Consider the following 144,179-nt stretch of genomic DNA (forward strand, 5'->3'; position numbering starts at 1 on the left):
CATTCAGCCAACACAGCAAGTCCCTTCTCCTCTTGCAAACTTGCGCCTGGACTCCAGACGAACCGATGCTGAACCCCTCTCCCAGGACCAGGGTGACAATCCCAGAAGAGCCTCAGAGGATCCCTCTGTATTTAGGAGACGGTGTCGGACGGTGCCTACTTCTTCTGCAACTCTTCATTTGTCCTTTACAAGGTTCTGTGATTTAAGAACGTGTGTTAAATCTTCTGCAACAATCAATTCAAATATACAAGTTTGGCTATTCAAATTACTTTTCCAAAAGTACTTTAAAATGCATTAAGTTATTAATTGCCTGCTGGCACTTTAATCAAACGGGAAAATTGACATAGCCAGAGGCATGTATTTTTGTGGAAAGGAAATTTATTTAAGAAGAAACAGCGGCTCTTACTGCTTAATTTAAACTGAGAAAACTGTGGAAAATCAACTGCTATGGAAAATTAATAAAACATTTCCAGCTGCAAACAGTGACTAATTGTACAAGATGAAGACTGCCTGGAATTAATAACTTGCAATCTTCTGTGTGAAGAACCCCCTACCAGTTCAATTTACTGGGAGATTAAATTACTTCTAAGTTTGCCATATTAAAACAGAACATGAATAAAATGTTAGTGAAAGCACATCTATTATTTACTGTCTGTGATATGGATATAATTATTTCCAAACAACCACAATGTGACGTGACTGGCAATATTTAAATTATTTGCTAGCGAATGTAGTTATACCACCTCGGTTCCTATAAAAGCAGCCCAAATGGGTTTTTACAGATGGCGTATTCCTGCCATGGGGAATTATCCCCCCACCCTCTGCTCCGTGCTGCCCAGCATCCCTGTTGTACTCCTCTTTTAGCACCACCACCACCGTGCTTCCCCCGCTGTCCCATGTCATATGAACTCCACGCCGTGGAGTACCTTTCGCTCGATTTTTACGGGGTTTCTTTCCCTCTTTTTAAAGTTGGCTGCACTGGGTACCGGGTGCAAACAAGAGCTTCGGCGGTGGTTGAGCATAATCAGGTGAATGTTTTCCCTGCGTGCGGGGGCTCCTTGCTGAACCCGGCGCAGAAACCTCACCTGCGGAGCCAAAAAAACTCGTGCTCATCTTTTTCAAAGCGTGCCAAGTTCGCAGGGCGCACGGGCCCCTCTGAAGGGAGCAGAAAATAGGAAGGCGACAAAGAAACAAATCAAGGCGAGAGGGTATTTGCTAAAACCCAAACAAAGCCCAGCGGGATTTCGAAGCAACCTGAGAAGAAGCAGGAGGTGGGAGAGCCATGGAGGATGAAGGAGTCGCCAGTCCCTTGGGGACACCCTGTGGGATGCCGTGCTGTGGCCCCGGTGTGTCGATGGGTTCTGTGATAAAGCAAAGAAAGAGGTGGAGAAATGTGTGGTTTAGGTAGAGGAGATTTTCGAAGCACCAAGTGAGGTGGGAATGAGGAGAGACCACCTGGAACATGTATGGGGCTGATGTGGTTGTCCACACACCCACTGCCCTGCCGTGAGATGCAAAACTCTTCCAGGACCTTAGCATGAAAATGAGACCCCTGAAAAGACCCCGTAATGCAAAGTGTGGCAGAGAGAGGGCATGGGACAATGTCAGGGTGTCAGTCCTTGTCCCTCTGCTTGGAGAAGACAGGGAGAAGGGCTGTGTGGCAGCATCCCTGCTTTGGAGAGGGGAAACTGAGGCATGGAGCGACCTGGAACAGCCCAGATCTCTGGAGGTCAGACTGGGTCATTGTGTTGGGTCTCTTGTTGGAGACCCACTCCATATCCCTCTCTACCTACTGAAGGTTGCCCAAGCTGATACCCCCAGTGAAGCCCCCCGACTACTCGGGGATGGAAGGGCACATCCAAGTGCTCTCAGGAAGCGATAAAAAGGGAGGAGAGTGACTGATCTGGACGAACCACAGCAGGAATCACTCAGCAACTCATTCAGATAGAAATAAATTATTTACCATTAAATGGGACTGTCTCTCAAGCTTTGCACAGACATTATTAACTACAAGTGCAATAAGCCAAAGCTATCCAAGCAGTGGTGTTGGAGGACAGGACCAGCCACACCACGCTGCCCAAAGCCCACCTCACCCATGTGGCCCCTCTCCAGCGCTGGCAGTCACTGCTGCCCAAGCAGGGAGTTAAGCAGGGAGTGGTACCTTCACATCTTTTCCTCACCTCCATTGGTCCGCCACACAACTGCTTCCAGCCAGGGGTGGTCCCATGGGCCTGCATGGGTTCCTGCAGTGAAGAGGTCCACAGCTTCATCATGTGTCCTGCAAGGAAGGGCTTCCTTTGCCTACTTGGAAATGATGCGCTGACCTGTCTGAGGACCCTGTTAGTTTTGGGTTTATGAGACAAAATGAAACACTCCTCTGCCACCCCCACCTCTCCAGGCTCTGCAGTCGTCTGCCACCTCCCTCTTCTGACAGTTTTCCAACGGGGCTCTTGCTGGGATGGGATCTCAACAGGAACCATTTACACTTGTGTTTAAGGAAATCTGGGTGTGCTCTGTGAAAATAACTGCACTGCAAAAAAGAGAAAGGTGCTCCATGATAACTGTGAGCGTCCGTATTTGCCATTTATTAGTCCTAATCAGTCCCCCGCTGTCCTTCCCAGCTGGAGGTGAGATGGTCCCTCCCACTCTCTGCCCAGGAAGGTCTCATCAGGAGGATGCTGAGCCCAGGCAGAAGGACCTGCAGAAACAAGACAGCTCGCTCCCAGCTCCCCACCTTGGCACTTGGTGAGAAGCAGCTCATGTTCAGAGGAAGCCTTTTGCAATGTGCTTCCAAGGCCTGTGTATGATAATGAGCCTAATTATGGGCATCAGACATTGAAAGATAAGAAGTCCTTCTTCTCTGTCCACAAATAAATGAGTTGTGGCTCAGATCCGTAGGTTAATAGAGCGAATGTTCACGGATGGAGATGGAGTTTCCCAAAGACGCTTTCACATTTCAGTAATTGAGTGTGTCACATTTAATTGCTGTAGGCCTGTCACTGTGCAAACCTGGGGACCTCTCCTCTTGATGTCAGCTTAGACCCGATTGCCTAATTGCATTACCTGTGTAATTAGATAGAAATATAGTAGCCCTGTGCTTCACGATAGTGAGGATCCATCTCCTAACAGAATTAGCCTGGCTTTAATGTGGAAAACTTGTACACAGACAGAGGCACAGGGAGACATACAACTTAACCGGGCTGTAATCACACAGATTAGACCCAGGAGCTTGTTACCTTAAAGAAATAGTTAAAAATGATACAAGTTTGGTTCCACAGAGCCTCCTTTGTGCTGTAGTTCAGATCCCAGCAACTAGAGGTATCAGAGACCATGGGAACCACCACGCTCCCACCTTTGCAGGTTCACCCGAGAGCTCGGTCCAACCCAGCTTGAGATGCTCCGGATTTGGATACATCAGCCACAAAAGTGTATTTTAGGTTTTATGGTAGCACGATACTGGGAGAGTGTTGGGGTGTTACAGGCTTCCTTCGTGAATCATGGGGTGTTTGGTGCCAGAGTCACACCAGGTCCTCTGCGGTGGTAGCAGGACCTGGAGAAGATGAAGGGAGTGGTGTTGCAGGCAGAAAGATTCACTGAACCATGCCCTGCGACCACCATACCCACTGCCACTGTGCCTTGAGAAGGAGGGAGGAGAATTAGCTTTGCTCTGGAGTGGGTTCAAGAACATGAAGAAACCAATAATCCCACCGCGGCAGGGTTCAAGTCTCATAAAAGCAAGGAGCTGTAATGCTCACCTGGAGACCTGGCGAGGTTTCTTTGCCTGAAGGTCCCCTTTTCCTCCCTGTAGGGGCAGAGCCGGGGACGTGCCAACCCACAGCTGCGTTTCCACTGGCCAGGGACAGTTTGCACCAGCGCTGGCCATGGTGTGACTGGTGAGGAGCAGGGGGAAAAGGCATCTCCATGCAGATGGTGGCTGGTATTTAGGGCAGGATCGGCCCTTTTTTCAGCCCTGGCTGGGACAATCTGGTCTTTGCTTTGAAGGGCCTGTTCCCCATCCCATCTCATCTCTGCCCACACTTGTCCCACCCATTCCTACCACCCTCAACCATCACGTTTCCCTCTGACGTGCCACCAACCCTCCCTTTCTCCCTGCCTTTTGTTGCTTCCCCCCACTTTCTTTTTTTTTTTTTCTTCTTTTTTTTTTTTTTTCCCCCCCTTAAAGGGCGAACAAAACAAAACAAGGAAAAGCAGTGCCAAGCCGATCCTCTTAACCCAACGTTCTTACCCCGGGGAGGGCTCCGGCAGCGCCGAAGCGCGCGGCGCAAACCCCCACGCATTTTGTCCTGTTCCTTCATAGCAACTCGAGCAAATTGAAAGCCGCGGAGGGGTGTGCCCCCAGGCACTTGGTAAATCCACTTCCTTTGTCATAACAAGAACAAATCCCACCTTTGAAGTTTTTCCTTCTTGTTACAAGGGGAATGTCTTTTGTTTAATCCATTTTAGCCTTTAATGCCTGACCTGGATCAATCCTGTTGGGTAGATTACACACTACTCACGCCGACTTTAAACTACCCTACAGGGATTTTTATTTCTCCCCCCCCCCCCCCCCCCCTTCTCCCCGCCACATTGGTGTGAGAATCTCAGCAATAATCGGCATTACGACTTTAGACCATCACTCACTTTGAAGGAGGAGACTGTCCTTTAACAAAGGGGAGGGAGGGGGAGGAAACCCTCAAATATCAAACAGATTTAATCAGCTTTGAGTTCTTTCAATCTCATATTCATAACGGATCTTTATTAGTTATGAAAATCAGGGCAGAACTTGGCTGGGCTCTGTGTCTCCAAGTTCTCCTCCTCCGTTTCACGCTCCATTTGGGACTCACCCTCGCAGCCTTCCCAGTGCTGATCGTGGGGAAAGCCTGGGATGTATCAGTCCAGGACTGCTGCAAACAAACTGTCAGGGTGCCCAGCACCCACACCACTGCCCTGTCCTCCTCCATCCCATCTCTCATGCAAGTGGAAGATGCTGAAAACTGCTACCAGGAGGACCTAGGTGCCCTCCTTGATGACTCACACCTGTGCAATGCTGCATGAAGAATAAATCTATGCATGAACCCATAACATCCATCTCATTAAACCTTACAGGTTTAATGGACTTGCTGTAGAAAGAGGTGACCTCAGCTCTTGCCAGCCCCTTATTTTGCAAAAGTACCTGTGGTGTGGACTTCCTTTGCTCTCTAATAACTACTTGTAGCAGATCTGTCCTGTCCCGAAGCCTTCTCCTGCCTGCAGCATCTCTTCTTGATAGCGTTGAAGCATCGGCTGTGCTGTAGGTCTCGTTGGCAGATTATGATTGGCCTCCTTGCTTTTTCTTGTGATTTAAGGCTAATCACCAGCCTTGTTCTTGAAGGTATACAAAGCAACAGGGTTTGGGCACATGCAAAGCTGCAGGGGACCTCCAGAGGTGATGGCAAGTGGCGTTTCCCAGTCCTCCCCAGCTCCGGCACCAGGATGGCGCTAATAACGCTCCGATCAGCCTTGCTTTGCTCCTGGTGGCCATGAGGTTGGTGCTGGGGAAGGTCTGAATGACCCATTCCCTCCCCAGGAGCTCCCTGCCCTGGAAAGCTCTAAGACAGATGCTCCACATGGTCCCTTCATCCTGTCAGTGCTCTTCCAACTCCCCCCTCTCCAAGCACCACAGCAGGCAGACATACCAGCTCCATGTCTCATCCTACCAAGCACGAGAAGGCAAATGGAAGAGCTTAATGACCAGAATATCCAGGGACATCTTGTATGGCAGCCCTTAAAACCCTGCAAACCTCTTGAACAGATAATCCTGCTGGAAAGACTGGGAACATGAAGATATTTTGGGAGTGGGGCTCTCATCAGACACCAATGAATGCCAAGACAAGATCTTGCTGAAGTTGGATGACTCAGGGACATCTTCCACCCTCGCTCCTCCAGCAGCTCATGACCAGCAACCAGCCAAGGTCAACCCAAACACCCAGCCCACAAGAGATGGGAACTACCTGTTCACGCCACCACTGATGGCATCACCTGGGGACTTGCCAACAGGAGCCACAAAATGCCCACCAGGACCCAGTTGCATCATCCTAGGAGGAAAAAGCAAAAAGTAGGACCATTTTACAGCAAAAACATCCCCCTGGGTTAGAGCGGCCATGGGTTAGAGCACAAGGCTTTCCAGCCCCATTCCTGACGGCATCGCCCTGGGGGATAAAGTGGCTTTTCCTTGGCTTTCGTAGGGCCAAGCCCCAGCAATGGAAGTGGCAGAACATTTCGGCACGTGGAGCCAGCAGCCAGCTTGGGAAGGGGCCGGTTAGCCCCCAGACATTCCTCAGGACAGTCGAGTAAGGAGCCTTCTTCTTACACTTTTTATGAGATTGATATGCTTTGAAATTAGTAACCCTCCATTAGCTCTCCAAATAGCTCTGAATCATTAGGGTCAGTACGTCTGCACTCCTCAAAATGAGCTTTTACCTGAATTAGCATCTCAAAGAGGCAGGACTCCCTTCCCCGGTTTTAATTCCGGCGTCTCACTGCACATCAGGATGGTTTTGGTGGCCAATCCAAGCCCCGCATCCCAAATACATTCAGGGAAACCTGCTGGCTTGTTTAAAATGTTCTTCTTCCTTCCCATTCTTTACTAAATGCCTATTATATTAATGTTTAAAATCCATTTAAGTTCATCATGGGTGGCTTTGTGAAAAGACACCGGCTCCATCATTGTAATTAGATGATTTATTGCCCTCTCGTGGTGACACACGCTAACTAGAGAAGCTGTGATTTAAATTGGATGATCCTTCCAAGAGTGTTTGAGTGAGAAATAAAGGGAGAATTATTAATACTATTAGAGAGCAGAGGCATATATGTGGAAGGGATATACTGTGCTAGGAGAGGGATTAGCCAAAACTTGCTGTTTTGCAGCTGAGCTCTGCTTTGGCAGGTGTCCGACCTGACGTGGGACAAACATCTCCCGTCAGCTGGAGCTGTGAGTGGGGAAAGATGCTGGCATAGTGATGGCCATGTCATAAAAAACAACATTAGCCAAAATCACTGGGTTTAGAATGGGAAAGCACAGGGAAACCACCACCCTGGAATTTACTGCTCCAGCTCAGCCAAGCATCCCGGCTCTGCCCGACAAATGGGGCCATCTCTGCTCTCCCTCCTTTTCGGAGGCTGCTGGCCGCAGGAAGCAGTGAAGGGGTTTCATTTTTTTTTTTTTTTAATTGAAATTTTGGTTCATCTCGTCTCCCCTCTGAGTAAAATACCTGGGTTACAAACCTTCTTCCCTTGGAGCATGCAACCCTCCTCGTCCCCACCCTTGGGGAAGCTAGAGGACTCCCAAAGTTAACCCACTCCAAGATAACTTCCCATCAGTGTAAGCGAAACCACATTAACATTTTTTACTGATTTAATTATAAAAACAAGCAGGTCTGAACTGCAATAATTTGATATAAAAATCAAGTATAGACCTAGCCTGGAGCTGTTATTCAAATGCCTGGGTTAATACAGTGTAAACCCATGAGCACATCCTCTTACGATGGGTCTTAAATCTTTTAAGAGTGGCTTATATCAATCTAGTTTAAGTCAATTCCTCACTGAGTTAAGCTAAATTGAAAGAAGCACTCAGACCCAAACACAGAGCCGGAATTACCTAATCTCTTTGCACATAGAAATGGGTTTGGTCAGGTGCCTGCCAGCACGGAGGGGGAGAACAAGGTACCAGGGAGCCTTGGCCAGACCCCACTAAGCACCAGGGCAGAAAGTTTTCAACTTTGATCCTTCCTGCTCTTTGCAAACACAGCTGCCCCCTCTCAAAGGTCACCTTCGCTGGAGACCACGATGTGACCATGTCCTTGCAGAGGACAGGGGTCTCCAGTTGACCATGCCTCTGCAATGAGCCTTCATCCCCAAATCATAAGCATCTGCTCTTCAAACTTTGGAGCAAATCTCTAATGTTGGGCTGATCCAAAGCAGAGGGCAAGGGTAAAAACCAGCAAGAAATGGTTTCCTTGCAGGATTACCTCCACAAAAGAAGTGCCAGAGACAGCGAATGGATGCCCCATGGCCACCAAAAGTGTGTGTGCAGATGGGGATTTTCCAGTGGTAAAGGAAAAATAAAGGAAAAAAGCTTTTTTCCTACCTAACACAAAGCCTGGAGGCCACACACCAGTACCATGCACAGCTGCATGAGCTTCACCATCAAACTGGGGTAGCACTGGCCGGCAGGAGGCCCAGGAGCTCCCACTGGGAGCATCAAGACCTGCACAGATGTAAACTTCTTTGTGGTAACTAAATAAACTCAAGCCTTGATTTTTTGGCAGAGTCATTATGAAGCTCCTTGGTTTGGTCCCATGAGCACATGGGCCATCAGCCTCAGGTGCACCAGCACCTTTCATCTCTGCCCTCCTCGCCCCACAGGACCCCCACCCCAGCACTGAGTGGCACCTGTCCGAAAGACAAAGGCAATCCCAAATGTTGTGACCTCCAAACGCTGCTTTAACTTGTGTTCAGCCACGTGGACCTCCTGCCCTCTGCATCCCTTACCAACATCAGGAAGGAAACAAAGTCACCCCTGGCCAAATCATCAAAATCCTTTGGAAGATGCCCAGGAGATTAAAGAGACACCAATTTTAGGGTCTCTTTGGGCAGGACAAGAACTGCTTTTTGATCCATTTCACATGTGCTCACGCTCATTTGGGTGAGCAATAATTGTGAATATAAAGCCATAATATATGGGAAAAACAAGATTAAGGAACCTGCTGCTGAATACTTCAATGAATACTAAATAAATAAAAAGTCATTACAGGCAGCAACACTACTCAAATACAGAGATTAATGAACCCATAAGATTTGACTTGAAGAAACTCCCCTGTCCTTCTGCAGCCCTCCAGCCAGCCCGTCATCCCACCTACCCAAGAAGCCAACTCCTTGACCTCCATGGCAGACAAAGGCTGAGGAGGAGCAGTTTGGGCAGGACCAGAGTCCTGGCCGTGGTGAGCTGGAGAGTGGTTTTCCTGCAAGTTTTGGGTGTGCTCAGCCAAAAAAGACCAACATATAACTAAAAAGCATTCTGAGCTACCTTGCCGCCCTGCTTGGATGCTCCCACGACTTACAGTTATCCATAAGGTTCTTCAGGCTGGTGCTTGGAAAGGAGCATCATTCACCTGCAGAATCACAGAATGGTTAGAGTTAGACGGGACCTTAAAGATCATCTTGTTCCACCCCCCTGCCCTGGGCAGGGACACCTCCCACTAGACAAGGTTGCTCAAAGCCCCATCCAGCCTGGTCTTGAACACCTCCAGGAATGGGGCATCCACAGCTTTCTGGGCAACCTGGGCCATTGTCTCACCACCCTCACAGTCAAGAATTTCTTCCTGAGATCTCATCTAAATCTCCCCTTTTTCAGTTTAAAACCTTTACCCCTTTTCCTATGGCTCCCCTCCTTGGTCAAGAGTCCCTCCCCAGCTTTCCTGGAGCCCCTTTAGGGACTGGAAGGGGCTCTAAGGTCTCCCTGGAGCCTTCTCTTCTCCAGGCTGAACCCCCCCAACTCTCTCAGCCTGTCCTCACAGCAGAGGGGCTCCAGCCCTCACAGCGTCTTTGTCGCCTCCTCTGGCCCCGCTCCAACAGGTTCACGTCCTTCTGCTGTTGGTGGCCCCAGAGCTGGAGGCAGCACTGGGGGGGGTCTCCCCAGAGCGGAGCAGAGGGGCAGAATTCCCCCCCTCGCCCTGCTGGCCACGCTGCTGGGGATGCAGCCCAGGATGTGGGGGGCTTTCTGGGCTACCAGCGCATATTGCCAGGGCGTGTTGAGCTTCTCATCTACCAGCACCCCCCAAGTCCTTCTCCTCAGCCTCAGGGCTGCTTTCCATCCATTCTCCGCTCAGCTTGGATTTGTGCTTAAAGAAAGGGGCTTATTCTTTCTTTTTTTTTTTTCTTTTTTTTTTTTTCCCCTCTTAGCACCCAAAATCTGCCGTGTGTTTTCCCTGGCTGATGGGGTCTGACCATACCGTGCCCGGTCCTCCCTGCGCCGGCCGGGCTTGGGCATTAGATGGCAGCAGCGCTCAGGGATGGAGGGGCCCGGGCAGCCGCAGGTGTCCCCCCCCCCCCCCTCCTTTTCCCCTCCCCCGCCAGCCAAGGACCTAATTACCGGCTTTAGGTCATTCCTGCAGACCAGAGGGTTTGGCTCGTATTGTGCGTTACAGGGCGGCAGCCAGTATTGGGCATTGGCAGAGAACGCGAAGGTATTTTGGAAAGAAGCTTTAGTTTGCCAGCGTTATCCCGGAGGCATTGCCTCCAGAGCATCCTTGGGATTGATCCCAAAGCAGCTCTACCCCCTTCCCAGGCTGAGGCTGGAAGAGATGGGGCTACCACTGGAGGGTCAAGGTGGTGCTGAGCACGTGAGTGGTGGGAGCAAATAGCCGGGGACGAGTCCTATAAGTTGTGCCTCCATTGATCCATAGGGACATGCAAGGTCACCTCCTTGCTCCACCAAGAGGTCATCTGTTGGGGAAAAAAAACCCACAGAAAAACGTCATTTTAATAGCATAGGTTAGGGTCAACATGCAGTTTGGGGTGGTGGGGTGCAAGGGGGAGGGCATTGGGGTACCCTGCCTGACTTCTGGAAGCAATTTGCAGGAGGAAAAGCAATGCTCCGCCTCCAGACATGATTTTGGGCCAACTGGTCTGGATCCCACAGGGTTCTGGTGTCACCAGCACTGACACAGCACAAGTAGCCTAATCCCCAGAGGGTATTGGGGCAGCAAAAATGGGTAATTCCCTTAAATCAACAAGGAGGGATGCTCTGCAAGGTCTCAGGTGTGAGTTAAGAAAGCCCCACAGCTTTTTTGCTTCGTGGATGGTGTTCAGGAGATGCTGGGGCCCCTTTTCCTTGGGGTTGGGTGCTCAGCCTGCAGCAGAGGGGACGTGGCCACCAGCCTGGGGTGGCAGCGAGGTGCTGTGCTGCCACTGCTCCATCCAAAGCACTGGAGCGTGGCCCAGCTGCTGGGAACCGGCTGTAAACTGCAATGCAGTCCTCTGCCAACGAGAACCTTCAGTCCCGCGCCCAGCCCCGACGGGCAGGAGTCGGAGAGCAGCCTTTTAATGGGTATTTTCATAAACAACAATATTATCATCCCTAGAATTCTGATTCTGCTCCCACCAGGAGAAGACGTTACTTTAAAAAAAAAAAAAAAAAATGGAGAAGGGAAAAAGGCTTCTTTGCTGTTGCTGCAGCAAATTCACGGATGCACGAGGGGACTTGTAAGGCACGGTATTTATTTTTTTATCTGACATATCCACTCGCTCAGTCTCACATTGTCTTATCTATCATCCCGATAAGAGCGCCAGAGAAAAACCCAGAAGAGAAAATTAGCAATCAAGAGCTATTTTATCAGGTCTGCGTGACAAATACGGGAACAGAGAGCAGCGTGTCCTTTGGCCCCCTCGGAGATAGGGATGCCTGGAAACCAAAGGGCTGTTTTACAAAACAGGTCAAAAGATGACGTGGATTTAGGGTTGGTTTTTTTTCCTGGTACCACTTCTGCAAATGCCCAGCGTGCCCATACCCACACCCTACAGGGAGCCGCAGGTTCAAGCCCAGGTAACCAGAGGGTTCTTGACCATGAAATGACTCTAGAAAGTCTTTGCTTCAGCAAAAAAAAAAAAAAGGCTTTTTTTTTTTCTTAATGAACCCTCAGGTGGTTTTGCTACAGACCCCAAGGAATGATACTGATCCCTATCTACTATGTTATCAGCACGGCAGCACATGGAGCGAGACCCAGATGCCCCCTGCAAGCAGCATCTCCCCAAATCTCTTCTCTGCAAATGCAAAGCCCTCATAGCAAAAAACACACAACAGAACTAGAGAAAAACCCACAACAGACTGGAGACACTGCAGAGAAAACCACAGATGAGCTGACCACCTTCTCCAAATCTGGGAAACAGCCTTTTCCCGGAGCTTCACAAAGTGAAAAACTAGCAGACAAGCAAGTTAACCAGATCAATATCATCCAAATTTGTATATATAAAAAAAAAAAAAAAAAAGGGAAAAGATTGCCTATAACCTTCGGCTGTAACCTTTCTGCGTCTCACTGATGAGATTGAGCAGCCTGCCTGCCAAGGAGGAGGCGCAGGACTTGCCAAGCGCTATCGAGCAGCATTGCCCTCATGACTCAGGGGGATTTCGTGCCTTATCACATGTGCACTGCAGTGATTTTCACCATCGGGGGGGGGGGGGGGGGGGGGGGGGGAAGCAGGAGGTCGCATTCACAAATGTTGTGAAAAAAACCAAACCAAAACAATATAATAAAATCCTTAATTACTCCCCCAAGGGCTGTTTCGGAGCTGCTGTAGGGCCAAAAGCGGGATTGAAAAGGTTCATTAAGGAAGTTGGCAGACAGATGTGCCCAAATCATGGTGTCGCAATATGGTCCCTGACCTTAAAACAGGGAACCTGACCACCATGTAATGAAAGCGGAGGATGGAAGAGCTTTAAACCAGCCCTTCTCAGCCAGCATTGCGAGGGAGGCAGCCGTAGCGGGGAAGATGCTGTCTTGAAACACGGATTTTTTATTTTATTTTTTTTTTTTTCCAGCTGGGGATTTTTCTCTGTGCAACATGCAGCAATGCCAAGAGAGGGCAGCCCAAGCCACCACATTGCCGCCTGGCTTTTCCCAAATCTGTACACCAAGCTATTAGGATGCTGTAAGCAAGCAGAAAAAGGAAAAAAAAAAAAAAAAAAGGAGGGAAAAAAAAAAGGAGGGAAAAAAAAAAGGAGGAAAAAAAAGGAGGAAAAAAAAGGAGAAAAAAAAAGGAGAAAAAAAAAGGAGAAAAAAAAGGAGGAAAAAAAGGAGGAAAAAAAGGAGGAAAAAAAGGAGGAAAAAAAGGAGGAAAAAAAGGAGGAAAAAAAAAGGAGGAAAAAAAAGGAGGAAAAAAAGGAGGAAAAAAAAGGAGAAAAAAAAAGGAGAAAAAAAAAAGGAGAAAAAAAAAGGAGGGAAAAAAAAAAGGAGGGAAAAAAAAAAGGAGGGAAAAAAAAAAAGGAGGAAAAAAAAAAAAAAGGCATTTCCAGCCCAAATCCCAGATGCAAAACTACTGGGAGAGAAAATACAGGGGGAAGCCAGAAGGAGCCCCCAACTTTGGAGGGATGGAGAGGCTGAAGCCATAAGGTTGCAAACTGCCTGTGGGCAAGAAAATTTGAAAAGAGGTTAATCCATACCCTCCATCCGTGTGAGGTTAATAAGGGACAACGGGGGGACATGACCTGAAGCAAGGTGCCCCGATGCAATGGCTGCGTTTCACCCTCTGTGAGAGAAGACGACCCGAGGGCCCAGGGACCGAGGTGCTCTGATGCTTGATTTTCAAAATGTTTTAGGAAAAAAAAGGAGGAGGGAAAGTTTCCTACCCAGGGCGTAAATCAAGCCCGTGTGCCCACAGGAACAGGTCTCGGTTATCTCGCCCCTCGGAGTGGGGGGGCAGTGATTTTTCAGGCGGGTGGCTGGGATTTGGGTCTCCCCCAAGCCCCTAAAAGGCCTCGTCCTTGCAGAAAGAGGCAGCTTTGCACATTTTCAGAGTCTTTAATAAATAGCGACAATAAAACCGGCGGAGAAAGGGTAATGGACCGTGTCCAATGTGCAAACACGGCTTCGGGGGCATTTCCAAGCAGGCGGCTTCAGCTCAGCGGCCCTAATTGTGGGGGAGAAGCAGGTGGTGGGGTGCAGCGCTCTCCCCAGGCCATTCAAAATGTGCATTATTCCCAGCCCCGACCCAAACACTGAGCTCCTTTCTTCCATTTCAATGCAGATTTGGGCAGTCTTAGAAAGCGAGCGTGTGTGGCTGAGGGGGAAGAGAATAACACCTCCCGAGCTATTGCTCCCGGAGGGTTTGGGGAAGGGTTTTATCCTTGTTTGTGGCACTGGATATTTTCCTTTCTGAAAGAGAACAAAACCACAAGACCACTTCCCCCCGCCCTCTCGCAGCGCCCGGCTGAAGCTGGGCTGCATCCAAGCGGGATCCATCCCTGGATGGCTGCATCCATCTCCATTGGGAGATGGCGGTGGAGAAAACCCCGGCCATCGGGGTGAGGATCTGCCCCTGAAGTGTCTGAATTTTACACGGACAAAGTAAATTAATCAGGAAGAAAAAGAATTGCCCAGCAAATTCCCTCGACGTGTTGTACCAATTTAAAGCAATGTTAATGTTGATTTATTGATTTGGAAAGGTACTTACATTTATAAAAGCAGCAAGGGCTTGTCTATAGTGCCAATAATGTAACACAGACCTGCTGGCTCTGATCCTGCAAGTCCCTTATCAGCGCGTAAAATTCATCATGTGAGAAGGATGCAAAGGGAAAGGAAAAAAATACAGGAAACTTTATTTTTCCTGGGGAAAAAAAAATAAGAAAAAAGGAGGTTAAGCCATGTTTCCAGCAAAGGCCAAGATAGTGTATAATGAGCCAACTATCCTGCAAAGAGCCAAGGAGTTAACTAGGCTGGAAATCAAAGCAGTGATCGGATGGAGCAGAGGGATCACTGGCACATCTGAGGCTCAGGGATCAGTTACTTGAACAACACCGTAAATCCCTCAAATAGCCCCAGAAGCAAAAGGCGGTTCCCCCAGGGATTCAGCCGAGCAGCTGGAAACAGACAGTATTTCCCAGCCTTTCCCAGCAGGAAAGGTGGGAGCAAGGAGCAATTTATAGGAGCGTTTTGTTGCGAGGGATGATGCTTTAGGGCTGGCTGAAGGATTGCACAGAGGATTTATGAATAAACCTGGAGCAACTTTCCCCAAATCCAGGGGTTTTCTGTGTGTGTGCTTTTAACGGTGGAATCCGGTTTCTGAAAAGCCCCGAAGGCGCTAGGTCAGAGTTGCTTAACAAAAAGACGCTTTTCAGTAAGAAGGGCTTTTCAGGCACGGGTTTGCTCTGGGCAGCTTGGCAAAGAGTGGTGCCAAGTGAGAAAAGGTTTCAGGAGGAAAAAGGCTGAGAGATGCCAAAAGCCTGGCAGAGGCCATGGACAGACATCCCTGGGGATACCATGGGACAGGGCCAGCCGTAGCTTTTCCACAGGTCCCTGCAGCTCCCTCTGCTCGGTGGCTTGTCCAGAAGAGATTCATCAACGGGACGGAGGCGGGAGGAAAACCCCCTTGCATGGCAAAGGCAAACCAATAACCCGCTCCAGGCTTGCTGTTAGAAGAGATGTGGGAATAAAGACATTTTTCAGAACAGGAGGCAGAAAATAAATAATTCCTCATGGATCCAGCACGGCCCAGGTTAAACAGGCAGTGTAGAATGGACCTGCTTGTTCAAGAAAATCCACGGATGGATGGAGACTCCATGTCCCCCCATGCCCAAATACATCCCCAGAGGATGGGGCGTCCCGACTGCAGCGGTTGCTCTCTCAGCAGGCAAATTATCCACAAATTGTACAAGCCACAGAGGTTGTTTCAGTTACTAAATGATTAAAGCATCTAATCTCTGGAGCGATGAGGATGAAAATGCTTTGAAAAATGGGATATTTGGGGAGGGGAGAGGGCTCCTCAGGCATCTCTCTGGGGGCTGAGTCATAGGCACCCTCCGAAAGAGCCCCAGATAAGTAAGACATCATTAATAAATCAATGACAGGGAAATGAAAATGGAAGTAGATGAATCAGCGAGCTGATCGGGTCACAGATGAAAAATAGCACATCTGCTGCCGCTTTCAGTGCATTAACAAATAAGGCCACTGGCTCAGACACACTAATGCTTGGAATAATGAAGCTTCAAGACCGATTAGAGCATAAATCACTTTTTTAAAACGTAGCGGGTCCCTCCCTGACCATCGGGAGACATATTTGCTGTATCCCACGCCTTCCCGGCAGCTGCCGGCTGGTGCAGCAGGCAAAGCCGCTGCCCGGTTCCGCTCCCGCTTTCCATAGGGTTGATTCCCACCAGCTGAACGCACCGAGCCACGGCTAATCCATACGTTAAATCCATGCCAGGGAATGCTGGGGACCCACCACACCGGCCCGCTCGCCAGCTGGATGGGATCCAAGCGCCTTCCCCTCTTCCTTTCCCGCTTGCACTGATTTGGGGTTTTATTTGGAACGAAGAGGGCAGCGACCGCAGGCTGCAAAACGATCTGCTCCGTGTTATGGGCTTGGATTTTGGGGAAGAAGATGAAGTGACTTTTCCCTGGTGACATAGAAAAGCAACGACCTGGGGGCAGCCCCAGCCGTAACCCCCAGGGAGTCCCTGGGGACCTTGGGTCTGGCTACAGGGATGCGAAGGTGACACACAGCACGTATCGCACATCTCACACTGACCCCGAACAGCTCACGAACTCCTGCATTTTTCATCCTTCTCCCTGTTCATATTTCCCCGTCTCCCCACCATCGATCACGGTGACGCAGCCCGTCACGGCGTCCCGAAGGCTCCCACTCATCCATCAGCCGCCCTGCCCAAAACCAGCCTCCGAGGGTGTTTTGGGGACACAAAACTGGGGTCACCAGCACCATCTGGACACCCACACCATGACCCACAGACACAGCCGGTGGGGGGGGGGGTGTGTGTCTCTCCTCCCAGCTGCACCCCAGTTTCTCCCTGCACATCCCCATCTCCTCCATCCTCTTCCCTGGACACCGCGGTCACTCGCACGTAAACGAGGAGATCTATAAACTAATCAAGCTACTTCCCCTCCGGGCTTGATAGAGAGACAGATCGTTACTGGTGTTTCTATTTTTAAATACGTGAGAAGTGCCGGGATATTATAGCAATAGGGTCATCCGTGCCCCCGGCTTCACTGAGTCGTGACCCCCCCCCCCCCCGTTATCAGCAACCGGGATGCGCAAAGAGAGGCACAGCCTGTACGTGGAAATTTGGCACCCAAAACATCGACGGGAAGAGGCAGTTCTTCAGCCCCTGAGGACAACTGGTGTGGACAACTACCTGGGCTGTTAAAAATGAAAGGGGAAAAGAGAAGCCCCAGGCTCCTGGCATGGGGGCTAGGGCATGGACCACCGATGCATCACCCTCCATCCCATCTGGGGCCACGCTGGGGCTGACCTTGGGGTTCCTCCTGACGCTAAGCTCCTCTGCTCAGCCTTGGGCCAAGGAGATGGCACGGCATTCCCCCCCAAAAATGATTATTATTCCGCCACGGCGGCCGCACCACCTGCTTGTAAAAACCAGGGCAATCAGAGCCTGCTCTTCCAGCCTCGTTAAATCACGTTTAAAGGAGGGCAGCGCTCCGCTGTGGGGTCGGGGGGAGCTGCGCTCCGCAGCCGCGCGCGGGATTATTGTAGGACAAGATTACAGAGCCATTACGATTCCCTACGCCGCCGCTATCCAATTACTTAAGTACAAATGCCTCTCCCGCCCGCTGAATGGCGACCCCCCCGGTCCTACCAGCAAATAACGATTCTCCCGGCTGATCGCTGCCTGTGGAAAGCAAACTGGAATTATCGATGTGCGGGGACGGCTGGAAGGGCCAATGTCGCTGCCGGATGGCGGCGGGGAGGGGAGGATGCTGGGCTGGGGGTCTGCGAGGGGGTCTGCTTAAGATCAGGCGGCAGCGAAGAGCTGCTGGGGAGCACCAGGGAGTTTCTGCCGCTGAATGAAGAGGTCTGCTCTCCCTGCGAGATGCTCTATTTATTCCGGCGGCAGCTGCCTCCGTTTGTATTCATACTGGAAGGCAAAGGACCAGCCAGCTACATTCATTCATTAGGAAAAGCGTCGCGAAGGAGCCTGCTCGGGCTGAGATTACCTGTTTGCAAGCGATATTAATCACTGAAGCAAAAACTAATTATGTGGTTCACTAGTTTTCCCTTCGACGGCTCTGCTGTGAAACCCCGGACCTGATGGGCAGGGAGATGCGCTCTGCCATCGCCATGGCACAAAATGCCTCCTCCTTCCAGAAAGAAAAGGTCGAAGTGATTTAAAAGGAGCCTGGGGGAGCTGTGGGAGCACCCTGGGGTTCGTATGTCAAACCCAAACCTCGGCTGCAATCGACCGGGAGATTTGCACCCCAACAGGGTTTGCACATCACGAGCCCCCACGGTGAAGCCCAGTGTCGGTGCGAGACATCGGGGCTGGGCAAAGGGGTCTGAGAGGGGAGGGACGTCCCCCCAGTTGACCCCTGCGCCCCTTCCCCACCTCTGCCTCTCCTTAGGGGGAACCCCTGAAACACCCTCCCTCCATCCTCTGCCCAAATCAAAGGGGGTTCAGCTCACACATACCCCAAGGCAAGCACCCTGGCAGCCCTGCAGCACCCAGGCGCACACTTAGGTTTTTGGCAGAGAAAAAGTAAAATTCATATATTTTTTTTTTAAAAGGTGGTCATTACAGACACCCATCCCAGGGTGACGTGACCGCACTCCTGAATTTTTTCAGGGCGCACTTTCACATTGGGAAGTGTTTAAAAATGAAAATTTTGACCTAAAAAGGACACCTTGGGTGTGCTTTAAAAAAACAGTCCATCCTTCGAGTCCAGAAGGGACAATGGGCACAAACTGGATCTCAACATGAGGAAAAACTTCTTGATTTAGAGGGTAGCAGAGCCCTGGAACAGGCTGCCCAGAGAAGGTGTGAAGTCTTCTTCTCTGGAGACATTTCAAACCCACCTGAACACGTTCCTGTGCACCCTGGTGTGGGTGACCCTGCTCTGGCAGGGGGCTGGACTAGATGATCTCCAGAGGTCCCTTCCCACCCCTGCCAGTCTGGGATTCTGTGTGAAAAGGAGAAAAGGTGAAGAAGAAATGGGACAAGGAGAAAGGAGAAAAAAAAAAGGGGGGGGGGGAGAGGGGAAGGGGGGAAAAAGGGGGGGGAGGAAAAAGAGGGGGGGGAGAAAAAAGAGGGGGGGAGGAAAAAGAGGGGGGGGAGGAAAAAGAGGGGGGGGAGGAAAAAGAGGGGGGGGAGGAAAAAGAGGGGGGGGAGGAAAAAGGGGGGGGGAGGAAAAAGGGGGGGGGAGGAAAAAGGGGGGGGGAAAAGAGGGGGGGGGAAAAGAGGGGGGGAAAAAGAGGGGGGGGAAAGAGCTCAAACATGTTGCAGTCCTGGCACCTCAAGTCACCTCCAAGCACTCGCCGAGGAGGAAACCAAGAGCGCCGCTGATTAAGTGGGTTAATTCCCTCCCCTAAATGATTATTTTATCGCGGCAGCGCTCCTCGGCGAGGCACGGGCTCTGCCTCCGCCGGCTGCTCCCCAACCTGCCCGTGCCAGCGACAGCCTCCCCCCGAAGAGCTCCCAATCTAGGTCAGAGCCGCGCTTTAAACGTCTTTCAACATTAAACAAAACTAAGGCGCTGCGAAAAACACATCTGGGGGGAGGCAGCGGGGGGGGGGTGTGTGTGTTTCTCCTCCCGTCCATCAGCTTTGTGGGAAAGGCAGCCGTGAAAAGACACGGATAAAAGGCTCTAGTGCCACCAGGGTCTCAGGTCTGGCGGAGCCCAAAGCCCAAACCACAGCGACAGGTTTCAGTGGTGGTTTTTGTCAGCGTTGGGTCGATGGTTGGACTCGATGATCCGAAAGGTCCCTTCCAACCCAGAGGGTTCTATGATTCCATGAAAATAACGATCTGCCCTGCTCGTATCTGAAGGCGCTCGCAAAATATATCACTCGACCTCACGCCGTATGACGGTGGGTTTGTGTCGACGCTGGAAAAACCGGCATCAAACTGTCCCGGTTTGAAGTAAAACCGAACCAATTTTCTGTTCTGTAACTTTACATCCCGGCCAGGCCTCCTCCAACGCTCTGAAATTAACGGCATATTGTGGAGAAAACTGCTCGTTCTCAGAATGATCAGCCCAATGTTTGTGCTCCATGCCAAGGAATGGTGTGCAGGGAGGCCCTTGCTTATACTTATTGCTGTAACAATCAAGGGCAGCCCATTTCGTTATTTGCCCCTTAGAGGGTCGGAAACGGAAAAAACGTAGAGGGGTCACATCGGTGGGGAGGAGCGGACAGGAGAGGTGACCCAAACCTGATCAACTGGGGTATTCCATCCCATCTGCCCCACGCTCAGTATAAAGGCTGAGGGATCAAAGGGTCAACCTCTTCCTGCAATGGCCGACGTCCGGAGAGGACTCTGTTCATCTGCCTTTGATCCCGATCCGTGTGTTCCTGACTCCAGGGCTGGAACCCAGTTCCCATCCGTCGCCGAGTCCAGTCTGGGACTTCCCCAGTGCCTGCCGGTGACGTGACTGTCATCCTGGGAGCTTGATACGGTTTTGTATCTATTTCATTATTTTCTTCTTTATTTTTATTTTAATATTAATTCTTCATTGAAGTAGTTTAGTTCATTCTAAGCTTCTGAATCTCCTTATCTCTTTCTCCTCCTCTCTCCTCTTTTAGGGGGGGGAAGGGCCATCTGTCGGTCCGGTTTTGGTAAATTCAGCCAAAACCACGACACAAACCAACCAAGAGTTTGCTTTCTGCTTGAGCTCCATGGGTTGAAGGAGGAGTCTGTTTTGACCCCGGCGAGGGAAGGTGCAGAGCCGTCTCCCCGTGCCAAGCTTTACGCCGCTGCTTTCCCATTAACACAAGCGTGGTGGGTCTGGTGCTGCCAAACTTCCTGGCATGGCAGGCAGGGTGAGTCCCCATGTCCCCAAGGAGCACATGGAGCTTGGGGAGCATTGGCCACGGGGGAAAAACAGCAGTTGCCCTGTATCCACGCTCTGAAATTGCCATGGAGAGGCTGCTGGGGTTGGGGTTTGGGAAGGAGCCGGCGTTGGGTTCGGCTCTCTGCCCGGCTCTCTTCCTTTCCGGCTGCGAAAGCACCTGTCGGAAGGGGTTTCAGACCCGATAAATCCAACCTCAATTTAGTGGCTGTTACACTCCGCAGGGAGAAGGACGCCCCTGTCCAGAAAAATGCACTCGCTGATTTTCATCCTTTTGATTTATAGAGCTTCTAGTCTAAGAGATGTTCCTCTCCTCTCCAAACGAAGCCGACGCTGACAGCTCCATCCATCACCCGGGCTGTCAGAGGCCCAGTGCTTTAAATAAGCTATTAAAGTGAGATCTAGCTGGTTAACAGTCATAACAGACCAGAAATCAGAGAATTTACTTACTTCAGTGCCCAGTGAAATTAATTTCCTTTTAATGACCGGGGACTGGAGGGAGGGATCGCTCTGGTCTGGGAGATGCAAAGGTATTTCTGACCCCGGTGGTGGCCAAAGCGTCGGCTATGAACACCTGCCCGGGCTTGCTCTGGAGGGGGAATATGTCTTCATTACTGATGGAAAAGCCTAATTAACAGTCTCAAACACGCACGGAGCTTGGCCGGGTGAAGGAGGTGGCAGCCTTTTCCCTGGCAGCCCTTGGGGACCCCTCCGTGACCCGCCAGGGATGCGCCAGGATGAGAAACAGGCATTAATTGAAAGAACTTCAAATAACTCCTGTTATGTACTAAACATTACCTATTCTGCTTTTTGTTTTCCTACAGTAGATGTTCATTACTTATGAAATGAGCGTTGCACCACACGTTAAAGATGAAAGTTTTCTTGTGTAATTAACCTCCGAGCTTGTTTTGGTAAGCCTTAAAATTATGGTGTTAAGGTAATTACTGCTGTTAGCCAAAGTTTATGGCGTATGCGTGACTAAAGAAAGAAACATGATCTAAGTGTGATTATCTAAGGAAAAGTCCTACTGAAGATTGGAATTGAACATGGTAACTGTAATTATCTAAAAGGAAGTCAATTACTGTATGATAAAACTGTCAAAATAATAATTGGGGGACGCTACAAATCACACAGAAGATCAGTAAAGCCAATCCTATGTCATAGCTTGAGAACTTGGAAATTGTATTTTGACCTTATTTCACGATGGCGCATAAAACATATTTAATAAACGGGTTATAGTACTTCTTAATTAAAAACTAAAACTCTTCCTGCTGGGCTGGGACCATGGTGGGGCCAGGTCCCCTGCTGTGCTCTGCCCAGCAAAGCCCATCACATCCCAAAAGCAGCCAACGTTGGTGGCAACGTAACAGGTTCCTCAGTTTTTTTGCTTTTCTCCCAGCTCCTGACAGGAAAATCCCAGCACTTTGTCTTTTTTAGTGAGCCCGGTGTCCTTGTCGTCTTCTCCCTTTCGATTTCCACCAGCCCATTTCGTCCCTTCCCACCCCACCATCTGTCTTGTCCACCTTCGCGCCTTAATCCAATCTCCCTGCTCGTATCGCCTTGCCTCTGCGCCGCGGCTGATTTATTCTGGAGCGGCCGGTTTCTGTGCCGGGTGGGTCGGGACACCTGGAAAATGGCTCAAATTTAATTTCCAGACCCAGGAGAGGAGCCGGGGAGGGGGTTTTTGCTGGAGACGTCTGCTGTGTTGAGACACACCACGAGAGGGAAATCTGGACCATATCCCCACTCTTTTGCCTCTGGTTAATTAATGGCTGCCCATGCCTTGGGGAGAAACCTGCTCTAACCCCCCTGCTTGGCTTTAAGGTGCCTTTATGGCATATTTTTTACCCCAGACTGGCCAGCAAGCAGTGGTTCTGAGCTATTGAAACACTGCTTTTCGGCAGCAGAGACAGCTCGCTCGCTACTCAATGAGTATTTAATTCCTCCAGCAAAACTCCATCTGATCTGGCCCTGGTGACCGCCGCTGTGCTGGTGCGTTGGGGCAGGGATGCTGTCACCCCACAGCTAAGTCCATGAGTGGTGCTGCGTCCCCAGCCCAAAAGCCCCGAGGTTTGGTTTCATGGGCACAAACCCACAAAAACTCTTGTCTTCGTATCCACGGGAGAATATTTAACTCCACAGCCCCCGTTCCCAAGCTGGAGGGCACGGCGCTGTGGGATGCTGCCTCCCCCTGGGGCTAAATATGGGAGAAAGTCACTGTGTCCCCTCCCCGGGGACGCGCCGTGATGCCACAGGGATGGGGGAGCACACTGGGCTGCGGAGGTGATGCTAATACAAACTTATCAAGAAAAGGCTATTTTTGGCAACCAGCAAGGGCTGCGTCGTCTCCCAGTCGCTCCCTTGCATTGCCACCAGGGCACGGCCACCCTCCTGCCACCCCCCACGCTCGTGGGGACAAGGCCAGGGTGACCACAGGCGGGGCTGGTGGCCGAGCCCTGCTTTGTGGGGGTGGATTTCTGCCTTCAGATGAATTTATGAAACATCACTGCAACGAGTGACGGAAAAGCAACCTGGTCTGGTGGGAGGTGTCCCTGCCCATGGTAGAGGGGTTGGAACGAGATGATCTTTAAGGTCCCTTCCAACTCTAACCATTCTATGATTCTATAGAAGGGCATGGCCAAGGGACCCTCTTCTGCACACTGACCCCGTGGGACAAGGTATGGCCATGACATGGCCAGGGACCACCTCTTACCCTCAGAGTAGCCTCCGTCTCCATCACACCAACAGCACCAAAAGACACCCAGGGCTTATGGCATCGATGGCACCAAAAGCAGAGCCTGCCCGGAGCTTCTGGCCTCCAAGAGCTGTCTCTCCATGGAGCTGCAGCTGCTTCGTGACCAATTGGTGTTAAAGGCATAAATCGTTCCTTGGGATTTTCCCTCTGGCGCAGGCAGGAGCAGTCCAGGCTCCTGCAATCCCACCTGCCTGGGCAAAGCCGGACACCATGAGCCCTGCAAAAAGGAGCAGTGAAAAGGAACAGTGGGAAGAATTTGGGAGGAAGGAAATTGCCAGGTCTGCAGCAGTAAAATCCCCCTCCCTTTGCTCCGCGCTGGGAAACGAGGTTTGTTAATACATGGATTGGCTCCCCCTCGGCATTAATTACATCATTATCTATTGCACGCTTCCACAGCGGCTGGTTTTGCAGCGAGCGAGGGAAGTCGTGTCCTTGCCAGAATTAAAGGAGACACGGGACCCTGGCCCGCCTTGAAATGGATTTGTAACCAGGGATTTTGCTGCCATTTGCTCTCATCCAGGTAATGCTTCTGGGCAAAGAGTCAAGCCCAGAGCTGCTGCCTCACACCAGCATCCCGGTCCCCTCAATACCCAAAAAAGCACTTTTCCTCCCTCTGTTCCCACCATCGTTCCCGTACACAACTGGTGCCATCCTCCAGACACACGCAGCCAGATCAGGGAGCTCCTCAGGGTGAAAACTAGCCTGCAAAGAAAGGAGAAAAAGGTTGTTTGAATTCAGATGAGTTCCCCGACCGGGTTTACGGTGCAGCCCCGGGAAGGTTTGCACCGGCACAAGGAGACAGAGACCTGGGGCAAGGGCAGCTCTGCCAGGCTTGGTTCAAAGCAATGGCAGAAATACAGCTCAGTTTACCCCAGCGCTACAGCTCGCCCGAGATTAGGGAAGAAATAAGACGTGAGGATAATCCAAGTCTACCAATATTTCTCGTTATAACTACAGAAATCTAATTACGGGGGAGCAGGAGCATCGCGGGCACCTGGACCACATCCTGCCCTTTCCCATCGCCGTGAGACCTTCTGCCGGGGAGGATGCAGAGCGAGCTGTTCTCAGGGGCTCCATCTTCCTCTGCCGTTTGCTGCATCAAAAAGAAAAAAAAAAAAAGAAAATAATAATAATAAAAATAATCAAGGTTACAGCATGAGGGCAAACAGCTCCTTTTGGGTGATGTGCGGCAATGGGGAGTGCGCCCGGCACCGAGGGAAGCTCAGCCAGACAGTGATGAATGGGCAGGCCGATGAAAAGATACAGCCGTATTTATTACCACTGGTCATTTCTGACAGCAGAATGTTAATAAGAATACTAATAGTCAATATTTCTCCGGCAGAGGCTTCATCCATTTTTAGCAGCTTGCTGGAGCACAGTAGATGAGTTTCTTATGGGCTGTTTCTTGCGGCTGCCGACACGAAGCGATGAAATCGGAGCTCCTCGAGCTACGGTACGGTGCAGTGGCACAACTTTATTGGGCTTTCAGAAATCCAATTTTACTGCGTCCAATATTGTGAGTTGATTAAACCTGATTTGAATCGACAAACGTCCGGGAGGGTGGGTGGTAGCTTACTGTGAAAGAAGGGAGAGAGTTTAATAAACAGGCTTGGGAGATAAAAATCTACTTTTATTCCAATAAAACTCCTGTCAGAAAGCTGATGGTAGCGTGAAGGGTAAGAGAGAGAGAAGAAAAAAAAAAAAAAAAGACATCTCCAAGCTGATGAAGCCTCAAAAATACTGCGAGTACAAGAGATTAAAATGGAAAAGCAGACGTGAAGGGAGTATCTGGGTGCAGGACTTGTGGGCAGAGTTTGGGGATGAAGTGCAGAGCAGGGGATGCTGGAGTAAAACCCCCCCAGCTCTAACCAAAACCACCCTCAGAGCAATATGCCAGCCTTTCGGTGCAGTGGGGAAGGGTCAGTCCTGGGAGGGAACAGCCTCTGTCGAGCTCAGGACAAGCTCAACCTTTCCTTCCACCTGCAGAAACCCAGCTGGGCTCAAAATCTGGCTGCTTTTTTGGTTTAAAGATGACGGACCGCAGCACCCAGGACACTGCTGATGCTGTGGAAGAGCCTGAGAGGGCAAAAGGGAAATGCAGGTGCCCCCCCCTCCCCCCCCCAGCTCCCGTCCTGCACTTTCATCCAGCCTCGCTCAGCGTCAGGATGCAGCTCTTGGGATGCTGGGCATCAATTCCCAACTCCCCAAACCCAGCTCGTCTCTCACCCCTTTCCCGGTGCAATTGTCTGTCATCTGAAAACTGTGGATCCCCCCCAGACATGCCCTCCCCGGTCCCCAGGAGGGGACAGGGTGCCTGGCCATCCCCACACCAACCCTAGAAGCCTTCGGTCCTGCAGGTTAAACCGCCTTGAGCTGGGAAGATGCCCAGCTGGCTCCTACCTTACATTTGTACTCCCCTTCCCATAAACCCAGAAATCCTTCCCCGCTCGGAGCCTCGCCTGCATATTAACCATCAGCAGTCGGTGCGCTATAAATTCCCCACATCCCTCTCCGGCAGAGCCGTTCGGTGCTGTTAGAGCCGTATATAAAACCTTCCCCCTGTGATTTAGGTAGCAGGGCCGGGGGGAGATTAAATACAGAGTGCTCTGCAATAGAGTCTCTTTCAATGGCTGCCCGAAAACCGCGGGGTCCAGGCGAGCCCCTGCTCTGCATCGCTCACACCTCTGAAAGTGCCGTGAGGATGGGATATCGGGAATGTGCCGTGCCAAGCCTCGTCGCGGGGCTGAAACCACAAAATGCTGTACCTGGAGGCGAGGAAGGAGCAGATCAGAGCCCCAGCTCCTGCCCGAGCCTGGCATCGAGCGGGTTTTACTGCCCTGCAAAAAATATATTGTCCTGTCCTCTGCAGCCGCGGGAGTCCTTATTATTCAGCCTGCGTCCCTGCCGATGGCTCTCTCCCAGGCAGCTAAAGATCACAGCCAGGGCTGCTCCAGACGGTCGCCGTGACTTTTTTTTCCATAAGGCATGCGTTGTCAGAACCTACAGGCTCTTCGCAAAAGGTTTAAAAGAATTTTACAGCCAGGGAGTGAAGATACAAGCTGTTATTCCCAGTCATCCTAGAGAGACGACGGGCAGACACTGAATCGGTCTCCGAGATGATGCTCGTGGCTGTTTTAACAAAAGCGAAGTGCAAACTTCAACCAGCGTCCCCCATCGGGCCAGGAAATGTTTGGCTTTCCCCAGATTTCTCTGCCTCGATATCTGATTTGAACGAATAGGGCTCATTTGGCTGCCCCCACCTCCTCCCAGGGATTCAGGCATCCTACACAAATCCCCCCAGCACGTTTGCTAAGGGAGCGTTTTGGGGGTGCGTGGGGGTGTTCCGTCCCCCCAGCACCTAGCAAACGGGTGTATCTGCCCCCACCCAGCAAACCCAGTGCGCATCCCAGCCCGGCCGCTCGCAGTCCCACCTCTGCCCAAATTTTAATTAAACGGGAACATTAAGTACCTTGCATCAACCACAAAAATCCTGGTTACGTCGGATTTCGGTCTCTTTTGACACAGACTGCAGCTTTAGCGCGAGCAGATAAGTCAAAGCCGAGTATTTGCTGTAAAACTTGCTCCTGGAGGGGCAGCCAGCCCTCGCCGTGGGGCTCCCCACCGTCCCCGGCTCCTCTCCAGCCCAGCGGATGCATATTGGCAGCCACCGAGGAGCCCGGGGCAGCATCGTGCCGCATCTTCTCATTCCATACACGTTACGTGATCACACGCCCTCTGTATAAGACACACCAAACACCCATCCGGACACAACCATTTGCGGGTCTGTGCCACGGGAGCCGGCGGGTGACACCCACCACCTTTCATTCACTGCCTGCCATGGACTCGCGTGGGGGGCGAGGAGCGGGATGTGGACACACGGGGACAGCTTCACTCAGCATCCCCGGTCCCTCCGAGATCCGAGCCTGGCAGCAGCCCCAGGACCACTCGCTGCTCCGACTCTACGCGAATGACTTCTGTTTCTTTTTTGCCCTTGAATCTCTCGACAGCCCAAGCGAAACAGCAACGCTATTGCTGGGCGCTGGGGGCGATTTCTGTGGCCCCAACTGAATTTGGAAAGGTGTGGTCAGTGCAAACAACTTTCCCCCTCCCCACCTTGCCCCTCGGCTGGACAGGAGCTGGGCCACACACCAAAAGGGGTGGACCAACCCCATGGGAAATAGATTACAAATGCGGGCTCCATCCCAACCTCACACTTGTTTTATTGCCCTCACGGCTATCATAACCTAAACACGCAAAAGGATTAGCCTGTCCCTCCTTTTCCATCCTCCCCCACCCATTTCCCTCAACATCATATTTTCCCTCCATCACTTCCAGCTCTCTCCCTTTCTCCCACAAAGACCTTTTCCGAAGCCACCAGCCTGGGAGGTCGTCCTCAATGGGCTTGGACACGCAGGGCATCGATGTGTATCTCATTGTGACGCGCGCATCCCCTGCGAATGCAAATCCACCCATATCCAGGGTCCAGGGCACCCATGCCAAGGTGAAACAGGAGCACTTATTGCCAAGACGTAAACCCCACAGCCCTGGGAGGGTTAAACCTACATGTGCAGAGCTGGGGCTCCCCAAAAACCAGCACAGATGTTTAACAGCCCCAGATCTGCGCCTGGTTTTCCAGCGTTTTCAAAATAAAACCATTTTACCTGGAGTCTCCAGGGCAAACAGTCGGCAAAAGACATTTTTCAACCCAACTTCTCAAAGCAACCAGGCTTTCCTCAGCGACTCGCAGCTCAGGGACTGATATCTCAAAACTGGACCCCTCTATTTTCTATAAGATGATGGTTGAGCAAACTCTTTAATTTCTCAGGGATAAAGTTACACGTTGGCACCATTTTGCTGCTTTAAGTGTTGCATTTTGGAGGGTCCGTACTCCAGTCCTTGGCAGGGAAGGGAAAATTAAATTAATCCCCAAAAATGTTGACCACAAGTACTCCAGGGCTCAGATTTTTCACCTCATCTGAGAACCAACTCCTGCCCAAACACATCAGGTTTTCCTGGGAAAACTGCATCTTTCCCCACACGGGTGATCCAGCCAGGGAGAATAAAGAGGAAAAATGACACAACTGATGACTCTTCTGGTGAGAAGGAGCCGTGCTTATTTAAGGAATGGAAAAGCATCCCTGGCTCCAGCAAGGGCGCGGGATCGTGCCGTACCAGACATCGCTCCTCTCTGGCCAAAATCCCTGCCCTGATAAGCGGCATCTCCCTCTGTGCCGAGCTCTACCCGCACAGGAGGTCACTCGGTTCATTTTTTGTTTATTCCCTTATTCCATTTTCCTGTCCCTAAATCCCTCAGCATTTTTAAGCCAAATCAAAGCCCTGTTTGGGGGTTGGGTTTGATTTTTTTTTTTTTTTCTTCTTAATTACTCATAATTAAGTGATTCTTGGCAGGGAGGACCGTGGAAACAGCGTTATCCCACAGACAGGAATTCAGCTAGGAATTTCCTCTTAGCCTCCTAGCCCTAAACACATCTGGAAAAACGTATAGTAACTTTATTTATTGCAGCAAGTATTTCGCTGGAAATGCAGCCCTCTCGCAGCACCCCGGGAACCTCTGTCACAACAGCCTCCAGCAAGACCTTGAGCTGCGCTTCGAGCTCCACTTTTCCTCCTGACAAAGTCACTGGGAAAAAACCTTCTGGATGTTTTTTGGGAGGCTGTGGTCTATTTTTCAGTGCTAGACAGCGAGAGCATCGCCCGCACAGGGCTATATTTTTCAGGAGCTGAACATCTGCTGAAAGCTCAGTGCTTTTGGCTGCCGCCGCGCCGATGCTCTCCTGTGAGTTACGGCGCGGCGGTGACAACACAGCCCTCGCCGTAACAGCAAAGTGGCTTTGGCGAGGGAAGGAAAACAGTAAATCCCTGGTGAAAATAACGAGGTGCATCCCTTCTGTGGAGCTGGGGATGCTCAGCTGCTGTGTCTGAGCTTTGCTTTTGAGTGATGCCGCTCTGATGGTCCCAACAGCATCTCCCATGACATGGTTTGGGGTCTGGGGCTGCCTCAGAGCCCCCGTTTTCTCTCGGTGGGTTCAATGACGCTTGGACTCAAACAGCCATAAGCTGTTTATGTTCCCATAAGCCCTTACATCCCACCTGTGGCCCCAACATCTGGCCTCTGCCCACCCTGCACGTTCATACACCCACGTTGGAAGTTCAGCCTTAAAAAGAAAAAAATAATTTTAAAAGTTCACCAGTGATGCCTTTAGCTGTGTCCCTACCAGCAGCTTAATTCTGGTAGAGTTTACATGACAAACAGCATCCCCAGGGATGATACCCACAACAGCATCCCACACTGTCCCCAGGACATGTGCCAGACCCAAAAGCTGGAGAAACGTGGGGAAACAGGGAAATCCAGCCTGTTCCTCAGCAATCTCCTCCAGCCCTTCCTTTCCATTAAGACCTGCCTGCAGTCTCAGCTCTCCAAAGCACCAAACCCTTTGAAATCCTTCCCCCATGCTCCAAAGGGAAAATAAAGCCCAAGATCGCTCTTTTCTCACATCTCACAGCATTTCAGGAGGACCACATGGGTCTCCTGGGGCAGGTAAGGATACAGAATCACAGAATCACCTAGGTTGGAAGGGACCTTTTAAGATCATCTAGTCCAACCGATTAAACAAACAAACAAACAAAAAAAAAAAAAAAAAACCACCAACCACCAAACCCAACAAAAAAACCAAACAAAAAACCACACACAAAACACCACCCAACACTAATCCATATCCCTGAGCACCATGTCAACTCCTCTCTTGAATACCTCCAGGGATGGTGCCTCAACCACTTCCCTGGGCAGCCCATTCCAATGTCTGACAACCCTTTCAGTAAAGAAATATTTCCTAATATCTAACCTGAACCTCCCCTGGCGTAACTTGAAGCCATTGCCCCTTGTCCTATCATCTGTAACTTGGGAGAAGAGACCGACCCCCGCCTCTCTACAGCCTCCTTTCAGGTAGTTGTAGAGAGCGATAAGGTCTCCCCTCAGTCTCCTCTTCCCCAGACTGAACAACCCCAGCTCCCTCAGCCTCTCCTCGTAAGACTTATTCTCCAGCCAAGAGTAAAACAGCCCCACCGTCCCCTTTCCAAGCCCAGGACTGTCACCCAGAAGTGCTCAAAGGACCGACGGAACATGTTTAATAGGGGTGAGCTGCTTCCCAAACTCCCAGCGCACCTGGGAGAAACATCACCCTCCTACTAAACCCCCCCAAAACTAAAGAAACCATGTTGACGTAACTCCAACATGACCCACGGGGCCAGGGTGCTTTGAGCTCATCACACTCAGCATCACACGAATTTAGCTCCACTTTTCCAAATAAACTGAAGGAAAAGCCTGTATTCCAAGACTGTCAGCTCTAAATATTCATAAGTCATGAGACTGGCTTCAAAGTCGGCAGATTTTTTAGAAACTCACTCGTACATTGTTATTATTCAAAATTGTCTTAATTTTTTTTTTTTCCATGTTCTATATTTGGCTTTCTTTTGATGTATCTTCTCGTTGGGTTTGTGTTTCCTCTCTGCAACCATATGGGCTTTAAAAAGGAACAAGAAGAAGAAAAGATAGCTGCAATTCTGATACATTCACGCAGCTCCAGATGTTAATCCTTAAAACAAAGCAGATAAGGGGGGGTAAAAAGAAAAAAACCTAAATCTGGATGAAGCCACACGTGCTGGCGGGAAGCTCCAGGAATCTGCCTCTGCACCCAAAGCTCCATCTGGTACCGAGAAAGCCTTGGAGGTCCCCATCCTATGCTCAACTGTGGTGGCAGGGACCGTGATGGGGTGTGTGGCAGGGACCTTATTGCTCTGCGGGATTTGGATTTGCTAGAAAAGCAGAAGATGGCCATAAACCTGCAGGTAAAATCTGAGGAAAAAGCCCTTTTTAGATGACAGGGATGCCTGTTGAACAAGGAGCTGGATACAGGGACAGCAAATCCTCATTTCCCACAGCTCCATCCAACACCCAGGACCAAGCAGAAAGAAAAAAAATAAAATAAAAACAAAAACAAAACACTCCAATTCCTGCTCCTGCTGAGGAAATTCAAGGAAAACCCCACGCAGCACCCAGCGAGCATCCCCAGAGAGTGGTACCAGTGTCCCCCCCCCCGCAGCACCCAGCCCTCCCCATGGGCTCCTCCATCCCCGTCCAACGCTTTGCAGCGCTCCCCAAATCCGAGCGACGGCAGAGATAATCCCAGCCACCGCGCCAGGTGTCTGCCTCGTCCCGCCGCCGCACGGCGAAACGCTTTGCATAATCCGATTAAATAAAATCGAAGTGCTGCTCGGCACGGCGCGGGGCCAGTGGGAGCACCCAGCTAATCACCGGGGAATAAAAGCCAGCGGGACTTTGATCGCTGCCGTGGTATTCTCCGAGGAGCAGCTTTGCCTTGTAAATCCTGGAGCGCGTAGTTTGATGTTATCGCTGGGGAAAGTAAAAAAAAAAAAAAAAAAAAACCAAAAAAAAAACCCACCACACCAAAAGAGAAAAGAGAAAAAAATAGGGAATTAAAAATAAACGCCTGGGTTCAGGGTGTTTGGGCATTAACAGACTGGGTGAAGAAGGGCATTTCTTACTGGTACTAGTGGAAGCAGCAGCCAGACATCCCTGCACATCACAGCTCCACTCCTGTAAAAAAAAAGGGGGAGGCAAGAATCCTCATGGAGCCAAGCAGCAGCCAACAGGGTGCTGCTAATAATATCTAATTAATTGTGGATAGCAAGGATATCCTAGAAAAATGGCGAGGTGGCTTAGTGTGGATCCAGCAGTAAATATGGCAACGGGGGGGGGGGGTAACCCAGGCTGCTCCCCGCCGGATGCCTCTCTCAGGTGGAAAACAACATGTGTTTGTGCAGGATTCAACCCAGGGAATAAAGAAATGCAAAAACAACGGGTTGCGCTGGGTGGTTGTGTAGGAAATAAGCACCAAACACACGTGCTCTCCTTCTTAATGAGATAACGCTCAGGTTTACTAACAGCCCAGCACGCTGTAGGGAACACAGGCTTTCGACTTTGAACAGCCTGACATTTGAAAACAGGGCTGTGAAATATCAATAAAGACGGGCGAAGTGGCTTATGGAGTGGTCAATACCAGCCCCTGGCTTGGGGGAACTCCGCGGGGCACAGCGCCGAGCCGCTGCCTGAGGACTTCACTACTAACGAGCTGGAAATCCATCTGAGCATCTCCGCCCAGCACACACAGCATCAAGGAAGGAGGGAGGCAGGAGGGTTACTGGAGAAAATGGGCTCATTCGGCAGGGCTGAGCACAGCCCCGGGAATGTGGGACCTCGGGGTGGGGGTCTGCAGCCAGGGGAACCCCAATCCCACCCGGTTCAGCTCAGCAAAACCAGTAACTCCCATTACTTACTGGCTGCCCAGAGCCTCGCGGGTATGAACAGGGTGGTTGCAAGGATGGGATATGATCTTACATCTCCCGCTGAGGAGCTCAGCGGGAAAGTGCATGCACAGATCTGGTAGAGAAATTTGGAAAAAAAAAAAAACAATAAAAAGCACAGAAATAGTTTTAAAGCCAGAGAAAATACCATGTAGAAGGGCTCATAAAGATCTCATCCTGCTTAAGCTTATGGGAAAGAGGATTGATGGTGGCTTGACTATGTCCACGCACCTGAACAGGAATAAAAACCTGTTCACTAAAGGGCTTGTAGCCTGTTTCGAAAGAGGATGGTTGAAGAGGAAGGCCAGACTGGATGAAGTAAGAAGGTGCACATTCATGGGGAGGGTGAGTAACAGCAGGACAGCCTCAAAGGGAAGGTCAGGGATATTCCTCTCCAAATGGCTCAAAAATGAAGATGAGACACGATCTTGGGAGTGGTGCGTTGGTTGGATGCAAGCTCAAACCAAGCTGGCATCCAGCAGCCCGGGCTGGGGTTTTGATCCCTCATGTCTCAGTCCTGTGGATCTAAGGTGTCCCCTGAGCCCTCCTGGGCTGAGCTCCCAAGTGGTACTCTGAGAGGAAAGGTTTGAGGAGCAGGAGTGGGCACCACCGTGGGTGGCACAGGCTCTCACCATCCATCTGCCTTCAGACACACCAGCAAAGCGTTGTTCAAATGTCCTTGGCCCCACAAGCCTCTAGAGCCACCAAAACCCCAGTAAAAATGTGATGATGGTGGCCCATCCCGCCTGGTTTCCCATCCACATGTCCATCTCCCCTCATTCCCTCCACCCACAGCATCCCACTGTGCCCGACTGCTGGGACGGTTACTGCCCTTTCCATTTAGCCCTTCAACACAGCCTGCAGGGTGGTTTTTTGGGGAAACCAGTAGATCATGAGAAACACGTAGAGCAATTGCTTGAGGGTGATGGTGCTTTGGGTTTTTGCCCTGCGGGGGCTCTCAAGGAAAGCAGGAGGCAACTCGACATCAGTGGATAATCCTACAGTGATACTCTTACTGTCAATGGGAACAAACACACAGCAGAAACAGCCGATTCTAGTAAAAAAAACCCAACAGAACACTTAAACCTCAACCTTTGAGACACAAGAGCCGCCTCTGTTACACCCCGGCACAGCTTCAGCAGCAGGTGAAGACGTGAGAGCTCAACCCTTGTCACATCCCTCTTGAAAGAAGCGTTTACACAAGCCCCGGGGCTGGAAGCTATTAGTTAGTGCTGCTTGATGCTCCGCAGGATCAGGGTCCCGAAGGAAACCCGTGCATCAGGCAGGGCTGCTGGAGCAAACCCTGGGCTCTGGCATCCATCAACTGCTCTGGTTTCCCAGTGAGAATGTATCCTTTGCTTCCAAACCAAGCTATTTGGGTTATTTTTTTTTTTTTTTTTCAGAGAAATCCGTCGGTGTGAGTGTGTCTTCAGTCCAGAAGGGCAGGACTGGGCTGCTTTGATCCCTGCTTGTAGAGCACAGGAGATCATTGACACAGACAGGCAGGCATATTAACGGTGCTTTATCCTCCCAGGCCAACCTGGGAACTCCTGCCAAACCCCCCAGATCTGTTTCCAAAAAACTTCCCTTAAAAAAAGATAAATAATCCAGCTCTGGAGACACATAGCAGGGTAGTTTCGCAGCCCCTGCAGCAGGGCATCGATCTGCCTTTGATGAGATGTGGTTCCAGGGCCCTACTTCCCATCAGGCTCCATCTTCATTAATTGCAGACCTTGATTACAAAATATGCCAAGTCCTTCAAATCTGCAAACGATGTCCAGGTTCTCCTCTCAGCCGGCCAGGCATCGTGAATCACTTGAGAAGACTTCGAGCTTTTGAGTAAATTTCTGGTGTATTTGCTGGCACACGTGATGTTCCCCGTAACCAGAACCACTGTGGAGTCATCGCCTTGAACCCCGGAATCTTTCTGGAAATGTCACCTTAGAGACGTTTTCAAGTATTTTAATTTATTTGGTTGTTCAGGATAGAGTTTAAAATGCTGCAAGTTTCTGCAGAACAAACCATTCCAGACACTTCTGTCTGGATGTTGATGGAGAAGTCATGATGCTCATTGCGGAGTTTACTTGGACTAAAGTGGCTGAAGTTTTCTGAGCGGGGGAAACTATCCAAATTATATCTTTTTCTATTTAAAGCCATCTACAGTAGTGGAGCTTTGCATCTGTGAGCAAAGACCAACAAGAAATCACCTTCCCTGGAAACTGGACAAGACAATGCTTAGGATGAAGGTGAGCAAGTTGTTCCTTCACCTTAAATACAGCAGCCCTTCCACTGAAGCTAGAGATGCTTCTTGATGTAGGGCTATGAATTATTTAAATTAATATAAATCTCCTCTTTCTCCATGTAAAAATTCTGTCTATCTAAGTGAAAAAAAAGAGGTCTGGATACTCGAGTTCTTCGCACGTGCTTTCTGACCTGATGGCTTACAGCAAGTCCACCCTACCCAGGACACAACAGACTGACTGCTGCCAGATTGAACCATGCGTGGACAGACCAGATCTGAAGTTTCTCAGATTCCCTGTGTGTTCCTGGTCTGTCCTGACACATCCGAAAGTCCTTTCTGCATTCGTTGCACACGTGCATGTCCCCTGCCTGGAGAACCTCACCTTGGGTAGGAGAACGGGAGCCCACCTTCGCTGCCTGGGAGCCTGAAGACCACGGCAGCCAAGGCGAGGGAGAACATCTGGCCCACACGTGTGTCCGGGGAGGAAAGATTTCTCCTTGTACATCAGGGATCGCCTGTAAAACTCAGTGTTCTCTCTGCTGGAGGCTCCTGGCTGTCTAGACATGCTCCGTTACATGCACTCAAATCCCCAGCCGCTCCTGATCTGGCTCGGAGTGACCCTCCTGGCTCTCCTCCCGAGGAGGGGCTGGCTCTCCCCGCCAGCAAGGCTCTCTCCGGCCAAGGGAAAGGCAGGAGGATCTTGAGACATAGGGCCCGGCCAGAGGACTCCCGGCCTGGGGTGGTGTATCCTGGTGGGAAGGGAGGGGAGGCAGAAAACAAATCTTAGTGAAGGGATGGCACTTCTGGGAGGGTGAAGGAAGAACAGACACATGAAGGAGGACATCGGTTTCTGCAAGGAATGTCCCCGTTAAAAAAAGGGGTAACGTTTATTTTCTTGCAGGGAGGGGGGATAAAGCCCTTTAGTCAAAAGCCAGATTTCTTTCGGAAAACCCTCAAATCGTTGTTTCAAGCCTCCAAAGCAGGACTGGGCAGCCCTGTAGTTCCTACTCTTTGGCTAGGAAAGGGAAAATGAAAAATGTCCATCCCGAGAGCACTGCAGGGGAAAGGCAGGAGCCGGACCTGCTCTCCCTCTTCCCTTGCTGCCATACAGCCCCCAAATGCCTTTCTGCATGGACCTGAAGATTTCAGTGGAGGCCAAAGGTTTCCAAACAGGACAAGACAATCCATGGGAGAACAGCAAAGCCACTTTCCCAGGACTATGAATCAGGGCAGAGGCACCACCAGGGCTGGGGAACACCCCAACCCCTGGTACACACACAGGCAGGGTTTGCTGGATCACATCGAACACGAGAAGAGATTCCACTCTGTACAGACATTGCTTGGACAAAGCTCAGCCCAATCCTCATCTGGACCCTCCTCAGGAGAATCCCTCTGGCCCATTTTCCCTCCCTCCGCCCCTTCCCTGGCTCCTCGCTTCTATTTAATCAAGAGAGAAATAAAGAGGGGAGGGGACACAACGCAGACCCGAGATGAGCCAGATGTTACGGCTCTCCCCAGCTGCCAAGCGGGATCTGTGGTCCAAGCTCGACAGGCGATTTGACCCAAACCCCAAGTCAACCTTGAGGCCAAGGCTGAGCCCCAGCTCCTCTCCTTGCTAATACACCTGGCTGCACAGCTGGTCTGCAAGAGCCACAGCTGGATTTCAGTAGCCAATATGCCATGGCACAGCTCCCTCACCTTCGCAAGGTGACGCACAGAAGAACCACAGAGAAACCACCCGTGATGAAACCCGGCAGCATCTGTGGGCTCAGCCTGCCCCACGGCCAGCACAGCCCCCTCCACCCTCCACAATTTAACCCCCAAACGAGGAGGGGAATCGGAGCCGCTTCTCTGGAAAGGGTGGCATCAGTCTCCAAGGACTCACCATGTCTTGAGAAAGTTCAAGTTTAGTTTTAGACGTAACCACAGCCTCTTTGTCCCTTCCCTGCCTCCCTCTGCTGCTCTGGCAGGGAACAATTGCTACCAGAAGTAGCAAATTCCAGCTCACATCAAAGGCCAGGCCCCTGCCATCTGCTTTAGCTGGGTTTTAAGAATACGGCATTTAAGGCAAATACACCACAAAATATATTTCATAGAATCATAGAGTGGTTAGAATTGGAAGGGATCATTCAGTTCCCGCCCCCCTGCCATGGGCGGGGACACCTCCCACCAGACCGGGTTGCTCAAAGCCCCATCCAACCTGGCCTTGAACCCCTCCAGGGATGGGGCATCCGCATCTTCTCTGGGCAACCTGGGCCAGGGTCTCACCACCCTCACAGTCACCTCACAGTCAAGAATTTCTTCCTGAGATCTCATCTCAATCTCCCCTCTACACATGTATTTCTACACATATATCATTACATACATGCATATATACAATTTTAAGCACCGATGTCATTGGGGTTCTAACTTTCTGCCGTTAAGTATTCCCTCCTTCCTGCCTTCAGACATGAGTTTTCAGGGAGTTGAAAAGAAAAGAAGTACGAGGCTCAGACTCCTGTGTCAAACCTCTGTCTGAGGTTTGACACAGGAGTCTGAGCCTCGTACTTCTGAGCCTTAGTTTTACATGAAAGAGATTTCTTTAAGTTCCTCCTAAAAATATTACGCGTCCGTATCCGTACAGTGATGCCTCGGAAGGGAGAAAAGCAGCCATCACAGATGCTCCAGAAACCTCTCACAAAGCTCATCTCCCAGCAGCACAAGCTACAATATTTAAGACAACGGAGGCAGGGACACACACGCTCTCTTCAGCCGGGAGCAGGAGGAGAGCACAGCGTCCGTCACGGGGCAGAGGGAAGAATGGAGATCATTAGGGTGATGTTTAGTCCTGGTGCCCTGCATAAAATGAGCTGAGAACAACAAAAGATGTAGGTTTAAATTAAAAAAAAAAACCACCAAGCTTGTGGTGTTGTCTGATAGAAGGGATACAAAATCCACACAATTTGCATAAAAAGCCCACAAAGGGTCACCACTGAAGAGTACTTTTGGATGTGAGCTGCAACGCTTCTCTCGGAGGAGAGAGAAACCACCAACTGCCTCAGCCCCGACTGCTCCCTGTTCCTCTCTCAGCCCCTGTTCCTGCCCTGGGGCTTGTCTCCTCTAAGGACCAGCAGAAACCTCTCCCCACCAATGTCCTCAGTAGAAGGACTTCCCTTAGGTTGCCTCCAAGTGCTTTAAACACAACAGGATCTCCCCCACCTTTGCACAGGCAAGAGCGGCTGCTCTTCACCCGGGCGCTGCTTCTCCTCCAGCACAGAATCCCTAATTCCGGAACCCACCGGGGCAGAGACTGGCCTGACCACGTCCGCCCACTTCGAGCACATTTAAGACTGCTTGAAATGAAGTTTTTTTCCCCTACTCAGAGAGCGACGGTCCCAGAGGGAAGAGGTTTCATTCTTCTACCGAAAGCTGGACACGGTTACGCACAACTAACCCAAAGCTTCTCCCGTTCTTCTGGGAGCATCTTCCCCGGGAAGTATTTAGCGCTCCTCAAGGACACGGCAGCCCGATGGCCAGCTGGTGGACAACACCTCCAGAAATTTGCAGATATCCTTATTTCCCTTTCCTGTGCTCACGCCAACGTTTCTTTTTTCTACTTAAAAAAGGCAGACAATTCATTTTAGCTCATTTTTATAAAAAAAAAAAAAAAAAAAAAAAAAGAAGCTTATGCATTTCCCAGGGACGGCACACAAAAAGGGATGAACACCCAGATGGAAACAAAAAACACTGAATTACCATTATGGAAATTAAATTTTAAGAGTCACAAAGCGTATTATTCCTGGAAATTGCTTTTATTTAGCAATTACGTTAACACCGCAAGAAGGCAGTTGGCATTGAAAACAAACAGTTCCATTTAAAAACCAGGGAAGTGAATTAACTGAAATTTCAGGGCACTCACACCTGAACGCACTCCGCTACCTTCAACGCTTTGGAATCCTTCAAAGGCTTTTGTTTGCTGAGGAGTAGCAGAAAGGGGATAAAAAAGAGAAACTGTTTATTTTTTTGAAGTTATTTAGAAGTTCTTGCAAATCAAAGTTAAATCCTGACAGCCAACCAGCAGGGAAAAAAACTGAAGGAGTCAGTGACAATACTGAGATAATATTTTAATTCTTTTTTTTTTTTTTTTTCCCCCCTGTAAAATGGCTTGTACTTCCACAGGTACAACAACAAAGAGATTATTTCAGTCCATTTCACACGGTGTATAAAAGACCAATTTTACAAATATACCCAGAAGGTTTTAAACAGCTGCTAACACCGTTTGAAGGCAAACATCACTTCTCCATCGTTAAGGGCTGGCTGCGTGAACGAAGTCGCCTTCGTTCCTACGCTTGTGCCACCAGAAGGAGCCTTCCAGGGGCTCCCCTCTATCCCGTCTTTAATCCGGGAGGAAAGCGACACCCATCCCTAATCACCGTGACACAACCAGAAGGGACTTCCAGGTGACTTGGAGACTGGCTTGCCCACCGGGAAGGTGTCGATACGCCCCCTTAAAAAGAAATCTCGGCAGCCACCAGTTCCAACCATAGTTTGGTTGTCCAAGAAACTCATATTTTTGTTTCGCTGACAATAAATGAAAATTGATCAACACCGACAGTAAAACTCTGTCTTTGCTACCAATCGAGGACAACCCCGTTGTTTCAAGACTGAAGCATCTGCTGCGGCCAAGGGGAGGAGCTTTGCACAGGGCCTGCAGAACTACTGCGACTTCATCCTAGAAACTACACCCCCGCCACCCCCCACCCCCCAAAAAACCAGCCTTACCTTCTAAGTTTTTCCTTTTAATTCACAACACCAAGCGTGGGGACTTGTGAAGAGTGCTTATAAAAAAATCAGAATAATGAGAACAATCTGTAAAAGACATTTGCAACTCCAATTTCTATTTTCCTTGAAGAGATAAGCAAGCCTGAAGGTATCTTTTTAATTCTCTTGTTTTTCTTCCCAAGCTGTATTTATTTGTTTACCTGCAACTATGTGGATAAATAGAAAGTGAGAGGAGCCAAGAACTCGCAAGAGGCTGAAAACTGAGCAGAGGAAGAGGAGGAGGAATCCTTGCCCAGAACAGTGCAGAATAGCTGGGTTGTCCACACCTACTCGGCTCAAGCACCTAAAAGACGTCTGTTCCTGTTCCCATCAACAGCTCTACCTGGTGATTCCTCAGCATCCAACGCGGCACGTTAACAAGTCTCGGGGAAAACAATACTCAACCACCCATGATGGAGCCTTCCTCTAACATAGAGCAGACAAGCACAGCTCATTTCAAAAGCATATTTGAAGCACTTAAGAAAGAGAAGGAAGCAAACCAGGTCAGTTGTCCTACCACATTAAAAATGCTTCTATCGGGTCTCATGATGGCCAATCGCTGCCAACAGTCCTTTGACTCCAGAAAAGCATCAAGACTATGAGCTGGATGAAGAGAAACGCAATGGTCTTAGAGAAGCTTCCTTCTCCTTCCAGAAGAATGAAAGAAACAGTGAGCAAAGCGATCAGTGGCTGCAACAGCACTAAAAGGAGAGTTACCACAGTTAGAACCAACAGTTTCTTTTGGGTGGTGTGTGGGGTTAAAAAATAAATAAGTTCCCTTCAGAGACTATTGCAGCTTCTCACTACGATAAGTCGGTACCTCTGCTCCTCGCTCAGGCTCTGAAGAGGAACCCTCAAATTCCGGGAATTGCCATTAAAACACCAGAGTGTTTTGTTGGGAAGATCGCAGCCTTTCCATGCCATCCCAGGGCTTTTAATGAACCAAGGGGAATGCTTTTAAGAGCATGAACCAGGTGTGAAAGCAGGAACAGCTACAATCACATCTCTGATCGGTTCCTGGCACGCCTTTGGTTTCAAGGTGGTTCGGTCCCTATTGGAACCAGCCCTACAATGGCTTTTGTCTCTTCTGAGCCCCATTCCCACCCTCACAAAGGAAAAAAAAAAAATAATCCTCCTCTAATTACTCTGCCAGTACAGTACTGTTACTGTACCCTGAGGCAGAGAGTGACCACACTTCGAAAAAAATCTGTGATTAAAATGCAGTTATCATGCTAACTCCTTTGTACAACTTAGACCACGACTCAAAATAAGACCAACGCTTACTGCTCAGTCGTCTATTTAGACTTCAGCACTCTATCAAAAAGCTGCCAGGAAAAAGGAAAGCGTTACAGCTCCAGCGTGCACGGACATGACAGTTTGTAGGGTTTGGTTTTTTTTATAAAGATCAGACTAGAAAAATACTTTTAGCTATAAGTTATGCAGTCAAAGCTGGTTTTGAAGCATTCAAATAGAATCAACAGTAACAGGTGAAAAAAAAAATAAAAATCCTTACAGAATACATTGCCAGCATCTGAAATGGTATGCAAGAAATAGCGTAACACTGAAATCATGAAATAAACTTTGAAAACAAAGTTTGAGGGTGGATCTCAAGTTTCCTCACTCCAAACAGAACCGGTCTGATTTATCAAGAAACACCTTTCTCCTATTGAGTTTCCAGACCAGCGAAGGTGTGTGTTTGCTGAGACGAGGGAAGGTGAAAAGGGCTAAACAGCCAAATGGTCCCTCATTTGGTCGGAGCAGCACATGTGGCAGCAGCGCTTGAGAAAAAAAAAAATGCTACGAACTCTCCTACCTTCCCAGTAAATCCAGCTCTGCGGGACTCGCCCTAGATTTCAATACTGGTTAATGGCAAAGTACCTGGATTCATGCAAAGGAACTACGGAAGTTTGTTTCCCAGAGAAGAGTTTTCCTTCCTGCAGTACTTCTTGTGTTATACAGAATTGCCAACAGTGAAAGAAACAAAAAAAAAATAACCTCACTGAAAACAGTCTTTTACAACGGACGCTTCCCTGGATGCAAACCATTAGCCAGTCTTGCACTTCACGCAAGCCAGACACACCACAACCAGATGGTGCGCTAGCATTTCCAGTGAGGATCCCTCTAACACCAAACATTCGCTTTACACAGGGTGTAGCTCTATACGAAGCTCTGAAGCAGCAATTAAACTGCAAGAGTGAAGGAAGAAAGCAAAGAAGCTCGATAATGGAGGTGCCTGGGAACCTGCGCAACTACGGTCCATTTACGCTCAGAGACAGACTGGGCACACAAGTCCTGACCAGCTCGGCTCAGAAACACAGTTGCCACCCCAGACCCGTGAAGCTGTCGTACACAGAGCTCAAGAATTAACACAGGGCTTGCGGCCTTAATTCAACAAGAAACATTTCCCGAAAGTATGTTTTCATAGCATCTCTTGTGAGAAATAAAGTATTTCACGGAGTCCAGTGAGGAGGATATGGAGGTGAGACTGCCTCTCGCAGATGAGGTATATGCTAAATAGAAATAATGCTGCAGGATGCACATGGGACCTGAGGAACTTGTACTGAATATCGATAAGGAAGAGGCACCTTCACATTTATGACAGAAACCGTGACGAGGAATCGAAGGCCAAAGGCGTTTCTTCCCTGCCTGGTTGGGCTGCCACTCTTGATGAAGATTAGCCACAACGTTGTCTTGTGGGAGTAAGGACTCGGAATATGGAATCACAAGAGGATCTCATTGAAAAGGCACTAGGAAGAAGCATATAGTTTTAGGTTAACAAGAGTCATCCTATTTCCAATCACTGAGTAGGACAAAACCTGTACAGTTTGGGATTTTTTAGAGAAAATGCTGCAGAAAAAAGAATATTTTTTTTTTAACAGCAAAAGCGTAAAAAGAAAAGTAAAGCTATTTTCAAATTATTAAAATGCTGAACATTTATACAGCAAAATTATATTAAAAACAGCAGCAGACAAAGTACATCCCATCACCATTGGCAAGGGACATGTAAAATGTTTATAAGGTTAACTATAAAACAATTTTACAACCAAAATATGAACAGGCCAATTCAAGTATATATATACAGAATATATTAAAATCATATAAATTATATATTTATACAAAGGGCACAAGTATAGCAAAAAGCTATAGTTGATTAAACAGAACTGAGCTTGAATGATCAATTTCATCTGGAGATGTTATAATTTTCTCCCAAATTCCTTTTTTTTTTTTTTTTTGAAACCTGGATAGATTGATACCTCAGATACCAAGAGTACAGAAAGCAAAAGAAAAAAACCCACAAATCAAAGAGTTATCATTCTGTATGAAATGAAACTAACAGTGGGCGGGGTACATCTCATATGAAATTCTGATTTAATTATTTCCATAGTAAACATTTATCAGCTCTCTTAAAAAAGTCAGGAATTTCAAGTGATCCACTTCAGATGTACCACCCTGGTGCATATATTTGATTACATTTGAATGTTGTTTGATTTGCAAACATTTAAAAAAAAAAAAGATACAAACATTTCAATCTGCAAAAAAAGGTGACAGATGGCAGCAAGTTGAAAACAGAACAAAAATACTCAGCTGAACTAGAAATGATGCTCTCCTTACAGCATTTTGGCTAGTAAGCGAGCTTAAAAAAAAAAATAACTTAATTGCTTTTTTCCTTTCAAAACATAACAGCATATAACCACAATCCATTGAAGCACTTGAGGATCTAAACAGTCCCATCCATGGGCTTATATTTAAACACAAACTAAGTGCTCTCCTGAATTCAGGGCTATGTAAGTAAGTTCTGTGTAAGTTGTACCTAAACCTCCCGTCTTGCTGCAGCACTACCCCTTCATTAATGCAGTTTTTAATGGCTTGCTACATCTCAATCAACCCAATGGTTCCCAGGCATGCAAAGAGCAGTTAGGGCAAGCTAACTGAAGCAGAAATAAAAAGGCCACACTACGTATATATAGAACATTGGCTTAAAAACCAGAACTAAGTATGTAAAAAGTAAAGCAGTTTCACCAGATGCAGGTTAAACAGGGAAAAAAAGAAGAAAAAAAAAAAATCAGCCATATACCATACATAATGAACAGTGGATATCTATTACACTGAAAGGAAATCAATGCAAACAGGATTTCCTCAGTTTCAAGTAATCCTTGATGCCTTTTTGGCCAGCTGTGTTATACCGTAATAGATATTTTAATAGCTTTTATACTCTACAATTTAGGCAGCTAATTCTTCTCTTACATATCCAATTATCTCTAGTGAACATTCACCTATGGTTGTCCACACATTCTGTATTAGCTCCTTGAGAAACTATTCAAGTTAAATTATATTGCAAATTAAAGACAGTTACATTCTGTATGTTCCTTCTAGATTTGAAAAATAGGTTTTTAAAGGCTTGTCAAAGTTTAGAAGAAAAAACCTTTCCATTAAAAAATCTTAGCTTAAAAAAAATCATTAAGACACCTTTTTCTGATCCAGGGTACTAATAAAAAGATTACAAATATACTACAATTTGACCAAGAAGACTTCATGAATATGCTGCTTTTGAGCATGCAACACCACTGATATCTGTCAAGTTCCAGGTATCAATGTATCCCAACTCCACCACAGCCCCTCGCAATTTCCTCTTCAGTTCCCCATCCCCACCCTACCACCTTATTAATAACATTATAAAAAAAGGTAAAATCTAGAGTTAGTGGCAAAATCTTCACAGTAAATTGTTAAAGACAATGTTATTGTGATCATTGCAAAGTGATATCAGTCAATTGGACCCTGAAAAATTAGCTTGATGCAGTTGTGCTCCCCAGACAGTTGTGTTGCACAAAAAGGGCAGGCAGCATGAAATGCATGAGTACCATGAGGCAGTGGGATTTGAGACCAGTATTTTGCAGATTTCTCAGAGCACACATGTCCACAAGGGGTGAAAGCATGAGTTGGAGGACCAGCATCCACATAAAAGCCCGCTTCGCAACCAAGCCAGAGAGGCACGTAAGGGCCAATGGTTCTGCACATAGGACATTCGCGCTCATTGGCTTCTGTGTCACTGCGATGTCCCCAGTTGTGATAGCCATGAACGTGACCACAGCTGAGGTACGCCCAAGGCTGCTTCTCTTCCACCACATCTTTACGGTTGATGCTGGGAAATGCTAAAGTGTTTAACCCAACAGGACACTGTGGTCTGGCAGCGTTTATCTCCTGTCGCAGAGCTTCAATGTGTTTCTGAGTTGGAGTGTGAAACAGTCCATCGGCCGTTCTCCACAGAAGGGTGGCCCCACACAGGTCAATGAGAGAGCCATCTTGTAGGACGTTGGTCTCATTTTCCACCTAGTGGTAGAAGACAAGGATCAATAGTTAAGCCTGAGAGCTTTTACAGACAACTGAGTTAATTCTGTAGTGTGCCATCTTTCTCACCAAATTATTACCCTCCCTGGCATTTCATTTTGTCATATAATTTCCTTGTGGTCATCCATTTCTCCGAATCCATATCTTGCCTCTTATCCCATATTTAAGGTTATAATGAGCGTTGGTCTCTTATTCTGTGCTTGTACAGCAGGTCCTAAATTCGCAACTGTTACACGCTATGCCAATACTAATTATTATACACACATTTCTTTCCTGTAATTCTTTGGGAAAGGTATTACCATTCGTAATCACTAACTTCTTCACAAATACTCTGTACCTCTGAGCACCCTGTTTTTTTCCTCTCAAATACTGATTCTCCGCATGTCTCTGTCAAGTTTAAGGTAATATTTGCTGAAATATTCTATCAGGTCTGAAGAGGAAACTTGCCATTCCTGAAGGGCTGTATTAGCAGACTGCTCTCCTGGAATCCTTTGCCCATGTAGACTGGCAGAGGCTGCTCACGCAGCAAAAGATCTTTTTTGGACTAAAAGCCAGACCAGCTGTCCCGCTACTCAGATACTATTTTTTTTTTTTTGGCTTGTGGCAAGTGTAAAGCCTTTTGCAGAAGCACTAACCCCCAGAGTGTACCTCATCAACAGCGAAACTCTTCCACGGATACATTAGGGATAATGCAATACATGCACAGGTGCTTTCATAGTTTATCATTACAGCAGAGTGAATTACCAGTCGAATTCCTCAAGTGACAAGTTCTGCAACTGAAGCCACACAGGCTCAACTTCTGAACAATTAACCACCCTGACTAGTTAGCCTCTTTAGTTAATGAGGCATTCCATGCAAATACAGCCCCAAAGTGCATGGCCCAAAGGCTTCTCTCATCTGACTAAAAGCAGGTACTTAAAACATTTTCAAGGGATTATGCGAAACACATAGTACTTTGCTGAACTATTCTTTATTTTAATGTCACAAACATATAAACAACTTGTGCTATTGCTACCAGATCAGTAGTGATAAATATGTATTAAAAAGGTTCTGTATGAAATTAAAGAGGAAAACAGACCTGCTACCTTGCTTTATACATAGAAAGTGCATAGAAAATACCATTAAGGCAAAACCAAATAACCTGTACATTAAGTAGGTCACATGAAATCCTCATGTCTGCCTAAGAACACTATGAATGACAACCAGTTTGGCATTTACATTTTAATCCAGTTTAAATTCACACATTAACTGTGGATCATCCTTGCACAAAACACCCAGATGGCACAATACAGACTACAGATAAAAGGTCACCAGTGTAAAGTACTTCCAGCAGAAAAATTCAGCAGTTCCAGTAGAGATGAGAGAAGCCTTGATTTGATGCACTTTTCAGATAATTCCTTCACAAACAGCAAGGCAAAAGCTCTCTCATATGCAATGTGTTCAATTCATTATACAGTGTGCATTTGGTTTTATGAACCCAGTCAACGAATACTGATCACATCAATACCAGCGTGCCATGTAATTTTATTTAAATGAGAACCCAAGTAATTTTGGATGCAGAGAAGGGAATTTATTTGTTTTAGCATTGCCTTTCTCTAGCAGCACTAAAAAGGTGTCTTGCTAACCACGTACAAAGGGCGCAATTGCAACATCATCTGTCCCAGTCCCCGAGGCGATGTTTGCCTGCCACCGTTAAAGTGACAAAGCAATTTACGTACTGCAGGCTGCCTGCTGAAAGCAGAACAAAATATTCAAACTGCATTTTCCTAACTCCTTTAAACAGTCAGTTTTCTGCAAAGCCAATGGCAAAGTTGGAAAGTCAGTTCAGTGCGAGTGTGTGGGATACCTCTAACACCCCATCAAGCTCATGGGAACTCAAGGCAGCAGCACAAAAGCAACGTTGGCATGAGGAAGAGACAGACATTCTCCTTGCCACGCACACTTTCTCAGTCTTTAAACTCCAGCAGATGGACAATAAAGTCACAAAAGAGGGGGCACCTTCAGCTCCTGTGAAGATGCCCCTTCAACATCCTCTCACTTCCCGAATCCTAATGAAGAGTAGAACTGATAAACACAAAGGTTTTTCCAGGTCTGCAGGCAGAAGAGCATTCTAACCTGCCAGAGACAAGGAGGACTTCTGGGGAAGCTCATCCACCTGACTGAAAATATGGTTGTGTATTTTGCTGGGATACTTCTATATGGTGGTGTTTGATTTCCTTCCCTTTGAGGATGGGGTGGAGGGGGGGAAGGATGAGCAATGATAGTGTTCTGCTTCCTAGGCTCCAGAGATCTTAGGAAGAGGAAAGAACGAGCGCACTATGAGAATTTCGTTCCACCTTTTATTGAGAAATGGACATACTCTTTCATGGGAATGTGTCTCTGGGTTACGTATGCCACAGGTCTGAAACCTTTCACTTTTGGTAAAGGCAAAGCCCGTCCTGCTCCACAGGATAAAACAGGAATATACTTCACAGGGCTTCTCTTCTCTTTCTAGTGGCAGGTAAATCAAACAAAAGCTGCATTATCCAAACTTGTTTTGCACGCGAGTGGACTCTTCCTTCTAAAATAGTCCTGCAAAAGATGGCTCCCTGTACACTAACTTCCAGATGTCCCCATGTCCCAGGAGAACATTTCAGAGATGGAGACTCAAGAGCAAAGTTAAAGCTAAATAAACACTCTATGCTGGTTCGGTTGGAAATGTGACATTAGCAGAAAACTTAGTGTTCTCCTGTCTAAGCAGAAACAGAACAGCAGTACAGATCTACCATAACACACAGCTACTTGGATAATTTCAGTGCCCACTACGTAGGGACAACGTTATTACTCTGCAGTCACCCTATCACCGCTTCCCTGCAATGCCAGGAAAACAAGGATCCCTTGTTTGGTTTTTTTAACTACCAGTTACTTTCAACTTACCAGTTTCCCCCTTTGTTGAGCAGATCTGGTTTCCCGGAGAGTGTACACATCACCACAGACCGAGATCTCCCGCCAAACTCCAGGTTTGGACTCCTCCGTGAACCCTCCTTTTGGATGCATGACCAGCACCCCGTTAGTTGTCAATCCATCCATGTGGCCATCGGGATTTTTCCATTTTGCTGCTTTTTCCTGTGTATGACAACCATCCCAGGAAAAACAGGGTTTGTCTAAAAGTTTATGGACTGAAGTTTTACTCAAAGTTTTACTAGCACTGTCTAAAACACAATATTTCCCCACCAGCCAGCAGTGCTTACACATAGATTTACAAGAATACGAACAATTTTAAGAATATCTTGGGTCAGAGTGGTAACATCTTTTGCTTATGCATCTTCAACTACTATTCTATCTTAAATATTATTTTTTAACACAGTTGAGTGCTTCTGACTACAGTTCAGGTAAGAGTTAAGGCCTCAAAGGTCAGCAGCACAGATACTCCTAACCACCACAATGGAATACCATTGCAATTGGCAAATCCTTTTCCATAAGGAAGCTGATGTGCTCCTTGATCTTCAGTGTTCTGAACTACAACAGCAGCTTATTCACAATGAGTATCAAGTATATATCAAACCAACCTAAAGAAAATCCACTAACAGTTACTAAAGTAGAACTGCATTGTTAAAGACAATTATGACCACGAGTCCATGCCGGTAATAAATCAGGCACATAAAACTGCAGTTTCTACTTAGCGCTGCAGCTGGTACACTGCGGCAATAAAAGTCTAATGACGGTATAAGTTATCAACTAGTAAAAGGGAATTTGGGGACTTGAAAGTAACAGAAAATAAAACCAGAGTTTGCTCATACATAACAATTATTAGCAGTACTTACACCAAGAAATATATTTTTAGAAGAATCAAATCCAGCTGCAAAAATCCTTGCTGTGTAGGGTGGGCTCCTGTCACAAACAATCCTGCAGGCAAAACGGGATATGGTGCTTTGTGTAATCTGGGTTTCATCATTATTCTGACTCCCAGAAATAGTATCTGTTACTACGAAGTCTATGGGGCTTTCTGTTGACCTCCCAACCTGAAAAAAAAAAAAAAAAGTATAATTAGAAAGAGCCATAGAAATAACAAGCATTAAGGACGCGATTTTGCCCAGTTAATGTTGATGACGTTAGTAAACTACTGTGTACTGAATTTTTGGATGACAAGATCCAAGAAGAGACTAACCTGCATTTTCATATTTGTCCTAGGCAGAAATACAATTTTTTCACTTACTACAATTGATGTACATGCTTGCCCAACACATCTGCAATTGTTTGGTTGAGTATTGTCAACAGCATGGAAGTATTATCACCTTGATATTTCATAATCCAACCACAGCACATTACTTATTACTATATTCTGTCAATTAAGAAAATGCTGGCTTGAAATAACAAGTTTTATTCACATTTCTAGTTCCAAGTTAATTTGCCATGAAAATAAAGGACTTTTTTTTAAACCCAGAACTTTGTTATTTTGATACATCATAACAAAAAGCTATCCACCTTCTTGTTTTCATAATTTGAGGTTCCAGAATAGAAGAGTTTTCAGGTAAAACCCAAAATATGATTAAATTTATTCCTATTCACAGTGCATGATTAAATAAATTAAAAAACCTTCTTTGGCAGAAATAAAACACAGCTGATCAGTAGATAAGAATATTTTTCTATCTTGACATCTATACATTTTAATTCTAAAACTGGAAACATCTAGGCATCTGGAACCAAAAACTTCATTACAAAACGGACAGAGGGATCTAACTGCCAATTAAGCATACAGTGAGACTTTATCAGTACTTCTACAGGTAAATTAGTGTCAAGCATAACTGGGAAAGTGGAGCTGAGAAACAAGGAATGGAACAGAATATTAAATTTATAGGCACCTTGTGATCAAAGAGAAGAAAATTGCGAATATTCTTCACATCAAACTACCTTCAGTATCAGGAATCTACATTTATACAAAATAACCTCCTCCCTAAATGTGATTTCATTGTCCCCTAAGAAGTTACATTCTGCTTTGCTTCTTGCTCTTCAAAGCCAGCTGTGGGAACACACGTAGGGTTCCATCATTAATAAACATCTCTGCAAACTAAATTTGCTGTGCCTGCTTGAACAGTAAAGAAACATTAGTCAAGAGTCAAGCAAAGCGGTGTTATTAACACTTAACCCTTGTCGCAACTGAAGTGATAGCAATACAGGGATCTTTCACATACTTCTGCTTTCAGTTCCACTTTGCAGTGTTAAACACATGCTGAAATTCTTATGTGACACAACCAGTTACTTTCTCCATAGCACAACTCTCAACCCGAGCGTAAAACGCTATGAGCTTGCCACAGAAGAAACACCATGGAAATACTAAAAAGAGGACTAATCAAAAGTACGCACATCAATTTTTCACAGAAAGTAAAGTGACTACTAGAATACCTAAGAGACAGAGTTCAGAAACTATTTACAGGGACATTTCTGATTTATGTAACTTGGTAAGTTGAAGCTAAAACTTACAAAACTATATTCTTCTTCCTTTCACAGTATTATTTCTAACAGGCTTCTACTTCCCATCCAACGAAAGTCCTGCTAACAGTCAGCACTGACTGTTCTCTATCTGTATGCAAAGTTTCTTAAGGGATTATTACATGTTCATTATCGATTAATTTCTTCATAACAAGTTTCTGCCTGTTGAGTCTCTCAAATAGATCACTCTCAAAGCTCTTAGATACAATTAGGGAAAAACCTGCCTTATTTGCCCTTAAAGGATGACAAAACATGTAAGTGTCTGCTCCCAGTCTTCCTCCCACCATACCAATCAGCCAACATGAAATCCAAATATGTTTGGCTATAAGTATTGAAATCTAGCTACAAAGTTTTTATGTGCTTTTTAGAATCTCTGAAATTACATGCAATATTTTAAGCAACAAAATCATTTATTTACATGCCTCGTGTCACAAATATGTCTACACAACATCAAATATTTTAAGTGTTTGGTTTTCTTTTGTTGTTGGCTTTTTTCTCCCTACGTTTCAATACTAGAAATTATTTTAAGAAATGGCCTTTAAAACGTGGCAGTTTCATCATGGCCCGTATCAATTCAAAATTTTGGGTTTGAGATCACCAGAAAAGAAAGCCCCTCAGGAACAAATGAAGAACTTTATGCTATCAACATTTACCCACCAAAAATTTTAACTCCTCCAACGTTGCAGCCTGACTACAGTCACTACAGACCTAGTTCCACTGTTCAAAGCTACCCTTTATAGGCTTTATTACTCATTTTTCTTACATTTTCCTCTGTAGCACAGAAGACTTCCCTCTTTTTAGTAATTTTGTGCTATATTTTGGGACTCTTCTCATTAATTGTGTCATATTCTTTATTATTTCACTCAGCTACTTCCAATAACAAACCATAAATCTTCCAACTGATGAATAAGACAGCTTCTGTTGTCTACACTACAGGTTATTGTTAAAAGCGGTGTAAAAGCCAGGCAGTCAATCAATTTGCCAGTGTCTACCGTCAATCAAAGAAGTGCTATTAAAAACGCTCACTCCCGAGACAAGGCAAAAACCAGACAACCTGCCAGCAGGTAATTTAAACAGCTGCAGATTCTTGGACTTCAACAGAATTTCATTCTGATGACAGGGAGAATTGGACCATGCATCTTCTGAAGGGCTGTTCTTCGGAAAAAAAAAAATAAATCAATACTGAATGTACCTGCTTCTTGTATAAACCTGTAGTTATTTAGGGTACTGCCTACACATTTTGACTCCTTGCAGTGGTACAAACAGGTATAATCAAGCCATTCTCATCTAATCAAACCACAAAGGACCAGGTTCTACTCCAACTGATGCATCATCAACAGAATGGTTACTAAACTCTGAAGAAAATCTTCATTTTAAGCAGCATGTTGACTTTGGGAGATGCCCAGTGGAACACGTTAGTGCATTCTTTTTGTTATTACATGAAGAAATCTGATCTGAATGTCACTAAGACAAAGGCACACAGTAGCATTTGTACACAAATTTTGCTATAGAATTACATGTAAAAAACCAAACCACATACAATGCAATAGAACAATAGTTCCCTAAGTACAGTGCGAATAAAGAAAAAAAGACAATTCCCAAAAACCAAGTATAGGAATAAGAACAGAATCATGAGATGTCCAGGACAACCCTCCGAAGTAGGCTGTGAAGTAATTTTTTTTATTATTTTTTTATTTTTTTTCAAAAAGTTATCCATCAGGAGATGTTTGCCATGTGACTGAGCAGGATACAAGCAAGCAGGGGAGACAAAAGCACCCATTTTTGCATTGTTTCCAGCTTTCAAGAAGCAAGAACATCCCTGGTTAGCACTTTCAGTAGGATTTTCAAAACATTCTTAAAAGACTATGCTTACAAGTAAGTAACTCTTCATGTTATCGTCAGTAATAAGCTAGCAGAAGAACAGAGTGTAGGACTGCTCCTGTATGAAACTTCACCATGCATCCATTGAACATGCATATAACCTGCTGGTTATATGGTTAACAAACGATGTGTGTCCGCATGGGAGTGGGGGGGATAGGCAGAGTACTGCATGGTGATTTAAACCACTTATCAACTGTGAAGTTATATGCATGAAAATATGGTCATTTTATTATGGAAAATGTCAAGGAAATTGGTATTTAGACAGCCTGGAGACTGCTCTTCAATGCCTTCTGAATTTCCTTACGACTCCCTGTATAGTCTTCACATTTTCCTTATGTGCCTCACTTCTGATAAACATCTACTCGTGCTTCTTGGTTATAAGCTTGGAAAGCACAAACCAAGAAGCTTTTCTAGGTTTGCAGTCTTCAATTTTTTTTTTTTTCCTGGAAAAATTACAGAATAGAAGTCACCAACACACTTCTTCTCACCTTTTCCTTCAAAGGAAAGGACTTACAGAGTCTCAAAGTGGAAGGAGGAAAAAGGTGATGGCTTTTTGTCAACTGTGGATCTCCCTCACTTTCACAGGAAACCAGCTCTAGCCCAATGGATTCAGACCTCACAGGTTAGAAATGTCACTCTGGCCAAGAAAACAAAGCAAGAACTCTGCCTTCCCCTTTCTCTATTTCAGTTCCTAGTGACTAAGGTGGTACTAACAAACATCATCCTAAGCTTATCACACTCCTTACTATGGCTGCCTTAGGGAAGCTGTGCAGTGCTATTCTCCCATTTTAAAGAAGGGAAGATTGAGATTAGAAAAAAAAAATAAAATTAAGTGATTTGCCCAAGATAATACATGTTATCAGCAGCCAAGAAGGGACCTCAAGCCATAAAATAATCCTGTGGTCCAGGCGTTATCCTTCCCTTTTCAGCTTCCACATCTTTGCCAGTGTTCTACAAAAGCCAGGAAAACACAATTGAGAAGAAAACAGCAAACTCCAAGGACTGTCTATCCAAGTGATGCTTGATCAGCAGTAAGGTTTTACTCCATGGATCAATAGAGCCAACATGGAATTTTTTATCATGTACCACAGAGCAACACAAAACAGCCCTCAAGTAAATTTTCTCTGACTGCCCACAATAAGATTACTGAGAATAATTAAAATTTAATGGCTTATCTAGATAATGGAAGTCTCTTCAGCAGCTATGTGGCATTGCTTCAGAAGCAAAATACAAACAGACTATTCCTTTTCCCATTCTCACAGCAAGGCCAATGCTTGCAGTGCAATTCTCAGAAGACAGCTACAGAGAGCAGAAACATGAACCAGGACACAATGCTCAAGGTGAAGTTGAGAGCAAGTCACAGCATGATAGTCTGCGCATCTCAAGGCAGAAGAAACCGACTGCACTGAAAAGAGGAATTTTAGCAATACGGAAGCCTTAACCCTGACACATCAGACATTTGACGGGACACCAGAAGGACTAAAACACTCTACCAACACAAGATTCAGCTCAAAAAAGTTTTATCGTTATTAAGATGGGCAGTTAATTAAGTGGCAGCAGGAGATGTGCACTCCCGCACCAGCCAGGGAAGCGCAGCATGTCCCTAGGTCAGTCAGCACAGTCTAGACTGTCTCAGTGCACAGACCAGTGCAAATTCTTCCTCTACTGAGCATCAAAGGGGAGCAGGGGAAGACACATCGTTAGCTGGGCTGCACTATGCTTAATCAGCTCATTCTTCACTAAGCCAAAACTCCGGTTTAGATCCAAAGCACCCTTATTTAGCTCCCTTAACCTACTGCCTTAGACAAGGGTCCCTCAAACTGCAGTCTGTGGAGTGCTGCTTTGCCCGTGCTGTATCTCCTCACCTGGGGCTGCATGATTTCATTAGAGCCACCACTGAGCTCCTCAACCTACCTAATTCTTCATCAATTCCCCAAGAAAATGCTGTAACCACCACTAGGACATTATGCAAACAAGAAAAGAGCTGTCTATACAATACGGCCAGAAAAGCAGCTGTTCTGCAACTCTTCTTTATTCATTTTTTAGTATACACAGGTGGAAAACTTCCAGCTTTCAAAAATGGTTTTTAAAAATTTACATAAAGTTTCACTGGAGCTACTCAAGGCACAAAAGCATCTTGCAGAGATAAACAAGTATCATGCAGTAACCCAAAAGGATGGGTTACATTTTCCTTTTACTAGTTAACATAGAAAAACCTATTTCAGTTCACTCTGACTGTGTGATCCTTTTCTAAAAACCTATTCATGCAGCACCACATGAACAAGATCTTTTGATCAATCCCTATTTGGACCTAATTGTTCCAAAGTCACACTAGGAAAATTTTTTATAGAGAGCAAAAACACAGAAGCCACATGAAGCAAAAACACTTTCATCTTGACAGAGCCATTTCCTCTTCTGTCAACAACACTCAACTGCTGACCCTTCTAAATATGAACAACTGAATGAGGAGGGATAACTATGATAAGATGCTCTAATTACAGAGGTCACTGACAAGACAGACCCAATTAGTCTAGATTGGAACAGGTTGTGCGTGTTTGTTTTCCTCTGAGCTTGAGGTTTAAGCTTGTACAGAATTTCTGCTCTCTTATTATATATAAAAATAAGCATTGCACAAGAAAGTAACTAGGTTACCAGAATGTTAGATAATGCAGGAAAACACAAATGCATACATGGGAGAGTGAAAATATGCTGGATAGAAGGTAGCTTAGAGAAACTCAGTACAGTCCCCTATACCATTTGATGTATTTGCACACCCTTCAGGAATGGTTTTCTTTATGATTCCATTACCAGTCTGCCTCCTTTAGTGCACAGGTCCCACATTCCCCTCCCTACCTTTGCTTTTACCTTCCTCCTTCCCCATTCCATGTCCTAACTCCTATGCACTTCCATTTTATTCCAGCTACTTGACTAACTGCAGGATGGGGGGTCAATTTTTGTGCTAATTCATGAACCCCAAAAGAACACACATCAATCGAGCCTGTCCAGATGCAGATCCGTGGTTCCATATGTTGCTTTTCAAAAACAATGTATATATTACATAGAGTCTTACCTGAAACATGTCTGTATCTTTATCATGAGTATACTCCACTACAACAGTCTGGTTTCTGGATAATGTGTAGGAGATACTGTGCTGACCTTTACAGCTGATCGCCTGTTGAATAAAAAAACATGTCTATTACACACAGTTTCCACATAAATATTATAATAAAATTCATTTCGCTGTATAAACACCTTTGCTATGATCAAGAGAAGCAGTGTATCATAACATTTTATTACAAGCTTGGGTAAACACATACAATAGGATTTTTTTTATTTGTTTTTAATGGAAAACCCCAAGCTGCACTTGTTTGCTTCTCGTTCAGAAGTACCCAATACCTACCATTTTCACAGTTTTGACTCCAAACTCATGTTTTTTTCTTTGAAATTATATTGAATTCTTATCCCTCATAGGAACTTGTACCCCAGCAGAGACTTGGGGTTTAGGGTTCTTTGTTTGTTTCTAAAGCAAGTGAGCAATACAATTGATTTCCAGTTAAAAGCACCAGGATTCGAGGGATATCATTACAGTTGAGTAGATTTCTAGTTATATCAGAAAGAGCCTAGCAATTTTTTATAAATTGTGACAAAGAGCAAGCACTTTCAACCTCATTAAACATCATTAAAGGGTACTTCTTACCACCTGCTAAAGGAAACTGATCTCTGTAGATATGGATGTAGCATCAAAGACTAAACAGTATTTAAAACAAGACTAGATGAGGACAACTCCTCCTGTTAATTCTGCTGCATCTGACTAGGACTGAATTCTTCACTTGTTAGGACTTCCCAGGTTTACATCTCTAGGTTGTATTTTTGAAAAAATCCAGTTGTCTTTTTACTAACCCAGAAACTACTTCAGAGCACGGAACAGAGACATCACCCCAACACTGGAGCAAGACCAAACTCAGAAAGAAACAGCGAGAACCAGTTTTCCTTGATAAACAAACACAGAGCATAGTTGCCGCAGCAGAGCGCCGCAAGAAGTGGTACAGTTACCCTCTCAGAACCTCTGAGACTCAGCGCACAGAATCTTTGTGGCACTGAGGATTGTTTCTCAAGCTTAAAAGGCTAACACCCACTTCAGATAATTAAGTGGTGTCAAAGTGTAATTGCACTAGCTGTACGGTGTAAATGCACTAATAAAAGCTTCAGGACAGGGGGAAATAAGCTGAGAAACTAAATCTATTGGCTAACAGGGAAATAGATGTAAATATAAGGTCCATATAACTGCACACAATTATGAAAGGTAATGACTGTTACTGCTCAGAAAACACTTTGCAGACACTTAAGTATTGAATTAATAGGTTAATTAAAGCTTTTTCCCGTTTTCTGCTAAGGGGGGTAATTTTCTAGAAGAGGGTCCCTCACTAGCTCCATTCCTTCATGCCGCTCTTCACCTACAAAATTCACAGATAAGGCTGATTAAGCAACTAAATATACTCTATTTATCTATCTGTCATCTCTCACAAAACTCTAAGTGATGCCAAAGCTACAGATCAATTATTAAACAAATCATTAAAAGTCTTACTGAATATTGGAGGTACTAAAGCCACCAACGTACATACTAAAAGCCTACTAAGGGTTAGCAAAAGTATTTGACACAGAATTATTGAAAAATAATTCTTTCCCCCCAAAACATCTTGATGCTGTCACATAACTGCACTGCTGTGGTCACTGAAGTTGTGAGAAAAGCCCAGACTCTCACAAGACACACAGAAACATCACAAGTTCTAGCTCATGACTTCAGAGTTTCAGGCTGGACACTACCACTTCCACCTTCCAGGCAGAAATTGAAACACAGAAGAACAAAAACTGGGCACCAAACTTTACCTGTATCTCCTCACCTCCACCCCAAGGTTCCCAAGATCCACCAGAGCAATAGTGTGTATTTTCAAAGCTTGTACTCAGTCAAACTTTTGAGTGTGTGGGCTAACATCACCTTAATTTGGGACAGTTTTCTTACAGCTTTTACGTTCTTGAAAGTTTAATGAAAATCAGTAAGTGAGCACAGGAAAAAAAAAAGAAAAAAGAAAAAAAGAAAAACTAAAATTAGTCCCCAACAGAAACATATGCTGGAAAAACCTTGCTAACATATATAGCCTAAGCCTGCCAAACAAATCAAGAAACATGTGGCTCCAGACTGGCCACAGCATATGCCATCTCTTGTCCAGCAGGAATGCTAGTGGAGAGATACAGGATAGATTAATTCAGCTGCCTACACAACAGTTTGGTTTATATGGTTAACTCTCTCAAGCTGCTGAATTCAAGTAATTCCCTTTGGAGGAAATGGATAGCGAAACAGAGACTAACTGACAAAACCCCTGTGGAGGAACAGAGGGAACAGATAACAGCAGCAAGAGATTTTTCCAGAATAATTCCACTGCTAGTGACTCCATGTCCACACTGCAGCTGAAGGATTTTAGGAAGTCCAAATGCCATATGAAAGCGATAAACGAATCCTGAGGTGCCATATTCCACTTGGCATGGACACATTTCCCCAGCATCTAAGACAGAGCTCGTGTTAGCACAGTAATCCATCCATCTCCATAGGGCTTTCGAGTTAGAGGACAGCATGCAGCAGCTCCAAGCCTCACTATACATTGAGACAGTTTACCTTAACAGGAAGATTCCTCTCCTCCCCATTGCTCCCAGTAAACTCCCACTCCCTTCAGATTTGCGTTCCAGTGATTTGAGGTCATCAAAACTGCCATATGTTATTAGAGACTGAAAGGAGTTGCATGTGAGAAGATCTGCTATCTCACCCTCATGCTAACATGGCCTAAGCAAGGATTTTTTATTTTTTATCTTTAAACTTTGCTGGTAGGTCAAGTTTCCCGTTACATCCTTTGCCGGCTGGAATTATACCTGGCCTTGGCTTTTCCCCTGCCTCTTTACACGCACTTTTCATTCTTGCTCCTTTCTCTCCGTTTTGAGAACAAAACCTCGTCTCAGCACTCTGCACTCACAATCAAAGCAAAAGTTAAAGGCTATGGCTTACAAATCTGTCAGGTCTCAGAGGAAGTAAGATCAAATAGAGACGGCTTTCCCAGCAGCAACGCTGTAACTCAGCCAGCCCACCTGAATTCTTTGCTCTCTGCTCGTTCCCCTGGAAAGGTAGCTGCTATCAGATTTACCAATGTTTCAAGAAGTGAGAAAGCAGAATTCCCTCATCCCACATAGAAAAAACACCTTGCAGATAAGAGGAATAATAATACACAAAGGTTTCATTTGAAAAACAGTGTTTCTCAGTACTCTTTTTTTGCAGAGATACAGAAAAAGGAGGGAACACAAAACTAAAAAAAAAAAAAAAAAAAAAAGACTCCAGACTGGACATAGCCCCAGGAGTGTTACCCAGGAGCATGCACTGCAGCGAGTGACACACTCCACTGCGAGTGCTACCTCTCCTCTAACCACCGAGAGCAAGAGCGTAAGTGGCTACTGTCCTGGAAACGAGCAGAAAGGTCAGTACATCTGAAAAACTTTAACTGTTTCCTGTTGTGCAATGACAGATTAGTGTCAAACACATCTCCAGAAACGCCCTTATCGACCGGCAAGCCACAAGAAGGCAAACAGAAGCAGACCACCGCTTCTGCAGGAGCACAGAAAAAGCCTGTAAAATAATATGACCTAAAATGGAATTCTTTTTCAAGAGGTTAACCGTACCAGTGTTGGATTTATCTAAGCACAACAAGAAAAGCCACATTTTCCTTGGCACTCCTTTTTTATGGGCTATTCTTTGAGAGTTCTGAAAGCTCCTGCTTGTACACAGTGATGAACTAGTAAATATTATTAAAATTTGTCTTCTCTAATAAGCATGCCACTGTTTTGACCAAAAACAGATACAAGGGTATAGCAAGCATTCTGGCTTAAGGATCAAACCTGAAGAAAGGCTTGCAAAGCACATACGGTGGTTTGTTTTTATTTGTTTTTTTTCCCCAAAAAATTATACTAATTGTTTTAGTAGGAGATTCAACATTTATCTACTACACAGACCTTACATCTCCCCTCAACCAGATGTTCCCTATCTAGGAGCATCTTCTGGTGTGCCACAGCGCTCTCCCGCACGCTGACAAAGTTGCTCATTTCCCTTAGTCACCTTCAGCCCAAGAGTTCAAGAACAGGTCAGGAGCTCACGGCATGACTACATTAACTTAACACCATTAGGTCAAATCTTCTGTATAAGGCATGCGTCAATGAATTAAAGCAACAGATCCCAAAATTCTCTCACTGCCTTTAGGCTGCTGCTCACAAGGCTTGCAGGGAGCGGGTCTAATCCACTTCTAGAAATAGAGATTTTGCCACTTTCTTTTAGTCTGCAAACAATGTTTCCAAGAAAAGGAAGAAAGGGAAAAAAAAAAAAAAGCGCTCTGCATTTGGAAATTTAAACTTCACAGTTCACTTGTGCCTAGCTAGCTCCCCAAAGAGGGACTGAACGTTATTTTGGTTACTAATTCTTCTGCACTATAGCAGAAGCAAAGGCTAAAATCCATGAAGAAACAGAGGCAGATGTGTCTCACAGGAAGGGCTGCTCCATTAGAACAGGATTTTTAGTTTAGTTAATTAGGTTGGATTAGGACAATAACATGATTTATGGGAACACTTTAGTTTTCTTTGTTGGTAGTCAAGCTGACCGACACCACACTGACGTGTTTAAAATTAATGACAGCAGTGCCTTCATGAGTTAAATGCTTTCTTACTTGGCTGCCAGCCTTCAATTTCTTTTATAAAAAAGAGAACACAAGCAACACTCAGGGTCCTCAGACAAAAGATCTTGCAACTTAAGAGAAAAGAGGCTTTAGCTAGCAAGGAAGGAATCCATTTAAAGCGAAGAACACATCACATTTCCACTGGATTTTTGGACAGACTGACTGCCAGAGCCAGCAGACATTAGGTTACCATAAGAAAACACAACAACAGCTCATGATCATGACACACTGACATTTCCCTCACCATCAGAAAAGCATATCCACTTAGGAAGTTTCCCAGCAGATTATAACGAATGTCAATTTGTGTAACATTAACTGAAGACTGTTTGCAATTTTATTCTATCTCAACTTAAACCCAACAATAATTGACCAGAATTACTGCTTCTGTAACAACTAGATTTCAGTAACACTGAAAATCTACGCTGACCTCTGGCTACTGATACAGCTGTTACATATAATTTCCCTCTAGCTTTTTGCAAAGAAAATAAGAGACATTATCATGGAAACCTTATGGTTTCACGTGCCTTCAGGAGGGGCTGAAATGACTGTACCAACCCGAATCACAGGCCCAGCTGCTGAACAAGTCCGCATCTGCTTCCTGCACAGCTCCGTACGAGCCCATCCTTCAGTGGTCTTCCTTCCTTCCTTCTCTCATAAACGAATGTCTGCATTAGAACTGCAACACCATCTATGCACACAATTTTTGAACATCAGTGTTAAGACCTTGTCTGTCTCTAATATTTCAGCTGTCAATATTCTCTTGACAACAAAACGAGTTTTAGGAAATGGTCAAAAGAGACCAGGAGCCAGCAAATGCAGGTAAATTAAGAGAATATGCCACCATAAAGAAATTAATTTTGTACACAGCACTTAGTGAGCGTTTCTGACAAAATCTTTGAATACACATACTGATGTTGCAGCTATCCACAGGTAACATTTCTTTTTCTTCAGTATGCGGTAAACTGAACAGAGCAATGCTTGCCTTCTGAAAAACACCATTTGAACAATAAAAAACATTACAAATTCCTTACTGGTTTCAGATAGTTTTGTTCCTTTATTAAATGATCCAAGCACTAACAGACTGGGGAAAAGTTAAAAATGTACAAGTAACAAGCAATTGGACAACAGATATTTGACATTTAAAGAAACAGTTCAAAACTATGTGTTATGTGGCACTGTCTGCAATCCCAGTCACAATAAATGAGTTGATTTTTTTGAGTGAGGCCACCCCTCTTCAACCACTGAATGAAAATCACCCCCTTGAAACTCAGGGTACATGGGCTCAGTTCCTCTGCAGAAACAATTTCAGCAAATACTCCAGTTTATTTACACTTCAAGCTTTTATGGCTTTCAAAGCATTCACAAGTTTGTTCTTATTTACCCTTTCATGCTGAGCTTGGGGATTTGAGGAGGAGGGGACAGAAGGGACAACACATTTGTCTCTTGCATACATCAAAGCCATCTGCTACAAGCGTACATGTGAGATTGTGTGCTACTACTCAAGCAATTCACCATTTATCAACTCAACAGGCAGATGTTAAATGATTTGCTCCATTTGCTGAATTTGTGTTGGTTTCCAATTCCAGACAACCAGCCAATACAGCACACACCGCCCTTTCTCCGGAAGAGGGATCAAAATATGCCATTCCCGCAATTCTCTATTTTGGGTACTACAACAAGTAAGGAGGCAACAATCTAGAAGTATTTCTAGATAAGCTACGGTAAAGCTAGGTTTGGGTTGACAGACCACATGCAAGCGAGTGTTCAAAACCCATCTTCAAAAATGCATAGTGGGTGTTGACTAAACTGCACAGATTAAAGTTAGGTGGCCAAAACCATCATTGTTGCAGCCACTTATTAGACCCAAGTTCTACCCTCGTACCTAGGACTCCTGATCAGCTCTGGTAAACCAACCCAAGTTGTTCCACTTAAAGTATTAAAAGCAGCTCAAAATTGGTGCCAGTTTATACTAATAGGCACAGATATGTGACACAGTAGCCCTGGAATTGCTTTGTAAATCACAAACTTTTGGTGGCTGTGAATCAACACTTTACCTAAATAACTTGTGAATAATTTTCCTCCTAATCTCACCTTTTAGCTTTGCTAACCCTTAAGACCTTTTTCCCTTTCCGTTTTCTTCCATCCATGTTCAGTAACATTCTGTTCCAAGTGGTCTTTCATCCATCTTTGAAATCAAGTGCGCAGTCTTCCTCCTTTACTCAGCTTGTTAAATTTCCTTCCCCAAGCAGACTAGAGCCAGAGACAGCTCAGAGGCATAACACAAAACTTTGGCAGCGTCACATCAACTACCCTTAGCATAAAACATTTACCCCCAAACTCCAGAATGCTCCTCCTTTGGGCAAATTACTGCCTGCACGTGGCTGATACATTTTCTGCTGCAACTGCTCCTGAGTTGCCTGCTGTAGTCCCGCATTGAGGACACGTCTCACCTTCTTTGGAAACCCAGGAGACATGTTTATTTTCATTTATTTGAGATGTAACTTTAAATGATTTTTGAACAATTGTTTCAGACTGTCAGTATGTGCATATTCCTCTGATTTTTGCACTTCACGTATTGGTACCCAACAATAATTTATTAATATGTTATAAAAAAAGTCACACTACAACTTCTTATTTTCTCCACAAGGTAGTCTCTTTTCATTCTCTCAGCTGATCCCTATGGAATATATAGAGATCCACCCACTCTATTACAGGTTAGAGTTGTGTGTACCTGTTGATACAGGTACCTGTTTGAATCTGCAAGTGTTTTTGCAGAGTATTTTATAGCCATTTGTGAAAAGGAAGCAACACAGCCCAGAAAAATAGAACTGAAAAATTGAACGCATTCCTGCCAGGATACTGCTTTGGAACGAGACCTCTTACAATAAATGGAGGACCTCAAATGCTCAGTATTTCTGCAACAAACGGGGAAGAAAGGAAGAGATAAGCAGCTGAGCTCTGCTGAGAGCCACTGATCCTGGTTATGCCGCTAGGACACTGGTAGTACTGAGGCTTACTGCCTCTGTGAAATAGAGCTTGTTCTCCTCATCTCCCCATAGTAAAGAAGGCTAAGAAACCTTCCTGTTTAAAAGCAAGAGAAGCTGAAGAGACTAGCAGTCTACTAAAAGAGACTTTGCTCAAGAGACAGTTCAGCTACAGCCGCTTTAGGGAGAAAGAGACTTAATGGTTGACTGGAAAAAAGCCTACTACACTGAGAAGTGTGTTGAATATATGTTGTTCACCGCACTAAGATCACATACTGAAGAGCAGTAAGACCTTCCCTGATGCATGACTTTCTGAAAGCAAAACTTCTGACCTCCTCCAAACTCCTGGCATTAGTTTGCTAAGGGCAGGATTTCTTCTGGAAGACTACAGGCCTATAAATTTAAACATGAAGGCATAAACATCATTTTGCCACTGCAGCTGGAGCACATCCTCCAAAACTCTCGATACACCCACAAAAATATCAGTAATTAGAGAAGGATGCAACAGTGTTTGTAGCTGAACATTCTGATGCCAACAGTCTACAATTCATTTATATACATCAGGAACAAAAGCAGCAGATGCCTGGCTACACTTATGTACTTGGATATGCCAAGCACACAAAATTGCCACAAATTAGAATCCTTAACTAAAAACCAGACAACAAAAAAAATACAGTGATAAAGTCCCCTCAAGGGCTTCTATCAATACATAGACTGAAAGATTTGTACACTCGGCGCATCAGTAGTGAATGCTTCTGTGAATCAAAGCACCCATGAGCACCAATCTAAGCCTGCCTGCCAAAGGAGAGCACACAATAACAAGATGAGAACCTGCATATCATCCTGGAGCTTCCAGAAACCATAAATTCAATCTGACACAAATCAATTTTACATTAAGACAGCCAAAGACTCTCCAGACAGTTACCTTAACAGACCTGTTAAGCAGCTGCACACAAATCTCTCAAGAGGAACGAAAAAAAGTGAACTTCCTCTTGCCAAAAAGCCATTTAGTGCTTATGGAAAGCAGTTACACTTTATAAAGCCCAACGAGGGACAGAAGTTGCTTTCTAGATTTCGCACTATAGCTAGAGTACTGTCCTGACAGAAAGCACTCTTCGACAGAAAAAAACCCCAAAGCAAACAGATTCTTTTTTTATTGGTCTGAGATGCCTATGGAAATTGCCACAAGTCATCGCAACACACCGGACTTCCTAACATTTTCCCTTCCTTATACAAAACTCTGTATATTTCAAAATACACACACTCTTTGTTTGAATTCTGTTTAACTGAGATACTTAAGTTATTTAAGTCAACAAGATAACACAATAAACAGCAGTGAAAATGCAATCCTGATTTACACTGCTGCACAAGAGTTGAAACACCAGCTTGCTAACAAGTAGGAAGCAAGGAGGTTTATTCACTATACGTGCAGTTGCCAAGCTCATTTCAAGACATAACTCTGTAAGTCCCTCCAGTGCTTTCTCTGAATCTCTACAGAACTCAAAACAAGCCTGGCCCCAATTCCCAAACTTTCTGGGTTTTTTAAATTATCCAAGGGAAAAAAAATACCGTCTCTTAACACAGGAGATGGTATGGTTCTGGGAGTATTGCAGTAAATAGCGCTGCCTCTCCACCTTGCAAATTGAGAAGGACAGAGAGAAGGCAACAAGTGCGTATCCCATTCTCAGTCACCCACCTGAACTATAGGAAAGTGTTAACAACCAAATTCAGGATTCATTTATCAGAATGGTTTGTCCCTGGCTGTCACGCCAAAAATTGCACAGTCCAAGCTAACCGCTAGGTTCACAAAATACATTCAATACTGGTACAGGGAGGTTTAACTGAAAGCCAGGTATTTAACTTCAGCATCTTTGTCTATTTTAGTAACTTCAGTGTGGAATACCAGATGGGGAAAATTTCAGTATCAGCAGTACGCAAGTCCAAAAGAACTGTCTGAAAGCACGTAAGCCAAAATACAGGTCATGTCTGCCACTAAACAGCTTCAATATCAGGGTGGAGCCAAGGAGAATCTTTTATAGATCAGTCCAACAGAAACAGTCACTGCTGCAAATACGCAACCTCCTCAGCTCCCCCCCACCCAGAGCAGAGTGCTCTACCTACCTGATCACTTAGTTAAATTTCAAAACCCAGGGTGTGAAAGGATGAACACAGGGTAATTAACACCCAGGAAAATTAACACCCAGAAAAATTCAAGCCTGTAAACAGACATTTGACAGAGTAGCCACATCTGTTTCACTTCTATCAGATAAAGACCACCACAGCCCATTACTATTCTGAGTTGGCAGCAAAATCCCTCCCTCTATAGCTTTGGAATGGAATAAATTTAGCTTACTCTAGATTGTACTGAAGGATATTCTGCAGCACAATTCCCAGTGTTCAGAGAAAGTAATTAGAGGATTAGTCGCCTCTATTGGTCTCAGTTCCTGTTATTTTCATTGTGTTCTCAAATTCACATCTTCTGTCATTTTACAGTAAGATTGATTCGGACAGAGGGGAGGAAGGAAAATTTATGTCCCTAAAATTTAAATCTATCATGCCAGCTTAAAAATTCAAGCCACAAAGATTTGTTCTAAAATTTATAATAGTGGAATTTGGTTTTAGCAGGCTGTGCTAGATGCACTCTTTTCCAGAAGTTACCACTTACCTCGTCTGCAGTTTATTAAAATTTAAAGCAAGCTTTACAGGCAACTTGCTTTATATTTATATGTAATGTTGGATAAGAGAACGGCTCATCAAAAGCTATGCACTTCATACAACATGATTTTACCACTGATCTGACCCATTTCCCTCCCTCCTCCAAACACAAACACAGGAGCTCTCAGAAATAAGCAAGGCACAACTCCATCCTGTATTAACACATTTCTTCCGTATGTACCTTTGGTAATAAGGCCCAGGTTATCTGAACAAATGGCCAAAAAGACTTTAAGGTACAGCACAAGACTAGAGTTGCCGTAGCAAAATTATGGGATATGTCAATATTTCTATGACAAATACAGACTAGTACTCAGTGATGTATAGGATTTGGGGGTTTATATTGAATGAAACTGATGTTGAGAAACGACATTAAACAATGACACAATGCACTTAGCAGGCCCGGCGTAAATAAGGCACGGTTTTAATTAGAGATATAGAATACCGAATGCTTCCAAGCGTAAAGCAGCCTACATTTATGTGGAGGATATAGAAGGCTTTGGAAATTACATACAGCAAAAAGCACTTCAAATATCTTCCCTCCCTCCCAGTTCTTTACATAAAAATTAATCATGTTTCCCAGTATTAACTGATGTAAATAATGTTTTTACTTTGGTGTCTTGAATTACTTAAATCAGTTGTTTTAGCAAGTTGCAAAATCTTCACTGCGTTGAACTCTTTTCCTGGTAGAGCTTCAAATCTCAGTCCTGCGACAGTTCAGAGTATTTAGCACTCAGTACTATTACACTGCCCATAATAAAGATGATAAATTAGTTCAAGATTATTGCTTACATTTAAGAATTCATACCTTTACATATATGTTTGAGAGCTTTATTAGCAATATTTGACATGTTTCAGAGTCAAACCATCTCACCATCCACAATTTTACAAGTTTAGTGAGAAGTAGGTAAAAAAAAAAAACCCCACACACACCCCCCTAATATTTAATTTCTTAACCTCCTTTACACTGCAGTGCACCACACGTGCAGTGTGAGGAGCCTGCAGGACTCCCCTGTACAACACCACACCATGTTCCAGTTCCAGCTCTGTAAACTTCCGAAAGACTCTGCCCCAGGTTTTATGTTTTTGGACTGCTGGTGAGACAGTCATTGTTTTCCCCTCGCAGGCAGCACGTGAGCTGGAGATTGCCAGTGAAAGAGCATTGGTACAGACACCTACACGTTTTGCATCCAGCTGAAGAGGTTACTGCTTACTCACTCACTCACTCTTTGCAGGCCATGACTACAACCGTTGCCAGTGGAACAGCTTGTGCGGAAGTTCCCTAACCTGTTTGGATCCATGAGCTGAGATGGCCAATACCTATCATTTAATGCGATTTTAACAAACTAACCAGTTTGAAGGGCAACCTGTTCCATCCACACAACTGCATCTGAAGCTTAGTCTGTTGGCTATTCGCATTACAGAGGTTTTTAAGCTTATTTGGCACATGAAATGAATACATTCTAACTGCTGTGTATTAAAAACCAACATTCATAAAGTTCCTCAGCTTTGATGACTTCAGCATAAAAATTATGTTGCAGAAGAAAGACTCCCTTTTGCAAGCCCTCTGCCAAAAAGCCCCGTTACAGCTTTCCAGAGAGCTGCTGCATAAAAGCATTCCCAGACTGGTCTAAATCATTTGCACTGTCCTTTCTTCTGCACCCACCTTCACCTCCACACTTTATATGCTCCTGATCAAATATCTAGTGACAGTTGTTACATGATTTGGAAAACACATCTAGTATATGTAAGTTACATATATATATCTCGCATATTTTATATACAGTGTAGAATTAAAACCACTGAAGTCACATGGCTTTGGGTCAAACGTTAGTCAAATTTCATCACGCTTTTGGAATATCTGGATGGTATCCAGAGAAATCCTCAGGACACTGAATGTACAAATGGCAAGTGAAGTCAGCTGCGTTTGGTGAAGGAGGAAGCAGCTTCAGGGACTCTTTGAAGCAAACTTGCAAATAAACAATCAGATTATCTAATGCAGGCAGAAATAAAAAAATCATGAATTCACTTTTTAAAAATAAAATAAACAGCAATGACCATGAAAGATCAAATTGCAAAAACTGACCAGTCACCACTGTGCTGAGCTAAAAAGGTAATTTAAGAATAGTTATTGTGGGAATCTGCACTGAAACCAATTGATTCTTTCACAAAGTATGAACTGTAAAGCTACAAAAACCAGCAGAAGACTAATGACAACAGATGAAAATGGCAATCCAGATCAAATGCCAGAGAAAAAAAAAGAACTTACATATTTTTAGAGCAAATATAATAAATGGAAAATAAAAGACAATCTCTTCGAAGTCAATATAACTGAAGAATATGTTCAAATATTATAACTGAAAAATGCTTATCAGTTTTCATAACAACCACCCAACAAGCTAGTACAGATTCACTGATCCTTAAAAACAAGAACTAAGTAACATAGTATTGTTGGAGAAGTGCAGACCACGCGGAGTGCAATTCCAACACAAAACCACTTTCTATTTACAGACTGTACACAAATAGTTAGCTTTATTTAAATAACTGCTTGCAGAAAACTGTAGAGGAACCCCTATTCTATTAATCTATAAACATGTAAGGAAGGGGTTTAATCTGTCTCAATAACTGAATGCACTCACCACCTGCAACAGGGCTTTGAACAACTTACTGTCTCAGCATGTCTTGTCCTATCAAAACATTAATTTTTGTATTGACTCTCCTATACTTCACTTAATCTCTGGGATAATGGTGTTCACTCATTAACAGAAAGCCTAGTAAGTGAGGTAATAAGCAGAAAACATTTCACAACTAAAAGGTTTTTCAAGTATATTAATCTATCCTGCTGTATCAACACCTTACTATTATTGTAGCTATTATATATAAGTAATCTAGAACACCTTTTATCAAAATATCTCATTTTGGCCTTTTAGACTCTGTACATGTCAACCAATTTAAAATTATTCTCACTCAAGAGATTTGCCCTCTGTCTGTTAAGTTAGGTCAGTGACTAGGGATAACACAGGGTTTTAAAATCACACTAGAAGCTATAAACCGAAATTTACAGCAGATTATAAACCACTTCTTTACACTGCATACAGTATCATTCCAAATTTACAATTCCGCAGCTTAAATACAAACTTCAGTTTGAGGATTTTTTTGGTATCGGATTTTGTTACTGAGCCTCTGTAAGAGTAGCAAATAATCTCTTAAATCTCTACTCTGTTAAAGATGGACAGCATCTGCTTTGTCTAACGAAGCACCAGAAACAAAAAGCCCCAGCAGCTGAGAGGGTTTCTCCACATCCATAAAGGCATCAGCTTTTACCTCCTTCCCTGCAATGTGATGCCTCTGCAGACAGAACTGAAGCTACAAATCACACATGGGCAATAAAGCTGGTATCTTCCTTTAATCTTCCAAGACTAATGCTTCCCAGGTTTTCTATCCACATTGTATACACAGATAGCACTCTCTCTCAGTAAGCACTATCATTTTCTACACCTTAAAAAAAAAAAAAAAAAAAGAAAAAAAGAAAAAAGGAGTCTCCATTTTGGCATTTACTCACAAACAGCCCTCATTTGTTTTTACAACATCCATTACCCTCCACATGTTTCATGCATTGCAAACAGCGGCTATTAGAACATTTTCCATCAAACACCACCATAGTTACCACAACACAAATTAACCTCACCCCCACCCCGACTTTAAAGAAGACGGTGAACTGCTTCAGAGTAACCAAATGGCTCTGCGCACTTAACATTAATTTCTCCAAAAGAGCACTTGAATTCAGAGTTTAAAAATCTTAATTACCATTTCTTTATCAGCTCCAGTTTTCCCCATACCAGACATATTCCAATTTCATCAAGTTGTCTCCCCGTATTGGTTTTTAACTACACTGTGTTTGTCTAAGATCTTTCAATCTGCTCCATGCTAATTTGATTTCATCAAAATGTTAAATCATCTTTCTTACTAGCTTGCTCCAATAGGTAACTATTCTCCTAAAAAACTTCCCATTTGAGTCTGTTTGGCTTCAGCTTCTAGCCCTCGTTATTGATTCCCCTGCTGGAACAGAATGCCTTTTAGTATTCCATATTTTTATGGCCACAGGATGCACGTTAACAGAGCTCAATAGTCTTTGAGAAGCAAAACAGACTATTCAAGGAGCTTCGGTTCTCCTGCAGCAGCAAGTTAAAATTGCCAGGCAGTTGCTGCAGCTCCAAAGTAAATTTGTGAGCCACTTTCTGCCATGGAAATGGCAGTTTCTCAAGTAGCTGTGGTGAGTAACTTGCAGAACAGCTCGTTTAAGCTGCCAGTTTTCATTTGATGTTATACAAGCCAGAGTTTCTGTTCCCTTCCTTCAAATCATTTCTGCAACTCCCGTTTGCATCCTCTCCAGTGTTTCAAAATCGTTCTGAAAACTTGACAGCAGAACTGCAGACAGTATTTCATTAAGCAGCCCCATCAATATTGACTGTACGATGCTACTACTTCCCTTTTCACCCAAGAATTCTACTACTCCTTTCTACTGATTGTTGAAAGCTCTGCTTTCCGAGATACAGTCCCTGTTGCAACAGCTATAGGCCCTACTGAAACCCCACAAATACTTAGCTTTGCTAGTATTTTCATTATAATTGGATTACAAACATGCCTTTTTTAAAACCTGCTATCACTCTATGCAGCCACCTTTATATTATTTACTCTTCTGACAGTTGAACTGCTACAATTTTGTCAAATGAAGTCTGTAGGATTTGGTTTTGGGGGTTTTGTTTGTTTTCGTTGCCTTTTTTCAGTTTTCTTTCATATGACACATTTAACACAGCACATTGCTTACCTCTACAGAACCCCATCAGTAATTGGCTCAGAAATTTAAGTTCCCCAAATAACTTCTTGGGATTTAAATGAATTAATAGCCAGCTGATAATGGTTAAGATAATAGTACCACATAGTGCTCCATCCCATTTCTCTCTTCTTGATTTTTCATACCAGAATATCATTAAATAAAAAAAGAATCTTAAAGATAAGGAAAATACCATATACATCATCAAATCAACTGGTGTACCATCCTTGTACACAATTCTCACTTCACAGCATCATACAGTACTGTGGGACACTAGCAGTTCTTTTATCCCTCTCAGTTAAAAACAAGTAAGCTTCCACACATTCACCATAGTAACAGCATAGTTAGGCTGTTATCACCAGGCAGCTTAACCACAGTAACTTGTTTAGGATTATAAACAACAGGGTATTGACACAGTCAATCAGACAAACTTGCAGGCCGAGGTCCTGTATAAATCAGTAGATTATTGATAAAAGCACGTTATCCACAGAATTGTGCTCACTAGCACTGTATTCTCATTTCAACTCTGGTCCCTAATCATCCTGTTTACCTTTTCACGCTTTTAGCGGACCATTAAAATCCTTCAGGAATTCCCCCACTGCTCTAATCCCAGCAATCAATTACCAAACCAGCGTGTGCTCTCCCTCTCTCTGGCCACTCAGGATTCTTGGAAATGCACCCATTTAAAAGTGTTTTTTCTAGTACTTACTCAATAGACCAGGACTCACTTTATAACCCTGCAGTGAATAGACACACACTGTTCTGCTTTTCACCCCAAATACAGGCAACAAATCCGCGTGAATGATGAAAAGGCTCTGAAGAGGTGCTGTGCGAGCTTTATTATGCTCACCTACTTTTGGGAAGGACACACAGCTAGGCTCTCCCACGTTCCTAACGAACTTAAAGAGTGCCTCATTACTTACACTATAGGAAAGATACCGTAAGGGGCCCAATCTAACTGAAATGCATGAGGAACTAGATCATGGCATTCATGCTATGCTCCTGCCCCCTTCCTCAATGAACAGGACACTAAATCCTGTTTCTACTTTCTACTTCCCCATGCGCTTTCTGAAAGAGATCTTTACTGTATCAGCATTTCACTTACACAAATCCTCAGCAAGTTACAGAAATGCCAAATAAAGTTTTTTCTCAAGTGATGACTTGGAGAGATTCCTTGCATTACTAAGTAGGCAAGCAAGGAATTCCTTTGGACTAGCACTTGCCGAATGAGTTTCCCACACATGCTGCCTAACACATTTATCATAGACAGGCCTCCTGTATGCTTTAGATTGTCTTCAACCCAGATGACAATCCTACTTGCAAAAAATCAGGGTCGTCCTCCATATACTCCTGTCTTCCAGTGAAACGGAAAAAAATAATGCATAATACTAGAACATTTAATTCTTACTGGTCATGGTACTTTTTTCCCCTCCTCCTTCTTGCTGAGAGTCTGAGAAAGCCAGGATTTGCATGGTGCCAGATCTATATATTGACATGTTCCCTTTTAAGAAAAATATTTGTGATAGACTACCCCATATCACCCCTATTTCTAAAAATAAATATTGAATAATAGTTCATATTAATTTTGCAGGCATTGACAGAGTGCTGTGAACTGCAGATAGCGACTTAAGCACATTCTTTTGGAAAGATTATAGACATTTCCTTAACAAGGAGCTACAAATACATGTATAAACTATTCATGTTCCCTGACTTGCACTCAACACTACATGATGGCAAAGGTATCACCACATACACTATGGAAAAAGAACTATGCCCCACTAAAATACATAAGCAAAAGAGCATTTAACTGTAAATTTAAAAAATTCTTGTATGAATTACAGGGAGTTTAATCATTTAAAGGGTCTTGAAATATCAGGTGTCCTACTGACACATATTCTTACACAGTGGAAAGTACAAACATCAGGTTTTGTGTCCATAACATCTTTATTACAGTCTTGCGCTGAGGCTCAAACTTAGATTTGATAGCTAAAGCTGTCAAATGAAATAAGGTTTTAAGTGTTATGAAAAGATAAAGCACTAGCTGAAGAAGACAATGTCACTACGATGCACAACTAACAGCCTGGAAGGTCTGAAGTATTAAATACTTGCCTTCAGGGTTGATTATCAAATCTAAAACTTCAGGAGAGCCTGCTTAAATACACACTATCCCATCATGAAGTTGTTGTTATAGCATATAGTTTTAAGAGTTTAAGTATTAAATGCCAAAGTGTATTAAGCAATATCAGAAATAAACTAGTTTAAAGCCAGTTCAAAGATGCAATTGTCCCTGTTTTAGCTGACAGCAGTGAATGAGCTGATGCAGCAAAACAGTCGATACTTTCACTACATTGCTATCAAACAAGTAGGTTAAAATACTAGAAGGTCTGTCAGAACTCACACAGATTCTCCTATTGCTAAAAGAAGAGCAAAAAAGGGTGGTTAAATGTTCCATCTGCAGGTATGAAATACCACACACAAAATATATTTGTTGTGTCTGCTGAATTCCGAACTTCCCCACGCTGGGAAACAGAAGCAGCTAAAGAGGAGCCACTTTAATGAAGTCCTACGGGAATACAAAGATGGAGATAATTGCAGCTTTGTATCACTGTACATCAACCTGACTAAATTCCGTTAGGAAGTTCAAATGCAATTTCATGAATTAATGCAAGATTTTTTTCCTTTTATTTTTTTCTTTTCAGTTAAAAACAAACAAAAAACCCACACAGCACTTATGGCAAAGGCATTCATAAAAGAACAATGTGCTTAAGTTGTAAGAACAATAGACAGACATTCCTCCTGGAGAAAAAAGCTGAGTTGTTACTATGAAGCTCCTCCAGTGAGAACGCTACAGGAAAAAACGAGCTGAAAATCCTGTCCAGACCTGGAAAGACTCATTTGATTTGTGACACTAGGAGATCACAAATCAGTGTTCTGCCGCTAGACACACAGATAGATGACTGACGCTTTCTGCTCAGACGAGCTTCCAAGCAAAATAATAGTTTTGAGGAAACGACAGCTATGAAAGAACAGCATGTATCCTACATTTTTCCCTTCAGTAGCAAAAGGCCTTGGTACCAAGGAAAATATAAAAACAGCAGAAGAATTTGAAGTCAACTGTAACATGTAATTTTTAATGCTTGCCTCTGTGCATCTCACTTAGCAAAGCAGATAAAGTACTGATTTTCAGTATGAAATAGTCAAACGAAGAGATAATCTAGTGTAACTAATATTCTAATTATAGAAGCATGTTTATTACTCCAAGATTCCCCTTCACAGAAACATGAACAGCAATGAAATGAAATCCTACAATTTCCTGCTTTACAAAGTTAAGGCCTATTTATTCATGAAAAGTCAAAACAAGGATTCAAAAAAGATTTTAGGATTTAAGCCAGAACCAGCAGTGTTCTCAACTACTTTAATGAACACGGGCTTTTAAAAGAAATTATTAAGAGAACAATTTGTAGTTCTACATTTCAGATGATTAAAATACCTTTTCCAGATCTAATGCTGTATGTGAATATTCTGTCAACACATCCTCTCCCTTTCCTTGCTACACTGACATAATTTGTGTTCAGAGACAGGGAAAGAAACTTGCTATGGCAAAAACAAGTTTCTCATTTTGCGAGCTCAAAAGGAAAAAAAAACAACCCCAAAAAATGCTACTAACATGGAACAATGGATCAACACGGTGCAAGCGTTAGTGGTACAAATGAAAACTGGGACACATCAAGTCTTACAATTCCTGAGCATACTGGACTATTTTTATTTTATGTATTCCAGTAGGAACAAGGATCTACAACAGTAGTGAGTGCTAAGCACACTGCATATATGTTTTATATAGTAAATGCAAAATGAGAAGGAAAATTCTCCTAAAAAACCCAATTAGTACAGTTTTAACATTTCTCTTTCCAAAATGTTCAGCAATGTTTTTCTAAAAAGCTCAGCAAAAGCATCTCACTGATACCTCTCACAGGCCAACTAGAAAAAAAACAAATAACCCACCAACATCAAAAGTCCTGGTGTCCCCTACTCCCCAGTGCCAGAAGAGGACTGAGCAGAGGAGCAGCACAAGATGGGTAATGGGCAGGGGATGGGAGAGGGGAAGGGTGTTGGGAAGGAGAGTAACTGCAGAAGGGCTTTAACCCATCCTTTCAAACCAATTCATTAAATCAAAGGCCCACTTCTTTAAGGTATGTTTTATATCTATTTTCATAAGATGCGCAGGAGATCATGCATAAGGGAAAAAAGACAAACTGCAAACTATTTATCAGCTTACTTCCACATTGTACGTCATTTTCTCATAAAAAGTTATTTGAATATGTTCTTCCAAAACTATGTCACAGCCCAATCCTCTAAGTCAACTATTTGAGAGTTTAATGCAGCTCCTTCAGCCACAATTTTTAATGCTTTAAGATCTTGGCAGATTTAGGAACTAGCTCCTAACCTAACAACGTTGCATTAAGTAATTCACCTAAAACACCACATCAGAGAGCAAATCTTCACTCTCTTTACACATACAGCCAGCCAAACTGCATACTTGAGAATGACAACCTGCCCCAGAAAGGTATCAATCTTAGTTTCTGCCAAGTGCAATTTAATATAACCACAATATCTATTTTAAAGGCAAGGTGTTTTCCCTCCAATGTGAGGCAAAACATACACTCAGTGTAACAAACTATAAATATAAAACTACTACAGCAAGGCACAATCATAAATTAGATTAATAAAGATTTAAATGTACCTGAGATGCTTCATGAAAAAGGGTCACAACTATAAATTGCATGCCACCTCCTCAATAAATTCTAAGTTTCCTTTAACACTAGTCATCTATTTTAATAATAAGAGGAGTGTGGCATCTAGACCAATGCATAAAAAAACAAACCCAAAAATAAAGAAATGCATAAGCAGTAAACCATCATGTCAAATTAATGCGAAGACTTTGGCCAGTCACCGAGATGAGGCTGTGAGTCCTTAATATTTGATGAAGGATTTTTTCCATTTTGAAGAAAATCTACTTTTTGTCTTCATTATCCTTCAAGTACATATTGATACACAACAGGAAAAGTTTCCAAATGATAAGGAAGAGAAATTATGTACCTGTAACAAGTGTTAAGTGCTCTCTCCTTCCTGTTAACCAAGCCTGAGAAACCAGAGGCTGAGGCAATCCTTAAACACTGAATGGGCTGATTACACAGAGTCAAGGTATCGGTGATTTATGAACTTTTACTAGTACTAACAATTCAATTCACAAGTTGGCAAGTGAAAGCCAAGAAAGTACTGCCTTTAAGACAGAGCATTCAGGGCTAGAAGCCAGCCCTAAATATGAGCAGAGCTATCCACAATTAACAAATAATTCTGGGTATGACATTTCCTTGCAGAAGAATTCCTTGACTTCAAAACAAAGACTATCTGAGTCTTGGCAGGCGTACAGAAAAAAAAAAAAAATTACTCCACAGACACCCTTTGAGTGTTTGGCAGAAAACTTACTGAAGGACAACAGATTGCACGAGGATCCCAAAATGTCAAACATCCACTGTACCCAAACTTGCTAGAGTTCCTTCTGGAGTCATCTTCAGTTGGCATTAAATCAGTAATTAAGGTATCTAAATTGGTATGACCCACTGCACACGTCTAAGCTGCTACTTAGTCCATGAAGCCTTGATCAAATCAGTTTGCTCTAAAACATGCTGCTCAGCTGAGCCACCTTCTAGACTCCACTGACACACAGACTAAACCTGCACAGACAAGGCTTCAGCATCTTCACACGTGCAAAGTGTGAGGTCAAAGCATGTTCACAAGTGTGTCGACACAGGTGTCAGTCTCAGACTCAAGCCCAGCCTTAATGGCCCTGACACTCCTTGCAATGACCTCCACAAGTAAAAGCTGCTGAAACAGCTCAGCTGCCAAAGTGATGGACCAGCTCCACTGCATCTACCTTTGAGCAGTGTTGTGGTGTTTTGTTTTTATCTAGTGCAAAACAGCTTACTCGGAGCAACTGTAGGCAGGACTGTTACAGCTGGGAGCAAGACTATTTGGCTATCAGAGATCGTCTAATTCGCATTAGTGCTCTGCCATCAACACTGCAGCTAAGCATTATGTGGCAAACACTAGAACAGAAAGGATTACTGCTTTGTGAAAGCTGCAATGTTTGCTTGTTGAGCCAGAACTATCATCTCTCAGCATTTGCATAGCCCACAATCCTACCTGAGGCACAGGTACTGTTACATTCTAAAATCATCTCCTTTTTAGAGATTTGTTTGAAGTCATCCAACCCTCTGACCTAGGAGCCTGCCTCTACACTCATGTTTCAAAGCAGTTCAGTGCTTTTAAGGCTTTATGTGGTTGCCGTCACTGCCACCAAGTAAAACAAATTACTACTTCAGTCTGAAAAAAACCTCAGTACAGTCACACTGCCACGCTATACAGCGTTCCCTCGTCATCTGTATTTGGTATGCATACATGTATTTTTATTTATCATTATGGCTAAAGTTTAATCAGAGTATTTTCTACACAGAATTCCCAAGTGCTTACTCACACAGTCACAGAAAAATCAGGGCCCTACATTTTCATCTTAGCGTCTTCATCGGGAGAGAGAAAGAGATTGCAGGAAGGGGAATCCCTCCTTAAGATAATGGAATCAAGCGATACAATAATGCCACTGCTTCACCATCACACAAATGCCGACTTTCCAAGGCATTAGACATTACATCAAGAGTTTACAAAATGAGGAAAACTAGAACTAAGGCAACAGCAGGCAGTGCAGCAGGAAGTATGCAGATACTGGTATAGAGGGAGATTAATCCTAGAGCACTAAGGATTAGAAACAAAGCTTGGATGTTACAGAGGATGTTTGCAGGGGAGGTACAGGCTGATCTGTCAGGATTTGGGGATGTTCCTCACACCCACTCCCCAGGAGAAAACCTTCTGGTCTTGAAGGTCTGGAATTAAACCCCACAACAAAGATGAATAAAAGCATTCTGCCAAAGGGTTTTAATAAGGGACTGTAAATAAGTAGTTGTCCAAAATCCAATATTGGAACAAAGTACAAGGTATAGAACATGTACTCCTGTTTAAACTTATTTAATGAACTCTGTATGCAAATTTTACTGTAACAAATTTTATATCCACTGATCTAAAGCTACAAATCCTTTCTGTCAAAAAATTCCAGTATTCTTTAAATAATGATTGGAATGCTTTACCCCCACCCCCCCATCCCTAAAATATTTCCACTGCAAAAGCCATAAAACCAGTTTAGAAAAATGTCTGTAAAACATATGTTGCATCATCTAAGTATGCACACTACATAGGTATTTGACAAAAACACTTCTAGAAAAGTTTTGAATTAGAGTAAAGAATGGGCCTACCTTAACTCTGTAGCCTGATCTTTTCACAATCTACTCGAGACCTTAGGTAAACTCACACATCCAAAGGAACTTAACAGATATTCAACTTCTTTCCTTTACGAAATCCTTTTCTATTATTTCCAGGAATAAAAAAGCTCCTCAGGAAGAGTCCTTTTTTAATATGTGTCACACAATGAGACAGTAACACTCTCAACTCCAACAGTATTTGCTACTACAGTACAGAGATACTAAGATACAACGTTAAATAACCAAGATATTTTTAACCAAGGAAACTAGCATCAGACCTTCCCAGTAGCAGTCAAAATCACAACAGAGTGATATTTTAAGATACTTAACACAGGCTGTATCTTGCACAAAATTGCAAACATTTTGTTTTGACTTACAGTTTATTTATTACACTCAAGCAGCAATGGAGTCAATTTTTGTGACAAAACACCAAACAGTAAGATTTGAGAAACCTTTGAGGGGGTGCGGTAAGTTAGGAAAAACACTTTATAAGCTATTAGAGAAGTTTCGCAATCCAGCTTTCCAAGGCCAGCTTTTCATTTGGAACAAAATAAGAGCAGCTGCCCATGCCGAAGGGAGGTCAGCTTTGTTCCTGCCTGCCTCCCACCTGGACCACCAAGGCACTGCCTTATTGCAGACTTTCAGCAGTGGAAGATTCTTTGGTGGGCTGAAGCAGAGAGAAAATGGGGTGGAAAACCAAATGCTAGCATAAAAAAAAACAGGGAGGAGGCAAAATTTCTACATATCTTACACACTAGTCTATTGTCTGGCGTTTCTAATATAATGACAATTACTACAAAGGCTAACAGTCAAAAGCAATCCACAAAGATTACCCCCAAAGGTCATTTCAGTCCTTCTTCCAGTTTTTGTGGGTTTGCAGTCATTGTCCTATTTCCTAGCCCCTCCAAATGCACTTTGTAGAAAATTCAAAACTAGTAATACTTGGATATATGAAGTACAGTGCCATCAAATGTGCAAACTAGAGAAATCAACCCATAATTGTTGACAGTTTTTTCACCATTCATGTACTTTTTTTGTATCCATGAAATACAGATGAACAATTTTGCTTTAATAACACTCACAAATCTCAAGCACAAAAACACACCTCTCCCTCACTTTTTTTCAACCACGTGATCTCCTTAATTGTGTCTTCTGGAAATCGTGACTCAGGAGGAGATGGCATGTTAAACAGATGCATAGTTAAAATACTGTGAAGGAAAGAGCTTCAAAGAGAGAGGTTGGTTTGTTATTTGCGTGATCACCTTACGTCCACCCACACAGTGAGGGACTCCAAGCAGAACCAACCGAAGACCCAGTTGTGGCAAAAAGCCTCCCAGAGTCCACACTTAAGTAAAGCACAGCTTTTCCTGAGTACAACATCTAGATATTTCAGCAATAGCATTGTGTTATGCTGGTGACATGTAACTAACACCAACCTCAGAAGCTGAACCAATCTGCAGGAATGCTTTATATTGCCAGGAAGGTTCCAGTTCTTTTCAAATTCCCCTGCTTGAGAACAAAATCCCTCACTGAAGCTGAACAGTACTGTTATAGACACAGGAGTTACTCAAGTTGCAAGTGCTTCGTCATCTAAGCCTCCAATCAGTTGAGAAGTCCAGCAGGAGAAACAGAATTGTGCAGCTACAGGTATGTACATAACGGGCCCCGGAATCAAAGTTCCTTTGGTCACATGGGAGCCGTGAAACAAAACTAAATAAATAGAAGTCAAACCTATGTTTGCTTTCCCTTTCCTTACCCTAGGTTAGGGCAAAGGAGGAGGAAATTATGTCTTGGTATCATAAACCTAGAAAACAGGAACAGTTCTCAGGGAAATCTCGAACCACTAAAGTGGTAAACGTCCAAGGCTGAGCACACAACACTTCTGGATAATCCCAGTCTGAGCTAGATCACTGTTAAGACATTGGTCCCATTCTCATGACTAACCTGTCAAATGCCAAGCCAGTGGTCACTGGAGTGAGAGTTCCGGGGGGAATATGTAAATCCGATTCAGTGCACCAAATCCAGAGTTTTTCAGTTTGACAGGGACTGATACCCCCTCCTCGCTTGCCAATATCAAAAAACAGAGAAGACATCCTGTGATGAACTCAAGAGTAGGAGAGATCACTCTGAGCTCACACTGATATGGAGCTGAAGGAAAACTGAGTACTGTACAACCAAGCAAGTTGGCAGTGACAGGCCTTTAATGAGCTTCCTTAAGTCACAGCGATAGACATCTGCTGTTACCGAAATTAGAAGGCCAAAGTGTATATTACCACACGCATTATCTCACACCAGGCATCTACAGAGTCCAGAACTTCCTGAAGTACTGGCAGAATCACTATGGACAAAAGACATATGCAGAATGTAAAGACAAGTCTGTACACACCACACGCGGTCTTTACATTGGGGGTCATGTAAGTACAAGCTCTAATGTAGATCCAATGGCTAGACAAGCTTGTTGTCATGGAAGGACAGCCCATGAGATGATCAAAAGAGATAATGATCTTGTAGAAGCAAACCCACAGTACTAAAGAATTCTAAATTGCTCTTACAAACACCAAATAGATAACAAAAAATTTCTACATGCGGATCTAAAGAGCTTGGAACATTCAGCAAATGAAGTACCACCATAAGCACTTCGCTGGGGATACATCCCTTCAAAAGAGATTATCCTGAGAGAGTACTCCCTGTTTTCTCCTAAAAAACTTCGTGAGGTCTTTGGTGTTGAGTAGGAGCAAGACAGCAGGACCCCAAAACAAAGTAGCCCTGCATGTAAAAGCAAGCATAAACACGTCTCAGACAAGAGACCTACAAACAGTGGAAAGAGGAATCTTGCAGTCTCACAAGTCAGTCACCCCTCTAGTATTTCACTTAGGGAACAGTTAAAATTACTCATTTTACAGATGTAGTCATAAAAGACTCCCAAGAAGAGAAATATTTAGATTTTGTTCTTTCCATCAACAAAATCTCAAAGCACTCTGGAAAATAAGTATTTTCTAATTTGTAAAACAGGAATAGCAGCTGTTTGTTTCTTTGAAAAGTTACTGTTGGCCCGTGAAGCTTGAATTGCTTTCTGTGTTTTCAAAATAATCGCCCCTCTCAACAAAGCCTTAGAGCATAGGAGTCTCATCTACTCTTTGATGCAGTACCAGCTCCTCTGTTCCAGAAAAGCTGTTCCACACTGCCGTGACTGAGTATATGCTACCTGATTTTTCCAAAACACAACGTTCCATTTATTTAAGACAATATTGTTTGGATGTTACAGTTTGAGGTAACAGGAGAAGCACATACATCATTAGTTGTATGTTCCTTTTGTCACCACATTTTCTTTTGAGCATGAAACAACCTGTATAGGTAACATTAGCAACAAGTACTCCAGGAACCTTCAATTTCACTGAGAGAGGGTAACACAAGAATAAGATGCACACTGCCTTACGCCTCTTGAACAGTGCCAGGACATGTGTCTTCAGTTCTGTGGTACAAGTCTCAGTCAAGGACAGGCTCTCTGTCATATGTGCTATAAAACTACATTCTGTACAGGCTAAAATCCAGCTGTCTCTCTCTACAGGGGCTTTGCAGTTCAAAGCTAACATGAAAGTCACACCAGACTTGTTCAAAGTCCCCCCCCATGACAGAGGTGATGAAGCATGTTTCCAAAACATTAGCTAGGAATTCCTGTATTATGCGCTAACAGTCCCAAACTCTTTTAACATTTACATACGAGCCTCTGTAGTCATAAGGCTGTTCATAATTGTGCTGCTGCAGCACAGCCCACCCAAACACCTGGAACACAAGAGCAGATTGTCATCACTGTTTAATACTCTAGGGAGGCTCTCACTTAGAAATGCCAATGCACTGATGTGTTATCCCCGACAGCAAGTTCAAAAGGCAGGAGGACCACGCAGGCAGAAACATGACACTCAGTCGTATGCAGCTTCATTGGATCTGAAACCAGTTTCAGGTTTTCTCCTAACTTTTAGGAAGCTCAGACCAGCCAAACTCTCAGCAGATGCACTTCTAAGACCAGATCCATTCCAGCCAATTAAGAGTCCAAACAGAGTAAAGGTGTAACAGGGCAGAAGAGAGCAGCACCGCTACAGTAGGTGGTCCAAAATTTCCAGTATAAATCCAGAGGAATGGTGGGGAAACATGCAGAATCCAGTCAAATAGGAGGAAGACAGTTTTAAACAAGTCATGCTACATGAAACTAAAGCAGTGAAATTGTTACCTTTCAGTGAAATGAGTGGCTCTGCTGCCTGCAGTACAATTCCTACCTGCAGCTTTTCCAGTGGCACGAACAATTGAGGACATTCCCTGATGGGCAGCAAAGGTTTGCAGCGTGTGATCTTACAGTACAGCATTTTAAACTCAGCTGAGATACAGTCTCTACTTCCCCTAGTTCTCCATTTCCACAAGACTTAACTTCTCCGGGTTATTTCTGACAGGGTAAAGGAATATTGTCTGAAAAGTTGGATCTGTTACTGTGCAATAGCCAATCTCACAGGCCAGGACAAGACACTGATTATTTACTTCAGAGTTTGCAAGCAAGGCCAGGTGCTTGGTTTCCACAAATCAAGCACACCTATAAGAACTCTCCACACGATTTTATACACATTTTACAACATCATTATAATATTAGTACCTCCTACCTGTATTTGATTGGTTACTAATTTACATACGATTACACTATGCATGCTCAAGGGAAGGGTCTTTACCTGGGAAAGGGTCTTCTTGACCTACAGGTGTGATTTTTAGTCTTACAATGAAGGTAGTTCAGCTTAGGACACTAAAAATTTCCACTTTCCTGCCAAGTTGGCTGAACTTCTCAAAACGTATAGATTAGTACCATTCTCAAGGTCCATGAGTTCGATGTGCCTCCTCAAGAATGATACAGTACTTGCCTCCCTTGATTACAAGTTCTTTCTATTAACTCATCCTTGATAAATTCAAGGATGAAATCCTCATTATTTGTGAGAATACACATAAGGCCTTTCAACACTGGTTACTAGTAACATTTCAAGGATATGCTTTAGTAACAGGAAGTTGCAGACTGATAGATACTGTACAGTGGTGGGTTACAGAGCCTGGCTCCCTGTGGGAAGTGAAGTGAAAGCGTATGTGGAAATGCAGTGCTTCCCAGTTTCTTAACACTAGCCCTGGTGATCGCTGCACCTTCCTCTGCTTTCAAAGGGCACTCAAATTCAAGTAGAATCCACTCTAAATATTGATTTATAGCAGATGTAGTTTAAACAGAGTTTACAATGAAAGCATTTTCTGATCTTTTGTCTACCCTCTGAAGGGAGAGCATGAAAACAAAAAACAATGTTAAGCCATAAAAAAATAACTGTTGTAGTCCTCAGCAATTTTACATCTGGGTTTTGTTAGAAAACACTGTAAAGTGATTTTCCAAAACCTTTGACATGCATTCTGCTCAATAGGTCCCAAAAGCTCAGGAAGGAGAGCTTTAAACCAAGTAACAGTTATTTATTAAGCCCCAGTAATGAAATTGGTCTAACCATTTTCTTTTGTCTAACCATTCCCTAGTATTTGCAAGGGAAAGGGGACAGGGACATAGCATGTTAAGATGATGCACATTCAATCCAAGAAAAGGACACTCTACACCAAGGAAGCTATTATTCAAGCAGGCTTAGTCTGATGAGCCAGGAAAAAGCAGCCTCTGCACAACTCAGGACTCTCAAGGTACCTATGTGATTAAGTTACTTCAGAACAAATTAGTGCTCCATGAACTGATTACACCATAAATAAGCCCAATAGGAAAGAGAAAAGCCACTGACAGACACAGTTCCCTCCTGACAGCAGCTGAGCTCCACAGCTCTCATCCAGAATGAACACCAAAAAGCTGTCAGTGCCAAAAGGATTTCTGGTCTTTTTACTCAAAATTCAAAGTATGTCAAAGCAGATGCAATATCTACAGTAGATAACTAATCACAAGAATAGTATACTTCCATTTTCTCTCATCACTCAAAGCACAAATTGCAGCTCTCTCCCCGACCTAATAATTATTCGTATGGCTGCATTTTGTTCTTCTCCAGTAGCAGCATGAAACTTGATGTGAGCTGCAGGAACCCAGCCAGTGACTATACAAGCTGCTGTTGTGACAGCATAAAGCAGAAGCCAACTCGGCAGGTAATTGGACTTGAAGTCGTTAAGATCTTCCCCCATCAGCTTGAAATAGTAATTTCATAGGGAAGAAAATAGGTTGTCTTTATCTACCACAGGTTACCAAAGGAAAATTTTGATCTCAAAAGGCAGACAAAATAAATACCAAGACATAACACCCTAAAAAGGTATTAAAGGCGGGGCTTTTTGTACTCTGCAGCAATTCAAGAGACATTTGCAATCTTCTATCAAGTCAGAATTAAGAATACAAGCACTTAGGTGTCAAAGCACAACATTCACTTGTTAGAAAGGAGTACTTCTAGAGCTTGCTAATTGCATTCCCTTGCCCACTGACTCAATACTTCGGAAGATCTCAAATACCATACATGCTGTTACAATAGAATTCATTCGTGCTTCCAGACTAATCCTAGGGAATCCTGAAGGGCTAATGTCAACAATTCATTCTTCCTAATGCTATACTTCCAGTAACTCAAATGCACATGAAGCTCCTTTTTCATTTTTCTAACTTTCACACCAACGGAAGTAATTCCAATTAGAAACCAAGGAAGAAGTCTAAATGTATACCTGGAGTCATGGGGGATTACATGACTTGAGTGTTCAGTGTCACCAGTAACCTCACTGTTAATGCCAGCTGCCAGTACCCCTCATAGGGTACTGGGGGTTCTCTCCCAGTAGAATTAAAAACTCCAGCTAATGACCTCCAACAGTGAGTTAGTGATGACTATGAAGGGGAGGAAACAGGAATGAAGATCCACCTGTGTTTGCATGGAGGAAGTGTTAACCTAACGGCCTACTGAACTCATAGACTGTATACGTACAGGAAGATGAACGTCTTTGCTTGGCAGAAATCGGGATCATGCAGTTTTATTTAGACAGGGCATATTATTCACCTACTTAAGATCTGTAAGAAAGGCATACTGTCCTTAAATATTTTTCATTTTTTTCAGTTACAGGCACTTCTTTACCTGTCAGACATGTATATCCCAGACCAAAAAAATTCCACATACCCCCCCCAAAAACCCTCCCATATCCCCCCCAAAAACCTAGAGCTCCAGGTTAGCAACCTGTAATTTCCAGGTGATTATTCTGAAAACTTACATCCCCCTCTCACTTGAAGTTCTGCACTCACTGGAAAATTTCTGCACAAGTAAACCTTGTAATCATCTCAGACACCAGCAGACCTAGACTTGAGTTCCACAGCAATAGCTATAGTGAATGAAAACAACTTAAGACAACTCAACCAAACAAAATAACAAAATCAAAAGTTAGCTGTAATGTTTAAATAGCTCTAATAGCTTGAAAATAAAAAATCAGCAATCTTAGCTATGTCATGATGGGCTAGTAGCAAACTTACACCTAAGAGTCTGGTAGTCAGAGGAAGGTTTTCACAGATACTATCATGACTGATAAGTCTCTCTTCACCATAAGACCCAAGTCAATGCAAGGAATGGCCTCTCCTGTGAAGAGGACTTGAAGATTTTGAAACGATCTCTCTAGCCTAGCAAAGGGCATTATTAAAATCTTGAGTAAGGTTCATGCACAGTTAATGAACAGTCTCACACTCCTCCCCCCCCCCCCCCGCCCTGTACACACAAAAAAAGAGACAGCACAAGAGTTAAAGCTTCCTTTATTACAGTAACACTAATTTTGAAAATGCTGGGAAAAGTCTCAAACAAACAGTCTCAGTTTTGTAAAATAGGGGACACTAGAAAATTCCCTGAATGGTGCCCAGAGTTAATAAAATAGGTTTTAAAGTCAAGTGCTCAATGTTGGAGATGCATGCATATTTTAATACTCTGAAAAAACTTGAGACTTATTACCCCATGCAGTGCTTTCTGCCCAAATATACCCATATACCCTCAGAAGGCCAAACAACTCTAAATTTTCTTCAGCACCTCCAGAAGGCAGAGTGGCAAAAAACAAGCACTCCAGTGGAAAAAACAAAAGGCACTGATTCATATGCAATTAGCTCAGCTAAATTTACTACTGAAACCATTGCTACTCCAGCTGTCCTTGACACCTGCATAGCAGGGACAATGGAACATGACAAGCATCCTCTTAGGATCTATTGCAGTTTTCAGGCTGACACGCTAACTGAAAATTGGTGACAGTTACAGTTCTTGAGCTGCTGCATTAACGGAATTAGCACAAAAGCAGCTACGTACCTCATTCAAGCATCCATGCCATGGCAGAGACACAACAAATGGAGACAGTCAGTGCTTTACCCACCTCTGCTAAATTCATCATCCAAAAAGCATCAGTACTCTGAAAACAGCATGTTTCTTTCTGCTCAAAGATCCAGTTTACACAGTGACAGACAAGCAAAGCAAAACAGAGAACTGGATCTGAGAAGCCAGAAGGAAGGCCATAAAGGGAGGAAGCTTGTTAATATCCTGTGTAGCACAAGCTCCCACTGTTTTATCTTCCTTAAATAAGAGTTAGACTGAAAGGCTGAGAGCAGAACAAAACTTTTGAGGTCAAGTTCCACATTATTTTCTATGAACAAAGCAGCTCACTCTTTTCTCAGTCTTTGTTTCTGGAATCATCTACAGAAGTTGTACGCAGAAGCCATCCCTAGTAAAACATATTTAGGCTCTGCTGTTTAACATGTCAGAAAAGCCTACAAAAGCATCTTAAAATGTAAACGTCCTTTCTGTGCATTGAAAGAGCACTAACTGAAATCCACTGCATCACTGTTCTGGCACGAGGCCACCAGCCTTGCCCCAGACAACAGTATAAATACACAAAAGCTCTTTTATAAGGGTTCAGAGAAAGTGCAAAAGAATACATTCAACCTGACACGTCTACCTGAATCCAAATCCTCAAAGGAGGGGCTTTAATGTCTCAGACCCTATGCTATCTTTATACAGGCACTAATTTGTACAGCACATGTATTTTATCTGCCCTACAATAACAATGCAGATGAACATTAACCAGATACCTTGCAGTGTCTGCCAGGTGTTTAAATATTTTGCAACTCAAACGCTGAAATACTATCTGCAGTCCAAATGCTTAAGATTAACCAGTGTATATTTCCATCAGCTGTGTAAAACACTTTTCTTTTTTCCATTTGTTACATTTTAAGCAACAAACCAGAGAGTTACCAACACATAAACATATACTACAGGCGTTCTGTTTTGAAGGTTGATTTCATCAGGAAGATTTAACTCACAAATGTTTTCATTTTGAGAAAACAAACCCTGAAAAATATTTACAGAAACTTGCAATCCAAAAGACTATGTATTTATCTGCACTAGGCAGACCCTACACAATATTTAAAAAAACCAAGCTCTGATATTGTATATTTTGATTAGTTTAGGTATATACTGTGTATTGTATGTATTATAAAAGAAAACACAATCCTGTACTATGTATTAAAAAATATTCTTATCTTGGTTTAAGTCAGACAACACATTTCTGAGAATGGTGTATGTTCTCTCCTTACCCCAAAATATAATTTTTGGTGAAAGTGATATACACCTCTTACAAACCACCTACTTTTCTGAGTGTCACCACAGAACTCCCCCTCCAGTTTGGCCAGAACTCTAGTCACTTTTTGCTTCTGGGAAAAAGGGTTTGAGAGAAGAGACGGGATGACTTTTTGCAGCTTGAATTATGTTCCACCAGCAGAACTTTAACCCAGACAGTTCTATATGTTAATATATTACTGTGTTAATATATTTACTTTACTGCTTTTCCTCCTCCACCTACACTAGACTTCAAGTGAAAACATACACACTATCATTATCAGCAACAAAAATGAAAGGCCCAGAGGGATCACTAAGTTTTTTATACCATTGCAGTTATCTTTCTGAAAAGAGACATACCAATCTTACACTCCAGTGAGAACGAAATTAAAATACTTCTTGTATTTGCATCATGTGACTACTTTATGGCTCAGATAAAACCATCAGCATTGACAAAGTCAGCTGTCTGAACAGGGACAGAAAGGCCAGATTAACTCATACCCGAGGTTAAAGACTATTTTAAACAGGGAGGTGGATTAAAGATATATACCCCTACAAAGAAAATCCACTGCAGACTTCTCATTTAAACAAATATATCTGGCTACCACAGAATGAACTGGCAGCAAGGTAAACCTGCAGTAATAACAAGAGTTGTTCTCCACCAAGGATCATCAGAAAAACAGAATTTACCCCTCTGCTACATACCTTCGATGCTTGAGGAGTAGAAATCACGTGAACGGTGCTGGGCTTAACTCCATTTGCCTTAGGTCGCTTATAAAGGGCAAATCTGCTTTTCCTGCGTCCTCTGTCACCGTTAGGGAGGGACCCATTATACCTAAAATTAAACAAAAAAAGTTTGGCATAAAAGACCACCAAGTTGGAATACAGAAAAGAAGAGCAGCAATTTGGTCACAATCACAGAATCACAGAATCACAGAATCACAGAATCTTAGTGGTTGGAAGGGACCTTTGAGATCATCGAGTCCAACCACATTAAAAAAAAAAACAAACAAAAACACACAAACAAACAAAAAAACACAACACAAAACCAAACAAACAACAACACCCCCCCCCCCCCAAAAAAAAAAAAAAAAAAAAAAAAAAAAAAAGCAGCATCCATCAACTAAACCCCACACACAACACCCCACCACAAACCAACAATCCCAGGCACTAGAGCATGCCCTGAAGAGCCACGTCTACACGTTTCTTAAATACCTCCAGGGATGGTGACTCCACCACCTCCCTGGGCAGGCTGTTCCAGTGCTTGACCACTCTCTCAGTAAAGTAATTCTTCCTAATATCTAATCTAAACCTCCCTTGCCGCAGCTTCATACCATTTCCTCTGGTCCTGTCATTATTCCCTTGGGAGAAGAGGCCAACCCCCGCCTCTCTACAGTTTCCTTTCAGGTAGTTGTAGAGGGCAATGAGGTCTCCCCTCAGCCTCCTCTTCTCCAAACTAAACATGCCCAGTTCCCTCAGCAATAACCTGATGTCATCAAATGCACGGTCAAAACCAAAGAAAGTAACACAACAGTGTTAAATTTTGTTCCCCGAATTACGAGCATTCAAAAATTCTTTCCCTATCAGTGGTTGAAATTTTATTCATCATTAACACGGTCATCAACTACAAATGAAATATTGTTCAGCCACAGAAAAATACTTCAACTCTAGAATTAAAGGAATTTGGGAGATCAAATCTGAAGTCTTCCCTGTAATTTCAGCACATGGGGAGTTTTAAAAATGTCTTTACCCTACTATACCCTTTCCCACATCTCATGCAGGAATGGAGAAGACGAGGAACAACAGAGGTTATTCGAAAAAACAAAGTAATTTAGGGTCAAGTTAAACTGAGTGAAAGGGAATTTTACTCGCATTTGGGTTTTAGTTGGTTTTTTCCCCTTTTTATTTTAAACTCCAATCCTAAAGGCTTCATCTATTATTAAGGAAAGACGATGCAAGTGTTTTTAATTTATGTGAATGTACCAGAAGACTTGCTAATGACTTCCTTTATCAGGTGTAACATAGTAGCCTTCAACATTTCTTTCATCTCTCTCTCTGAGGACTGAGACCCAATGGATTAATTATTCAGAGAAGACTTAAGCCTCAAGGGGACGTTCTCCTTCCCCAGGGAAGGAATCAACTGGAAATTTCTTTGCAATGCATAAGCATTGAATTCACCACCACCCCACCCTGAAGATTTAGGACAAGTAGATGCTTCTCTTCACAGTACTGTCACCTGTAACATTCTTGATAATTCTCAACTGCTTTATGAAGATCTCTCAGGGCTTTACTGCGTAGATGCCTCTTCCATTCCTGATCCTCAGAGATTTCAGACTTTTGCCTGAAGAACTACAGCTATTATTCCACTTAAAAATCTCAGTTGTCTTACTGGTGAGGTCTATTCTATACTGAACACATATATCCTTCTCCTACAGTCTTTATGAATAAAAGCTAACATCGCAGTCAGGAAAAGAATCTGAAAAGAAGAAAGAGGAAGATTTAAAGGTGACTAGCTCGCTGCAAAGCAAAAGAGGTTAAAAAAAAAAAAGTTAGGAGAACTCATTATCTGCCTAGAGATATACTTAGAAGCAGTTCAGCTCTATATCCACCATGCTATCTGCAGATAAAAATCATTTGTAGCCCTGCAGAGGACTAATACTCACTCACTGTTTAGGCTGTAAGAGCAGTTCTATGACAATTGCTGACTAGGAAAAGCAATGTAGTAACCCAGAACCTTTTTTTTTTTCCCCCTTATCATTACATTCTGTGTATGTAGCTAACTAGTTTGTGTAACAAGAGAACGCACTTGGAGAGCCTTGTATCCTTTCGCAAACAAAAGAGAAACGGGTAGTGGGTGAAAGGAAGCGGTCTCATTGTTAAGGTTCTGGAGCACTGTCCCTACAGAAGGCTGACTGCTGACTTCAGGCAAGGATTGCCTGGTGTCACACAGGAAAACAGTTTAAAACCTCACATGCACAATGTCTAAATACCAGTGTCCTGAACTGCAGGACTGCTGAATGTTTGTGAGCACAAACGAGCAGATTTAAGATTGAAATAATCTCAAATTTAAGTACTCTAGAACTTAAAACCAGACTTTTTTTTTTTAATATACATTTAACACATCATCCCAAAGACACATAATAAGAGCCTTTCAACTGGGCTACAATTAAACTTGTTCCCTCACTCTCATTTTCATAGGGAAGGCTACTGTATCTCTCAGGAACATTACGAGATTCCCTGACACAGCAGAAAAACAACAGGAGTAAATCACTATTATTTCATGCCAGGCCTACTCGTATCTTGGAAACTTGTTATTAACCCTACACAAGAGAAGAGTAGCACTCACTTAACACAGCGGATCCTGTCACAAGAGACGAATTCCTAGAAAGATTTATCAATATGATCCACAGGCAGCTTAAATACTAGCCCTTAAAATAGGAATTATTTGATTCTCCAGCTTGAATCTTCCTAGATATACACACGTTTTCTTTCAGAGACGCTATCTTACCATGAATATGCCAGCAAGTTTTAACTTGCCTGAAGACAGCATTCTTTCTACACCTATTTTTGTCTGAAAACCTGAGAAAGCAATAACCCCTTCAAAAGTAATATATAACTAGTGCCGCCTCTTGCTTTATATTCTGTAATTTGTGTAACTGTTAAGCAGCATTGAATTTAAATATTCCACTAAAAGTTAAAACCAGGCTAGTAGGGTTATTTTGTCCGTTTTTTCTTGTGTTCACAAAACTATTGTAACTGGAAAAGGCTACTTGATTTCATTTCAGGTCTCTGGGACTTAATTATCTTTTTTAAAAGAAAGAAGCCGCTCAAGGTTAAAAGGCCTTTTGGAAACTTTAAACAGAAATGAAATACAAGCAAAGTGAAAGTTTAATTCATTCATCCTGATTAGCACTGGTAAGTTTTCATGAAGGTCTCCTTTGTGCCAATTTCTAAATTTCATTTGCACAAAAGGGCAGGGGGAACTGAGTCGTAATTCTACCATTTGTTATGCTTTAATCATAGACCTGCAAGTTTTATTTTCATCTGACACTGGTAAGAAGAGCTAGGACAATTACTAGGCGTACTGATGTGCTTTACAGGAACAAAGTGAGTGTCAGAGAGCTTGCCTCTTTCCCCTCCACAGCCAGCAGACACCTGCATTTCTGTCAGGACTCTCAATTCGTTCACCCACCACAAACCAACCCTCCTCCCCATGGCACTTGGGCCACACCTTTCCTTGCTACGACCTAAACAACCTACATACCAAATGAACTGATATTAATGTCATGGGATCTCATCAGCCGCAACAGGACCCACCCACTCACCCAGCATCTCTGCCCTGGTACGTACACAGGTAAGACCGCTCTTCAGGCAGCAGAACCCACCTTCGCTTCTTGGCAAGTCCCTGACTTTCTCAACTGAGCTGTCCCACGGGACGTGGTGGGTTTCAGCGTACAAGAGCAGGAACACAGGTGTGGCCACCCACACCTTGCTGAGTAAGCGCTTCCAAGCACAGGCACAAGGAGCTATAGCAAGAGAAGCAGCCCTCTCCTATCATTCATTTTTCTCAACTGTTCTACTGAGCAGTGCCGGGATGAGCCACAACTGCCTCCCTCCCAGGCAGCAGCAGCAGCAGGATGGAACCACACACAATAAGAGGAGGGACAAGAACTAAGGCCACAAATTCCCCCTCACGGATCACTGGGAGACTCCAAGCTTCCCCAGAGCCAACAGGAGCTTCATAAACAGAACAGAAGCTCCTTGTTGAATCCTCTCACAACCCCTCTCCACAAGCATTGTCCCATTTCCATTCTCCCTGCACACTTCCAATAGCTCCAGAAGCCTCACCGAACCTTACGGAGCAGCATATTAGCGTGACAACTTCTTGCTTTGCAAGATGCCAGCGCTACCAAAGACAACCTGCAGCTGGAACCCTCCATCCCACCAAAAAGCCTAGAACAAACATTGCTTCCAGCTAACAAAAGTAGGAGAAATTAAATTTCACAAAGACAGAATAATCATTTCTGAGACCCTCCTGTTCACAGATCTAAGGGGCACTTCTGAAGTTCTCCAGATATTCCAAAACATCAGACCAGTGTCTGTGGTAAAGCAGCCCTATACTTTTTTCAAATGCTTCTCAGCGACAGCAATACTGGGACAACCAGCATTATGAAACCTTGTGGGATAATTATCTCTGTTGATAGCACTATTCCTTGCAAATAAGGGAGTGGTGCTGGCATAGGCTATGGGCACCCTAATTATCAAAGCCAGTTTCCTACAGATTTACATCAAACAGTCGAGGACTTTGGTATATAATGAAATGCAAACTCCAATTAAGTTTTTCCCATGGTTGGGATATGTAATGAAAGCCTCTCCTCTGCATGGATTCATGGCTGTCTGGAGAGCAAGACCACACACGCTCTCTTCCAGAGTCCAAACACCATGGCAAGTTCCTATTTTCTATAAGTCTTGTAGGAATATATTTGACTACTTCAGAGATCATCATTAAGTTTTGAACCATTTGTGGGATGGCTTGTTGCACAAGCTTTTTTGGTTTGGTTTGTTTTTAAAAAAAAGAATCAGGATTAGCCAGTGGCAAAGAGTAAACAAGACCTCTGTTATTTAGAACAAGAGCTCTAAAAATCTTGGTCTGCACCTTGAAAAGTTAGACTTTTTAACTCAGGAAAGTCATCTTCAAAAGTAAGGGGAATATCCAGTAGCTAACAGACACAGAAGCTGTTGCAGGTAGCTGATTTTTTTTATTTTTTTTTTAACAATGCTGTGAGAATTCAAACTGTTATAAAACTTAAATACTCCTCTATACTTATACAACCTACCTCCTAAAAGACTACAAACTGAACAAGTCAAACTTTCACAGGTAGTATTTCCACTGGACAAAAAAGAGCAACTTCAATTCGCTTTCCACACCTACTGCTAGCAGTTCTACTGCACATGCTGTCATTTTTAGACGCCAACTACCCCATTTCACAGACTCAGCTTTGAACAGATGACATGCTAGAATTCAGTTGTTACCATAGCTCTAACACGCGAGAGAAAGCACATCTTTACTGTGCTAAACTATAAAGCTGCAGAAGTATTAGCAACAGCTTTCACTGTGACATCAGACTCCAGTGAATTTTTCCTTTTAAGTACATTCTGATTCCATGTTTGGTATCATACAGTAGTATATACTCCGCACGCATCAAAGATTTAGTTTGTGCTTACACCATATTTTTACCATCACCGAACTAGTGTGGGCCAACACCCCTGCCAAAAGCGGCAGTCCCACCTTTCATTTGCTAGTTCATTCCTGCTACTTCTCTCCTTGGTTCACATGAAAAGGAAACAAAACCAGATTTATGCTTTAAATTTAGTTTGAAACCACATCAATTCCTTGTTCTCCACTTCACCACAAAGCCTCAAAAGCACTTACATCGGTAACCGGGCACAGAGGGCAGGAGAAATTACTTTGGAGGTATTGCAAGTCTGCAGTTATCACGACATCTACATTAGAAGTCTAAAGATACATTATTCTAGTCCCAGAGCTCTTCATGACTGTACGCTGAAGTCCTGACTAACTGGAAAGCCCTCATATGCTGAAGCATCCAACATTTACTCCCTTGAACACAGATTAAAAGGAAAAAAAGCCACATGCTAGTTTATATCAAAGCACAAACAGAAAGCTTCAACAAATGCAATACTTAACAACAAAATAAGGGAACTTAAGTCTCCTTGTATGTAGTATCACTGCCATATTCCATACTCTTTACACCACCCCCCCTTGTATCATACTGAACAATTAATTTTGTATCCAGCAGAACTGATTTACTATTTCAGTCAAATAGTTTGAATGGGTTTGGATATTTTTTTTAAAGACAATATTTATTCCAAACATATTTCTCTGCATCAGACCTTCATGAAACCAGAAGTTGCTGTCTGCCAGTTATCTGAGAATGTCAGTGAAATAGGACAGTGAAGTTATTCACAAACTTAATCTCATTGGGAAGTGTTGCCAAATAGGAAAAGCAAAGATAAGTAGTACTTCTGTACCAACAGGACAGCACTGGTTTATCTTCTCCTTTGAACTCTATTCTCCAGTACTGTGTATCAGTATTAAAAATATTAACTCAATATTCATTTAAGTCTAAGCTTGTCTCCAGTCGATTATTACACACATCAATTTCTGTCTTAGAAGCAGCCTCCAGCACCAGAAGTGTTGTTAATCATCAGCCTGTTGCCGTGGTGAAGTTTAGGCAGTGAACGCAAATCTGCTTCTTGAACACTGTAGTGCTTCACAGATTACACCAAAAACCTTTATGTTTCAGTTTCTTGGAGGATGGAAGGAGGATACTGTTGTGCTCGTCGTCATCATCAGCATCATCATCATCATCCCCCAGCACTCAACAAGCAGCTCAACAAGCCTGGACTGACCAGAAAGATCCCTTCCATCTTCCAAACCCGCACTTTCCCCACTGCATCACATGCAACTTTGGCAAAATGTACAGATCACAGAAGGACAGAAAACAAAGCTAGACGGAACTTCAAGGAATCACCTAGTCCATCCTCAACTCGAAGGTTTGATCCAGTCCGTTCACAACATTTCTGTTTCAGTTAGTCTGGGAAATCCAGTCCTCCTCACCATGTTCCCACATCTTTATAGCTAAAATTTTGCCCATGCAGGCACCAAGGGAGATTCAGGTCAAAGCAAGTCTCCTGCACTTCCCACCAAATCCAAACAACCTAAAGAACCTGTTCTCTTTTTCTTTTCACAGCATGTGCTAGAATATTTGATTCCCGTCTGATTTTTCTTTCTTTCTAAAGGAAAACATTTTAGGAAGTTACAGCAGCAAACTAAAGTAGCCTTACATAGGGTTTTTGTTACTATAATAACTATAGCAATGAGTAACTCATGGGCTTCCATCCTTTGAGTAACAAAAGCCACTGATCCAAGACTGTTGATTTATGCAACATTGGAGGAAGTCTTGAATGAAAGACAGTCCCACCTCCAACCCTGCTGGCTAAGACATCTCTATAGGCATAAATGCTTCCTAATCACTACCAGCACTACAGCTTAATAAGGCAGTCTTCCTGCAGAGCAAGAAAATCCAAACCAGCAAGTTCCAAAGACCCAAATAATCTCATCTCTTTCCCCAGTTAAGAGCAATGTTTTTGCATCTGTGAACTTGATTATCCCCGAGAAAGGTATGTTGGAGTAGTTAATTGTGGATATAATCAGCTTTTTCTCTTTCTTTTTTCTAACTTGCATCTGTGAATTCATTTTACTCTCGTAAAACACTTTAGGAAGTACTCCCTTCTCCAGTACTTTTGGAATACTCATTTGCATAGGGATAAATCCTCTGTGTTCACCACAAGCCATCTCTTCTCCAGCACCAAATTTCAGTGCTGCCTGCCTAGTTTACTGCTACCTGTACAGCCCCAGAGCCTTCAAAGAGGTTGCAGTGGTTCAGTGAAATGCAGTCTGACCTGATAACCCCTATAGTTATTAGGCAGATTTTTCAGAGAGAAGGCTGTTTTGCATCGCTGGCTAGTGATTAGGGGTTGGTTTTAATTATTTTTAAGCTACCCTTCAAAAGTTGCTCCTAATTGCTTCTGGTACCATTAGGAACCTAGCAGTCAGCTTAACCAAAAGCTGTATACTCTGTTTATGGTCCTTTTACATTCAAGTACAACCAGCCCCTATCTGATCAGAATCAGAAGTGTGGATTAGCTGAACACAAGGCTAAAAGGTTATACAAAGCATGGGAAAAAAAAAATTTAAAAAAATATTTCAGACACACCTACAACAGATCAGATAAGCTAGAACCAACTTCCCTCCTTCACAAGGTATACAAATTAAGTAGAACCTTATCTACCGAAAATACCACAAGAAATCATATGTGAAGTACCTGGGGTTCTCCAGGGTGACCTTACTTCTCCCTCGGTGTTCTGGAACAGAACTGGTTGCTATTCCGGTTCAGAGGGAAAAAGCCTATTTCTGGCTGCTACGGCTATTGTTACGCCTATTGTTCCCCCCGATCCCCAAATGATGAAAGGATCTGCTACACTACAGTTCCGATTAATTCATAGGCTGCTTTTCGAACTATTCCACTCCACACATTCCCTCCACTGTCAGCAGGACTACTCCACTATTGTAACAACTGGAACAGAATAGTGAAAAAAAAGTTTGGTTTAGGGAGAATATTTATAGAAAATACAGCTTACTAATCCTCATGCATGTTTATGTAATATAGGCAACTCAAGAAAATATATACCTGATCTATATTAACTTCACCCTATACAAAAAGTTAGAGGATGCTATTGATTTGCAAACAGCAAATCAATTGTGTAAGAACTGCTTTGGATCAGCTTTATTTACACTACACATCTAGCTTCCTTCAAAGTCCCAATCCCTCTGCTGTTTTAATACTCTCCCCTCACTGATTTGGGGGGAAAAAAAGTAAGTTATAGAGTAAGAAAATACAGAAGCAAAGTAGCAAAAGTAACCAGTCTCGAGGGCCACAGGAATCAGGGTTTTATTACCTCTAATTACTTGTAACATGAGACAACTGAGATCTAGTCATGAGCATAGTTTTGACACTTGTGTAAACTAGCTGGTATTTCTTCTGGGGTGGGAGGAACTTACTATAGAAAATTCTTATAATTCTCTTTGACCATATTTTCCTTAGCAAGTGGTTTGTTACTTGCCCCAGATTATTTTCCTGGAAAATAATTTGCTACTTCTGCTTTTGTGAAATCAAAGACAGTAGATCCTTGCCACCGCCTTTGAAAGATTAAAGTTTCTGTGGAAGTTTCAACTAGCATTGCAACCTCAGTTTAGTTAAGGAAATTCAAGATCTTCAATTGCACATGTTAATGACAAGGTGGAAATGGGTATTTCAAGAGGCAATGATGGAGGATATTTGCTGCATAGGCTTCTGCAAGAGAACTACATAAGCTATGATTAAAAGCTAATATTCTAGAAGAGCCCAAGGAGTATGCTGATGCAGACTACTAGAGCAGCAGGATAAGCTTCGATTAAAGCAGTCAAATAACCTCACAGTTCCAAACAACTTAATAGCTGAGAACCTATACAGGCAGCCCAGTTAAACACTACAGCCAGAGAAAGGAATTATTATAGTCTCACCTACAACATAGATTTCTAGGACGCCATCTATAAACATGACACTAGCAGGGAAAAAGAGCAGTAACCTTTAACAGGACCCCCTACAACCCAAACCTCCACATTTAAGGCAATTTTATTCAGTGCTTTAAGCCCATCTCCAAAGCTGTCACCTAAAACCATTCACTACTGCATAAAACCAACAATGCTAGCGCACAGCAAAATACAAGGTATAAACTAATCACGTTCATTGCAAAGCATGCTTTTTATTTTAGCTAAAAGAGCGTTAAGAGGTGGGCAAAGCACCATGTTTACTGAATCCTCTTTCCAGCCCTAAACTTCTCATACTATAGTTCTCAGATGAATAGCATTTCCTCTATCTATAATCTAGCCAAATGCCACTGACATTGTTTGATACCGTATTTTCTTAAACTAAATACAGATAGATACGATAGAAAGCGAGATCTAACTTTTACTGCATTCAAAAGAAGTCAGATAAACACACAATTCCATTCAAAGGAAAGTACTAGGCACAGCTGGGTTTTGATGCAAGAGAGAAAGATGTGAGGGAGGAATGTTGTTTATCCAACACACCAGTGGCACACTTTTGTATAGAAACAATTTACATTCTTCTTAAATACCAAACCAAAAAAAGGCTGAAAGTTTAAAATTTAAGACAAATTAGACTTCATCTAACACAAAGGTACAAGAGACCTCAAAACACACCTGCCCTGATATACCAAACATGCTCCGAACCTACCTTACCTATTTGTGCTTCATACATGCCTGAAGGTGCAAAAGCAAGCTGTTCAAATTTTAGTCTGAGGAATGAATAGTAATAACAATGTTACATCCAAAACTTCACTACATTAAACTTTACGGGGGAAGTACATTTGATTCAAAGGACCATTTGGGCCATTAAAAAGAATATGCACAATTCAGTCAATTTGTTTCCTAAGCAATCAAATGCTTTCCCTAAAACACTACTAAGGACTATTTGACAGTTCACATTTTCATAAGGAAAAAGTGATAGCTTCCTTACAACTTCAGTTATCCTCCAAATACAAGCAGTTGAAATATCATCTTGTCTGTGGAATCACAAAAAAGTTCCAGGATGGCTATTACTTAGAGCTTTTTCGAACACTCAAGCATGACAAGAATCTTCTTAGGTTCGTTCCAGTACCCTTTAGCACAGAGGAAAAGATAAAATTTGCATCCATTTTGTGAATATAGGTGATATCACAGGCAGTGTACTGAATAGAAAGTGAAGCGCTCAACTACTGTATCCTGACCTGCAACATTTATGTCAAATCCCATCAAGTTTAACATTCCTTTTAGTTTCCCAGGCAAAGGACAGCCTTACAAATGCACAGCTCCCGGTTCAATCCCAACTGCTTAACAGAATCCCAAATGTTTGCCTCGGGAACAGAAAATTAAAAAATGGGTTTCCTTCTTTGTAGCACTTGCAAGCTTTACTGCCTCTCAACACAGCAGCTTCCTTAATATCACTGGTGCTGCATTACCATTGACTGCTATAGCGACAAAAGCAGTCAAAGGCAAGACACTACCTGCCTGCTCCAAGAGGATTTAAAGTAAGGAGAAAGCCAAAGCCAAGTAAGGAGAAAGCCTTTCTGCCTTCTAGCACCCAGCAAGTTCTAGAGGCTGAAAGTTTCCAGGTGGAGGTTATCTTAGAGGGCTGCTCCACTGCCACCTAGTTGGACCAGGTGTACCAACATGGCCAAGAACCACTCTTGGTTACACTTAGCATGTAGTTAATGTCAGAGGTTCCTGCTTTTAATTGGTATTCTCCAAACAGAAAAGAATGGGCATTCTGCGAGACAGATGTAGAAATAAAGCCAATGAGACATAAAGAACACACAGAAGGCTGGAAGAACCACGCAGCACTAGAAGTCTGGAGAGCACTGTGAAGCAAAGCAGCATTACACCTAGAACAGCCAGCAAGGAAGCTAAGCAGTACCTGTTCTTTGGTAACAACCCTGTTTGTTATGTGCTCTAAAAAACATACAGGACAAGTTACTCTTCATACCCAGTTTTAAAGAACTACCTGAAATCAACCGGATCAGTGCATGTACAGTAAGTACACAACCATCACAGCACAGCTGAGCTGTGGTTTTGTTTTTTTTTAAAAATCTTAATAAACCAGAAATTAACAGTGCAGCAACGCACTGAACTAGACTTTGATATGATCTTCTTCAGACTTAAAACACCCTGACAACTTACTAACTCAGAGACCTTGGGTGTTTGCTTTTATCATAATTTATAACAAAGTTAATCAGTCACCTCCAGACAGGAAAAGGTTTTGCGAGGCTGTGAAGCGTTTACTGCTGACAAGCAAAACTAGTTCTGATCTATATACCTTTATGATAGCAAAGTGTTTCAGTTTCACCCTTCTACCCGCAAAGTTTTGAGATTTTTCTTCCCTTAAGAGGGCTTCCAAAAAGTTACGTCAAATAAACATTGACCATTTACAGGTCTCAGAACACCATCACAAATATTTAAGAATTATGAGTTATCTGCACGGACTTACTAAGAACGACTCAGTCACAAGCGATGTTATTACTGAAGTTTAATTTCCAGATGCTCAGAGATTCTGACGTCTAGAAGAACCTCACCATACAGCTTCTTGCAGCAACTGCTTGAACAAGAGATTTCTCACTATTGTTGTCTCCAAATGGGAAGGCACGTCGTTCTCAGCGATGCAGCAAGACACATGTTTTATGCAAGTTAACTGCACAAGGCTATGTTTATACACAGATGCAACCACTGGAACCCTAAGACCCTGAATGATCTATAGAGGTTAAGGTTCTTGAAGGACGAAAATTTTCACTTGCCTTATTTGCAGTGCTAATCCAGCCTGCCTACTTTTGGTTACTTACTCTACAAACTGAAGTTTCATAAAATTTATACATTCCAACAGATATTAAGTAATGCACACAAGTGGCACAATGGTTTGTAGAACAGAAAACAAGTTGAAAACCACATATAGTTCTCCCTCAAATTTTTCCCTTTGGAAATCCAGCTCTTTTTCTTAGCCAAAACCCACAAAGACAGTCAGCGTACTATTACTATTTTTGTTCACCAGCTTTCAAAAAAACAAGCCACCCCATATGTTTCTCTCTATTTATCTAGATTTCTTTGATTTTAAAGGCAAGGATGCCCTACGGGGCAAACCAGACCAAGAAAACAGACATCTGTTTAAAGCAATGTTTCCCAAAGTACAAACTATAATTCCAAATAGTATTACAGGACTTAGAAGTAGCATTTGCAAGCCAAATGGAAATTCAGCTGTAGAAATAAAGCTCATGAGCCCAAGACTGAAATTGGAAGTGGATTCCCCAGCAAAGCACATCTGAAAAGAGCTAGTTCAGAGAGACAGAAATCAAGTAATCGATTACAGCTGGCTGGCTCAAGAGGTTTCCCTTTTGCCCTCAAGTTTTCATACCTGACATCACTCTCCATAAGGGCACCTTGGCCACAATAACGCTGTTTCCAACTGAATAGGGGAGTAGTACAATGCTAAGGAATTTTGCATCCCACTCCACTGGCAGTGCATGAGAATACACAAGTACAGACAGAATCTCTCTCTTTTAGTGGTTTTTGCAGATAACCAAATTCTTACCTCTTTTCCCTCACCCAGCTAAAGACACCGCACGTGCCTGTTAGAAAACAGACAGCACATTCCCTTGCTACTCTGTCAATACTTTGGCATCATATCCATAAGAATATCTGTAAGTCTCCCACAACTGTTTTACTTTCCTCCCACAGCCCTATCAAAAGCAGAGGAAAGAGCTACAGCATTTGCTTCTATTATGTAGAAATCTCTCAGGCGAGAGATGCCATCGCTCTACAACCTTGAGGGGGAGCATAAGATAAGAATGACATACAGAAACACTCACACCCCATCAGTCTTTTTCAGTATCTTTGCCGGTAAAACTCAGAAGTAAATTTTCTGGAACTGCCCATTATAATGGAACAAGCCCGAGGTCCACTAGAGAGGCATTCACATCTGGACAAATCCCAAACAAACTTCTCCTTTCAGAATTTTGGCCAAGGACAAAAATCCTCAACACAGCTATTTTACAACCACTTGGAAAGGGAGACTTCTCACATCCAGAAAACTCAGTGTTTATGTTGAGTAACAAAGAATACTAATCTTAGTTCTGAACTGAGCTCATACATGAGAAGCAAAAGTATGAGGCTGCTCAACTACATGGAACTTTATTTGCAATTCCCAAAACAAAGTTTCAGGCTGTGTTCAAAATGCCTCCCAAAAGCTGGTTTTCCATGAAAAGCAAACACTTGGAGTTATTCTTCTGGGACATCTTTTTCCACTGAAAAAGCAGAGATGAACTGATCCAAAGCAAAAGCACATATCACTACAAGACCTATGTTCTATACTGAGCACTTCATGAAGCAACACTTAATAACCAGATAACAACCAGAAAATTTTTCACCCCAAGGCACTGTGCTGACTTGCACATACAACACAACAAACATTTACTATACCGAAGTTTTCTTCACAAACACCTGTGACAGACCTTACTGTGGCCCAGGCTGCCACTACGGATACACCACTCTTCTACATCCAAATCTCTTCACCATAGTTAGCTGCAGTGCCCAAATGTTTGTGTCCATTCCCATTCTCTCAAAGTTGACATCCCACCATTACTGCAGGCAGTAGAGGTGAAGCAATCATAGTGACAAAGAGAACAATCAAAAAACAAGGAGTTTCATAAGCCACAGAACCAGCAAAGCATGATTTCCTCTGGGTACACGTCTTGCAGTGGGATTCCTTCTTTGTCTACTAAGGTGACATCTCCGATTGAAGCTTTTCCTCGGCGGTGAGGATCACAGTCACATGGATTCCCTGATGCCTAATGAGGCAGGGGTATGGGGGGCTCATTCATCTTGCAGACTCTCCTCAACAGAGCTCAAACTGCATTGCGAGGCTTCGGAATAAAATCAGTTCAATGACATACTTCATTTCCAGTTATAGACTACAGCCTCACCTGTCACTACATCTTTCAGTAAATCATGGAGTATTCGTCAGAGGCAGATGGAAAATGACTGGAATAGGAAGCTAATAGTGCCAGCAGAGTTGAGGATGTGGTGTCCTACAGCAAGACGACTGCCTAGACGGCCAAAAGCGGTAACTACCTCAGACATCTGGCTTCACTCCATCTGTTTGGGTCATCACCCCAAAAACCGACTACCGTGTTCTGCTCTTTAAAGTCTCAAAAGAGGCATCAGATGCTTAAACAGTTTATCCCACACCACCTCAATACTTCCAAGCAGTTCTCAAATTACCACAATCAGTTTGAAACAGGCACTTGTTCAGAACTTCTCTAGATTTTAACTGGGCTTAATTTATGCCAAGACAAACTGCACATCTGAACAGTCATTATTTGGACTTCTTTTTCTTCCAAAGCAAAGAAAGATAAAACAAACAGCAGATAATAAGAAGCTAAAAGATCCTGTCAAGTACTGCATGCTGTACTGCTTATTTTTTAATTTTGACAACAGCTGTCACATTCTGCATAGGCCTATACATCAAATAAAACTCCTCCAGAAAATGGGCAACAGCATATGTAAAACCTAGGAGTGGAGGAAAGAAGAAAATGAAAACTTTAGGTTTCATTTGAGGGAACCACTCTTTAGACTCAGTCATGAATATAGGTGAGAAGTTACCTTCATTTAAGTAAACAAGACTGCTTATAAATCACTTACACGAGCTTCTTCTAGTTCATGCACAAGTAAGAAGGGAGAGGGGACACAGAGATGAGAAAGTCACATTGCACATATGGTTTTAACAAACGAGTTGTTGCTTTTACAAATGAATACACTTATTTTCTGGGTATTAAAGAGCATCATACATGCTTATCTACCAATATTTTTTTGTAGTTTAACTCAGTAACTAAGTGTTTTGCTCCTTTGACCTATACATGACCAACTGATCTTTAACGTATTTCTCTAACTCTATATAGCACAAAGCATCACACTTTTACCATCTGACATATTCATAATAAATTTCATCAGTTCACAAAACAGAGACAGCTGGTTTTTCTCAACTGCCATCTCTGCCCAAAACTCACAGATCAGCCCATATTCTTTCTGGCTTGGGTCTGAATAGAATCTGCAACTGGAATGTAGCCAACCCCAAATCCAGTTCCTTCCTTCCTGCCTGCACTGACTACGAAATGCCCAGAGGAGAAAGAGCAAATCACTTCTGCCACAGAAAGATTTCCTTACTCTTTAACAAAGTACTATTTTACAATTGTTCTCCCTAGGCTGAGAGATTTCCAGTAGGTAAAGCCTTAATATAAACCAGTCTCCTCCAAGGAGTTTAAGCTGCAAACTAGTAATATATGATCAGAGGCCAATTTCTGAATTGAATTTAAAGTCACATTGCACATAATAAACTAGGAGGGCACACTGAGCTTGACTTAGACCCTGCTAATCACTTAAACCCTAGCTTTGCTTACAGAGGGAACTGTACTTTATATTTCGTAGTCTTCCTGCATCCTTACATGGAAAGGTATTTCCTATATTACACCAGCCTCTGTGTGCTGGAAACTCAAACCTTGCAATAAAACTAGATATATAGCAGGCAAGTACTGCAGCTGGAAATGTGATTGTGCAACCAAAGAGATAAGGCAGGGCTGAGCCAGCAATGTAACAGCAGTATTTTGTGCTCAAACACTGAAAGTAAGACACAGAACAAAAGTCAAAGTTAAGGCTTTTTTTGCTCTGACAGCAAGCAGACTGTGAAAATACTATAAACAATGGCTTATTTATCTCTCAAAAGCAAAAGGAAGAACATATTTACAGTTTTTGGGAAAACTCTGTCAAAGTCTTTAAATGGGTGGAGGGGCTCACTACCTAAAAGGGTTATTTCAGAAATGCTGTTGAATTGTGGGGAAAAATTGCAGTGCACATCCCTAAAAACAAACGAGTAGTTTGCAGTCTCTGCCCTGGCACCTTCAGCAAGACATCTCGCCTCAAGAAAAAAAATCTCACCACAGTCAGAAAGACTAAAGCACTGCAGCTTCCAGACACTGCCCATGGAGGCACATTCCTGTAACCTCTAGGAATGCTCATACAGTCCCAAGAGCAGCTGGCTTGCCAGTGGTGTTTAAAGGTGCCTCCTGCGTTTCAGACTTTTCATTAGTCCGGTGAAGACCAGTGAAAGACAGAAGAGGAGTAAAAAAAAAAAAATAAAAAAAATCACACAACTGAGTCCTCAACACAGGAAGGACATGGACCTGTTGGAACGGGTCCAGCGGAGGGCCGCGAAGATGATCAGAGGGATGGAGCACCTCCCCTATGAGGACAGGCTGAGAGAGCTGGGGTTGTTCAGCCTGGAGAAGAGAAGGCTCCGGGGAGACCTCATAGCAGCCTTCCAATATCTGAAGGGAGCCTACAGGAGAGCCGGAGAGGGACTCTTTGTCAGGAGATGTAGTGACAGGACAAGGGGTAACGGTTTTAAATTGGAAGAGGGGAGATTTAGATTAGATATTAGGAGGAAATTCTTTACTGTGAGGGTGGTAAAGCACTGGAACAGGTTGCCCAGGGAAGTTGTGGATGCCCCATCCCTGGAAGCGTTTAAGGCCAGGCTGGATGGGGCTTTGAGAAACCTGGTCTGGTGGGAGGTGTCCCTGCCCATGGCAGGGGGGTTGGAACTCGATGATCTTTAAGGTCCCTTCCAACTCTAACCATTCTATGATTCTATGATCTGTTTGGCTATTGCCAAACTGCCTTCTCCAGATTTCGCTCTGATGGAAGAAGTTACTCAGCTGCTCGTGTCAACCAAAGCTTGCCTCCTCATTGCCCTAAGACCAATTTGTTCAATTTGCTGGTAGTTTTTTGGCAAAACACATCAAGGTACTGACAGTCCATTTGATTAAATCTGGCAGAATGAGATTAGGGAACACTCTTACAAAGAAATCCTCTGTCTCCACTGCTGTTCTGTCAGAGCTGGTCCAGACCTGCAGCACTGCACTGAAACCTCTCACATCACACACATCGTTCTGGAAAAGGACTTCTGCCCACAGCCCATGACAAAAGGCCACACACTGAACTCATTAATTCAAAACCCATCCGCTGATGCACTGGTAAACTATTCCACTAAATTTTAAGATTCAGAAAGTAATTTAAAGTAGGTTTTACACATCTGTCAGCAGAAAGGTTAGGACAACTACAAGGTAATGAATCCTATCTAATCTGAAAGACTCCTCTCCGATGCCAAAATGATTTTGGAGTTTCACAGCTGTTTGCTCTCAGAGGTCAAGCATGGGCTAGGAGGAAGGCAGCTGGAACTACAGCAACATTTTGGTTCATTAGTCAATGTTCCATAAAAACCCACAGTCATTTGTGAGATACAGAACCCTGTCACAGGATGTGCAGGGAAGCAGGAACTGTACAGCTCTTGGTACCTTTCAACAGCTCGGTCTTTCCTCTCAAAGCAGGACACATGCACGCTACTCCTGTTTCAAAGGCTACGACTCCACCATTATTAAATCAGACATCAACAATCAAAATAAAGTCATGCTGTCGCACATGAAGAAATACAGCTGTGCTTATATCAAAGTTTCAGCCCATTAACTTCTGTGTCTAGACTAAACAGTTCTTTCACTCTTCCTAAAGGCACGTGCTAGAGAGTTTGCACATTTGGTCACCAGTTTATTTGTAATACACAAAAGGAGATTTAAGCTTTTATATGTTCCAATTTGCTTAGTTTACTTCCACACAGTGACTAATTGTCTTCACAGTCAGTACCACTTTGTCTTCATCCATGACAATCACATGCCTTAAGAGGATACACCTCCTAAGTCTGAAGCATTTTTGAATTGAACATTGAAGTTTGTTTAGGTATTACTAAAGCCATCCAGTTTGAAGAATAAAACTGTTCCGTGACAGTTTATGAACTTACTGGATTCTAAATTAAAGATAGCATATATATTCGATGCTGAAAAGTAATTTGAAAGCCTACTAAACGCATCACTACAGTTGAATATGAAGATTGCCTTCTCTCAGCTAGAAAGACTATTGCAACACTTCTCTTTTGTCCGCAATTCCTTGAACGTAAAGACGAAAAAGGAGAATTTTGCAACAACTGGGATCAGTTAACATTGCAATACTAAAGGAGAAGACAATAATGCTTCTCAGCCTCCCTTTTAACGTACTATGCACCAGCTATCTCTAATGTTCCTTGCCTGTCCCCACTCCTTTGGGGAGGCAGCACAGTAAACCGACATTTTAAGTTAGTATTTGTCTCACTGTGCAACTGGCTGCTTTTGTCTCTCTTTAATACAATTAGTTGCTACACAGTAAATGTAGCTGTATCATAGTTAATATAAGCAATAAATATGACAGATGAACATTAGGTCTTTATTGCCAAACATTTCATAAGGGCACGCGTTGCCTTCATACTATTCCCTAGCATAGGAAGCCTTCAGCTGCATTAGACTAGGAGCAGTCCTACATCTATAGTTCATCTCCCTTGAAGCATGCTAGTTTTACCTCCAGTGAGGTCAGGATAGGCAGTGTGCCCAAGTCCAATATTGAAGATGATACTGCTACATGGGGGGGAGGGGGGAAACCCAACCACCTAAAGTAAAACACTTGCAGAAGTACAAAACAGGGCTTGCTTACTTTCCCTCCCTACAGGAGAAACAAATTACTATTGATAGAAGCATGCCTAATAGGTCCTTCAGCAATCGGCACCTTCGTATCATGCCTAATCAAATTCAGCTCATCTCGGAACCACTTAGCTTTTAATAAAACAAACTCTTCAGCAGTGTAGATGTTGTCTGTATCCATTTTCACAACTGCTGTTTATAGTGTCTTTTGTCTATACGACATTTCTGTTGTGAAACAGAGGAAAGCTTTTAGCTGAATTATTCTCTCTTCACCGTGAGCTAATAACTGCTACTAGGAAGCTGTATGCGTGTTTTTGACTGACCACATCGGACTTTCTATTCCAGCCTTGAGAGAAATGAATAAGACTCCAGTGCAAAACAGCTGATACTTGCATATACCACTCAGAAGCCCCCTATAGTTAGGAACAGAAGCTATACTAATCAGAACAAGTAAAAGCTACACCTAGACAATGCCAGTCCAGTGATACCTGGTTCACATACCATTTATAACCCAACCACATTAAAAAGCCATATCCCTCCTGCCACACAGCCCCTCAGTAACAAGTTTTCAAAGACTGAATGTTTATATTACAACTGTTGAAGCTTCGCCATGCAAAGATTTCCTGTAGGGACCATCTTCTTGTATCTGAAGCGCTATTAACTCTAGCCAACCAGTGCTGTTTGTGGGAAGGACAGCAGGAAGATGTTCATTTTGAAGAGCCAGTCAAACACAAGGTTACTCATACTGCTGAACTCCCAGCACCACAATGCCTACCCAGACATTAAGAAAACCCCACAAACAGCTCACTGTCTGCTGCCCTTCCCCTTCCCTAGTCTTTTCTTTGGTTTTACATCGCATAGCCATAAGTGCACCCACTATACAGTCATTAACAGTACACAGATGTCATATTACAAGGTTAAATGTACGAGTCATCTCACAGAAGGGGCACATCTGGTCATCCACAGAGGATGCCCGATGGTGTCCCACAGCTGAAGAGCTGGGAGAGCACTGCTTCAGCTATTCCCACACACACCCCCACAGCACACAAACCTGCTGCTTTGGAAGCCCCTACCGCTCTTGACTTTACTATTTGCTTAATATGAGGACCAAGACCTATTCTAGGCCACCAAGTAATAGGATTAAAACAGTCTAATCCCAGACATTACTTACAGTTTGGGGGACCAGTTGGTAACTTCTCTGTCAAAGTCTGTGAATGATGCTACAATCTCAAGACCCAGTACTAACCTGCATAAAGCTGCACTGGTAGATGTCTAAAAAACACACGGTAAGGGAGGCGTAAAAAATGCTGAACTGCACCTCGTCAGGAGGGAAGCAGGTCATCTAAAAGAAAACATGGAGCTCTTCAACACAGTATTAGCATATGCAGGTAATAAAAGTGAAAAAATGCGAGGTCACCATTTCGTAATGTATTTATAAAACAAACAAGATGGGAAGTTTTGCCTTACAAGTCTTTCTGGAAGCAGGCATGCCCTCTATGCCAGGATTCCTCTTCCTGTCCCTCAAGGTTTAAGCTTGTGACAAGTCACATGCGAGCTTTTCAGTGGTGACCTTGGGCCAGAGTGAGAATAAACATAAGGGTATTTGTTGAAAAAAGGAAAAGCATCCTCAACACAAATCAAACAGTACAAACAGGACAGGATTTGACAGCACAAAGTACACCTGGAAACCAACTAGAGTTTCCGCTTGAAGCTGGGAGCTCAGACTGAATCCTCCTCTATTTCACTTGCCTTGCTGACCACAGGACAAATAAGTCACAACTATGACAGTGCAGAATAACCAAACACAACTCTAGATGACATCATGAGAAACACTCCTACTAAACATAAGGCAAGATGGCAACTGTACAACATGCTTCAGAAGGTTTCATACCTGTACTAGTCACAGATAATCAAGACAAATTCAGAAGCAAAGCATGTGCAGACAATACCAACAAGAAAAATGGCACAAGGCAACGGCTGGTTCAGCCTACCCAAACAGCTGTTGCCTACAGGCACGTCTATAGTATTTTGCAAACAGCTGTAAAACTTCTCTGCTGGCACTCTGAACTAACAAACCCTACCTTCAGCAAGGCATGTTGGCTCAGGCTCGGTGCCATACTACACTCATACAGCTTCTCATTAGCTTAGAGTACAGGAAAAGAAAGTTGCGTCTTCTCAAAGCATGGAGCTGATACGTGCTATCACTACTGAGGAATAAGGACTAAGCAAGTTAGAAAGCAGCAATAGCTCCAAAATAAATAGGTATAAACCAGACATAATTTAGTTTGAACTGGATAATAAAAAGTTCCTGACTTCTTAGGAAAAACCTGTTCTTGAGCAACCTTGTAATCACAGTTGAAAAACACCCTGCTGTTAAGATGGAGCATGAAATAGCTTAAGCACGATACTGCTTTCAGCAACGACAACAAAAAATCTTAACAGCCTAGAAAGTAATTTCTAGGTTTATACGCATATTTTAAAGTAGAACCAAGTGGACTTTGACCATATCTACTCATTTATAAATTTCATCTGAAAATGGAAAACTATGAATCCCTGATTCTGCCACAATAGGAAAGAAGCAGCTATTTGGTTCTACATGGGAAGTGCATCAGTCAAAGGCAACAGTCTTACATTTCTCAGACTTTGTTTACTCAGAGTAAACAGTCTGCTTCCCATACTTTAAGAAAAAAAATTAAGTCTTCCCCTTCTACATGTGTGACCTACTGCCTGCACATGCCAAAGGGATTACAGTTTAACTTCCAGAGTGCGATCAGTTTCCTTTTTATAACAAGCATTAAACATGCAGATGTTTGATACTCTCGCTTCAAAAAAATACAGATTTTAGCTTCTAGAGTTTGAAGTTTCTGTTCTCTGATTTTACATCGGTACCAACATGTTGTGAATAAAGTATACAGCTGGATACAAATCTGCACTCTGAGAAAGTCAAAAGTACTCCAAGGAATAGAATAGTTGCAGAGAACCAACTCGGGTATGTTTTCTTTCTTAGTTTAAATGAAGGAAAAGCTTTGCTCTGTCCAGCCATACACAAGCTTTCACTGAAACATTCACAAATGCTTCCTCAAATATAACCCTTTCTACTGTTTTTTTTCTACATTGCAGTTAATGTTCTATTCAGACACAATACTTCGGGTGTTTGATTAATCTACTTGCAAGCCCTGAACTGGCACTGATCACATATTCTCAATATGCAGCATATAAGATCCATCATAAACTAAGCACAAGATATAAAGGTCTCCAAGAAGCCACTGTCAATATCAAATAAAAAAAATAAATCAGTTTCTCCGGAACAGCAGCCTTCCAGCTATGACTGTTGAAGCAAATGACTCTCAGAGAGAATCATGACCTTGAAGGTATTTAACGGGTGGCTACCATTATTTGCTATAGACATTCCTTTAAATGAAGCCTAAACTACATTTTTAAATAAGGCTCAAAAGCAGAACCCGAATCATCTGAGCAGCTTCACCAATACTGAATATACATCATAAACAATAGTGAAACACATCATATAGTGCAAAAAATTACAGAATCATTAAACAAAGCCTCAGCTTGATACCAAACAGCAAATCCACATAAGTGCAACATATGTCCCCAGTTTAATGCCATAGCCAGGATGACCCTCCCTCTGCCTTCGGTCCATAAAAAGAAACAAACAGGTATCAAGGACAAGCAGAGATACCATATTGCATCAGCTTCTTTCTGAACTGCACAGCAAGAGATTAACAGAACAGTTCCATGAAAAGCCAAACAGATGAATTAAAAACTGGAAATATGCTTAAAAGTAGTAAACACTTCAGTAACTTTATTTAGTTCATCAAGGAGGAACTTTGATCTGTCAGAGAAAGGAGTCTAAAAATGAAGGTCCCTTCAGATTAACAGAGAGACATGTTTCAAATCTAAATTTGCTCCAAGTATAAAGTGGCCCATCACTTAGAACAACTTTGCAAAAGTTCCTGAGAATTTTATTACATTTTTTCAAAAGGTTAAATTTAAGCAGAAGTACAGCCTGTTTGTTCGAGGATGTCCAATGGTCCACATGAAACAAAGCTCATGTAACAATTCACAGTGGCTCCTTTGGGCACTGAAGCCTGTAAGTTAACAGACTCATTTATTTTAATAGTTGACTCTGGAAAATTTATACCTCAAATGTTGACAGCAATTTCAAAGTGACCACTGTAACAACACTGAGCAACAGCCCTTAGTTTTGCCTAGTTAGATAAAAAAATTGGTTAGATTCGCAAAATCCATTAAGTCTGTAAGACAAAGTCTTCCTCTGTTGAGGACACACCAGGCTGCACCTCCTAGCTAATGGAAGTCTGTGATTAGTAAGAAATACTACACTTACATGCACGCACCTATTAGAAATCCCATCCAAAACTCCTTAGAATTGGTTGCAATGTACCACACTGAAAGTATCTAATGTCAATAACAGAATCCTTCCATCACTAGAGAACTCAGCCTTTGACCAAAACTTAAGCTTCTCTGGTATTCCTCCTTCAACTTACATCATTTTAATCAAGGGACTTTTCTGATAAGTTAAATCTGCCCACTGACATTAATTATTGGAAAATTCTACTAAGATACATTGACGCAGTCAATGGGCAGAGAGATTTAACAGCAGCAGGCCACTGACACCTGCCTCCAGTGAAAACCACCCCACACAGCCAAGGACCAGCACCACAAGACAAAGCCACGCTGGCCTGAATGCCCTTACGCCAGAATAAATTCTTCAGAGTATGATTCAAAGCTGGGGGGAAAGGGAGTGCTAGGAGAAAGGGGACAGGACATACACCTCAAGACACTAACCAGATACCAGACAAATCAAATGAATAACACTGACAAACGACATACTAATACCATGACACTCTATTCAGATACACATTACTGCATTCAATATCTCCTTCAAAACTCCCTCCAGCCCCATGCTCCAAGAAATATACAATGGGTCATTACTTTGACAGAACTTCAAATACAGCTTTTTTTTCCTCTTTTTTTTCCTAAAAAAATTAGAATATGAATGTTTCTGCTTCACCAAGAAATCCATAGCCTTTTGTGAACAGATGATGCTCTGAGCAGATGTACACAATCAGATTCCACAAGCAGATTCACAATCAGCAGATGATCTCTTCTTTACCAGCCATCTTGACCTGTCTGGCTTGATTTACATAAACTGTTTTTATTCACTACAACATTGATTATGTAAACCTCCACAAAATCTTAACCAAACATGCACTGCCACATCACTGACAGAAAACACGTAACAGACTACTGGGAGAAGGTTATTAGAAATATATTTGCTGCAATGACTGACTTCAAATGCCTTAGGCTTTACCCTCTGATCACATTATGCACAGACAAGCAATCACAACTATTGCGAGACAATACAGGAACATGTTCCGGTGGGAGAACTACCTACTGCCAAAAGAACGCCTTCCCCTTGATTTAAAGGTCAAGTATAGAACAACCCTACTTTAATACTGCTAAGAGAGAAAAAACAAAAGATAAAGGGAAAGTTTTGTCATCTTAAAAACAAGACTCTCAGCAGTTTGCCAGGTATGCCAATTCCTTGTTCATGATCCTTTTCACCACCCAATTTAAAAGGCTCACAGCTCAAGACAGAAGTCATTCATCAACATCACAATCAATGTTTTTTTTTAAAAAAAAAAAAAAAAAAAAAATCAAACCCAAAAAACCACACAGTATCCCAAAAGAACTTTTTTTTTTTAAAAAAAAATCTAGCTGTGAGGTCACTCTATCAATATTAATCAAGCAGTTGGAACAAGAGCTGCAATGCTATGATTCTGTGGTTCACAGGTCTCAGTTTCACTATGGAGAGGAGATTTAATTGTCTTATTTAAATAGAACTTCAGATTTCAAGATTTTAATAAGAAACAGGCACTAAGAAATTGGTTTTTTTAGAATACTGAACAGATGCTTAAACTGTTCCAAGAGTTCCTAGTCACAAATGTTGAGTCACCAAAGAAAGATATGTTTGCATTATTTATGGCACTACATATAACATTTAAGACATCTCTGACAGGAAATGCAGTAATCAACTCCTGAAGCGTCAAATGGATCTTAAAACCCCAATCTATCTCCAGTTGAAAAAAAGGAAATCGTAATTACTGAAGTCATGGCATTTCCTGGACTGCTTCCATCACGTCTACCTACTTCCACATCACATCCACCAAGCACATGGTGTCACTAAGCTGTGACAGCCAATGCCCTATTGTTTCAGTGCAGCCTACAGAGACAGACTGACCAGGGAGCTTCAGCTGCCCGTTTGCAGGCTTCTTGTTCACGATTCTACTACAAGGACAAGAGGATTTGTTTGCTTTTTAGTACGTATAACACTCAGATGACATAACCTCAGTAGCTTTAGAGAACAGCTGATACTCAAACAAAACCTAAACTCAGTCATAGAAAGTTTATTTAAATTTTATTGGCATGTTTCAACACACAGCAGTGAAGATCAAGACCTCTGGCAGAACCGATAAGCTGAGATCAATGCATTTCCATATTAAAGGAAAAGCACACCAGACTTTGCTAGGTTAAGATCAGAGCCAAAACATTTCATACTTCTGTACTTTCAACTGCTGCTAAAAATAGTAAAGCAACAGAAAGGAAAATGCTTCCAGCTGTGCACAAAAAGCCTCTGCAGCACAACATCAATTTATGCACTGTAATTTAATTAAAGATTCAACATTATACTATGACTGTATTGTTAGAGACAGTATTGCACAGCTGAGGTTACCCTCTGTTTCCACAATTGAAACAGCAAGAACGCTTCTTTATTAGATTTATCTCGATATGGATACTTCTCCAAAATCAAGTTACTCAACTTCAATTCAAGTCTTTCAAGTGCCAGTTATGCCATGTTCGTGGTAATAGCTGTATTTTATTCCATGGTAACTGTATCTTGACCTAGTCTCGTGATAAGAAGCATTTAGCATCCCTTAAGGAAAAAAGGTATGCCATTGGACACACGAGTACCCAGTCTTGACCGCTCTTTTTATTTGCTCCTAGCGATTCAAACAGTTATTCTGTGGAGGTGAACACAGTGCTTTATGAAACGAGTTGACCAAAACAACAACAACAAAAAAAAAATCCCTAACAAACCAGAATAAGGTTTTCTACGACCTTGCAGCAAATATGTAACAGATTCTGGGGGAGGCTGAATTACGCAGCAAGGCTGTAACTGTTCTGCTTCACGGCTGGCTTGAAACCTTTCTATTGTATTTATTACTAAAAATTATTCCATTAACCATATGTTTCTACATATTAAACTATCAAAATTAAGCATATCTTATAAGGTTCACACGGGCTCTCAGCAAGCATGGCTTAGATGCTTCTCCCTCATCTGCTTCTACGGCGTTCAGCAGAAAGGCTTCAAGCTTTAACAGCAGGGCAAGAACATAATACCAAGCGGATTACTTTAAGATCCGTATCAAGCTGAGAAAATAAACATTTCCACCACGAATCTGAATATAAGTGCTTCACCCTCCTCCTTCCTCCTCCCCCCGCCACCACCCCCCCACTCCCCCCCCCCCCCCCCCCGCCTCTCCTCCTCATTCCAAAGTCATCTCCCCTGCAATCTGCACGGCGGAGGACGAGGGGAGAAGCCGCCAGGGAGAGCTCGGCAGGCGGCGGGGACGGGAGCGCTCCTGGTTCGCACCTGCCGGCGGCACCGGCGGAAGGAGGGGGGCCGGCCTCTCCCCGCCAGACTCCGCACCCCACCGCCACCCCGCACACAAAGTTTCTTTCCCCGCGGTCACGGTCACCCCAGGCCGCCCTTCCCCGACTCCAACGCGGCGGGGGCGAGAGGCGACAGCAGCGCCCCGGCGGGAAAGGCGGGAAGCGGCGCGCGACCCCCCCCCCCACACACACACTTCCCCGCGCCGGGTCTCGCGCCTCCGAGCGTTACCTCAGGCGGCCCTGAGGGGACGTGGGAGCCCCCCGGTCCCACCGCCGCTCCCCCCCCCCCGCCTCAGGACGGGTCTCCTCCGCTTCAGAACGGGCCCTGCCGCTGCCTCAGGACGGGTCTCCCCGTGCTGGTCCAGCCTCAGGACGGGCCCCGCAGCCGCTTCTCCCTCACAACAGGACGGGTCCGTCCCCCCGTCCCCCCCCACCTCAGAACGGGCCCCCACCGCTGCCCGTCGCCTCAGAACGGACCCCGCCGTCCCCTAAGGATGGGGCCCCCTCCACCGCTTCCCCCCTGCCTCAGAATGGGGTCCCCCCGCCGCCGCTTCAGGACGGGTCTCCCCCCGCCTCAGAACGGGGTTCTTCCCGCTAGTCCCCCCGCCTCAACACGGGTCCCCCACACTGTCCGTCCCCCCCCCCCCCCGCCTCAGGACAGGCACCCCTCCGCCGCCGCCGCGCTCCCCCCCGCCGCCGCTCCACAGCGCTCACCCCAGCACCACCAGCTCCCCGTACTTGACGGGCTCCTTGTTGGGCGCGCAGTGCTCCTCTTGGCTGGGGGAAAACATGGGGGCCGCCGCGAAAGTCACCCCCCGCCCCGTCCGCTACAGTCCCATCCGCCGCTGGTGGGGGGGGGGGGGGGGGGGGCGGGGAAGGAACCGGGGACGCTGCGTCCCGACCGGGCTCCGCGCTGCGCCCCGCACTGAGCCGGCGGCCGCCCGACAACGGGCACTACACCCGGGGGTGGGGGGAGCGAGGGGCGGAACGCCCTGGGGGCCGTACCAACTCGCCGCGGCGGGGGGGCGGGGGGAGCGAAGCGGAGCTCTTCCCGCCCCCCCCCACCCCGACCCGGCCACGGGTGACCACGCCCCCTCCCGCTCCCATTCAGGGCCCGCGGGAGGGGGCGGGGCTCCGCGCCGCTGCGCTCCGCCCCCGTCTTAGCACACACACCCCCCTCCGCCCTCAAGTGGTACGGCCCCGCTGTGTTATGTAAACATAGAGTAAAGGGGACGGGGCCGCCCTTAAAGGGGCCGCGCTCCGGCGGGCGGAGCAGGGGGCGGGGCCGGACGACACGCGCCTTGGGGCGGGGGGGAGGGGGGTATCCCCCAGGGGTCCCGACCGCCGTGGGGGGTGGTGGTTCACCTAGGTCACCTGCCGGGGGGGTCCTGGGTTCCAGATCACCTGGTGCGACTGAATAACCGTGTAGGGTTCTAGATCACCTTCTGGTGTCTAGGTGCCGGGGGTGGGGGAGGAGGGTCTTTAGACCCACACCTGCCCTGGAGGCCTGGTTCTAGATCATCTGGGGGTCTGGGGCAACTCCTGTCTGGCCCGGGGGTTCTAGATCACCTCGGGGTTCTAGATCACCTGCAGGGGCTTCCTGCCTGGAAGGGTGGTTCTGGTCCACCTGCAGCTGGGGGAGGGAGGGGGCTCTAGATCACTGTAGTACTCTGGGTTCCCTTCAGGGAGCTCTTAGTTCACCTCCTGCCCCAGAGGAAGGGGGGTTCAGACCGCTATCCACCTCCTACACCTTCCCTACGGTCTCCGGTACAGCGGTCTCGAGCAATGAGGCCACCATCAGCTTCTGTGCTTGTGGCTGAGGAATGGCTGCTCTTGGGTCTCTCATCCCTAGATGAGGAAGAAGCTATGGAGCCCACCTTCCAGCTGCTCTCCAGTGTCTTCTTCTGAGACTGCAGAAATGCCCGCTCACCTTTGTTCTTTACAAGATCTTCACAAAGCCACCGCTTTTCAGTGCTCTAACTTATCTCTCCAGGCATGATTGCCATCCCCAGCATCGCAGGTCTGCTCCGAATCTGGGCCAGGGCTTCTTTATTCCTTCAAAAAACTTACTTTCCAAAAAGAAAAATGGAAAAAGTCTGGAGTAAAAGCAGGTAACTGTTGTATTCCCAAGGCCGCAGTCCCCACCTGAAAGCCCACAGCCCTGGCAGGGCTCAAGCACAAACACGTTTTCACTCCATTTCTGACAAATTTGGGGGAGAGAAGTCATTATGGCAAAGAATTGGTGGGCAGATGGGTGCCCAGACGCCAATGCAAAACCTAAAAAGGGCTAAAAAGGCGGGGGGGGGGGTGCAAAAAACCCCCAAAGCCCCAACTTTTTACAGCAACTTCCAAGGACTTCTCCTCATCCCGCTGCTGCCTCCGTGTCTCCACCGCCGCCTCCTCTGCTCGGAGTTTGATTTCCTTGCTCCTCCGTACCCGGCGCAAGCACAAAACCAACAAAGATTAGCTCGACATCGATCCGCGTTGAGGATGGAAATTCTCATTAGCTGCTGTTTGAGGTCTCCGGCCTGGCAGCCCGTTAACAAAGACAAAAGTAATTGCAGCAGCTACCGCACTGCTCCTGGCCTTCACCGAAAAGCATCCCCCGGGCCGGCACAGTCAGACTCAGGATTGAGCCCTGCTCCTCCTGCCGAAAGCTTTCCCTTTGCCTGAAATTGTATTTAGCTATTAATTTTCCCAGTAATGTTATTTTTCTGTCGTTTCTGGTGAAGAGGTGAAATGGAAAAACCCAGCCAATCTCGCAGGGCTGCAAAATGGAGATCTTCCCAGGGGCTGTGTGTGAAGAAGACAAGATTTTATTAAAGACAGAGAGCTGAATTATTACAGATTTATCTTCTTTATTGCCCTAACAAAATAGAAAAGAAAGCTGGGCTGTAAGTCACTGTCAAAGAAAACAAATACGGCCCCGAAAACAGTGTGAAAAACAAACCTCCTGGCTGCATCCTCTTCAACTTCTCCCATTTCTCCTCCCGACAGCAAGACCTTCGCGGCAGCTTGGCTTTCGCACGGCATAAACACACTTCAATCCTCTTCCAAAAAACACTCCCAAAACAGCTCAGCTCTGCTGGGTTTCCCCTAAGTCCGACCTCCCATTAACGTGGCTGGATTTACAGCATCTTCTGCTGCTCCCCCAGCCCTGCGCAGGGAAGGACCTTCGAGATCTGCTTTTGCCCCTTTTTCCCCGCTTTCTCATTTTCTAACACTACGCTTTTTGGAGAACAGGGAGAAGTTGCACAGAGCCTTGCACATGAGGCTGGTAACTGCAAGGCTCTGTGCCCTTGTGCCAAGCCTGCACACTTCTTTTCAGCGTGCAAACCAGCGCATTTGCTGTATTTAAATACAGAAATTAATTACAGAAAATGTGCTGGTTTGCATCGCTGAAAAAAAATATTAAATACAGAAAATAGACTGGTTTGCATTGCTGAAAAATAAATGTGCAGGCCGGGAAAAAAGAGCCTGGAGGGATTGAATGGGGAATATTTACATCCGATGGATTTGTAGGAGGTGGATGAGCCACTGGGCTGGGGAGGCACCTGCCCACCATGTACCTGTGGTGCAAGACAAAGTGACAAATGGGTTCGGAGGAGGCCACGAAGATGATCCAAAGGCTGGAGCCTCTCTGCTGTGAGGACAGGCTGAGAGAGTTGGGGGATTCAGCCTGGAGAAGAGAAGGCTCCGGGGAGACCTTAGAGCCCCTTCCAGTCCCTAAAGGAGCTCCAGGAAAGCTGGGGAGGGACTCTTGATCAGGGAGGGGAGCCACAGGATGAGGGGTAATGGGTTTAAACTGAAAGAAGGAAGTTTTAGACTGGATATAAGGAAGAATTTTTTTACACTGAGGGTGGTGAGACGCTGGCCCAGGTTGCCCAGAGATGTGGTAGATGCCCCATCCCTGGAAACACTCAAGGTCAGGTTGGATGGGGCTCTGAGCAACCTGGTCTAGTTGAAGATGTCCTTGCTCATTGCAGGGGGGTTGGACTAGATGGCCTTTGAAGGTCCCTTCCAACCCAAGATATTCTATGGTTCTATGAATTTCCAAGGACCTATTGCTCCCAGCGCTGGAAACCTGCTTTTAATTTTTTAAATTTTTAATTTTTGACGAATGCAGTGGAGCCAGGAGGAGGGAGCAGCTTTGCTGTACGTCACACATCTCCCCGTCTCACACAGATCGCAGCCCTGAGTCCCAGTACTGCTGTTTCCTCCAGCTCCAAAAATTCCTTTTGCAACTGGTGCAAGCAACACTTGGCTGGCATTTTCCCCCAAACCCATTGAAATTATTGAGAAATGTACCCACAGCTGCATTCCGTTGTTTTTCAACTCAAAATGCCTTGCAGTCTGGGATTCGGGATGGCTTGGCATGGCCCCTTGGGGAGGTTTGGTTGTTTTACCCCTGGAAGTGGGGATGGCAGATAACTTGGAGCTCATTCCCGGCGGCATCGGCACTGCGAGAGGGAGTTTGCTCCCAGGTTGAGCACGAGCAGCTGCCTGGCTGGAAGGAGGGATATCCAGCCGAGCCAGAAGAGCATTAAAATCAGTGTTCGAAAAAATCCCAAACATGAAGAAATAGTACATGCCCATTTATTTTTAAAATGTAATAAAAAGTTATTTTAAATGCAGGAAGATTAATAAGGCTCTAATTCAGCAAAGTACTTACAGATGTGCTGGACTCCGAGTAAGTATTTCAGCAGCGCTTTTTATGAATCAAGGCTTAGGGACCGAGCTTGAACTATAAAGTAAGTATGGAAAGATGTTAAATAGCCCTCACATCGTACCTGCAGCTTACACTGCACATAAAGCTCAGGGTACATGGGTTTGGTGCATGAATAGGGATAAAAGTTTCCATTCCCAGCTCTATATTATTGCCTTTAATAGAAAGGTTTCCAGGAGCAGGATGAGGTGTATGTTCAACCATCGGTGCAGATGATTGAGGCTGGGAAAGTTGATCTCTTTGGTGCTCCAGGGTGGCAAATAAACTCCAGGACAGGACAAAAACTGTCTCAGCTCCAAGGTTGGGATCAACCAGGTATCACCTGGGTGGGTGAGACCTCTCAGGCTGGAAAGTCCCCAGCTTGCAGGTCACTGAGGCTTTCAAGCAGCCACTGACTGGAAGCAGCAGCAGAAGAAAGAGCTGTAGATATTTTAAAATTAGGTTTGATAAATATACTACAGGAAAAATACAATGTGATTGCTCATAATGATGCAATACTAAGCTTAGCATGTTTTGGCGACCCTTTCAGTCCCATGTTTCAGGCGTTTAGTGCCTAACATAGCTTGGGCTACAATAGGTTTGCTTTCTTTTACAACATTTGGGAAGCTGTCTATGTGCTTTGGACATGCTATTGTCTTAATTTTCCATCAAGCCATGTAATGGTCTTGATTCGAAATAACACCTACAATTTAGAAACGGGACTTCTATTTAGTTTGAAATGTAAGAGCTAAAAGGATAAAATACTTTCAAGTATCAAAGTACCAGCTTAAAGATACATTACAGGCTCCAGCTTAACATGTAACACTCCTTAATAAAGGCCCTAAAGGAATTTTTTAAGAGCAGAGAAGTAGCAGAGTGAAGAAGACTATTAGGAACAAAAAAAGAGAGCCATCGAGGTGCTACATTTAAATGAGGAAAACAGAATAGAGCATAAACACTGGCAAATATAAAACCAAAATAAGGCAAGTGAAAAAGATAACTGCAGAACAATTTGCCAGAGGCATAAAAATGCAAGTGAAAACATAAAACAGACAGAAAGTCTACCTGGAACTCTCTGGGGCTGGCAGGTAATGGAAGTGTGAAAGGTCCTGGGTGAAATAAAACCCTGGTGGGTCGGGTAAATGAGCCCCCCAGGTGTTTGCAGTGGGAGGGGGGGCTGGAAACTCCCACAGCAAAAACCTCTCTATCTGGAATGGGTCTGATGAACTTCTTAAATACAAGTGTCACCAACAGAGATTTGGGAAGAAACAGGTAAATTGTGAGAGAAACATATTGTGAGGGTGAGATGTCACTGGCCCAGGACTTGTAAAGAGATTCAAATATAATTATGTGAATAATTAACAGTGTTTGTCCACAGCAGATGGGAAATGGCAAACTTGACACCGGTTTCTGAAGAGGCAAGCTTAAGAGCTGCGACCCAGTTGGTCTGATCAATAGGCAAATTAGGCGAAAACACAATAAAGTATAGGTAAATATGGATACATAGGGATGCACTTAGCAGATCTGATACACCAGAGAAAGGGCAACAGAAAAAAGTCAAAGTTTATAATGCACTCACATCCTTTGAAGAACTCGGTGAATGTGATGAGGGGGATTGGATGTGTATCACCTACCTGGGTCTCATGAAAGCTTTGCCACCGTAAGAGCTGTCAAAGCAATAAAAGTAGCATGAGATAAAGAAAGGGCTTCATGGATTAGCAGCTGACTAGAAAAGAAAGCAGAGGCTAGAGACAGGCTCTCATTTTCCCAGTGGGGAGAGGCTGTTGCCAGGGTTTGGTGATGGTGGTGGTGGTGTGGGGCCCTGGCCAGGCAGCTGGCTCGTAACGAGAAAGTTTGCTGAGAAGCCAAAAATTTTAAATCTGACTGCAAAGAGTTATAGAAGGACCCAGCAAGAAAATGTCCAAGTAAAGTACATAAGAGAAGATGACCTTAGCCATATCTGTCTAATAATTGGCTCTAATTGAGCTATTATCATTCAAGAAAGACATCCTGAGTCTTTACAGTCACTATAGGTCCTTCTCTTGAAAGAGCAGCTCAGAGATCAACGTAAGTCTAAAAGACAAATAAAATGTCCCAAGAACCTTCTGTATGTCTTTTCCAATGATGTCAGTTATTCTGGGTGGATAGTCCATACCCCTTGTCCTATGGGTCGGAGCCAAGGGTAGCACTCTGCTCTCTGCCCCATAGCTCACCCATTTTCACTGGAGCTCCAGCACTGTGCACCCTCTTCACGGCTTCTTTCCTGACGGGCTTGTGTTAGCCAAAGGGGGAATAAACACATTTTGTACGTGTCTGCCAAAATTAGAAGCACTGGCAACCCAAACCTCAGCATTGCCTTTCTTGCCCTCTCCCCAGGAGGATCTAGGTCCATCCACATCTCCAGCACCTGGCGAGGACCTGCACGCCCAGAGCCGAGTCCCCTCTAAAATCACCACATCCCTCGTTGCAGGATGCTCTCCTCCACCCCAGTTTCTCATCTGGGAATGGACTTTATTTCTCCAAGATGTTTTTCCTTTTTGCTTTTAAATTTCATCTCCATTTGAAAGTTAACACTAGCACAATGGTGGGAGGTAGAGGATGGGCATGGTTTCCCTATAATTTACTCATACCTGTTTTAGGGGAAATTCTGCTACTCTGACCTTCATCCCAGCAGACAAAGCTGATGAGACTGATTCCCCAGGCCTGGACCACGTTGTCCTACTGCAAGAACCATTCCTGCCAATGATGCTCCCCACCCCCCAGGAGAGCAGCTTCGAGAGCAGATGGCTGGGTCCCCATCCACAAAGAGATATTCAGCCGTCCCATAAATCAACCAGACTTCCCCCATCGAACAGAATGAAAACACCCAAAACATTGCAGGATATAAGGTAGGAAAGGAGCTCTGCTTTTCCAGGGCTGAAGCTCTGGCAAAGCTCGGGTGCGAGGTCTCAGCCTGGCTCTGGTTTACCCTGCAACAGCCCATGTGTGAAAGGCTCCCGTTGCGAGGGCTCGTCAGCTAATTGCACTGATCCCTGCGTGTGCTGAAAGCCTCATCTAGCTGCTGGTATCACACCACCATTCTTTATTAACCAAGGAATCTGCTTTTCAGGGGATGCTCGAGAACTGCTGGGATGACGGGAGCTCCGCTATGTCAGCACCGGGAACCTCAGACCCCAAACTTTCCCAATTTGCAGGCGCCGAAGTATTTCACCCACCAGCAAAGCCTGAACACCCACAAAGCCACTTAAAATGAAATATCATTTTCCCATGTTTCCGCTACAGAGAATGAAATGCATTTTAGAAATTATCGCATATTAGAAACGAGAGACGGTCCCCTGGCTCCCGTTCAGCCAGCAGATAATCAGCGGGTTACAGACACATCCTCCACATCTCCAGCGTGATCCAGCCCTTGCTGTTCCCAAGCAGGATTCAGCTCCGTGGCCAAAAGCACGGAGCCGGCAGGGGCCCGGCACCTCATCTCCCCAGACTCCTCAGCGCTGCCTTTCGCAATCTTTGCAGCACCGATACGTGCATCTGATTTTAGAAGAGAAGAAAGACACCCTTTTGCTAATGACTATAGGAGCTGCGGTTAATAACTACTTGGGAGTTCAGACTTCACCGGCAGTGAGACCTAACAATTAATCAGTTTGCTCCTCTGCCTCTCGTTAGGGTAAAGAGGTGCCAGGTCATACCAGAATATGTTAAAAGCAGCACTTGGCCTTCAAAGTATATACATCAGTAAAGCCTTATAACTACCTCCTAGCATTTGACGTTCTTTTCATTACTATAATTTACTAAGTGCATTGCCAGGTGCTCCTGGCAGGCTTCCAGGCTGCCTTCAGCTGGGCGATGGATAAACTCAGAAAAAAAGGCTGTCGCTGCCCCCGAAACATTAAAATCTGAGCATGAGAGAAAAAAAACAAAAAACAAACAAACAAAATAAAAAACCAACCAAACAAAAAAAAAAAAAACAAACAAAAAAAGCCAAGAACAAACAAACAAAAAAAACCCCAAATATCCCACCAAAAAACCCGACCACCAGCCAGGTGCAGATGTCAGGAAGATGCAGCAAAAGGAACAATGTCCTGTGGCATCCTGTTAAATCAATGCACAACTGCAGCTCCCGAAACCCCCAGCACTGCCTTCCTCCCGGTCATGGGAGCTCTCGCTATATAGATGGTTATAGATGGTCACTTCTACGCCTGCTCAGTATGGGTAATTAGTAAGTCGTTAGCTTTGTAAGCTGAAAGGCTCGCTATTGTCAGGATCAGCCGAGACGCTGGTCGAGTTGTCATTATTATGGGCTCTTTAGCAGATGGATGACTGAAACTATTTCGCAGCAATAGGGTAATGGCTGAGAAATGCAATTCTGGTAGCCCCCTGATTGCTGCTGGCTTTCTCTGGAATCGTTAGGAGATGAAGCTGCCTCGTACCTCGTCAGATAATGTCGTTCCTTAACAAAGGAGCCGAGTTATCCTGGAAGAGGTTGAGAGCTCCTTGCTTTTCGGACAGGGAAAAGGCACGGTTGTGTGTTGCTGAGATTTACTAGTTATGTTAAATTAAAGAAGATTTTGGAAACACTAGAAGAAGCTATGAAAAGATTGCGAGACATTTTTTTTGTGCGAAAAGAGCACACATATACCTGCTGTTGCCATTAAGAGACAGAAGATGAATGAAAAAAGCCTTTGAGCTGAAAGAAAATCAACATGAATAACATGAAGTGTTAGCCATCATGTATATATAGCATACAGCCAACTACAGCGAGAGAAAATATGCTATTGAAGGAATAGAAAGAAGAGGAAACCACTTGCTAATAAAAATCGCCATCTGCCTTCTAGAATGAAGGACTCCTCAGTTCAAACGTTTTAGTCAAATCAAAGTATCCAGAAAAGCAAAAGCCACCTTATAAATCTACATCTGGACAGTAAGGAACCGTGGAGCTGGCGGTGAAATCTCATTGACTTAATGGGTGAAGGACAGGGTCTTAGGACTCCGGTTCCCCAAAGGGTGGAAGCAATGCGAGATGGCCCTGTGGCCGCATTTGCAGCCCCCTGCCAAGCTGATTATACGACGAGCATCCCAAACCTGCTCTAAGAAAGAGACACGTACCATTTTCTTCTCCGCGGGCTGTTAAACCCACTGATTTCCAGGCACGTGATGAAGCCGCTGGTAGGAACATGCTGACATCTTTACGAGGAAGAACAGGCTGTGACAGCCCTGTGTGCGAGCGGGGAGTTATTTTGTGTTTTGTTAGCCTGATTTTTGGGAACAGATGGGAACAGAGCCATAGGAAGCCTCCTCGTTCAAGGACTGGCCCAACTCACAACTCATTAGCGAGGCCCGACACAGCTAAACCCTCTGCTTGTCCCATCTGCAGCAGCCAAAGCCTCGGTGACCTGCAAACCCACCACCTGGGACCTCCAACCCCGCCACCGCTGCTTATAAATCTTTACATTTGAGGCGCGCAGCCGATCGATAATTTCAGGATGCAAATGGAGCATATGGAGAACTATAGCAAGCAAAACAAAGGCAGAAGCCACGGGCCATTTCCATGATCAGAAAGAGAAAGAGTTTCTAATTATGCAAAGGTCATTGACTGAGCGTGGTGCTACATTTAAATATTTTAGTGTGCCTTTGCCTGGATCCTCTCAGAAACGTTTGTGTGCGCGTGGGCAAATGCTCCTCCGTGTTGTCGGCAAGATAAGGGAAGACAGAAAAAGTGCAGATGTCTCTGGTTTGTGCCACGTGAGAACTTTAAAGCCGACTCAAGCGTCTTGGGGGCTTTGGCTTTCTTTTTTTTTCTCCCCCCTGTAGTTATTTATTCATGTTTTGACTCCTGGTTACTCCACGCAGTTTCCAGCGCGAAGTCGAGATAAACACTTCTGCCTCCCAAAATTCCCATCGCTTCTGTGCAGCACTGACGGATGCAGGGATGGGAACTTGGTGCTGCGGGGCATCACCTCCACCCTGGCCACCCCGACACCTCCTCTGTGCCCACAGGCCATGGCTGGCACCGTCAGGGTGAGGGAGACAAAGTTTGACTTTTTTTTTTTTTTCCCCCTCCTCCCCTTTGCGAATGTGTAACAGTGAGAAGGGACATTGTCCGCAGGTCCGTGGGAAGCACAAAGCGATGGCTGTGCTGACCTCCTTATAAAAATTCAAGGCTGTCCTCATTTTTCCTGGAGGTTTTGGTGGTTCGCACACACGTATCTTTGTTGTTGTTCCCCCCCCCCCGCCTCCACCAGCCCCAGCACTGGCCGGTCCAGAAGCCTCCAGTGCCAGCTCAGCCTTGCTGCCCACATAGAAGCCAGCAAATTCTGACATACTCGGTCAAAACCTCGGCGATCAGGGGCAAATTTTGAAAATTCCTTCTTGGAGAAAACCCCTGCTTTTATTCCCAGCGATGCTGCCAGTTGAATTCAGTGAAGCTCAGCTGCTAGCGCTGAGAACTCAGCGTTTCCCAAAATCAAGCCCTTGAAGCCTTTCTGGCCGGTTCCTCATCGCTGCAAGCACAGGGAAGGGTGGGATGCTGGGCTTTCCAGGAAACTATTTTACATGTGTGATTTGGAGATTTTCACTGAAATAGGTTCTCCGTGACCGCTGAGGTCCCTGGCTGGAGTCTGTGATTTTTAAAAAGGATTAATGCTGTGGGAGCCTTCATCCAGATGCCCCTCAAAGAGGGTTTGACCTGGTTGTGTGCCGAGTACTTTACCCTCCTAAACCTTCCACTTCGAATTGTTTTTGCTTTCTATTTCCAGCCCTGTTTCTGCCCCCTGCCTTTCAAGCATTTAAATGCTGAGCTTGCTACAGGTATAAAAAAATTTTTTAAGAGCCTTGGATTTAACAACCTGACAACTTATATTTTGGGGGGAGGATGGGGGCTCACGGTCACGCAGGGGAATCCGTGTCCATGGGGAAGCCTGAGCTTGGCATCTGGAACATGTATGAAGTGCCCTCACCTCTCCTCATCATGCGGCAGCGTTTTTGGGGTTGATGCAGGGTTGTTCTACTCTGTTCATCTCTGAAAATTTGGGATTTAAGCGATATTTGGGAGCGAAGAGTTACACCGTTGGTAAATACAGGGGATGCGCTAGGTTTCTTCCCTTAGCCACAAGCAGGATTAAGGCCAAAGAGCTCCTTCCTGCCAAAAACAGGGAGAATAATCCTGTCATAAGCTATTAATATGGAGCTGTATTGGCACTTGGCAGCAAACCACCAAGCCCACAAAGTTGTGTTTAATTTGCTGTTAGAGGACAGACAGAGTCTTCTTCACTCAATTATACCGAGACAATATTTCAGCACCAAGCCCTGGAAAAATGCCACCGCTCAGCTCTCTGTGTCCCCACATCTCCGTCCCGGGGTCGCCGGCGTTGCCCATTGACGGCTACTCGAAAGGAAATTTCAAGAGCTCCTGTTTGCCAAGATAGCCTGTGTGCAATAAATCAAGGCAGTTGCCATCCATGCCAGGGCTGCCGTGGGAAGCAGAAGGTGCTTCACGCTCCACCTCCACCCCACCGGCCCCCCAGAGCCTTCCTGAGCCCTGGCCCCATCTCATTTTGACCCCACGTGCATGGCAGAGTAGCACGAATGAGCAGAAATGACCCTGTGTCCACCCAGAAAAAGGGCCAGAGTGGATTTTGACTTTCCACAGAGTTTCTTTGCCCTTCTCCCATCCCAGCCAGGAGGTCCCCATGTGATCCAGGCTTCCCGCCGGTGCTGGGCTTTGCCTGGTGCCTTCCTGCCTTTCTCAGCTCCCTGCCGGACGCGAAGCCTTCCCTCGTCATCCAGGATGTCGTTTTCTATTTTTACTCAAATCCCTTTAACTTCTTGACATTTTTAAGGCAGCAGCCTGGAGGAAATAGATTATCCCACCAGTGGTACTGCACGGCTCCAGTCCTTGGTTAAGAAGATAAAACTGTTTCTTTTCAGGGTTCATCACCTTCCTGAACGGGCTGCAACTCCTAACTCACAAAATAAGTAATGCAATGCCCGTTAAGCTTTTGTTCCTTAAAACTTTATGATTAATCATCATATAGCTGGGGAACAACAAGAAAGAAACGCCTCTCATTTTAATATATAAAGCCTGGGAGACTGCTGCAGCCTTTTTTCTCAGCTCGTTGAATACCTCTTGGCTTGCTCAAGTCCCGTTAGAGTTAGGAAACAGGTTAGCTGCCCCAATAGACAGCCTCCGTTGTGTGGTGACATGAAAAACAGGACAGATGGATGCACTGAGCTCTTTTACAAACAGCAATGACTGAAGCTAGGATCACTGCTGGTGTTAATTTTGCCCTACGCTCGCTGTGCGGGGTACGAGCCTGATACTTCCTTCTTTTTATTCTGCAACTGCAGGGCCTAATCCTGCAATTTTGGGGGCCTATTTCAAACAAAACTGCTGTTAGGTCCCACTTTTCCTTTGTTTCCAGCACATGGAGATGTGCAAAACAACCACCGCCTTAGGAGTATTTCAAGGCAGCAAGAGAAGAAACTCCAGAGCGACTCTGGGGAGAACGCTCCCACGTTCCTGAGATTCCTCTTCCAACGCTCCACAGACAGACTCACAGTTTTATTTGCAAAAACTGGGAAAGCTTCCAAATCCCAGCCTGCAAAGCCTTCCACTAAAGAAAAAAAAAAACAACAACCAAACCAAAAGAACCCCAACAGGAAAATCACTTTTTCCCCCCGCTGTGGAGCAAGAGACCCTTGCAAGCAGCGAAGCCCCTGCAGATGTGCCCCCGTGAAGCACAGCCTGCTGCGGGCGTTCACCACCGATGAGCTGCTTCCCAGCAAGCATGCGGGGCCTAGGATTTCAATTTGCAAGCAGGGCTCTGGGTTGTGTCTCCCAGGATAACGTGCTCTTCATCTGCAGGAAAATTCAAGACGGGAATAAACAGCACTTGCCGGGAGCAGGGTCCCTCGGCTGAGCTCTTGCACTGATTTTTTTCTTGTGTTGGTGCCTCCAGCGCGGCGCAGAGGCTGAATGCCATGCTGCGGGATGACAGGCTCTTGGATTTGCCCCCATTTTCCAGCAAATGGAAAAAAAAAAAAAAAAAAAAAAAAGGGAAAAAAGAAGTGTTTCTGCTTGGCGAGGGCAGGACACGTGTAACCCCTCACATCTGCAGCCAAGCCAAGGTGGGCAAGCACATCGTCCCTCCAAACCTGTGACTCCTTGATGAAAATGCTTGGACTGATGTGAGCAGCAGCAGAGGAACCCCTGCTAGTGGCACGATTTTGCGACGTGGGCTCAGGGCTTTGTAGCAGAGACTTTGACTTTTGCTTCTTCATGTTTTATTATCCCACCGGAGCTCAGAAAAACCATCGAGCTTGAATGCGCAGTTATCCTTCTCTCCAAGTACTCCACGTTGTCTTGGTCAGTTACTGTTAGTGACACCAACAGGATAGAAATAACAAGCTGAACCAATGGATGTTACATTGTTTTAACCTAATTTCGCACATCCTGAGCACTCCTTGTGCTGGCCGGGGAGATGGGTGAACTCCATCTTTCCAGATCTCATCTACTCCCACTCGTTGTAGCCTTTCCTGGAGCCACACACTCTCACACCCAAGGGTGACAACTCCCCAACCAAAGCAAGCACTGATGGACAACCTATCTTTCAAAGGCAGGACGGTCACAGAAGAGCTGAACCAGGGCCAGAATTGCCTGGGTCTGTCTGTTGGGCTGTGCTGCCTCACCACATATAAGCAATTAACGTTCGTGCAGAGAGGTCTGACAGAGCCCGTTTCGCAAATGCTGAAGTGTTGACACTTCCCACCAAGGCGCATCTTGTGTTATTGGCAAAGAAGAAGCCGCTCTGTTAAATTCACGGGCTTTTCCCGCTAGACCTTCCCATTGCTCTAACTGGGAAGCAGCCCAGGGCTGATGGCCGTGCTCATATCTGCAATGGAACGTTTTTGTTTAATTGTCAATACGGCTACAGTCGGCTTGCAGATAACCACAGTCAGCAGCGGAGGGGGTGGACAGATGAGGAGAGATGGGTGAGGCTGGACTTGGTGGGTCATGGGAAAGGCCAGTGTCCAGTCCTGTCTTTGGCAACACCAACACCTGATATCGTTAGAGGACTCTATGAGCAGCCCAGATCCACAACACAGCCAGAAAGCAAGATGAAAAAACCATGTTTTCCTGCCTTATGTCTCTTCCCCAGCCTTCTCCACACCCCAAAATGTGTTGTGTCTGGAGCTGGTACCCCAGCACTGTCCTGCTAAGAACCGAAATGCTCCCATCGCCTCCTGGTTATCATCTTCGCTGTTTGAATGCCGACTGTGTAGACAGGGTGAAGGCAGGAGCTTAAAGGTCCCTCAGCCACCGATGTGCCCGTCTCCCACGGGAAAACCTCAGTGCCTTTGAAAGCCTCCCCTCCTGGCTGCATATATTGCTTTTGCTTTGAATTTGAGCTGCCTGACAAACACCACGCTGGGTCGTGTGTCCCGTCCCGTCCCCCCCCCCCCGAGCAAAATCCCTGCTGTTGCACTTGCACGTTGCAGCCAAGCCCTGCTGAAGATGTTATCAGGAAAGGGAATTATTTGCTACTGGAGAATGTACTTGTGCCTTGCAGCTATTCGGCTGCACAAATATGTGGAGTGTTGCCGATAAGTCACCAAGGGAAGTCTGGAAAACGGATTCTGCAACCAGATAATTCTGCTCGTAGACTCTTATATTATGTATTTCTGTTTCCTTCCTCCTTCTCCACCCCCCCCACCTTTTCCATTTACATCTAGACGGGATCTTTGTTTTTTCTGAGTCAATATTTAGTCACTTGTTCCTCCTTCAAGCCTCGTAGCTCAGTTTCTCAGAGCAGAGGCGTTCCCAGGGGAGAGCCGGGCCTGAGCAAGACGTGGATCCGGTGCCACGCAGCTCCTCCAGGTATTCACAGTGGGAATGACTTTTACATATGGGTTCATAATTAAGTGATGCAAACATTATTATTACAAGCACCCAGAAATAAATGCTGCATCCTATCCAGCGATACCTGTGATATTTGGTATAACAAAAATCCAGGATCGAGTCCACTGAAGAGGTGATTTGCATCGATGTCACCAGCAGACCAAAAGTTCACATAACTTTAGATAAAGAGACACTTCCTCAAGACCCTTCTCAAACAAGGATGTATTTCCAGCTAATCGTTTTAGATCCTCTTTCTTGCAGAGACTTGCATTAGCTCTGGGAAGCAACAAGAAAACCTGTCCATTAATGGATTGATTTCCACTGAGGTATCGGCCGCTCTTTGTCCAGCTATTGTCATCCAGCCCATGGCGCTCAGTTGATTTACAAGGCTCCAGCACTCACGATCATTGCTTTTTCTTGTTTTTTGCATTGAAGCTACAAGTATATATATCTATATGTTTGATTCTGGGCTTGTCTATATGCAAAAATATTACGGTCTTATCTGCAAGCTGAGCTACACCAGCTGGAACACAAAGCCTGCCATCATTTCAATACCAGACCCAGTTACATCATATTCTCTAAACTACATTTAATTTATGTTTGTAAATAAGCAGATACATTTAGCAGAAGAAAAAAAAGAAAAGATCTTTCTAGACTTACACAAAGCATCTGCACAGACCTACGCTGAAATAAATACAGATTGGGTTACAACCCATAAACATGATGTTGTTTTCTTCTCACCAGAGGCCCAATTACAGTTGTTCATTTCCACCACATGGAGAAGCTTGTAAGGTGAGACCTCAAACTGATTTCGCCAGACCTAGTTCACACAGCTGCATGGACTTTTGGGATTTGTTTTGTTTGCTCCAAGCCTGTTCTGCCTTTGCTCGAGTCAGCTGGGAATGGGACTTGGCTGCGTGGCAGGGATCGACTTCTTGTGGAGCGGCAATGGCTGAAAACCCAGGGATGCAGAGTTGGGCGTAGCTCCCAGGTGAAAACAAGAAGGTTTCAGCCACCATCTCAGTGCCCTGCCTGCAGTACTCGGCAGAAGTGTCATCACCGTACGGAATGCCAGGAAAACAGAAATACTGGAAAGGTTCATGAGATTCACATGGGACCATTCCTCAAGCCTGTCCAGGTCTCTCTGGGTGGCATCCCTTCCCTCAAGTGTATCATCAGCTGCACCTCTCAGCTTAGTGTCATCTGCAAACTTGCTGAGGGTAAACTAAATCCTACTGTCTATGTCACTAATAAAGATACTGAACAGCACCAGTCCCAGTACCATTGAGGGACACCACCAAACAACCTCTGTTTGGACATTTAACTGTTGACTGCAACTCTTTGGACACGGCCATTCAGCCAACTCCTTCTCCTAGGGAAGAGCCAAATTTGTGTTGGTGGATGACTGTTGGATACAAGGGGTGAGCAAAGAAGAGGGTCCCATGTCCTGAGGCCTCCTGCTTCAATAGCTAGTGGAAAGAGGATTTTCCAGACATGCTCTGCACTAGTGTGCCAGCCCCTTCCACCCCTCCACCCCTGGGAGGGAAGGGGTATAGAAGCACAGACACCCCCCTCTCCCCTACCCCACTTCCCTCTGTGGGCCCCCTTTCTGATGGCCAGTGTCAGTAGAGCAATGCCTTCTTCTCCCTCTTTTCAGCATGGCCACCTTTCCTTGGGACATCAGCATTTTTCGAAGTGAAATACAAGAAAAACCTCATCCCTGCACCCTCTTCCCATGGGGGAGGTATATAGCAGACCAGAGCGAGATGCACCCATTTCCCTCAGCTGAGCCCTCCCAAGCATACACACGTATTTAATTTTGACCAAAAGTAACTCGAATCCAAGCGAGGTGATTTAAAAACATTAGGTTGGCACTCGGCTCCAAACCCCTTCTGCCGCCTCAGCCATTGGCCACAGCAGGGTGATTTTGCAGCCGGGCTCAGTGTAGTTCTTCTGCCCGCCGCCCTGAAATCACGCAGAGATTGAATTATATAACAATGCCGTTTAAACACGAGCAAAATGCACAATTTGATTAATCTCAGCAATGCGCCGACTCTGAGATCTCCGAAAGACAGCCATGTGCATTTTAACAAAGTTAAAGCCCAGAGCTTTTCATTTCATCCTAATGGATAACAAAGGTCATTCCCCATTTGATAAATGATGACAGCACTGCTGCATTTGTCTTCTGGCTGGCAGTGCTGGATTCCTCCAAAGATGGTGTTAATGAGATTCCTCCTACCACCGGAACGAAACCCTCCAGTGAGGCACCATCACTGGATTTGTCGTGAAGGTACCTGTTCTGCACGCACCCAACAGGATCAATGCAACTTCCTATCTCGCTGGCGAGGTGCCCACAGCAGCTACGTCCCGGTGGGCTGACGCTCTCCGTGACATAAATCCCAAGTGGTGGGAACTGGCTCTGCAACTAGACGTATTTCTTCTCCCCATGACTCAGTTGAGCAACACTTTTCAGAAGGAACAGGTATCAGCAAGGAATTAAAGGGCAGATTCTATATATCCCTCTTGGGGAAAATGCCTAAAATAAAGCTATCAGCCCAAATCCTGGAGGGATGATATTTATTTTGCTTGCAAAACCACTCAACAGCATCCAGAAGCCACGGAGTTCCCAAGCTGGACCATAAATTAGCAGAAATGTGTGCATGTGCTTAACATTGCTCGTGTCTCGCACAGTGAGAGGTGGATGAATTAAAGCTGTAGAAGATGTAAGACCTCTCTTCCAAGAGTGAGGTAGGAGCCATGGGGGAAAAATGAGACCAGACAGCAGTACGGAGAGTGAGATCCTTCTGCAGAGAAGGACATGGTAGGAAGCTCAGGGAGCAGGCATGAGTGCTGTAAAATCCCCAGAAGAGAAAGCACTGTGTGACAGGCCTCCTCCTCCACTTCCTCCACCTTCTGCTGATCAAGGAGCCCAGCAGACCATCAGGGAGGCAAAATGGGAGACAAAGCCCAGCAGACAACATCTCCAAAGAAGAAATCCTAGCTGGAGCATCAGCTGCCAAACTGGGCATGACTTACTTGATCCCTTATCCCAACTCTACCTCAACACCACAAGGTTTTGAGGGCTGTTCCAGCAAGGAAAGAGGCTTTCCCAAAGACATGCTGCATCTTCCCAAACATGCACAGCCCCCTGAATTTTGGACACGCAAATGTACGCATACATAATCCCTTCTCCGAGATGGAGACACCCTGTAGTTTGGATCTGGAGACCCCCCTGTTTTCCAGCTGCCTCTTTCTGTGAGGACAGGACAGTCCTTAGCACTGATGAGTGACTTGAAGTGATTGGGAATGCTTCAGGCACATGGGTTTGTCCTTAAATTACACAGCCCGTTAACAAGCCCAAATTAAAACAACACTATTAACAGGAGATCTGAGGTGGCTTCAATTTTCATACAAATAGAAGTTTTCACACATAGAGACACACAACCGGATACCAGATATTTGATATCATAGAATCATAGAATCATCCAGGTTGGAAGAGACCCTTGGGATCATCGAGTCCAACCATCTACCGTACACTACAAAGTTCTTCCCTATACCATATCCCCCAACACCACATCTAAACGGCTCTTAAACACATCCAGGATGGTGACTCAACCACCTCCCTGGGCAGCCTATTCCAATGCCCGACCACTCTTTCTGTGAAAAATTCTTTCCTAATGTTCAGTCTAAACCTACCCTGCTGGAGCTTGAAGCCATTCCCTCTCGTTCTGTCATTAGTTACCTACGCGAAGAGACCAGCACCAGCCTCTCTACACTGTCCTTTCAAGTAGTTGTAGAGAGTGATGAGGTCTCCCCTCAGCCTCCTCTTCCTCATACTAAACAGTCCCAGCTCCTTCAACCGCTCTTCATATGATTTGTTTTCCAGGCCCTAAAGATATACAGATAATAGTCCTTCAAAACCAGTCTTACCAACTGCAATTGTTGAAATATAGGCCGAGCCCCCCAAAATCCTAAGACTGACACTGAAAAAATCAGCAGATTACAGAAAGAGCTCCTTTTTTTTTTTTTTTTTTAATTTGACATTGGGGTTTTGAGATTTCGTATTTTGAAACTGCTCAGTACCCACAAAAAAAAAAAATTAACTTTTGATTTAAAAAAGAAAACATGCAGAGCTGTTTTGCAGGTAGTGGAGGAACTGAGTGAGGTAAGAAGCTCTGGGCAACCTGTTACCCAGGTACCCAAAAGGCTTTTTATATTTTAAGGTATCAGATAGCACCTGCCTTATTCTCCCTAACCAGAACAGCTCTTGGGCAGTGAGAGGTGCTGAGGATTCACCCAGCCACTGGCCAAGCAACACAGCTTGTGTGTGCCCATCACCTTTGTGGACAGTCCCTTGTGGAATAGGACCTACAACATATGAGAGAGGCACAACACGGCCAGCACGTGCAAGCCAGCTAGGAGCAGGAGTGGTTTTAAAACATCTCACCTGTAGCTATCGTATTATCCTGCTCTCTTTACATCTGCTTTTTCACCATCTCCATCACTACCAGCATCTTTCTAGGCCCTTTGTGCAAGGAGAGGACCACAACGAAGGTCTTGCGCTGCCTTGAATGATCACACGCTCCTGCAAAACCCCATGACTTCAAAGCCCGAAGCATCCCTGGTCTAGATGATGGCCGACACAGGGCTGAGCGTTACCTCGGGGGATCAGGCCAACCCCCTCAGTCCCAAAATCAAAGGGCAGCAACTGTGCTCAGAGCTGACACATGATGAGCCCTGCTGACTGCCAAGCCGTTCCCATGCCGGGCAGCAGACGTGCCACACACAACGGCTCCTTTCATCCTGGCCTCCAAAAGCCATCTCCTCTTGGGCGGCCAAACGGCCCTCTCTGCCCACATGACTTCACCGCCCGCCTTTGCCTCCGGAGAGGCAAAGAAATCATGGCAGTAAAGTTTAAAGAGCTGCCAGCACCCAAAATTCCTACTTATTAGACATAATCATAATCCTACAATGGCAATATAGTATGTTGTAATTTGCAAGGGGTGGGGGGAATCTTCTTGACATCTTGCCTCTCTGATTCACCAACCTGAGTGCAATTATGGCACATCAGTTGTGTGGTATAGACGCTTCATGTGCGAGTCAAAAAGGGAGAGGGCTTGGTGTGAGGTTTTTTTTACCCTTTCTCGCGACGCAGGACCCGCTCAGGGAAATTTCAGATCCCACCAGACCCAGCCCATCGTGCTTGGGGTCACTATTTACACCCCAGAACCACCAAATGTCCCACTCACAGGCCAGGACTCACCTCTCCAAGCCTCTGTACAAACAGAAGGAGCCAGAAACGTGGTGCTGAGGGACATGGTTTCATGGTGGATTTGGCAGTGTTAGGTTAACAGTTGGACTTGATGACCTTAAGGGTCTTTTCCAACTTAAACAATTCTATGATTCTATGTCCTGCAAAGAGCCCACAGCTTAAGCAAACCAAGGGAGCAGTTTTGAGTTAGATACGTACATTTTGGTGGCCGAATTGCCAGGTTGCTTCAGGGGCAGGCTGCATCCAGACCTCCCCTTCCATGCACGGTCAGCCCCAGCACTGCAAGGATCAGCTCAGCAAAGGGTGGCTGCAGGTGCTGCAATGCTGCGGTAAGGGCTCTCACAGCTGCTGGAGCTTTTAAGCATTAAAACACAAATAAGATTTACTGGAAGTTGCTGCAATTTCAGCAAGGCTGAGTTACAGGGCTCCCTCCCCACTGAATGCAGATGCTGCTGTAGGAACTGAATGCATTTCTTGAGGGGTCTCCTCTGAAGCCCCCAGCAGACACCTCCACATTTCCCACACCGGCACTTTATCTCCATCCTGGGCTCTGCTAATAAAACACAAGGCTGCATTTAAATATGAGGCTGTGACAGTCCCTGGGACTCGTTAAAGGTTATCACGGCTGAATTACTCATCCTGGAGGGGAAGGCGGAGGGAAGCAGCTGACTCACATCATGGCAACACGGAGAGGGGCCAGGGAGAGCAGAGTCCTGATTTTCCCCTGCCACGGGGCTGCTCTGTGAGCACAGGCCATGATTTTCCTCCATAACTGCTCTTTTTCCTGACTGCTCTCCCCAAATGAAGCTCTGACAAGCAAGAGAGAGGCTTAATTTCCTGTATGCATGTGTGTGCGTGTACCTGCATGGGGCTACGGCTGCTTTTCCACCTGAATTTGTAACATCTCTGGCAGCCTCCACATGCCTCGTGTAGCCCAGGGGTCTAAGCCTCTTTCCAAAACTTCTCCCACACGCTGCATGTCCCATCCTTACCCCAGCTCGTTTCCTGCTCTTTACTAAGGGAAAAGCCAGCGGACAGGCATGTATATAAATTACCCCAAAGCCATAAAGGCTCTTATCACAGCTAGACACCACCCCTGGTCACCCTGAAGGACGTGGCAGAACCTTCTCCCTGCCATGAGCAGGCTCAGCCCCGCTCCCAGCGTGGTCCAGGGGAGCCTCGGCTCTGCTGCACGATGGGGAAGGCAGGCTGCAAGCAGGCATGTGGCAAAAAAAAAGGTCATTTCTTGGCATGGCACTGAGTCAAAGCTGTATTTTCTGACTTCTGACAGCGTTAGACAGAGCATCCAGATGTCCAAGGCATCTCTGGATGAAAGGACCCATGAAGCTGACCAATTCTTTCTTGGTTTGGGGCACGGCCAGGGTGTAAAAGCAGACCCCTGGGAGCTGCTTTTACTCAATCCTGACCTTTCAACCTTGATTACTTTATAGCAGCCATTTAAAAACATCAACCGTGTTCACCCAAATGCCATGGGTGGCACCTCCTGGGAATGGTGTGGGTATGGCAGAGCTGGGAGAGGGCTGCAGAAAAGACGCTCCTTGCTTTCCCCACGAAACACAGCAAACTCCTCTCCCTGCAAAGCAGCCGTTCCTTTTTTTTTTTTTCCAGCCGTCTGTGTTATTTTTGTGTTGTGTTGCTTGTTAAAAATACCCCTTGCCAGCAAGAACGGAGCTATTTGGGGCACCCTTGTTTATCTTCACTTGGAAAGGGCGCATGCCGCCATCAGCTGCCTTCTTCCTCCTAAAAATCATCTTCTGCAAAAAACATTGATCCTGTGCCTGGTCTGTGGCCCTGGAGAGATGCTGATGGACGTGATGGGCTTTCAGCCAGGCCCGAAGTCACCAATGAAAGGGGATAAGGACACAAGTGCCCATCAGATGTAGGGTATGGGGGAGATCTCCCCAGTTTCTTCCCCAGGCATCAGAGTTTGTGGCTTTTGAAGGGGTTCCTGCAAGCACATCCCTGGCTGTAGGAAAAACAAGAAGGTCTGGACATCAAGGTAAGAGTGCTGGGAGGTTTTTGCTCGCTGAGCATCTCTGTGGCACCAGATGCCCCAAAGACCTCAGGTGCTGGCTGAAGGGGAAGCCAGTAATGACCATAAATAATTTGTGGTTGAGGCTGGAGCAGACCCCCCCTTGCTCATGGAGCTGCCACTTCAGGGGGAGAAACAAGATGGGAAGGGTCCTCCCGACTCCTCGCCATGGGCATGTGGGAAAGAGGTGTCCAGGAAATCCAAAGCCCCTTCAGGATCCTAAACAAAAAATAATTCGAAAGAGCTATTCATTAGCAGCCACAACTGGTTGCTAATTGCAGCCAGGGAGTATCACCGCTCATCCAAACAGCATCCTGTAATTCGTTAGCTTGGGAAAAATTCTCTCCCTCCACCCCGTCCTTGGCAATATTTGGTTGTTTTTATTTACTACAGGGCATTTTAAGACCTAAAAAGCATACCTGGGGAAACTGTAGCACCCTGTGTTCAGCAGTGCCATGCCCTCATCAATGAATCAGGCCTTTCTTTTCATCCTCCGACGTATCCCTTTTTTTTTTCCAGGCTAAAGTAATCCGGGAGCAAAAGTCTGAAATCCAACCACAGGGAGCATGAAAATATTTAAACAAGCTGGTTTAAATCAAGGCTTTGACTTGCTTTTGTAATGGCCTCTTTGGTCAAGGCTTGAGCATGCTGCTGCGTTTTGGAGCGGAAAGCAGAGGATGAGTTTGCTCCATCTGCCCTCGGAGCGAGCGTAGAGGCAGAGGCATGGCCTGTGGTCTCCAATCTTCTGGCGAGAGAAAAGAATTCCTTTAATCTTCCTTATTTTTTTTAATTTTTTTTTATTAACCTCGACAGGGACGGTTTTGATCCAGCTACGGTCACCTGGGCTCCTACCGCTCATCCCCCTCCATCCTGTGGCTGCTGCTGCTGCATGTGGGACAGCGCAGAAGAAACTCTGGAGCACCAGAGGTGACATTGACCCCCGCAGTGGCTCCTATTTCTTCATTTCTCTTTTTGCTTTGCCTCCAGGCACCTGGAGGAGCCTCATGCCTCCGTTTCCCACCTGTCCTCCCTCTCGGCATCCCCAGAAAACACAGCAAATCCAAGCCCTGCACCAAACGACGGCTGGAGCAGCCCAGTCTCCCTGCTTTCCAAGGTAAATAATGACTTTAATTAGAAACTATGTCTAATTAACCACGAGGAGCTGATGACTCAGCTGACTGTCAAAAGCCTTTTTGCTCTGGTTTTGAGTTTTCGCAACTTGACCCTGCGTCTGCCCCTGTGTGCATTAGTGCAGACCTTGAAACTCAAGGAAATACAAATTACACCAGGTCCTTCAAGCTGGCTTCAAGCCGTGACATCTTTTTGAGGGAGGCGGGTGAAACCCCTCCTGCAGGGGACTTCCAGCCTCCTGGAAAGGAGATTATTGCTGTCCTCATTTGAATTTTAAAAAGCAAACAAGCTCTGTTGATTCAGACATTACATTTAGACTCGGGGTGGTAAATAATGCAAGGTTTGCTCTTTTTATGAGCTTGCTCGGCAAATCAATTGGAGGGCTCGAAAACGTATTGTCATCATAAACGAATGAATTCATTAATGCCCATTGTTTGCCTTCGTGTTTTAATCGAATGCAAAGCAAATATGCATCCAAAGAGTGTTTGCTGAGACAGTCAGCCCGAGTCAGGCAGGACTGAGATATCCTGCTGGTTTTAATTTGCCTGGAAGAAAGAGGGGATGGAGACTAAGAGGTGGCAGGACCTCAGTGAAGATGACCGGCAAGCTTGGGACTTGCATCTCCTCTGCTACGTATATCCTGAGGGAAAGAAATTCATCTTTTGGACCCCCCTGCCCCTTGGGAGGCATCTCAGGAGCGGAGGGATGTGTCTGGCTGAACTCCCACCCCTTGCAAAGCCCATTTGAGACATCTCATCATGTTTAAAGCCTCTGGACAAAGCACTACATGTGAAAAACTTATTTCTTTAAACAGTCTGTGCACCCTCCGACAGCCCTCGCTGTATTCCCTCTCCGTGAATCACCGAGACCCAGCCAGAGCAGCTGTACTGGTGGTTATATGTCTTCAGCAAATATGTTCTTTGGCACCGAGCTGGGCGGTTTTGATGTGCAAAAGGGGAGAGATGCAAAGCCTCAGCTCCCTTGCTGTCACAGGGGTTCAGGAGCAATAACCCATGGTCCCATCCAGCCCCACGAGCCTGCGACGGCAGCAGGCAGGGAGTCTGGAGCATGCCGAGAGGTTTGTGTGCCCCCCTCCCCCAGCAGACTCTTCTTCCAGGCTTTGGGGAGCAGGGTCAGATCTGGACATGATGCAGGATCCAGCTCCTGAGCCCTTCTCCACACCGCATGGGTCCTCCTGGGACTTTGGCAGCAGGTACGAGGGAAATTCACTGCGTTTGCCAAATATCCAGGTACCTGGGACCACGGCTGGCTGGAAGGCATTGCAGATACTTCTCTTAATAGACTTAAAATCCTATAAGAGGTGCTTTCACCCCACTTTCTCGGCAGCAGAAATGTCCCTTCTGCTGTCCCTGTGGTAAGTCATCTTGGCATGGCCCCCGCACGGCTACATAGGGATTAATCTGGCCCCAGATAGTGCCTGCCTCAAACCCAGCCGCCGCCAAAACCGAGCTCATTTGCACATATTTATCGTCAGAAAAAAATAACCGCTCACTGATCCAGAACGTTCATCTCTAAATATTTACAAAGCATTATTTATCCGAACGAAAGAGACATTTTTCCACTCAACAAACCAGGCATATGGTAGCGGCGTGCAATAGGAGATGAATTGCGCCGAGTAATTCTAAACAGATTTAACGCCAGCAATAATTATTTTTAATCAGACAGAAAGTTCCCTGGGTGATAACTGAACGTCTAGCATTTGAAAGCAATCGCACCGGCCCGCATTGCTGGATACTATTTGCTCAAATATTCTTGTTGTGCCTTTTGATACTTCAGTGCAACTTCAACCCCCCCCACTTCCCATCTCCCCCTCGGGGATAAAGAAAAAAAAAAAAAAAAAAGAGGAAAAAAACCCCAACCCCGAGCCCTCTGTCATTTATTTCAAGCATGTCTTTTAATTACAGCGCTGCATTTAGATAGTGTACAAAATATTCCGGGCTGGATGCCTATTTAACAGACTCCCCGGTTGCTGCTTGAAGCTGCTCGGCAGAACACTGTGAATCATTATAAAATCTCCCACTTCAGTACGTACTGAGGAAAATGGAGAACAAAATGTACTGACAGAAAACATTTAAGAAAGAACGACACAGGAGGAGGGATTTTGCCAGGCTTTAGTTTTTCAGAGGAGTTTGATACATGCTACAGACGGACCCAGCAGGTTCCCGGCCCCGAATCGCTCTCCCCTGTGCCGCAGGTCGAGGTGTTTTGTCTAACCCGCCTGCCCTCACCCCGACACGCTGCAAAGCTCACAAATACCCTTCCAGGGGCTCCGAGCTCCCAGGAATTTTTTTGTAACTCTAGGAAAGCACGCTTGCAGAAGCTAGGGAAACCTTTGGCATCTCTTGCAGTCAAATCATAGAACCATAGAGTAGTTTGGGTGGGAAGGGATCTTTAAAGGCCATCTAGTCCAACACCCCTGCCATGGGCAGGGACATCTTCTACTAGATGAGGTTGCTCAGAGCACCATCCAACCTGACCTGGAATGTTTCCAGGGATAGGGCATCTCCCACCTCTCTGGGCAACGTGGGTAATTCATTTTTAATTATGGTTTTCCACTCTCTGCTTGCCCGCAGCCAGAGAGGGGACAGCAGAGCCATGCTCCCGCACTGGGACCAGTGCCTTTCCCCATCACCTTGGGACCGTGACCCAGTACCACATTTGAGACCTCTCTCAAGCCCCTGGCAGGCTGGCATGGCCGTAGCCAGGTGGTCCAAGCTCCCTTGATGCTTGTTTTCAGCTGGGGAGGTGAGGAGCCATGGCAACTCGATGCCAAGGACAGGCTGAGCTGGAAACACAATCTCTCCGCCAGACAGGGGAAGGAACGCGATCTGGGGAGGTGAGCAGGGCACACGAATAAGGCTAATGGCATATTAATGAAAAATGAGATCTACCTGGGAACGGCTCGTCCATCTGGTGAATAAGCCCCCGTAACAAGCTTACGTGCTGCCCTTACCTGGGCTCTTCGTTAGGCACCGGGAGGGTGCAGCAGCCCCCGGACCCTCCCCGCCAGTCCTGGGCTCAGGGTTGGTCCCCTGCCACCATGAGAAGAGCAAATCCCCACGCTCAGCCCTCAAAAGCAACATCTCAGAAAAGATTAAGTTATGTTTCTGGCAGGGCTCAGGGTTTTCAAGTCCCCTACAATTACGGTGACAATTACAGGGCTGCTAACTGCTGTTGTCAGAGTCAGGAAAGCAGCGTAGGGTCTGCTGCAATTTAAAGGTTTATTCGTGTGGTTTCCAGCTTAAGACAATTTTGATTCCTGCTGAGGGATATAACCAACACCGGGACCTCATTGCCCAAACCTGCAGAGACACACTGCGAGGGGTAGTCCCGGCCCTGACGAACCCGCAGCTGAAGATCAAGGGTGCAGGAGAGAAGAGGAAAAGCAGCGCAGAGAGTGCACAGGACAGCTTCTCATTTCTGGTCCAGAAGAATATGAGTCTGAAAGGAAAATGCTTTGGGTTTGCCATACTCACAGATGCTCAAGGTATCAGTCTCCTTGTCCCAGAGAAAACTTATCCAGGAGAACCATGAACATCTACATCACCTTGGGATATTTGGCTGGAGCTGGAGCTATGTCTCAGAGCCTAATACCTCTTCCAGGAGAGCAGAGGAGTTCAGGAAACCCTTTGCAACCTCACTTGGGGGATCTAGCCCAGATCCCATAAAGACAGATTCACTCCGTTAACCTCCAAGGCTCTCCTGCCTGTTAGCTCATTTCTGATATACCAAAGGAGGTGACCGCTGAAGCCAGGAACGTGGCTGATGAGAAGCAGGCTTCTCATCTTCGGTTTCAGGACTGGTAACAAAACCCATCTCATTCAGAAAAATCTATCCCCTGCATGTGAGAATTGCTCTAACCTGCCTCTAAATGTGATGGACTTCTCTGATCACCCAACCGTTGGTGTTCAGGAAAGATAAACAGGATTTTTCTTACACAAAAGAGCACACACAGGCTGAGCTGAAACACACTTGTTCCAGCAAGCATGAAGCTCAAGGGGAATCATCTTACGCCTCTGAAGTGATACCATCAGGCTGAGAAGGTCTAGGGCTTGAGGTTTAATAGTCAAGATCATTTTAGGCAGGAAAAAACAGCTGCTTCATCCCAAGGACTTAGCCAAGTGCAGGGAGATGACTCTTGACTTCTTCTCCACCTGGGCACTGGCGGGTCCCTGGGGAGAATTTGGGGAAGTGCTGGGAGGAACTTCTCATGCAACCTTGGGTTTGACCGTAAATACACCCAGGAGGAGACCCATCCGCCCACGCCAGCCCCAGGAGGACACAAGGCACAAGACCTGCCAAAAACCTCCACCAGGCTCCATGTTGACCTTGACTTTCAAACAAACCCCAGCCCCCCGGGGCCTGATGGTGGGTTTTGCTGTGTTCCCGAGCAGCTGGGCTAAACTTTGTGACGATGCCCAGATTTACTAGCGCAGAGGCAAAATGATCGCTCTTTATTGCCGGCATCAAAGCCGTGCTCTTCCAAGGCGCAGCGTTATCAGCAGTTCATTATCCCTCCCTCCCGCCCAGCCTCCTCGTCCAGCCGTAATAAGGCGAGCGGCAGAAGTCAAAGACATCATTCTGGGGAAAGCTCTCAGGAACTGTTCATCAAACTTGCCCTTTTATAATGAGAGCCATCTAATTTGCATGCTCATTTAACGCTATATCCTACATCCGACAGCACGTTCCAGGTGCCTTATTCCTTTATCTGAAACCCAGCCCATTTACAAAACCAGCATTTCCCTTAAATCATAATTAGGTCACTCTGACCCCACAGAAGCTTTAGCAAACCCCTTTGTGTCCAAACAGCGCAGCCTCCCAAACGCTTTACCCAAACACCCTTATCACGAGGTTAAGCATATTCCAGTCCAACAA

The 144,179-nt window shown here is 44.8% G+C and overlaps 1 protein-coding gene across 2 annotated transcripts; it reads right to left on the bottom strand.

The window, feature by feature from the left end:
• Positions 1-42,996: 42,996 nt before the first annotated feature.
• Positions 42,997-116,149, bottom strand: PELI2 (pellino E3 ubiquitin protein ligase family member 2). Of its 2 annotated transcripts, XM_074149250.1 has the most exons (11): positions 115,937-116,013; positions 88,436-88,565; positions 86,668-86,676; positions 72,053-72,102; positions 67,581-67,597; positions 65,560-65,582; positions 57,284-57,292; positions 55,530-55,631; positions 48,913-49,110; positions 48,026-48,214; positions 42,997-45,091 (listed from the first exon to the last, which is right to left on the bottom strand). In XM_074149250.1, exons 1-11 carry the CDS (start codon positions 116,011-116,013, stop codon positions 44,525-44,527), a joined length of 1,371 nt encoding a protein of 456 aa, XP_074005351.1. In that variant the 3' UTR covers positions 42,997-44,524. The 2 variants fall into 2 exon arrangements, with proteins under 2 accessions (XP_074005351.1, XP_074005352.1); XM_074149251.1 differs by lacking the exons at positions 57,284-57,292; positions 65,560-65,582; positions 67,581-67,597; positions 72,053-72,102; positions 86,668-86,676 and having other exon boundaries at positions 115,937-116,149.
• Positions 116,150-144,179: the final 28,030 nt, after the last annotated feature.

This window comes from Numenius arquata, chromosome 6 (genome assembly GCF_964106895.1).
Source record: "Numenius arquata chromosome 6, bNumArq3.hap1.1, whole genome shotgun sequence".
Lineage (NCBI taxonomy): Eukaryota > Metazoa > Chordata > Aves > Charadriiformes > Scolopacidae > Numenius > Numenius arquata.

Coding starts and splice junctions, on each gene's coding strand:
- PELI2 (XM_074149250.1), bottom strand. CDS start 116,013: ATGTTTTCCCCCAGCCAAGAGGAGCACTGCGCGCCCAACAAGGAGCCC. Junction 48,215..48,912: donor CTAAAAATATATTTCTTGGT/GTAAGTACTGCT, acceptor TGTCATACACAG/GAAAAAGCAGCAAAATGGAA. Junction 45,092..48,025: donor CTCAACAAAGGGGGAAACTG/GTAAGTTGAAAG, acceptor TTCTACCACTAG/GTGGAAAATGAGACCAACGT.